The 121,896-nt window shown below is 44.3% G+C and overlaps 1 protein-coding gene across 5 annotated transcripts; it reads left to right on the forward strand.

The window, feature by feature from the left end:
* Nucleotides 1-34,983: 34,983 nt before the first annotated feature.
* On the forward strand, nucleotides 34,984-120,796 carry Cd44 (CD44 molecule (Indian blood group)). Of its 5 annotated transcripts, XM_057781277.1 has the most exons (19): nucleotides 34,984-35,202; nucleotides 68,265-68,430; nucleotides 72,134-72,267; nucleotides 77,931-77,999; nucleotides 80,622-80,843; nucleotides 84,398-84,496; nucleotides 86,372-86,488; nucleotides 87,980-88,105; nucleotides 90,412-90,525; nucleotides 90,992-91,108; nucleotides 93,863-93,991; nucleotides 95,404-95,529; nucleotides 97,610-97,711; nucleotides 99,398-99,487; nucleotides 100,269-100,475; nucleotides 102,906-102,974; nucleotides 107,196-107,267; nucleotides 109,242-109,320; nucleotides 117,819-120,796. In XM_057781277.1, exons 1-19 carry the CDS (start codon nucleotides 35,130-35,132, stop codon nucleotides 118,021-118,023), a joined length of 2,316 nt encoding a protein of 771 aa, XP_057637260.1. In that variant the 5' UTR covers nucleotides 34,984-35,129; the 3' UTR covers nucleotides 118,024-120,796. The 5 variants fall into 5 exon arrangements, with proteins under 5 accessions (XP_057637260.1, XP_057637256.1, XP_057637258.1 ...); XM_057781273.1 differs by lacking the exons at nucleotides 84,398-84,496; nucleotides 86,372-86,488; XM_057781275.1 differs by lacking the exons at nucleotides 84,398-84,496; nucleotides 86,372-86,488; nucleotides 93,863-93,991.
* Nucleotides 120,797-121,896: the final 1,100 nt, after the last annotated feature.

A 121,896-nucleotide genomic window follows, 5' to 3' on the forward strand; every position in this document is an offset into this window, starting at 1 on the left:
ATTTCACACCGTTCTAACAGCTTGTCATGCCATCTTACAGGATGATACTGAAGCCCGGACAAGATGGGTCAGTGGGAGGGCAGGGCCCTCATCTCGACTTGGACTGCGTAAGTCAGCATATCTTCAGCCCTCTGTTTCAGCCCTCCTTAGTTTGACTTCAGCACTCTGAAGAGGGACTTGGGATCTCCTCTTTGTCCTTCTGTGGTCAGAATGAATGCATCTGTTTTGTTGTTGTTGTTGTTTTTTTTTTTTTTTGTTTTTTTTTCATTTTCCACTTTTAATTTAACAGGCTGATGGAGGACCGGTGGCCAGACCTTACTTGGGGCACAGGTTATGACTCCCTAAGTTTGCTAACAAAGGCACTTGCTACAGATAAACTCCAATCAGAGGGTCAGGGTGATCTGTCTGAGTGATATTGGTCTCTTTTTAGTGCATACACAACCAAAATGAGAACACTGTGAAGGTCTCTTTCATTTAACCTTGTACTGGATCCATGTATGGTTACAGAAACAAGGACAAAGTGTGTGAACATGTTCAAGAAAAAGGTGTTCCCTCACCAAGACTGACCTGGCTATTACTATTACCAAGACCATCCTGGGAAAAAGGCCAACACACACCTCTAAAGGAGGATCATTCCTTAAAAGACCTGCAACTATCCTCTAGCAGGATGCTTACAATGGACCTTTCCTGTTATGGAAAGGCAAGTTTTGCCTTCACAGGAAAAGATGCCTGCTTTGTTCATTATATTTCTTTCCTTGCAATACTCCAATATACACTCTCATTCGGGGCTACATGGACAATGCTATCTGGTCTGACGCTATTCTATGCATCACTGGCTGTAATCTGCCACTTTATAACAACAAGAGAAACACAGCATGGGTCTCAAGGCTAAAGAATTTTCTGGTATGTCTGCTCATCCGAGCTGTTTAGAAGCAAGGCTCTATAGACAAGATCCCTGAGACACAATAAACATCATTTCCAGGTTCCTGTGGTCAAGGTGCTTGAACTTGGCTCAGCTGAGAACTTTTACCTAGGCCCTTCCACAGGGCCTACAGCGAGGCATTGGCCAGGGCTGTAAACATCTCAAGACTTATCTCCCGGGAATAACTACTCCCACTCATACGGCTATTGGCAGAAGATGACAGCTTTTTGCCCGGCAGATCTCTCCAGAGAGCAATTCACAACAAAGAAGTTGGATTCCATGAAAGCAAGCAAACAAAAGAGTGAAAGAAAGCAAACAGGACACAGCTTTTCATTAGCCTGGTCTTAGACAGTGACATCACCTCATTGTGCCATATTCTGTTCATTAGAAGCAAGTCACTAGGTCTAGCCTATATTCAAGGGGAAGGAATACGCAGGGCCAAGAATGCCTGGGAGCAGGGGTATTCAGGAACCATCTCAGAAGCTATAAAATAACCCTGGATACAACAGTAAGACAACCCGTTTAAGTGCCGGGGTTATACTTCTATCCAGAGGGCAGCAGCCTGTGTGGGCAGAGTACTATTCTGCAGTAGCAGGATATGGCTAGAAGCCCCCAAGGGGGTGCCATGGTACTGTCGCCACTATCCAGAGCATGAATAGCTCTGAAAAATGAGTAGAGGTAGAAGTACCGACAACCACCCACCTCACTAGCACAAGAAGTAACCTGATTTGGAGATGGTTGCCTCTTCCTCAAATTCTCAAGTTCAGAGGCTTTGGAGGTTCTAATGCCCAAGGATGGAATATGTCTCCTAGGTACCAGAGTTATGAGGAGAAACATAAATGAGAAGGTCATTGCTTTTCTAAGGTGCAATAGGAATGCCACCATACCAGGGAGGCAAGCAGGACTATGTTTGACATGGGGGATTTCAAATGTAGAAGATCAGGGGTGTTGGTACTTGAGTCAACCTGTAATTGTCAACCTGACTGATGTTTTGAATAATCTAAGAGATGAGTGAGGCACACTTCCAGATGTGTCCATGAGGCTGTTCCCAGTGAAGACTGACTGGGGAGGGAAGACTCACCCTGAATGCGGTAGCACCATCCTGCGAGGGAGAAGCTCAGGTGGAAGAAAAGGCAGGAAAGAGAAAGGGCGGCGGGGGGGGGGGGGGGGCATCATCCCCTTCCTTCATGGCCTTTCATGATGTGAACTGCTCTGTTCTGCCTCATCCTCCGTACCCAAGTAGACTGACTCCTCGGAAGCTGAGCCAAATGACCCTTTCTTGAGTTGTTGTCATCAGCATTTTGTCACCATAGTGCAGCAGTAACTAGGATGGGACCATGACCTGATAATCCTCTGCCATGCAGCCCCGGTCACGTGGTCTCCAAATGAAGACGATTCTGATGTTTCTCTGGATTACAACTGGGAAAAGAACCAGTGGTGATGTTGGAAAAGGGGAACATGGAATTGAGCAGCAGAGGAGGGGAACATTAGTTATCACTTTAGGCCAAAGGACTTAGAAACGGGATCTGCAGAGACTGTAATTTAAACTTAGGGTAATTGTGACTTTGCCTCTCTTTTCTCCCACTGCCTTCTAAGAAGAGCACCTGCGGTGACTAAACACTATTTCAAGCTTGAGTACAGCTGAGTGCCTCTCCCTGATGTGACACAACATTGAGAGACTTCTCAGAGGTAAAGAGGTAGAAGGGAACAAACAGCAACCACTTGCTCCTGCCCATGGCCCTCTGCTCCCCATGGTCCTCTGCTCTTCATCATCCTCTGCTCCCCATGGTCCTCTGCTCTCCATCATCCTCTGCTCCACATAGTCTTCTGCTCTCCATCATCCTCTGCTCTTCATCATCCTCTGCTCTCTGTGGTCCTCTACTCCCCATGGTCCTCTGCTCTCCATCATCCTCTGCTCTCCATGGTCCTCTGCTCGCCATCATCCTTTGGTCTCCATCATCCTCTGCTCTCTGTGGTCCTCCACTCTCCATGGTCCTCTACTCTCCATCACCCTCTGCTCTCCATCAACCTCTGCTCTCCATGGTCCTCTGCTCTCCATCATCCTCTGCTATCCATCAACCTCTGCTCTCCATGATCCTCTGCTCTCCATGGTCTTCTGTTCTCCATCGTCCTCTGCTCTCCATCACCCTCTGCTCTCCATGGTCTTCTGCTCTCCATCATCCTCTGCTCTCCGTGGTTCTCTGCTCTCCATCATTCTCCGTTCTCCATCATCCCCTGCTCTCCATGATCTTCTGCTCTCCATCACCCTCTGCTCTCCATGGTCCTCTGCTCTCCATCGTCCTCTGCTCTCCATCATCCTCTGCTCTCCATCATCCTCTGCTCTCCATCATCCTCTGCTCTCCATGGTCCTCTGCTCTCCATGGTCCTCTGTTCTCCATCGTCCTCTGCTCTCCATCACCCTCTGCTCTCCATGGTCTTCTGCTCTCCATCATTCTCTGCTCTCCATGGTTCTCTGCTCTCCATCACCCTCTGTTCTCCATCATCCTCTGCTCTCCATAGTCCTCTGCTCTCCATCATCCTCTGCTCTCCATGATCTTCTGCTCTCCATCACCCTCTGCTCTCCATGGTCCTCTGCTCTCCATCACCCTCTGCTCTCCATCACCCTCTGCTCTCCGTGGTCCTCTGCTCTCCATCATCCTCTGCTCTCCATGGTCCTCTGCTCTTCATCATCCTCTGTTCTCCATCATCCTCTGCTCTTTGTGGTCCTCTGCTCTCCATCATCCTCTGCTCTCCTTGATCTTCTGCTCTCCATCACCCTCTGCTCTCCATGGTCTTCTGCTCTCCATCACCCTCTGTTCTCCATTACCCTCTGCTCTCCATGGCCCTCTGCTCTCCATCATCCTCTGCTCTTCACTATCCTTGTGCTCCAGGAGGCTGATATTTACAGGCCCCATGAAAAGGGGATCTGAGAGGAATGGGCAAGTCTCTGGATGGTGGAAATAGAGTTGTTTATTCTTCCTGCTCCTTCATGTCAGTAGATATCAGAAGTTACTGTTTTTCCTTCAAAGGCTGGCATCTGTGATTTAGTGTGGGTCCTCTCACAGGCAGTTTCTTCAAAAAGAATTTGTGTCCCAGTAGGTAATTTGGAAACCAACTCCAGAAAGCAGAGGGAAGAGAGAAAACCCAATAGAAACTTATCAACAATCTACTCACTGTCATAAGCACCTGCCGTGTAACCACCTTGGGAAAACTCTGAAGAAAGTTTAGTTGTACCTCAGAACAGTTTCCCAAGGCCTAAGAAATCTGAGGCATTTCTCCATGGACTTCTCATGCACAGTCTTCTGAGTCTGTTTCTGGGGACAAGAACTCAATTTATTTTTCTGCTATGCCCCTTGGTCGTCTTTCCACAACTTTCAAGAAATCCTGAAGCAACAAGCTTGAGACACATCGTGAATGATCTTCCTTGTCCTTGACACAGGGAAAGTGCAGGCAAGTGTCCATCACATTATCTTAAGGATAGGTGGACAGTGAGTCCAAGGATGTAACAAGATGACCAAGAAGATGCTTCAGTGGATTTCTTGTTTGTTTCCACTGAGGAAATGGGCACCTTTGCAAAGAGCTTCTCCCTCAACTATCCAATCCTCCTAACCATTTTTTTTATGTTGAAACTAATAGAAAATTAATATGTCCATGGAAGGAAGCACAAAATGACCTCAAATCTAGATTATGGTTCCAATTAATAGAATGGGTAGCTTTCATGATAATTGACTCATTTCAATCAAGGATTCTTTTTTTTTCTGTGTTTCCCACCTGATATCACTCATTTTTGAGGTTCTAAGGAGTGAGTCCACAGTCTTGTGCACAATATGCAAGTGCTTTACCCCTGACCATATCCCCAGTTCCTACCTATGACTCTAAGTGGGAGGGAGAGAGCAATTTATAGGTCTCCTTACAGCAAGGTCTTTCACATGTGATCTGGGCTCCACCAGTTGATACTGTATCCTAGAGAGTCACCAAAGAAGGAGCAGGGAGGCAAACTCAAGTAGCAAACCAGTGGCATCTGGGAAAACTTCATTTAATCCCTGAAAGTCACAGCATCACAATTACAGCACTAATATCCCATACCCAGCAAAATGCTTATTGTGGTATTGAAGAAATCAAGGTATGGTTTTAGTGTCATCCTTGGCTGTGTAGATTCCAGTCTGAGTTCAGTTGTCTGTGCAGTTAAGTAAGCAACTCAATATCTCTCAAGAGAATCCCCTTTCTCATGCTTTCTGCTGTAATAGCCAGAATCTGTCTCTGTATTTTACAAAGTATTTAATAAATAAGATACAGTGCTTTCTGAGTGTGTAGTATCAAATTAATTGATAGATTTAGAAAGTAGAATCAATGACTGAAATAAAGTCACATAAATAATGCAAAGTGCAAAGACTAAACTTGAACTAATTTATTGCCAAGTGAATCATTTATGTCTTTATCTATCTGTCTGCTTCTCTCTCTCTCTCTCTCTCTCTCTCTCTCTCTCTCTCTCTCTCTCTCTCTCTCTCTCTCTCTCTGTGTGTGTGTGTGTGTATGTGTGTGTCTATATATATAGATATATATATATATATGCATGGGAAGCTATATGTTATGGATGGAAAGTGAAACTTATAGGTCAAGTTATATTCAGGTTCTGACTGGACCTGTGTTCTGCTTAGAAGTCCAGTTGATCAGAGGGCTACAAAGGTGTTCATGGTTGCATCATTAGATGCTCTGACCCTCCATCCACCATGACTTTGTGTTTCCTTTAGGCACCAAATCCATCTCTAGTTTCTTTCTAAACATGTTCATTTGTGAGTGGTGTGTGCTCGTCACATGTTCCAGCTTATTCTTCCTAAAACTTTCCATTTGCCTCTATTTTTCTAAGCTTTACTGCTCAGTGTATCGGGTATTTGCAACCCTCCCTTTCATCTGGAACTTTCCCTCAGGGAAGTACAGACAGAAACTGATTATGTGGTGCTGTGTCCACACAAAGGGCTCAGCAAGTATTTACTTCCACATGTCAGCTCAAAGGATTATTTTGTTTCTTGCCTATTGTCCCTTCTTCCTGTTCTTCTAGAATGTCTTGGCTAGACAGACCAACTAAGTAAACTCACACTGAATCTCTGCCTTATTAAGTATATGTCCCTGTATGACTTTATTTTTAGCTTGACTATCAGCTGAATTATTATGTGACTAATGCTATTTTTTTTTGTCATTATGAGGGATACAAAGATCTATACTTGGCTTTCAAGTTTGGGCTACTGATCCAACATCATTACCAAGCCTTGCTTAGTAATGAAGAAATTCTCAAGCTGTATCACAGTTGTATAGAGCATGTAGTTACAAGACCAGAAGGCTGTCACAACAAGCCCCTCAAGTGCTCTCATGTACACTCAGTTTGATGACCCTTGCTTCCGACAAATGGCCTTAAACCTTGGATGTGCCTTAAAAAATATCAGTTGTGGAGTCCATTTTTTAAAACATATTATTTTATTTTCTGTGCATGGGAATGTTACCTGCAAGTCTATCTTTGTATCATGTGCATGTCCTGTGCCCATAGAGGCCAGAAGAGGGTGGCAGATCGCATGGGACTGGAGTTAGACAACTGTGTGCTGCCACATGGGTGCTGGGAATTGAACCCAAGTCCTTCGAAAGAGCGTCTGATGTTCTTACATTTTGACCCATCTCCTCAGCTACTATAGTTAATTAGCAAAGGTGTGGTTTTATCATCTGCCAATTGAAGCAGATGCTGCGGGAACAAAGTCCAAGGATTTCGAGTTTCTCATAGCTCCCAGATGCTTCCTATCGTGCAGCTGGGGACACTGCCCAAAGTAAACATATTCTGTAGTCATGCATTTAAGTAGCTGCAACGAAACACAAACTGTTGCAGCATTTTAGAACAGAAATACCACAACACTGGTGTGGATGAATAGTGACTTGACTATAATGCTAAGTGCTATCACAAATGTCCAAAACACTGGGGGACTACAGCCCTGAAGTTGATTCTGGCTCCTGTAGCAGTGAAGGACAACCACAATCCACTACTTTATGTAGCCACTCCAGGAACCACGTTCCTGCCATCTTGTGGCCCCATCTTCCTCTATGTACTTCCCTTCTCCCTTGTGCTTGTCGTAGATGAAAAGACAGTAAGGATCTCAGCCCACACAGTTTCAACTAACTCCAGGGGAGGAGGGGCTCAGAATTTAGTCCTGACATGAACCCTGAAAATGAGACTACAGGAGGTAATCAGGCAGCCCTAGCATTCCATCTGTGATTTTCTCCAAACAACTACCAACAGCCACCTTGACAGCAGAACTCCGCGTTCTCATAGTAACGTGTGAGGTCCCCATGATTTCCAAAATAGAGGTAAATACCTATGGCTCCCAAAAATCGGATAACATTGGGATATGCTAAACTATAAGTATTAGGGGGAAAGTCCTGAAAAAGCAAAGAAGAAGAGGAGGTTGTTAGAACTGTCCTGAAGCCATGGAACAAGTAATTTATCTGTCTGATTAAGACAGGAACATGACCTGACAAACAGGTGCATGGATGCTACACTTAGGCACTTATGCAGGACCAACTGAACTCCCCCTGTGTGGGATGCGCCGTACCTCGGTGCACTTGGCATCAGAATCTGCCAAGTGTTTGCCTGTGTCTTGCCCGCGGCAAATTGGAGGGGGTAACGATGGGCCCTCGATCGTTCTGTGGGAGGTCAACAGAATCATTCACAGCGTGCACCCTGAGTCGGAGCTCAGAGTCTTTTATTCTGTTTCGGGGAAAGCAGTGAGAGCAGCCAGCGTTTAGCAGAAAGAGTGTTGCTTTTGAGGATGCAACAGGAACCACACAGGATATGTGGTTGCTTTAGACTGAGCTTGCAGCTGGGCGGGAAAGGTGGTTGGCTTTTTCAGTGCAGAGTGACAAGCTCTTGGGTGAGCACAGTGTCCAAGATGATGAGGCGGGATCTTTCGGAGGAACGGGGCCTGTTGTCTACAGTGCTCACCTACATAAAACAGATTCTACGGTAATCTTCACCCTCCTCCAACGTAATAACCACAAATAGCAATTTTAACTTTCAGAAGAAAGGTAGTCCGTGGCTACACGGCCCAGCATAAACATGCCAATAAGGAACTTTGCACACTCACAGCACACAGTGTTCATCCTCATGGTCACAAAATGGCTCTTAAGTTCCCATCAATCAAGTCTTCATTCCAGCCAGGAACAAAGGGGAGAGCAATGACAAAATCAGAGCTGAGTTTGTTAGGTTTCTCAGAATCTCAATCCAAAGTTGTCTTAGTTTTGGAGCCACAGTGTCCTAGCTGTCTCCTCTGGATGTGGGGAGGGGGGAAAGGGAGTGTTGAGTACTAAATTTTGCCAAATCAAACTGGATTTCTTTGCTCATCAGAAGAAAGGGAAGATGGCTCTTGGCATCCAGAGGTGAGATCACAGTAAGACGCAGGCTCTTCTGCACCCTGTCGCTGCCCAGAGGGTCCCTTTGCGAGCTATAGACTACACCTCTGTCATTGTAGGTGACCATAAGGCTGGCCAGAACATGGACCCAGTGAAGCTGGAAAATCATGGCATTTTCTGCAGCTCCATGCTGTCTCTAGTGGCAACAGGAGGCCTTTCCTTAATCTTTCAGGAATGTCAGCTCAGGTGAAGCCCTACTCCTGACTCAACAAAGGAATGAATTTCAGGACAAGCCAATGTGGAGCAGAGCTGGAGTTCACTGAATGGAAAGACAATGGCTAGGGAGACTAATCACCCCTGAGAGCGCGGGTGTGAGCTTCGCAAGGAAGAGTCACACCGTAGTGTCTCATCAGTAGACTGTGCCATGCTTTCAACTTGGGTCTCAAAAGCCCCCCCCCCCTTCCCCTTATTTTTTCTATGAATGAGAGACAGGGTGCATCTGGAGGTGACTTTGTTGGATGCTATTGTGATGAGATAAGACCATGGAGTGACGGGGAATGCACAGGGTTAGGGCATGTCTTTCACTGTAAATGCGGTGTCTGGCGAGGTTCCTGGAAAATTGCAGGCTTGCACCTAGGAAGGGAAGGGAGAAAAACCATATGTACTTAGGCCTTAAGCAGCGCTTACATTTCTGCTAAAGCATTTTTTATTTGATACATCTTTCTACAAAAGTAATCTTTATGCTGCTGCCTTTACAGTACGTGTTGTTCATTGTGTTCGAATTAATTTTCAAACCTTATTTTTATTTTACGTGTGGGGATGGCTTGCCTGCGATCCACATGCATGCCTGGTGCCAGCAGAGGGCAGAAGAAATCAAATCTGGAACTGGAACTACAGTGAGACGCCCTGTGGTGATGGGAATCGAACTCAGGTCCTTGGAAAGAGCAAGCGGTGCTCTTAACTGCTGAGCTGTCTCTCTAGCCCTGAGGGAGAATTACTAGCTCTCATCTACTGGCCTCAAGCAAACTCTGGGTTGTGAGGTCTTCTTGTCCTTCCTGTGTTTCATGACTTTCTCTTTCAGCTACTTCACTCTCACTACCACAATCTTAGACAAGCCACCTGCAGACTCGCGCAGACGCATGCTAGATGCTGACATGCAACAGTGAGCTACCCCAAGGAGTTCTCACCCCAGATAACTCTTATTTAGTGAGGGAGCCGGGAGCACTGCCCTGCCCACATCATAGCGTTCCCTCCAAGGCTAGCATTGGGGAGAGCGAGTGTGTGGTCCCATTGTATAGTCAAGGATATAGAGACCAAAATGTCTAGTTCACATTGCCAGAGGTACAAAAAGACTCAGTCTGGACCCCAGCTCCTGAGTCTCAGTCTTTTCTCCATTGTTTCCAGCTCCTGATATTCCTCAGAGGAAGCAGAGATGTGGCAGGAGTGGCCTGGAAGCCTGGGCTCTAGGAAGCGGAGCTCTGGAGGAGGAAGTATTGTGACCTCCGCTGGAACCGGCATCATTGGCTCTGCCTTGCAGGTCCGCCTGCGTGCTGGTGTCCTGAGCATTTTCTGAAAGGGGAAACTGGCTCTTTCTTACCGTCAGGGACTAGGGAAAAGACAATTGCCCCCCCAGCACTCCCTTGAAATGTTTCTGAGTTTTCTCCAGGCCAATCTTAGTCACTGCACTTGCTTCACACGAGGGTTGGTGATATACCAGACCTTTAGTCACTGCGCTTGCGCCACACGAGGGTTGGTCATATACCAGACCCTTCTCGCTCTTCATTCCCACAGAATTTGTGTATGCCTGGGGCAGGGAGGGCGGTGCATTTTCAAGCAGACTCTTATCTGTCCGATGTCACACAGGCCTGCCCAGTCTTCTATTCTTTCCCTTCCCGTGTGTTCCTTCCTAGCTCTGACATTTATCCAGCTTTCCTTCTTCCCTGTCCTAGGCAGCCATTGTGCTTAATGTTCAATGCTAAAAGGCATTTGCATGCTTCCCCCTATGGATAGCCCCAGGGTAGAAGCCGCGACTTCACACTGAATGATGACTATCCACGGATATTCTGTTGTGGTCTGTCCAAGGAGGCCTGAAGAGGATTAGAGGCTCTCTGCAAGCTTATCCTTGCTTCCTGTCCCCTTCCCCCACCACAGCCCCCCAGGGATGGAGATCCCTCCTGTGATGCACAGGTCCTCAAACTCTTAACCTCTGGCTCTGGGACTCACGTCTTCTGGTATGCGTATCACCTCTGTCCTGTCTGTGAGGTCCTTGCACACTCCCAGTGCCTGAACATAACCCCCTTGGTTCCTATTGAGTAAACTGAGATATTTTTTTCTTCTGTATTACGTACTTTCTTCATTGTTGCCACCTGTTGAGAACAACTTAGGGAAGGATGGGTTAGCTCAGCTCGCAGTTCCAGGGTGATGGAATCATGGTGGAGAAGGCGTGGCATTAGCACATTGCACATTCTGATGGAGGACATTACACAAAGCCGTGGGGAACTGTCACATTCCAGAAACCCCCTAAACAGATGTATTGCTGAAAAAGAGAGAAGTAATAATATCTTGAATGGATTGAACGTTTATTATGTTTAAACATGTGCCAGGCCCTGTTTTTAGTTCTTTGGGGCGTATCTCTTTGAATTCTTACAACTGCATGGAGAAAATGCTGCCTCCAGAGGCCCAGACAGATTGCTAATTTTCTCTAGGTCCCACAGGAATTTCAGAGTACAAGCTATTAATCAAATGTCACACACGTTGTTTCTTTGGTGTCACCTCTCCACCCTCCCATCCACATGGGAGCTCAGAGTGCAGACAAGACAGCACTGAATCAATTAGACAAAGGGGCAAGACAGTGCCTGCCCCAACCTTTAACACTCATCCAAATGTGAGCATGGGAATGAGAAGCTGGGAAGTGCTGAGCCTGAGGCAGGTACAGAAAGGGCTCACCAGAGACTGTGGGTCCTGTCCAGCCTGGAGGACACAGAATCGGGGCCTGAAAGTGGTGGGAAGGGGAGGGGCAGTGGAAAGAGGGACAGAGTGGGCAATAACTTTTGTCAGCTTTCTTCCAGCTTGTCAAGGCTTAGCCACCACTTCAAGACTGCTCAGAAAGAAAACCACCAGAAGAATTGGTCCTAATTAAGGCAAGAGGCACATGGAACTGACACCGTAGAGTGGAAGAGCTTGAGCTATTCCTTAGTCATATCACTAGGAGAGTGTGGGAAGCAGTGACTGAAAGGAGAGTCTACTCCCAGAGGAAAGGCAGCCACTAGCTTCAGATTGAGGGGAGTAGGTGATCAGAAGTGTTGGAGGAGGCTGCTTGTTTGTCCTGGATGCCCAGAATCAATATAACCACACAGAAACTATATTCATTAAATTACTGCTTGGCCCAGTTGTTCTAACTTCTTATTGGCTAACTCTTACATCTTAATTTAACCCATTTCTAGTAATCTGTGCATCACCATGAGGTTGTGGTCACCAGCAAAGTTTCAGCACATCTGTCTCCTGCGGCTCCAGGCTCCATGGCTTCTCTCTAATTCTGCCTTCCTCTTCCCATGCTATAGGCCAAGTCAGTTTCTTTATTCATTAACCAATAAAAGCAACACATAAACAGAAGTACCTTCCATACCACAGAAGTCACTGAATACAGGATGTAAGAGGATGCTGATTTCTTCCTTATGAAAAGAAAGCAAGGAAGTAGAAATGATCCAGGTAGGACTGGATGTCACCCTGTACGTGTCCCCTCCTACACTGTGAGGGCATTACTCCAAGAGACCCGGGTTCATTATGCCATCCTCTTCCTTCACAATAACCTTGTATACAACTGAATAGGTGTTTAAAAATTGTTCAGATTTCTAAAGAATGGAATAGAGGTTTCCCTTCAAATTAAACAGTAAGACTATCATATGATCCAGCCATCTTGCTGTTGGGTGCATACCTAAAACACACGAGCAATGGGTTATTAAAAGAGACATCTCCATGCTATTATCACTGCAGCATCAATCTCAATAGCCAAGCTCCAGACACAAGCTATATCCGTCAGTGGGTAAATAGAGAAAACAACACATACCCACACCCCACACACACATACACACACACTCACATACACACACATACACACCCCTACCACCCCACATACACACATATACACACACATACACACACTCACATACACACACATACACACCCCTACCACCCCACATACACACATATACACACACATACACATACACACACTCACATACACACACATACACACCCCTACCACCCCACATACACACATATACACACACATACACATACACACACTCACATACACACACATACACACCCCTACCACCCCACATACACACATATACACACACATACACATACACACACTCACATACACACACATACACATCCCTATCACCCCACATACACACACATACACACACCCTTACACCCCCATATACACACAGACACACAGACACACACATACACACACACTCACATACACACCCCCACCACCCCACATACACACACATATACACACACATACACACACTCACATACACACACATACACACCCCTACCACTCCCCCACACATACACACACACATACACATACATACACTCACCCTTACACCCCCCATATACACACATACACACAGACACATGCATACATATGGGGGGAGAGAAAGAAATTACTTTGCCTTGAAAAGAGCAACTGCATGGTGACATCAGAAATGTGTTATGATGAGCAAAGTAAACCAAGAAACTAGGCCCCGGAAAGATGAATACTGTTCAATCTTAGCTCGGAAAGCAAGTCCACCTGGTGGAAAGAAGAAACCACAGTTTCTCCTGGCTCCTGGTGACGATTCTTTGGACTGTTCTAATAGCCTGGGATTATGCAAGCTGAGTCTATCTGGCTGGTTTTTGATGGATGAACTTCCCTCCAGAACAACAATGGAAAGTTGGACTCACAGAAACAGAAACTAAGATGCTCATTCCCAGCGAGGAGGAGTTAGAAGGCTTGGGCTGACGTTGGCCAAAGAAGAGAAAGATCAAGAGAGCCATTTGCGATATGGTGGCTACCAGTAATAACAATGTTATATACTTAAAAATTGCTGTTGAAGAGATTTTAAATATTCTTACCTCAAAAAACATGAGTTAATGCATATAAGGTACTTTATTTAGCCACCCTACAAAGTGTGCATATATCAACATATCAACTGATGCTGGGTATGGTAGTGGACACCTATGATTCCAGTACTCCCATCGTTAATGCAGGAGGACCTTGAGTCTGAGTCTAGCCTGGGCCTTGGCTTCTGGCTTTTTTTAAATTCTAGAGTAGAATCATGTCACAGTTTCCTTTAGAACCTCAGGGGTTAAATAAATTGCCGGTGTGACTGGAACACCGTCTAGCCTTCAACATGGGGTACATAAACATAAGTCATGATCAAAATCCCATCTTATAGATGAGACTTAGAGAGGCAAAACACTTTTCCCCAGGTCACAAGACCAGTTGGCAGCAGAATGATTTCCTTTCTACACCCGGTCTTGCATCAAACTTAATGATGACCATTGCTGCCAGGCACACACTCCCCTCCCTGTTCTCCACAGTGTGATGATCTTAGTCGCTGTCCCATCTTTAGACAAGATTAAAAGGTATCCAGTGAGCAGAAACTGATAAAAGGTAATCAGAGCCACAGGAGAAGGGGAAGGAATGTTTGCTAACACTTGTGATCCAAATAGGTGAGGACGCAGAGAATCTTTCCTGTAAAGGACCACACCGGAAGTAGCTTGCACCTTGCAAGTCATGGAAGTCATTCATCTTAGCTGTGCTACCACTAAAGCAGCCAACAAATGCTCATGGTAGCATTTCAATAACTCTTTATCCTGAACAGAGAAACTTGGATTAACACAAGATTATAATTCCTGCATTATAAACTGTTGCTCTTGTCCTGATTTTTCCAGACATTTAAAAAAAAATGCAGAACTGAGGGATGAGGATGTGGCTTCGTGTTCAAACACTATCTAACATGCATGAGGCCCTGGAATTGATCCCTAGAACACACACACACACACACACACACACACACAACTTGAGGAGTCTACAAAAACAAACAGCAAGCTAGATTCCTGAGGGCTTCAGGTCACTGATGCTATTGGAGAAGTTTAGATGCATCGACTTCCTGCCAGAACTGCTGAGACTCACCGTAGACACAAGGATACAGAGGCTGAAGATTGTCCCTGGCCTGAGAAGACAGCCCACTGAGAAGAGAGCTCTGATTCAGGTGCTCTGCCCACCTGTGCTATGGTGCTCTTGGGTCTAGCTACTCTAGTTCCCTCTGTCGCTGTCCTCCCATGAGAAAAGGCTATAGATGGGATGGGGGAAGCTGCTCCGATGGACATGCCCCTTCTATTGTGGCAACATCAATTGCTCAGGCTGTAGTTCCAGGAAACAATAGATCCCAGCTGGAGCATGGGGCAGGCATCACCATAGAAAAATAGGTTTGTGGCTTAGGTAGATAGTTCTGCCCAAACAAATTTCTGATCTCCACAGCAATCCTGGCAAGATCCTGCCTTCCTCAGTATGGTCGTCCGTTTTCCATTACAATCACACAAAGCTGGGGTAATCAGCCTATAAAGAGGGACGGTTTATTTTGTCTTCTGGTTTTGAAGATTCTAAGTGGTGATTGTGGGTTTCATTTTGCTGTTAGGCTTTCAGGGTGTTGGCGACGCAATACAGCAAAAGAGTGTGCGGTGAAGCAAGACTCTTCAGTTCATGGCCAGGACATGCAGAGACAGACATGAAAGAGAACGAGCCACCGTCCCATTACCCATCAAAGGCCTGCCCTGGGCAAGTTGAAGACCTCCTCCTGGAGCCCACTCCTTAACTTCTCACCCACATCCCACATGGCCAAGCCCAGGACTGGACTTCTAACACACGGAAATCTGAGGAATCTTTAAGACCAAAACTCTAGCACCTCACGTCTGGCCAGCAAACAGAGTTGGAAGGCTCTGCAGAGGAGTAGCCTCCATGGGATAGGCAGAAAAGTAGTCCTGCCTTGAGGGTCTTGGCATTGTATTAAGCAAGTGACAAGGAAATATAAATAAGATGTGTATCTCTGGATGATGGCATTTGGTTATGAAGTTTCCTGGATGGGACAGCTGAGGCCTCCGAGAGGCTTCCCATCCTCTTTCCACTTCCTGTACCTCAGACCTCAGCCTTGGCTTCTGCCTCCAGCTACCGCACGCTCTCAGTTGAGCAGGAGTTCATACTGGGAACTGGGATGCAGCCCTTTCCTGTCCCAGGGGATACTGATGACCCAGGAGTGCCCAGGAACTGGGAGTCACCACGACCAGACTTTGGCAGAGTCGGTGTGGTTTCCTGCCCTTCGGTCTGAGACTGCGTGCTCTTCACTGGAAAAGAAAACACCCCCACCTCATGCAATGGGCACAGTCTGTCCTGCAAGCTGCAGCAAGTCAAGCCCATCTTAGTGGCTTAGAAGGTGACAAGGGACCAAGGCATTTGTCTACTTACTTTGTATTTTTAAAAAATTGTTTCCAATCAAGTAATCTCAAAGTAGAAAATACATGTAAGGCATGGAAAATCAAGAGCCAGGACTTCCCTTAGTTCAGCCTTCTAGCGGCAACACTCTTTCTTCCCTTCCAGTCTTTTTTCTAAGCATGGGCATATTCCTTACCCAAGTGAAGCCATAAGATGGCTTCTGCCTCGCATACCTCCTTCTTTTTCACAGTTGGGCATGCATCTCTCGGTATCAACACACATTTTTATTTGCCATCCTTTTGTCCATCTGTTTTATTTATTTTTTGACAGGGTCCTCTGTCAAGGGTGTGCAGCACCAGGAGAGCTTTGCCCTGCACGGCGAGAGCTGTGCTTTGGGAGAGCTCTGCTGTGTTCTGAGCTCTTGGGCCTCCAGTGGGTCACAGGGTAGTTCCTTACTAGTAGGGCTTTGGGGTGGGCTCTGGTTTTGTGAAGTGAAATGGCCCCAGGCTCATTGTCTGCAGTGAGATGTTTCTGCCCAGCCCTTCCTGACTCATGCACCGTCTCAGACTAGTCACCACATCCCTCCGGGCCTCAGTTTTTTAACCTGGAAAATGGACTGTTTCGATTGAAGGCTTTGCCAGCTCTCTATTCAATGACTAAGCACCCACTGACTCACAGGCAGATGCCAGGAGCAGTTAAGAGCCCAGACTGCTGAGGGTACATGGCTTCTCCTGGAGAGTCCTGTGGTTCCCGTCTCAGTCAGGCAGATGATGGCAAGTCTTGATGTGGAAATTTGAACAGCACTTTGGCCATCAAACACCCTGTGCTAGCTGTGGTTCCCAGGGCTCTGCAGGTGGCTAAGTGGTCTCCAGCTTCCTGCCCCCCTCCCCCACCCGCCACACTGGGAGAGGGAAGTAGTTGTTCCAGTGCCAGCCCAGAGCTCACTGCTGCTCTGCTTCTCCGTCATGGTATTAATAGCCAGAACCAGTAACCAACAGCTGGCATTTACAGCCTTAGATGCAGATCACATGCCTGACCAGTTCCTGGGAAACTGGGATGTGGGGCTGGAGTGGGGCTCTGGCTCTGGGAAGGACCGGGAAACTTCCTTCCCTGTCTCCCGTTTTCCTTTCCATTTTTGCTTCAAGGGACAGCAGCTGCCTTGGTCAATGTGCTCTGAGCGGCCCATTGTGTAACTTGGAAGCTCGGGCAGCAGCTGCTGGAGACTTCACGGCAGAAGGAAATGACTAGGGCAGGAGCCGCAGATGTCTTCCCCGGAGCTTGCCTGCTCCTCTCTCAGATTCTCCTGGGGGAGCAGCGATGGTGAGAATAACAGCCCACGGCAAGAGCAATAAAGCCACCAGGTCACCAGCATTCACCCCATACTCGACAACCGGGCAGGATCCTTGATTTAGACTTGAAAGAAAGATTTAGACGGAAAGAGCACAGAAAGGTGAGCCTGACTGGCGTCAGTCTCATTTCACAGGTAAGGGAGCTGAAGCTCAAGTCGGTGAAGCTATTTGCTCCGAATTCTATATCCAGCGAGCTACAGTGCTCAGGACTCAGGAGCAAGGGCTATCTGCCCCCGCTCCTGCCCGGCTAGCTCTTCTGAGGACACCACCCTTCCGACTCCCTGAATCTCCGCTCCTCAGTTACTCAGGAATGGAGAGTCTCCCAGCGCAGCTTCCTCCTATTACAAAGAGGCAAACCCAGAGGCTTTACCCCTCTGTCGGTCCCCAGCTTCTTTGTGCGAAGGACCGTTCTCAGCAACAACACATGCAAAATGCTGACTTGGTCCCCAAAACAGAGGTTTAATATTTTAATAGTTTAATATTTCGTGGATGAGACAAATGACACAAATCCTGTGAGTTTAGCCCACGTTTATCACTGCTTTCAGGAAAGGATGAGGGGTTTGGACCATGCCCACAGCAGTGTGAGCCCCACCCCTACCACTTACTCTCTGTGTGACTCCAGGAAAGTGTCTTATCGTGTCTGTGTCTTTTTCCTTTTCCTCGCCTTCAACAAAGCGATACTATCTCTTTCACAGCTTCGTGAATGTGTCAGAGACAGCAACTGTGGTGTAGTCCCCTTGCGGAGACATCAAGGTGGCAGTCACTTATGCAGAATGAAAGGAGTCTTAGAAAATACTTCCTTATTTTAAAAAGGCAGAAGACAGCTGACATGCCTCCTCTTCTTTAACTGGGACATGTGGCTTCTAGATGGCGTGCCAAGAATTGCAGCATCGTTGGGCCATGTGGGAGCCAGTCTTAGGACACAGCCAACAGCAAATGACAGAACAGAGAGAGAGAGAACGAGCCTAGGCACAATATCACTCAACTGCTAATACTTGTCTGATACGTCCTTAGTTCTTGTAGTTTGATTTGGGATTGAGAGCTTTCAAGTTTTTGAATATAATTGAAATAATCTCATTATATGGGGAATGCGATGACAAAATTGACAGGAAAAGTGAAAGAAAAAAAAAACCCTTGATTTAAAAGAACAAATGTCAGAGTTGCTTCTCTACTGTGGGGATGCCAGCTAGTAGGTTAGCCTGGTCCCCGGTGTAGGGAACGGCCAGGGGAGTTCTGAGAGGGTGGCCAGAAGAAGAGGAAGAAGGAAGAAAATGTGGCCCTGAGAAACCAACAAAGCTCAAACAGTGAGGGTGAGCCTTTGGTCATTGTTCTTGTTAGTTCTGTGTCAACTTGACACAAGTTAGAGTCACCGAAAAAGGAGAAAGTTCAGTTGAGAGAATGGCTCCATAAGATTCAGCACTGATTTCCTAATCAGTGATTGATGGGGGAGAGCCCAGCCAGTGTGGGTGGTGCCATCCCTGACCTGGTGGTCCCAGGTTCTATAAGAAAGCAGGTTGGGCAAGCCACGAGGAGCAAACCAGTAAGCAGCATCCCTCCATGGCCTCTGCATCAGCTCCTGCCTCCAGGAGCCTGCCCTGACTTCTTGCAGTGATGGACTACAATGTGAATGTGTAAGCCAAATAAACCCTTTCCTCTCCAAGGTGTTTTGTTCATTCATGGTGTTTCATTACAGAGATAGAAACCCTAACCAGGACAATCATCGTGTCTATATGTGCAGATATAGAGCTCAAAAGGAACCCATCCCTGTGGCTTCAGGGCTATTGTCCACTCCATTCAACTGGCAAGTTGAAGAGACAGGAAACAAGTTATTTTGCAGTGGATAGAGGAGCTTTTGGTTCATGTCAGGGACAAATTTTGGAAGTATCCAGTAGCTACACATTTGCATTCTTTTTTTTTTTTTCAGTTTTTCAGAATAATAAACATGTCCACGTTTATGACTCTGAAAGTATTTCTTATTGAGTTCTAAACTCATAAAAAGAGGTGAAAGGAAGTAGTCATTAGAGCCTTAAACATCATCTCTGATTACAAAATTATAACATTAATAAAACGTTAAGATTATATGAAACTAAAACCCCAGATCCATCTATTAATCAATTGCTCTTACATAATTTTATTGCTGACGGAACGTGGTTAAGGAATAAAAATGTTTAGGGAGCCATGGATTGTGATGTCCAAACTTGAGAATCGGGAGCCAAATTAGCCTTTGAAAGACTCCTAAAGGGAATGCAGCAGGGACTCAGCTCTCACTCGGTCCTCAACCGTGTCAGTCAGCTTTCTGATACCATAGCAAATAACCGACACAGTTCGCTTACAAGGGGCAAAGGCTTCCTTTGGCTTAGGAGAAGATTTTTAGCTCATGACTGATTGACAACCATGTATCATGGTAGGGTCAGAGGATGGCTCATCTCATGTTCAGGCCAGAAAGACAGCAAGACTAGCATCTAAGAGTTTTCCTTTGAAGACACAAAGCCCCACCTCTTAAAGGACCCACTGCTTCTCAATAGCATCCATTTAGAGACCAGGACTTTATCACATGGTCCTTGGAGAGACAGTCACCAGTTCACACTATAGCGGTGACCTTGTGAGGGTGAGAAGCATGTGTGGACCAAGAGGAGCTGCTGAGTCATTGATACTATACTGAACTACATTTGCCTCCAGGAAATATCTTAAATGTCAGCTACATGGAGCTGAATCAGTCTGGTCTAGAAGAACCCAAAATTAGTGTTAACACTAGCCATAATTATAACGTCAGTAATATTAGGGGAAACCAGTTTTCATTATAACCTTATGAATTGTGGATTGTATTAGGTTTGTTCTTTATTTAAAGCAAATGAAGCTTCGAGAAACTAAATATTTTGTCCAAAGCCACAGAGATAGAAAGGGCCAATTCTGGAACTTTAAGCAGATGTTGGCTATTGATGTGTGTGTGTGTGTGTGTGTATGTGTGTGTGTGGCATGTGTACCTGTGTGTTCAGAGGTCAACCTCAGGTGTCATTCCTTGGGAGACATCTACTTTGTTCTTTGAGACAAAGTCTGTCACGGGACCTGGGGCTCTGTGCTTAGACTAGACTGGCTGCCGGACAAGTCCCAGGGGTCTGTCTCTGCCTCCCCAGAGCTGGGGTTGGAAGCATGTGCCCCCACAGTGAGCTTTTGAAACTTTGCTTTTAGCTAACTTTATTGGCTATGTGATTGCAGCTCTATTCATAACCGTCCCCATGCTGAGCAGCTGTCCGAAAAGATAATTCAAATGAGGCTCTAAGCTACATGCATAAATATTTCCATTCAGGTTTTTTATATCATTGTAGCTAAAGGAAACAACTCTGGTGAATGTCAGCTAGGATCTATTTCAATAAATTATACCATATATGGTCAGTGGGAGGCTAGAGACAAGTAGAAATTAACTATACAAGTTAAAAGGAATTATAGCACTTACACTGAGAAATAAGCAATGAAGATTGTAACCAAGCTGAGTGTGACGGCCGGTAATCTCAACACTCAGGAGGCTGAGACAGGAGGTTTATTCTAAGTTTGAGGCTAGCCTTGACTACTTGGAAAATTGCAGGCTTGCTTGAGAGATAGTGTGATGCTTGCCCAATTTGCTTTTGTTTTGTTTTCTGTTGCTGCTGCTGTTGTTTCGTCAGCTTGACCCAGGCTGCATCATCTGGGATGAGAGACTATCAGATTAGAAAATGCTTAATTAGACTGGCCTCTAGGCAAGCAAGGAGGACTATTTTTTTTTGGATAGATGATTGAGGTGGAAGTGTCCAGACTACTGTGCACAGGGTGGTTCCTGGACTGGTGGTCATGGTTGTATAAGAAAGCAAACTGAGTAAGCTCTGAGGCGCAAGCCGGGCAGCAGCGCTCCTCTGCGACATCAGCTTTAGTCCCTGCCTCTGAGTTCCTGTCTTGAGTTCTTACCCCAGTTTCCTTTGATTGTGACCTGTGATCTGGAGGTGTGAGCTGAAAAAGATTCTTTCCCCCTCAAGTTGCTTTTGGTCATGGTGTTTTAATACAGCAATAGAAACCTTAGCTGGGACACAGCTGTCTCAAAAGAAAAAAATCCAAACAAACAATAAAGGAAATAAATAAAGCAGTTTGTATAGTTTGTAGGTACACGGTAACAAAAAAATATCTGCGCATATGCAATCTAAAGCTGAAAGGAGAAATAGGAAAGCAAAGCATTACCCTTTATTAATAAAGGGATCTCAGATCAAGCCTTTTCATTCTGCCATAGATATTTTCATCATTGTAGAGGCATTAAGTTGTTAAGAAGAGAATTAGAGGCATATTGGGGGCACTGTGAATAAAAGCTAGTGTGTGTATGTTTGCTCAAATATGTCTGTGCATATGTGAGTGCATGTGTGTATATGTTTATATGTGTATGTGTGTGCTTGTATGCATATGTGTGTGCATGCATGTGTGTGCATTTATGTATATGTTTGTATGTGCCTATATGCGTGTGCATGTGTGTGTGTGTGTGCGCGCGTGTGTGTGCCAGTTAGTTCAGTGGTGGCAGAAGGGTAACTCTGTATATAAGGGAGGCTTGTTGTGCCTTGGGCACAGCTCAGTCCAGCAGGCCCACAGACATTAGCTAGCCTTTCCGGAAGTCTGAACTCAAGCCACTTTCACCTCCTCTCCACTTTCCTCTTCTGAACCAACTCACTTTCCAACTTGAATCGGACAGTGGAGCTCTGAGAGCAGGTTCCACAGCATCATAGAGAGGGAAACCTTGACCCCAACCCTGGACATTTGGGTCCTGAAATTCCTGGTACATATGAGACTTCCTGTATCTTAACCAGGTCATTGTCAGCATCCCCAAGGTACAGGCAGAGACCCACATTGGACAGGATGGAGGAGAGATGTAGACACACACACAAACATGTCTTTAGAGAAAGTGAGGTACAAATAAGCAAAGAGCAGGAAGAGAAAAGCAAATGCTGAGGCGTGGTGGCATGGAGAGAACTTTCTGGATAGCTCTGTCAGATAAAGGCACCATAGTGAGTTTGTCTCCTTCTGTCCTCCATCCATAGAGACATCGTTACAGTGGCATGAACGGAATTCTTGGGTGAGATCAGGCTCTATTGCTTCTGTCTATTCGAGTATGGGCAAACCGCCTAAGATTTCTGGTCCTCTGATTCTTTAAGCGGCTTCAGCCAATCCTGCAGCACAGAATTAATTGAGATATCCTGCCACAGTTCTTTTCTGGGTGTCTGGCTGACAGCATCAATAATGAACTCCATGTTCTGCATTGCTTATGAGATAGGGCTCTGTAAAACTACTCACAATATAGGTCTAGTGCAGGCTTGACCTGGGGCAAGGCGTTAGCAGCATTTAGCCTTAACCCCGTCGCTCTTCCTTCCTGCTCAGCAAAGGGGCAAGAGAAACTTGCTTGTTTTTCCCAAGGGAGTGGTGTGAAGGGGCTGCCCTGACCCTGCACCACAGGCACCCGTCTGGTCCCCAGGTTATGTACAATGAGAGTAGAGACACATCTGGTACCTAAATGAGGCCACCAGGAGCTGATACTCTGTGGGTGGGGGAAGAGAAAGGGACAAACCCAGGCCGATGAGGTGGCGGGTTGTACAGCAAGAACCAGGGTGCAGAAGAAAGGGAGAATTTCAACTCCTCGAAAGACACTGCAGTCTGTAAGTCATAGGAAGGGGTCCCAGTACAGAGACAGGTCTGTGAGGGAAGTGAGAGGCAGAGGGGTGGCGATGAAGATGGGGGGAGGAGAGAAAGGGGTAGGATGGATTATTCCAATCATCTCCACAGGATCAGAATCACGTAAGAAACAAACCTCTGGTCATATATGAGAAGGAGTTTACAGATTGGGTAAGTTGAGGAAGGAAGACCCACTGTAACTTTGGGTGACACCATCTACCAGGGTCCCTGGCTGAATAACAATAAGAAAGTGATCTGAGCACCAGCATTTGCTTCTGCTTCCAGACAACAGCTATTCCGTGCTCCTGCTGCCACAGCTGGAGCTGCTGTTGCTGCCACACCCTCTCAGCCACAGTGAGCTGTCTGCACAAACCATGGACCAGAGCAAACCCTTTCTTCCTGAAGATGCTTTTGTCAAGCGTGTGGTCATGGTAACAAGGAAAGCAACTAGAAAAGATGGAAGAAATGGCTGTGTGACATAAAAGCAGTTTCTGGGAATGCGAGAGCACTTTGCCTTTCCCCTGCCTCCTGCATGTGCATCCAGCAATCTGAGGCCAGGCGTGTTAGGATATACTCTGTGGGCCACGTCACCACGTCCAGGGCAGTGTGTTCATGGGAGAAAGCAAGGCTACTTCTGGCTCATTTGTCTGACGAGAGATATAGGACCTCCCCGTCCTGGGTGCTCCTGAGCAGAATAATGTAAATTTTCTATACACAAGCAAAGGCAGGCAGGGGCAGGAACAGGCTGTAGCCTCCTAGGGCTAGAAAGGGGGGCAGAATCTACTTCTGAGAAGACCTGACTTGGGTAAAATGGAGACGAAAGCCAATTTTGTTTTTGTGGACTTTCCCTGCCATTTCTACCAGTTCTCATGGTCTCGTTGTGGCAAGCGAAGATCAACTAAACGTAGTGACCCATAGACAAAAGGGACTTGTCCTCTAAGACACTGTGAGGCACCAGCTAAGAGAGAATAATAGGTAAGGGGTAGGTTTTCTCAGGCTTTGTCACTTTCCCCAGCTGGGCATTTGCAATGCTGATGTGAGGTGAACTGAACCTAAAACAGAAAAGCAATTCCTCAGCTCCCGCTTACAGGGAGACTTGCAGGGCCTCATTCCTTGTTCCTGTAGATAGGACCATATGGAGCCACTCAGCACGTGAGCCACAGAGATCATCTTCCAGGTGAGGGTGCTCCTCCAGAGACCTGTCAGACACTAGCTGTGTCTTCTGTAGCTCAAGGTGGCTGTCAGGCGGTACTGGGGACTGAAGCCAGTGTCCATCTGTGGTGGGCACAGCCTCAGCTACCGAACTATTGCAACCTTTTGGAACATTTTACTTTGAGACAAGGTTTCACTAAGTTTCCCAGGCTGACCTTGAACTCATTCTACAGCCCAGGCAAGCCTTGAACTTCTAGTCCTCCTCCTTCAGCCTTTTTAGCTGTGATTACAGGCCTATGCCATCCTTCTTGGCTTTAATGTGGTATTTAAATGAAATTGTCGGGATCAAAAGTGGTCTATTTTTATGTGACTTATGTAAAGCTTCTAGCTGAAAAAAAATAAATGACAATAAGTGAACATGATCAAAATGTATTATATATATTCATAAAGTTATCAAAGAATAGATTTTTTATTGATTTTATTGAGCTATACATTTTTTCTCTGCTCTCCTCCCTTCCTCTCCTCTCCCCTTCAGCCCTCCCCCAAGGTCCCCATGCTCCCAATTTACTCAGGAGATCTTATCTTTTTCTACTTCCCATGTAGATTAGATCTATGTATGTCTCTCTTAGGGTCCTCATTATTGTTTAGGTTCTCTGGGATTGTGATTTGTAGACTGGTTTTCTTTGCTTTATGTTTAAAAACCACTTATGAATGAGTACATACAATATTTGTCTTTCTGGGTCTGGGTTATCTCACTCAATATGATGTTTTCTAGATCCTTCCATTTGCCTGCAAATTTCGAGATGTCATATTTTTCTGCTGTGTAGTACTCCATTGTGTAAATGCACCACATTTTCTTTATTTATTTGGAGAATGGACTTTTAACTAATAAAAACTAAAATGACCAATGATGCAATGATTAGATTGTGGTTACGTTATTTCAAAAAAGTCTTTATCTCCCAGAGACACATAGAGACACTGAACAGATTAAAAGATGTGATGTTTGTGAAGTATTTCAAAATAATCCAGCTGGGGAAAAGGAAGCAGAAGACACTTGCAGATAAAATGAGCTAAAAAAAAAAAAATCATTGTTGAAGCCAGTGGATGACCACTTCAAAACTCATTAGACATTTCTTTCTTCCTGTATAATTATTGAACTTTTCCATACTTTCAAGCTTGCTTTTTTTAGTTTCCATCTGCCTTTTGTGTCTTGTGTACTCTCCCATTAAACTTTCATTTATTGGGGGGAAAATGTTATCAACAATCTTTCCCCATCTCCTTTCAGTTTTCTGTCCACTTGCCCCACACCCTCCCACCTTTTCCTCCTTTCTTCCTTGTTCTGGTTCTGGAGATCAACCCTAGCTTGTCTTCTCGAGGCTTGTGGCTATGTGATTAGGTAGGGGATGGAAGTGGAAGCGGTGGTCTCACTAACAGACGTAGCCCGTGGAAGCGTCACAAAGAGAATTTCAATGCTCTTTTTCTTCTACCACATGAAGGGAAATGACTTCAGAGAACTTGGAAGCCATGATCTGATTGTAGAGGCACCCTCGGCCTAAACTCACTTTTCCAACTACTTAGGGGTGGTGATGGGTGGCCCCCAAATAAAACTACCACTTGCCAAAGGCATTGTACATTGTTGTATCAAAATTCATTAATACCAAAATTAGATCCACCACAGAAAAAGACGAATCCATCTGATAGCTGAGATGAAAGAGGGTATAGGGACGTGCATAGAAAGTCACAAAAAGATTGCATTTGGAGGAAGAATGTACTTTTGGATCCTGATATATTCCAAATCTTGCAGGAGATTGAATATGCACATTGCTATATTGTATACTATGACTCTCGTGATAGGTATAAAAGGCATTAAATGAGGAACTCAAGCTCGAAAATAGGGTAAATGGTCAAGGTCACTTACCAAGTAAATGATGTTTGGAGTTAGTTGATCTATTGAGAAGAATGAGTCTTAGTCTTAAGAGACAGTTAAGGCAACTTCCAGAGTAAGGATGGTCAGGAAAGGGAGAAGGCTGAAATAAAGAGGTACAGGGAAGTGAAGGATGACATGCCAAACTCTACTCCCCTACCAGGACCTGGATCAGATGCCTGAGTTCCCCAGAGCCTTTCTGAGCCACGCTAGTTAACAGCAGCCCTCTGTGAATCTCTATATCACCTTCTTATTCCTCTGTACATTGTGTGTATGTGTGTGTGGTGTGTGGTATACGTTGTGTGTGTGTTTGAGTGTATGTGTGTGGTATATGTGGTATGGGTGTGTGCTTGTGGTATGTGTATGTATGGTGTGGTATCATGTGGTATATGTGGTGTGTTTGAGTATATGTGTGTGTATGTGTGGTGTGTGTGTGGTACATGTGGTGTATGTATGCTGTGTTTGAGTGCATGTGCAGTCTCTGTGTGTGCCAATGTTGCTTAAATGTCACCTCTTCAGACCAACCTTCCCAAACAATAAGTAAAGTTGCCCTATACCCGTTTCCTCAGTGATAAAGAGAAACTAGCCAGTCTTTGGGCTATTGTAGCACTAGTATCTAGAGTAAGTCACTCTTGAACTAATGAAGGTAGTTGACCTGCCAACATGGATCTCAGCCACTCTGTCTTTGAGGAGAGAAGGCAGGCCTTGTCCATCTTTGTGTCTTGGAGGCTATGAGCTGAACATAGATGGCATCTCTTGCACTGCTGGTTGGTGACAGGGTCTGCCCATTCCTCTTGGATAATTTGAAGGCTTTGTTTTCCTTTGTGTTGTGATAATTATATCTGTGTCTTTTATCGTCTGCCTTCATATACAGTCACAATGACATTCACTGGAATGTCTTCTTCCTCTCTCCTTTCCCCTCCCTGCCAACATCTTCTCCTAATTAAGTTTAGTTCAACAAGTCTTTTTGTCAGCCATGGAGCACCATATAGAATCTTCTGTAGTCAGAGAATGGTTTCTCCAGTGATACAGGCTTTGGCCTGACTTCATCTCTTAGTCCTATACCTATTCTTTTTCCATAAGTGTTAATGTTAGGCCCCATCAGGACTTGTCTGGAGGTTCATGACTGCATCAGAACCCAGAATTTTTACCCAAAGGGGTGTTTTGAAGAAAAGCAGTTACCATCTGCCAGCTGGAAGGTTTTGCCTTTGAAATAGATTATCAGGCATGCCCAGGCAGAAAGGGGCTATCTGACAAAGACTTTGGAAGACAGAACTCAAAAGACCTTCTACTCATTTGATTCTGCTTGCAACTGTAGGCAAATCACTCAGGAATCTAGTTTCTGTCACAGTACAGGAGAGATGATTAGGTCCTTTTGGTAGAGTGTGACAATGTTGGGAGAACTGAAAGGGGGCCAAGTCACAAAAGGAACAAGAACAAGAGAAGGCCTCAGCCACACAGTCAAATCCTGAGGTTTAGACCTAGTCAGGCAACAGGCATCTCTACCATCCACTTGGACCTCTTTACCATTCTGTAGAGTGCAGTGATGGTCTTATACTCATTAAGTCTTTCTGGTTGTAAGTCACCGAAACTAGTGTGGGCTAACAGAAAGAAAATGAAGGTAATTAGTGATAAGGGTTTGGATGCCCCATAGCAGCCAATGAACCTGCAAAGTGTGTGGACAGAGGACATATTTTTATGCTTGTCTCCGAGTCTCTTCCTTAGTTTTCTTTCTCCTGCTTCTCCATACAGGCAGGTGGAGGTATATGGCTGTCTCACAGCCTTTAACTTTGTGTTATGTTTGTGTAGTTAAATTCTACTGGCAGATTTCATGGCTAGCTCTCTAACAGGGCGAGGCTTGTATCAGGTGGTGTTAGTGGATCATTTTGTCACACTCATAGGAAGTGGGGAGTCACACAGAGAAGTTACCAAGCCAGAAACTGAATTTCAGGATCAGAGAAGGAATGTCTTTTGGGTTGGACAACAACAATAACAACAGCAACAAAAAGAAAAAGATAAAATCAAAAAACAAAACAAGATAAACCCAAAAACCCAACCCCAGAAAGTATCCTGCAAAGGAGTGTAGGAACTGAATAAGCACTTAGGGGCCATGACAGAGAAGAGTGTTGGTTTATAGTCAGAACACACAGCCATCTCATGATGGTTCCATAGAGAAGAAGAGACAGCACTCCACAGATCCAGACTGTCCAGTGAGCAGTTAGTGTCTTTTCTCATAATGACTTCATAGAGAAGAGACAGCACTCCACAGATTTGGATTGTCCTATGAGCAGTCAGTGTCTGAGTCTCTGCTATCGAATAAGCCTTCCTCATTTTAAGAAAATTGTGAAAATCAGTATGTCCTGCTCTCTACCTTACTAACCCCAGTCCTTCTTCCCAGGCAATGAGCAAAGGCTTTCAAAGGAATTTTTCTCTTAGCACAGTTTCCCTTTCCAACTTTCTCTCAGAACCTCTACCTCCCTATCAACCCAACCCCAGACCCTCTAGTTCCCTATCTCTTTAGAAAACAAACAAAACAACAAGCCATAGTAAAGTAAGAAAGAAAGACCACAAGAAGCACACACACACACACACACGCACGCGTACACACACACACACTCCATAAAAACACAAGACAGAAAACCATAATATATAAGCCAAAGGCCAGTAAAAAAAAATTCCAAACAAAGCAACCTGAGACAAAATTAAATTATACAATAACAGTATTGAGTTCATTTTGTGTTGGCCATCTTCTTCTAGGCAGAGGGCCTACCCTTAAGCATGGTTAATATACCCAGTGTGACTCCATTGGAGAGAACTAATTTTTATCTGTCTTAAATGAAACTGAGTAGAATAAAAATAAAGCAAATACTAATTTGGACTTCATTGGTTTAGTGTTTTGCCAGATTAAAAATTAGTATGTATGTATGTCTATATAATTTTTTGAGACAGGGTTTCTCTGTGTAGTTTTGGAGCCTGTCTTGGAACTTGCTCTGTAGACCATGCTGGACTTGAAATCACAGAGATCCTTCTACCTTTGCCTCCTGAGTGCTGGGATTAAAAACTTGAGGCAATAGTACCCAGCTATCTTTATATTTCTTTCTTTCTTTTTGGGTTTTATTTTTGGTTTTTTGAGACAAGGTTCCTTTATGTAGCTTTGGAGCCTGCCCTGGAACTCCCTCAGTAGAACAGGCTGGCCTTGAACTCACAGAGATCTGCCTGTCTCTGCCTCCCGACTGCTGGGATTAAAAGTGTGCACCATCACACTTTTATCTTTATATTTATCTTTACATTTCTTTATATTTCTTAATGACAAGAAATTTTGTTAAGTAAAATGAAGGTGTGTAACTTTAGATCAGTCATCTGACTTTCTAAGCTTTGGTGCTGAACTTTCAGTAAGGTTGCTGGGACAATTAGATAACATTGGGTTGACAACTAGTAAGACTAACCCTGACCATAACAGTGTTTGTGGTGACAGCAGATGGTGGTAATGGTTATTGTAAGAATAGCAATGATGTTGTCAATGATGGTAAGGACAATGTTTATGGTGGTTGTGTTGTTGAATTTGTCAACTTGATACAACCTGGAACCAACCTGAGAAGAGTCTCAATGAGGAGTTTTCTACACTGACTGGCCCTTAGGCATGTCTACAGAGGATTGTCTTAATATGTTAGTTGATGTGGGAAGGCCCAGCCCACTGTGAGTGATACCATGCCCTAGTGAGGGAGCTCTGGCCTTCCTTAAGAGTGGAGAAGTCCAGATAAGCAAGAGCATGCATGCAGAAAGCGAATGATCATGTCTACACACTCATCTTCCTCTGCTCTTGGCTGTGGAGATGATGTGACTATCTGTTTGAAGTTTCCACCTTCTTCACAACGATGGACCATAACCTGGAATTGTAAGTGGGAATGAGCCCCCTTTTCCCCACATGGCTTTTTTGTCAGGGTGTTTTATCATAGCAACAGAGACGGAAGTAGGACAGTGGTAATGAGGCTGATGGCTGTTCTGGGAGTGATAGTGATGATGGTATTGGTGGTGGTGGTGATGGCGGTGGTTATGGTGATGGTGGAATGGGTATGGTTAACTATTTCAAAACCAAGAATATGTAAAATTTACAATTTATCCAGTATTTATGAGTTGTATAATACATGCATGCATGGGTGGATGAATGAATGAATGAAGAGAAAAATTAATTCAAATTCCATACTCAAATAATCACATTTCTAAGTTTGTTACCAACCAACTCGGGGGTTGGGTGCTACTTCATCAGCCCCCAAAGTTTTACATGAAAGCCACTTTGTGACTGACATGACCAGTCTCCCAGAGTGCAGCTGTTACACCAGCTACTTCATTTGTCATAGTCTGAAAGCTTTACCAATCCTAAGGGCCCAGCTCCATGATCATTGCTAGCTGAAGAATAGTCATTCAAGTTTTCTCATTGATGATGGTGATTCACTCATCCCTAGTTATCAGTTTGTTAGGCTCCACTAAGTCGATTTCATGAGAGTTTCTCACTATTGATCATTCGCATGTGTAGAATTCATCCCATGGCTGTGAACCAAGAATGGATTCCATGGAGAGTCCAGTTTCAACTGGAACGGTACCTCTGCCTTTCCCCTGACAGCCTGATCCTTGTCTCTGAAATGGTGATTTACAGCTCCTCCTCCATCCCTGGGTCTCCCAGCCTTGTCACTCACACTTCCATTCACATTTGCTTTACCTTTTATTTTTCTTTGCCTAAGAAGAGATTTACTATCATTCATCAGAAGTCACCAGACCCTAGTGTTTCTGTGAGAGCATCTAATCTCCTCATGGGAGCAGGCTCCAATGCAGGCTGCTAAATGGGTCATTTTACAGAGAGTAGAGCCTAGATGGGTTCAGCAATCCCCAAGTTGCCTACATGCATCTACCTTTGAGCTCATTGGGATTCTGAAACATCCCATAAGTTGTGATGGGGAAAATAGAGAGTGGGACTCACTTATGCATTTGTAAGGTGTTTATTTATGGATCATGATAGATAAAGCCAGAGACTGGGATATGTCATACACTGCAACCGACATATTGGTGCCCGACACAATCCTGTCCCTGAATTTAGGCAACTCATAGGGTGGTGACTGATCTCTTCACCAAGCATGTATCCCAGTAGCAGATCCTTCTTCTTCTTCTTCTTCTTCTTCTTCTTCTTCTTCTTCTTCTTCTTCTTCTTCTTCTTCTTCTTCTTCTTCTTCTTCTTCTTCTTCTTCTTCTCTTCTTCCTCCTCCTCCTCCTCCTCCTCCTCCTCCTCCTCTTCTCCTCCTCTTCTCCTCCTCCTCCTTCTTCTTTTTGTATTCCTAAACTATGAAAATGGTCCCCTTACCCTCATTTTGAACCCAAATCTCCCAGAGGTTAAGTCACTGATAACAGCAGAGCCAACGCTCAGATTTGGGCTTTCTCAGCTCAAGGCTGATGACGGCATTCTGGCTTCTTTCCAAATCCTGTGATCTCATGTCGAGCCCCACCAATTCAAGCTCTCCGTTCCAGTTTCCCACATCTATAGTTCGGTTTACAAAAGGTGACTGAACAAATGTACAACTGATATCAAGAGCCTAAATTAAATTATTTTAAGGATTTCACCTTTACACAGGAGCATAGGAGAAGCTGGGGAAGACCCTGTGGCCTGTGGTGTAGGTGAGGTGTTTGTAAAGGGACTCCAGGGGGCTCGGAGATAATCCAGGAATTCCCAAGGACTAGCCTGACTCAGTAAGGCTATTATTGAAAATGAGTCATTTGTGGCATCAGGGCGAGCTGTCTCAGTCCCTCACTGAACTATCGGGAAGAGACAGCAAGCCCTTCCCCTCTGGGAAAAGAATCCTAATAATAATTTCTAGAGAATTTGCATGTCTCTTTACAGCTCACAAAGTATTCTCAGTCGACCCCCACCTCTTCTCCTACCACACACCTTTGAGCAGTATTGTTTACTGAAGCCATAGAAAAAGAGTTCAGCTAGGTGGGGTCTGAGGTTATCTAGTTTGGTGTTTTTATTTTTTCCATTTTTTTTCAAGAGTAAAATTTTTGCCAAAACGAACTCATGGTATTCTAACTTATAAAAATGACCATGTGGAATTTCTATTGTAGGTTGAGAGTCGGGGAGGAACACAGCTCACTGTGAATCCTCAGTTAGACTCTATGTCCTGTTCTGAGGGATTCCAAAGGAATCCCCGGGTTCCACAAAAAAAAATAAAAATAAAAATCCTGGTGACTACTATTTCCCTCCCCCATATCCAAAGAGAAACAGACAAAAATAATTCCCCATCCATAGTTCACCAAACCCACTCAGATGTTTATCCCAAATGGTGGGGCCTTTAGAACTTGAAGTAAATGATCTCTGGGTCACAAAAGCTGGGTGTTCTGCTCTTTCCAGCTCCTGGATGGTTCTAAAGCATTTGGTATTTAGATGCCAAGAGGAACCTTCTTCATCTCAGAAAGGCAGATCCCCGAGTCACACCCCGTCAGTCATAGACTGGCTAGGCAATTGGTTCAGTGATTTTGCAGCCCCATCACTGTCTCTGTTAGTGTAAGGCCCTCTCTAACTGTACAGCCTTCAAGGAAGGAGATGAAATGCTGTGAATAACGAAATGCCACCTAACTGTACTTGCATGTGGATAAACAGCATGTTTTATGCTTTGTGCATTTTCATATAAAAATCATTTAAAAAATTTATTATGGTTCTTGGTTTCCTACAGAATCCAGTTCAAAGTTCCCTGCTATCTAAGAGATGGCCCCTGAAGGCTTCTCTAGCCGTCTGTCTAGCTCTCTCCCATTCAGTCTCTGCGTCTGATCTAACACTCATGCCACTTCCGTCTATATATATGGAATGCATATATTATACACACATATGTATAATGTGTACAAATATATATGCATACACGTATCAGTGTTTAAGAGATGCAGGGCTTTCAAAGCCACTCCCTTCTCATCAAGTCTATAAAGTGGATATGGTTTTTAAGCCCATTTTTATTTACACTTGGGGAAATGGAGGCACATAAAAGCTCATTGCCTATCTTGAGGCCATAAAATAGTAAGCAACCAGAACAGGACTAAGAGCTGGGTTTTCTAGTCTTGAATCTCAGCTACTTCTTGACAGGAGTAGCTTGAATGCCTGTGAGTGACATGTTCCTTCCGTTTCTCAAGAATTCCTTCTCTTTCTATACCTTCCCCAAGTATCACCTCTCTTGACTGTCTCATTGGTGTTCTCAAGAAATACTGTGATTTCTTTCTTCAGATCTCAGGCCTGGTAGCATCCTAAGGACATACCATACACACACACACACACACACACACACACACACACCTTGGGTGTTCTGAGAGTGATTTCCTGCTGATAAGGAATGACGTGTGTTTGTGTTGTGTATGTATGTGTGTGGCATATGTGTGTATATGTATATATATGTACGTGTGTAGTGTATATGTGTGTACATCTATACGTATGTGTGTATGTATGTGTATATGTGTGAGTGTATATGTGTGTATGCATGTGTGTGTGTATTTGTGTATGTGTGTGTATGTGTGTTTGTATGTGTATGTATGTGTGTGTCATTTATGCCATGGCCTGCATGTGATGGGTAGAGAATTACTTGTGTAAGTCACCATGTGAGTTTCAAGGATCAAACCAGGGTCACATGCTTGGTGACAAACGCTTTACCAATGAAACATCTTTCCAGTCCTGGCTCTATTTTACAGTTTATTTCATGTTGTAGGCAGCAGCTGGCTTGCGACTGTAAGCTAGCGCCTGGGGACAAAGCAGGTTTGGCTTATCCTGATACCCATGGGCACTCATTACATGTTGATGAATAAACGGGTGGGCAGGTGGCTGGGTGCATTTCTCTCACTCTTTCCATTTCTTCCCATAAATCCCAAAACATCACTTTCCCTAAGAAATTCTGGCGTGGTTCCTTCAGGGTTTTGCCACAGGGATCTTTTCCATGTTTCCTATTCGGCATGAAGTCCACTTGGATTTGCTTTCAGTGGTTCGCATTAAAAATAAACGCTGCCTTTGTTGTCCGAACTGTAACCACAGCATATAAGAGAAAATAAGGAATTATGATTTAAAATATGATTTCCCCCCCGTTTTCAGCCTTGAAATGTCTCCCTTGAAGAATATGGCAATGCTCTGTGAGATTTATCAGGTAAGAAATAAAGGGAAGTGAATTAAAGTTTGCAGCAAAGGGAGAATAATGCAAACAAGAAAGAAATGATCAGTGTGTAAGGGATATGAGGATGGACCTACGGGATGGCGGGTGAAAAATGTTTGGATGGATGAATGTAAGAATCAGTGGTGGATGGAGTACGGCTAGGTTGGGGCACATATACGAAGACGGTGGATTGATGTGTGAGTCCTGAAAGGATTTAAGGAACTGGTAGACGGATCAGTAGATATTTGAGACCATGAACGAAGCGTGTTGGTGAGCGGGTGAAAAGACAGAGGTGCCGTCCTGGGACGGGAGGCTGACAGAGTAGAGTCAGATGTGATTCCCATAGCTGGCCATCACTAGGTTTCCCTGAGTAGAGATCCACTGAGATTTTTGGACTTCTCTCAGAGGGAAAGAGGAATGAACACGCCCACAATTTCCCCACTTTTCAATCCCCACCCTGACCTAGAAGGCACCATTCTCCCGACAGGATCTCCCTCTTGTCTGAGCTCCTCCCTAGGAAATGTCCAGCTTCCGGGGAAACCCGGACAGTCATTCCACAGCCAGGTTCCCAGAAGTTTAGAGGCAAAGGAGAGGCCAGAGTCTGAACTCGGAGGGGTGAGGTCACGGGACTCAGTCATTCTCCTTGTCCCAGGCAATGCTTTCCAAGGCAGGAGGGCTGGCCAGAGAAGGAAACCTGTGGAGTGGTCTGGGGGATGGGTCATGGGCAAACGGGGCCGGTAGCAATTCTCAGCTGCTAGGGAGAGCAGGGCAGGAGTTCAGAGGCAGCAGCGAAAGCAGGCTGGTGTGTCTTTAAACCTCCGTTGGCTGCTTAGTCACAGCCCCCTTGCTTTGGGTGTGTCTTTGAGCGCTCCCTCCCTCTTAGGTCACTCTTTCAAAGCTTGGAATAAAAACCGCAGCCAACTTCCGAGGCGGCCTCATTGCCCAGCGGCCCCCAGCCTGTGACAGGTTCCATCCATTTTCCTGCCCCCACCCCCCCGCTCCCCGCGACCCTCTTTAAGAGACGACTAGATCCCTCGGTTCCATCCCGCACACCATGGACAAGTGTTGGTGGCACGCAGCTTGGGGACTCTGCTTCTTGCAGCTGAGCCTGGCGCAGCAGCAAATCGGTGAGTGGCTCCTAGCCTGGGCAACCAGGATGCGAACGCAGAGTGTCCCGGGACTCCAGCAGGATGTCCCTGGGTTGAATAGCCCGGGTAGGGAATACAGTAAAGTGAGCTCAGCAAAGCAAAGCTCGGTTTGCGGTTACGCTGTTGGACAGTTTGTTATTGGGAAGCGCCGCTTTGGTGAAAGGAAAAAGAGAAAGGGAGAAGAAAGTTGGCTGGGCAGGTTGCCCGCCGCAGAATTTGGGCGAGGTCGCTGGCGCTTGTCGGAGCACATGGCGCAAAAGTAACTGTACTTTTGGATGCACGCAGCCGGTGTCCGGACTAACAGGCTCCGGTGCCCAGGGGCTCCCCCAAGCAGGGCTGGGCTTGCCGTGGGTGTCAGCGCAGAGGCAGGGACTGGGGCAGAGCTGGAGGGGAAACCTGTAGTCCTCAAGGTGGCAGGGAGTGGCAAGCCAGCGAGCTGGCAATGATCTTTTCAGAAAGGAACCCCGGGAAGCTAAAGAGAGTGAGTTCCGGGCTTAGACAGGTTTTTGGGGGGCTCTTTCAGTCTGCTTTGGTCACCAACTGCTTTAACTTGTGGGAGCTTGAATCAGTTCTGTGTTGACGCTCTGAGTGCCCAAGAGGTTCCAGCCTGGGCCAAGGAGGACACATAACGAGAAACAATGATTAGACCAGCTGTCCGGTACATGCAGCCCCTGGTTCTGCCAGTGCGGGCAAAGTCAAAGGGCAACACAGTTCCTATTCGCTGCCTGGCAGCTTCAGAGCAAGAGGGGACCTGTATCAGGGTAACACACAAGCGTTAGTGCAGAGACCATGATAAGCCATCTAAATGAGGTTGGTGGCTGTGGAGGGGAGGAGTTAGGGTCAGGTATTCAATATGGCTCAATTCCAAGCATTCCCTTCCTTTGTCTATATGTGAACAGATAATTCTACGAACGCTTTGTTTAACACCGGCACAGTTAATTTTTCTTTTAAGAAATGCCGACTGGGTCATGAAGGCAGTTCAGCCTACAGTGAGTTCCTCTCAGCAAGAATTTATTAAAACTACTTGAGTGTGGGGGTGCTCAACCTGGGTATTTTAGACATGCTAGGTGGAGATCATAAATTTTGAATTTTGATGCAGAAGTAATACAAGTAGTATTAAGAATAGCAGCGGGACTCTATTGGTCCCCTTTGCTACTGTGCCAAGCTCTATGTTAGGTATTTCACATTTCAAATATGCTATCACATTTTATCCTCGTGGTGATTTGGTGAGAAGTGTTTCTCTCTCTCTCTCTCTCTCTCTCTCTCTCTCTCTCTCTCTCTCTCTCTCTCTCTCTCTCTCTCTCTCTCTCTCTCTCTCTCCAGCAGGGAACAGAGGCTCAGAGAGGTGACTACTTCTGGTATTCACACAGCAAGGGGTGGGGTGGTGCCGGGTGTGAACTCAGGTTCATTAACCTCCAGAGCTTAGACTCTCAGGGGATATCTGAATGCTTGTGCTGGACAAAGGCAAAAAGGCATCAGGCAAAGAGGCCGTCTGGCCAGCAGAGGTTACAGCAGAGGCTTCCAGAGGGAACCAGAGCTCCAATGGGGCCCCTGGAAGGCAGAAACATTCAGGATGGGTTGGGGAAGGGCAGAGAGAGCGAGCCCTGGACCTGGCCTTGCGGAAGAGGAGAAAGGTTGGACACCCACACCTTTTTGCTGTGGCTGTATTTTCTTAGCCTATCTCCTGGCTGCTCTCAAAAGCCTACTCCCAGGTCCTTGGTTCCTCTGACCCCTGGGGAGTCGGGTCCTAGAGATCAGCAGGCTCCCTCCTGCCTTGGGGTTTTCACCTTCCTGATGTATACATACTGTGGTACCTGGAGAAGCAGGGCCACCGAGGGCCATAGTAGTGACTGCCTGGGACTGGCTTTCATGCCTTTGTGAAATTGTTGGAAAGGAACCGAGACTCGAAAATGAAATCTGACGTAGAGGATGTGGGTCTGGGTAGGCAGAGGGAAGGAAAAAGGGTGGGGCAGAGAAAAGAGGCACCATCGTTGCCTCCCCCCCCCCCCAATTCTAGGAGTGACTGGTTTTGGAAGATGGGGAAGCTTTGGGACTGGGCAAAGTTTCACGGAGCAGGGGTGCAGTGAGAAAATAAACTGCCCAGGGTTGTGTCAGAAGTCAAAAAGTAGAAGAGTGTCCCCAGATAAACCAAGCAGCCACAGGCACCCTGTGCGGTGGGGGCTCTGGTTAGAAGGCAGAGAGAAGGAGTCTCCATAGGCATGTGTCCTTTCCTCCACGCCTAGACAACATTGCTAGGAAATTTCCCTTCCATTGTTGGGAAAGAGGAGTGCATTTGAGAGTCTTGGGGCTGACCCAGAGTCTTCTGAATCCCGCTTTCCCTTGGCAGTTAGATCCCTGGCGGAGTCTTCCATGTGAAGAAGTACAGAAGTGAGCACCATCCCCGCTGAAGTTAGACTTGATTCATTCATTCAGTTATTCCCCTGCCCTCATAGGACACCCACTTCCTTCCAACGCAGGGATGAGCTGTCGGAGACTCAGGCAGCTGAGGGGGAAAGTTTCTATTTCTGCCAACTTCCCCCTACACAGGAGGGGACGCTGGACCACATGAAATTCTTGGTCTATGACAGATCTCCTTAAATTCATTCCAGAAAAATTTCCTGATTCACTGACCAAGACTCAGAGATGGGAACTTTAAAGATCATTTAGGGGGAAAAAGCCCTTCTTTTTCCCAAGAGGAAGCAGACTATGGGAGATAGGGATTGGTGATTTCCCCACCCACTCTGTTAGGGCATGAGGACAACCCTGAAACTCTCCAGTCTCTGGAGGACTGTGGGGGTCCCACCATCTCCCCTGCAGAGCTGAGGGGGTGTGGCATGATAATGTTTTAGCACCTTCAGTACAGCCTCCCTTCACGCTCACACAGTTTTGTATTTTATGGCCCAATATACCCAGTTTGAGTTTAAGAATAATGAACACTAATTTCCCTAAGGGAAATTGACTCAAGAGGGATCCATCTTGTTGTAGGGCTTCTAATGCCTCCTGAACATCACTGAAAAGTTAGGAGTACCCCATTTTAAAATCCTGGCAAGCTACTATTGCCACTCAACATCTGGAGTTCTTAAGACATCCCATCCACTGCTTAGATTCAGGTGGAGTTTAGTAGTAGGTTTTCTTACATAGCCTTGCAATAGTCATACACATTAGTACTTTCCCAACACTACTATCTTGATAAAGAAATAGAGACTCAGAGCTAATGGGACTCAGCCAAGAACACAGGGGTAGAGTTGGAGTACCCCATCATCTAACATCACCCCCTCACCACCTTTGGAGGATTCCGGAAATAGTGTGTTGTCTCTCACTGTTCCAGTAGTCAGCAAAGTGATCATGAATGGCTTCTCTTGCCACCCTCTAGCAGACGGTAGACTCTTGACTGCTCTGCCTCGCCCTCCTCTGTCCCTTTCTCCGGGCTCAGCCACAGCTGTCAGACACGCCAACCTTGTTATTTATTGCTGGAATAAGTCAGTTCCTTTATCGGAGTCCGGTTGCCCCTTTAGACATGCTCTCATTTGTAGGTTTGGCAAAAAGGGAGAGGTTGCTCCTTGCCCAAGAGACAAGTCAGGGCAACACCCTTTGCCTGCAAATTAAGAAAAGCCCACAGACACTCGCTCTCATGTTTCCCTCGCAGGCATTTCAGAAGCAATGACCCATAGAGATCCGCTTTTATGGACTCTTTGGATGGTTATACAGACCCCATTGGAGGGGAAGTCTTGAAATTCCAGGCAGTGGGTGGACATGGCTTTCTAGAGAAGTCACTGATCTTGAATCAAAATCCACTGAGAACCTCCAGGGGACATGTGGCCACTCAAGTTGGTAGACTCTGCCCCACTAATAAACAGGAGGTGGTGGGAGGAGAGATGGTTTCCCCAACAGTCTGTCCTGGGGCTGGGGACAAGGTATGAGGTTTCATCAGTACCTCCATTTTAGCAACCCCACCCAGAGCGTGAGAGGGAAATGATCGTGTGAAAGGGTGAGCTGGAACAGGTGGCAGCTACTTCCTGGCCTCGTGGAGTTTTCAAAGGGGATCTTCTCTACTTCAGAGAGAAATTCTTGGGGTTTGCACAACAAGAAGCTGATGACTCAATTTTCTTTGTACCTCTGCTTAAATGAGGACACACAAGCATTTTTTTTTTAAAAAAAAAAAGAAGATCCTTAAAATTGAGCCCACTTTTCACTCTCTTAGCGGGTAGAAATTTCTCTCAAACAAGTACTCCTGGGGCTAGTGCGAAACTCAGTGACAGAATATTTGCCTCGCCGGCATAAAGTCCCGAACTTGATCTTCAGAACTAAAAACAAAAACAAAAAACAAAACAAACAAAACCCATACTAGCTCCAAACTGGCCAGAAAGGGTTTGGGGAGCCAGGGCCATTAGGCAGGAATGGGAAACTGCCTCTTCCGCTGGTTTTCTGCTGCTCCATACACTGTCCTCGTATCAGGGATTATATCTCAATCATTTTTGAGTTTCAAGACCTCAGTGCTGGCCCACAAAGAGGACCAGATACGTTGAGCTGAAATAAGGTCTCAAATAGTGAAAAGAGTTCTCATGTATAAAGGCTGCCTGACATCCCTGATGTGCAAGTGTGTTTATGTGTACATGCCAGTGTGCTGACGGCTTTGCTGTCGCTCTGTGCAGGGTGAGGAGAAGGCTTGGCTGGCCAACTGCTTACAGCAGGACTCCTATGTCCTCTTCCCAAGCAGAGAGTCTGCCCGTCTGTGGTTTTGGTGGCTGCTGGCCCCGGGGCCAGTGTAAGGAGCAGGTTAGGGAATGGCTGGGTGAGAAGCGAGCGGGGTGCTGACACTAAACCCACACTTAAACCTCAAAATGAAACACTGCCCAGTAATGGCTGGCTTTGTGAGCTGCTGGTCTGAGTCTTGAGTCCTTGGGAAAGAGGCCCACACAACCTCTGACCCACACTTGCTTCTGGCAGGTGGCAGCAGCAGGGAGAGAGGCAGAAACACCTCCCAGATGATTCTGGTATCTTCAACTGCCTGTTATCCAAACTGACACTACTACACCCCCAAAGTGGCTAATCTGCAGAAAGCCTGGCAGCTAACAGGACACTCCGCCAGTTTCCTTTGCATGGAGCTTGCCCAGTACGAAGCTGCTCACAGCTGGGGCAGGTCCTACCTTCCCTGGGATCACTTTCCCTGAAATGTTCAGAGACAAACACAGGGAAGAGGGGATGATAGTGTGGGGGCCAGACTCACAGAGCCAGAAACTCCATGTGGTTGAAGTGCACCAGCTGCCTGGGTGTGCCCTCCTGGGGGCAAGTGTCCCTCCTTTGTGCAAGTGTGGGCAGACAGATTCTAAGTGGGTGGGGATGGCTTGAGTCACCCAGGAGGAGATTTGCAAAACTCAGGCCTCAAGAATCTTCCTCAAGTCTTCAGCTTTTGAAAGTAAAGGTTAATTGCAAAACCCCAGGGAGGAGGCATCAGTCATTGGAGCAGTGATTTTTGAACATCTGTACCTTTGACAACGGCTGGAAGTTCATGCACATTGAGAGCCCCTGCCCCTGCTGGTTGTAGGTTTACCAATGTTAATAATTGTAATAAGCAGAACTGAAGTCCTCTTTGTTTTCTGTACACTAACTTCTTTAAATTATACACCAATATCACAAAAACAGTTCTTTTATTATCCCTGTTCACACGAGGTAACTTGGCACATAATTTAAGGAAGTGGGACAAGGCCACATGGTTGTAAAGTGAGGGGGTGCTGAGATTCAAACCCAGGTCCTGTGAGTGCAAGATGCCCACGGAGACCAGAAGAGAGTGTCAGGTGCCCTGGATCTGGAGTTACAACCAACTGTGAGGTCAGATAGGATGCTGGGAACTGAACTCTGGTCCTCTATAAGAACAGAAGGTGCTCTTACTCTCTGAGCTATCTCTCTAGCCCCTTGGCTTTCATTTTAATACATGATGTCAGAGAGACGACTGGGCATGCCAAAAATGGGAGGGAAAAGATCACCTGATGAAAACTTTTCCCCATTCATCCTCTGAGTGGCTCACTTATTCTGATACCTGAACGGGAGTCTAGTCCCTTTCTGGTGGTGAGGTGCTGGCGAGGCGTAGACTTGGTGAGGTAAATTAATGGATGGTGATAGAGGATTTGTTCATAGTCTCTTCATTACTTCTCCCATGGGCAAAGGTGGACTTTGCTGACTGCTATTTTTCCATAATCTAAGACTGTGGCTACGGATACAGAAAACCGAAGTGAGGACCAAATGAGTAGAAACAGCACACTTAATTCTTTGCTTAAGAGACTCTGCACCCAGGGTGGGGAGGAAGGTCACTGAGGAAAGAGTCTGCCAGGAATTAGGTTGTACACATTTAGGGCTCGGAGTAGTTAGCTCATAGGAGCCCTCCTTCCCAACTCTGTGGTAAACCAAGTGACCTGGGATCAGTTTGGTGAAGCAGGTGATCATTGCTCAGGGAATAAGATCCTTTGCCCTGGGGCTCTCCGGCTGAGAAACAAGTCACCCAGGATGAGAAGTCACTTTGGGCACAAGTGACTTAGTATGTAGGAAGGGCTGCAGGCCCCTGGCCCCATGACAGGAACTCATTCAGGATTCCCCCTCTGTTTTAATGTCCTGTATCTCTTTACTATCAAGCAGGTCTGCAGCGCCTCCCAAGAGCACCTACCCCCAAGCTGCGACCTAGGTGGCACTGTTCCTTGCTTCATTTTTTAAAAGGATAATAGTGATGCCTTGTTGCAAGTGTTCACTTCCGTAACTAACACGCAAGGGAGAAGAGTGGGTACTTGCAGCTGGCGCTTGCCCTTGGCCTTGACAGTCATTTCACTACGATCCTGACCCCGTCTCTGTAGGTTCCAAAAGAAAAAAAAAACATAGTATGTCAGGCACAGATGTTGCCTGTCCGGAAAGCTAAGGTCAACAGAGATGAGTTCTAGATGAAGCCTAGAGAGGACTATTTATATCGTTGTCATTTGTGTAGCTACCAGAGAGTCGTGGGGTCTCTCCGCCAGCCAAGGGAGGGCATGGACTCGGGGAAGTCCAAAGAGAACAGGTCATGCATGCATGGGTGAGGTTGGTCTTTGCATTGGATCTCTGCGATGGGGCTACTCCTTCTCATGACTCCCGAGAAGTCAGGTTCCTCCATTTAGCCACTCCTACGTGCGCTCACTTCCTCTGCTGTTCGCTAGTTGAACCTCCTGATCATTCATTTAAAATCCACTTAGGATGATGGCTCAGTCAGTAGAACGCTTGCCTGGAAAACACAAGGCTCTAAGCTCAGTCCTCAGCTTCCTCGTGAAAAGCTAGGAGTGGCAGTGCACACTTACAGTCCCAATGCCGGGAAGACGGGAGGTGGGGTCTCGGGTGGTCAACCAAGTCTATTCGACAACTCTAGGCCAGTGGGAGAGCCTCTCTCCAAAAAGCATGATGCAGCACTTCTAAGAAATGACGTGAGGCTGTCTTCCTGTTTCCATGTGCACATGCCCTGGACACACAGAAACATACATTACATGGGTGTGCAATATGCATAAAATAATAGATTTAATTTAAAAAGACGCGAAAGGAATGCTCTTTAACTGTAGCTGCGCATCTTCAAAGCTCCTGATGGGAAACTCATGCCTCATGAACATGTCTGTATATACTACAGCTCCCCGCTATGGCATATTTCCCTAACTACAGTAAGCTCTCATTAAATATTTAGACAGTTAACTCAATAAAATTCCTGGAGTTAATCTGGGACAAATCACCATCAATAACTATTTGAGATCCTTTTGGTAAGTTCTGGTTATCTTATTTTCAACTCTGCCTTTCTTTTCAGCCCATAGGACCCCCCCCACCACCACCATGCTACCCAAACCCCACGCCTCCCAGGGCGTCTTGCAGCAAATCTCAAAACTCCTTGAAGTTTCTTTTCTGGGCAGCCTCTTTATCTTAAGTGGACGTTTTTAAAGATTTGATGTGTCGGGCAAGGCCAGGAGGTTAAAAAAAATCCATTAGGTTTTGTCTAGTAGAGTAGGCCTCTTGGTTTCCTTTAGGTCTGGCTACATCTGTGACTCGGTCCTTACCTTACAATCTGACCTTGTATATAGTAAACCCCAGCACTGAAACCCTGTTCTCACAACACTCCGAGTAAAGATGTTGGCTTTTTGGTCCCTATGTTAAAAATGTGTGGTGGGGTAGAGAGAATGAGTGCTGTTTCTTCCCACTGATGGGTTCCAGATCAAGGATCTGTTCCGTGTAACCAGACATTTTTTGTTGGAGTTTGCCTTTCGGAGAGGTGGTGGTGTTGGAGACCTCATGGCTGAGAAACAAGAGAGATTTGAGATTTTGGTTCTCTCTCTCTCTCTCTCTCTCTCTCTCTCTCTCTCTCTCTCTCTCTCTCTCACCCAAGAGCAGGTTGAGCTCAGGCAGTTGTGCCTAGAATAAGATCCACAGCATACAGAAGTGCCCCCAGTACAGAAATGAGTCTTCTCTTTTGTTCCGGGGACTTCTTCACTCTACAATGTTTCAACCACACTCTTGTCACTCTCCCCATGTGTGAAAGGAGAGACATGACTCTAAGTGACCTCCACCGTCCATTCCAGAACTCCTGCTCTGTAAGGTCATCACTCTGAGTTCACTGATACCCACGCTTCATAAAACTCGAGGGAAACAAAAGCACTACTATAATACTATGCTCATACAGTCCTGAAAAGTGGTGCCCAGTGTAGATTAAATGTCAGAAGTGAATTATTAATCCATGCCAGAAAAAAGCACAATGACCCAGCTGCACTTCATAAACACCAGCAGGCAACAGTAACTCCTAGGGACAAGGTGCTTGTGCGCCACGAAATTCTCCCTCCTCTTGGAAGTGGGCAGGTGCAACGGTCCAGGACAGAGAAGTTAGCAGTGCCTCCCAGGCTCACGGCTTCCACTGCAGAAAACCAGCCCTGGGACCATGGGCAGGAGTCAGAGGAAACACTCTTTGCTTCAAGTGATGATTCAAACAATATTGTCCCAAAGGGCCTGGAAATCCAGCTTCCGAAGAGAAGCGTCTGTATCCTTTACTCTCAGAGCTTCGTGAGCATTCTGGGTTTCTCAGCCTCCCTCGAGGAGCCTTTGCAGCATGTCACTGCAAAATGATCCACGGACTCAGTAAAACATGCACTATAATACATGCGCATACTGGCTGAAACTGTGGCTCAGGGGTTAAGAGCAATGACTGCTCTTCCAGAGGTACTTTTCTCAGTACCACATGCTAGCTCCCAACTGCCAGTAAGTAGTTTTAGTTCCAAGGGCTCTGAGGGTACCAAGCTCAGGTATGGTACATAGACTACACGCAGGCAAATCACCCATACACATAAAGTGAAATGATAATAATAACGTACATGCACACCTTACACATATTATACATGTATATAAAATACAAACTTAAGTAAGGCACCGTACAACGCAGTTCACTGTTTCTACCAAGAGATTCCTAGATCTTTGTTAATTTTTTCTTCTTATCAATCCAGAGAAATTATTGCTCAGTGGGGAAAAAAAATCAGAAATACTGTGTTATGGCAGAGGTTTTCAAAGTGGCTCAGAGGTTGAATACCCAGTCTGCTTCCAGCCCTCTACCACTGAAGGTTTTCAGTTGAGCTGCCCCTTTCTGCTTGTCCCCAGCTCATACCCATCTGGAACACACCAACCTCTGGTTGAAATGAAATCCCAGATAAATTCATCCCTCATGTCACGTTTGTGCCCTTAGCTGTTGACCATGGCTCTGCCGTCTGTACTTCCAACCAGTCACACAGACTTTGTGTTACTCTAGGAGAAGTGGGAACCCACGTGCAGACAGCAGATAGCCCGTCGCCTCCGTCACAGAACAACTGTGGGCATGGTCCTTCCTTTATCACTGTTTCTGTTTCCTCGGCTATGAAAACCGAGGTGACAAACCACACTCCATTCTAGTGAGCTGCGCAACTGACAACTGGAAAGAGGGTGGCATCAGTCACAGGTTGATTTCTGTTCGTGTGACATTTATTACTGATCATAGAGGTTGCCCGGGGTTCTGTGTTTAAAAACATTATCTGTATACAAAGAATGCGGTGATCTGTTAGTGATGTCTGCCGTGGACAGAGAGGATTGGCTCCCCCTTGTCACACCAGTGTCACTATACTAGAGCACTGGGCTTCTCTAGTTTATGTTTGTGAAAGTCGTGTTTGATCTCCTGGTGTTTCGCCGTTCTTGAGCCTACATAAGGAGCCATACTGGTGATCCCGCCCCCTTCCAGAACAGTATAAAAATAGTCTTTTACCCGAGGACAGGTTCAGTGACTTGTGCCTTCTCTTTTGATTCATGCTCATTCTGTTTTCCCATCACCCCATGTCAAGCTAGATGTTTGGAGCCAGGAATCTCCTGTTTGAACCAAGGCCAGACTTCCTGGCAAAGGGCCCTTCCTTCACATTACCTCCATCTGCAAACTGAGAAGACAAAAAAAGCACCATGAGGGTGATAGGAGAAATAACTGGCTAATGGGAAGGGAGCCTTTGAAGATGAAAGGGTTGTACGTGATGTTAATTACAACTTTTATCAGCCCCGGAGCCTCTGCATTCTCAGCTGCCACCGGGCGCTCCTCTGTGTGTCCCGAGTGTAAAAGCAGCGGCAGCATTCCAGACTGCCCCAGCGCATGGCATCCAAGTCATGAAAGCTGAATTCTAGGCTCAGCCTAGCCAATCCACTCTGGCCACTCAAATTTCCCACTACTCATCCCCAAGGGAAAAAGTAGACTCACTACCTGGGAAGGTAAGATAAGATAGAACTGAGGTATCAACAAAAGGCTCCATGGAGAGTCTATTAGAAATAGCCCCTAGGTAAGATTAGGAAGCTCTGCTCTGATTCCCAACCTGTGAAAGCCTAATTGTGTGACCTTGGGCTACGGGCTTTATCTGTCCAATACTGTGTGAACCACCCAGGATAATAATCCCTCTGCCTCCCCTTGACCTCTGCACCTTCCCTTGCTGGTGTGAAAGTAGGTTTGTTTTTGGTTTTTTTTTTTTTCCTCCCTGGTCAGGCTGAAGCACGTGAATACAACTACAGGGTGTTATTATTACCTGGGCTAACTTTCGCCTTTATCTCTGTCTCCTGTTGCTGGTTGACCCCAGCCGTTGAAACCATATTCTTCGGAATGCTCACCAATCTTCTCAGAGCTTGCACTTCTTCTTATCTAAGAGGGCTCCGTATTGGCTCAGGCTTCCTAGTTCTGCCATTTCCCGAGGCATGAGAATGCATCTCAGCTGGCAGAGGACTGTGGTGTTCTACACAGATGGGGCTCGATGCTTTTGGTGGGGGTAACTCAATCACAGCACTGGAGACAGGTGGGAGAGGTGTTGTCTGATTTTCTAGTACTGAGAGTCAACTTGAAAGGTGCAAGCTGAACCGGGTCCCCACAGAAGCACCAAAATACAGCTTAGAAGACGGAGAAATGCAGGAAGAGAAGAAAGACGCTAACAGAGAAGTGACTGTGGCCTAGACACCGCAAGCCAAAGATGGTACCATCTTAGAAGGAAGTGCTGGAAAGGTTATAGGCCCCTTGTCTTTGATATCTAAAGGAAGGAAACCTCAATGATTCAAGTGACTTTCCCAAGGTCACAAATCAGCTAGTTAAACCCAGGCCTTCTGACTCCTAGACAAGTCCTTGTCCATTTCTCCTCTTTGAAATAAAAGAAGAGTTTATTAAACACTGTATTACTGCTCTCAGAATACCTGGACTATAAACAGGGAGGAAGCCAAAGGAACAGTACATTAGCGGCATGATAGGGAATGGTGTAGGTGACTATACCCTTTGGGGACTATTGCTGTGTTAGAGCTCTTCACTTTCTTGCTTCTCTTATTTGGTGTGTTTTGAATCTTTTCTCACTTATGGGGCAACTGAAACAAAAGACCCAGAGCAACCTAGCCTGACCTTTGGGATTCTGAGCAAAGTCGATGGTCATATGTTCCATGGGTTGTGTCAACAACATGTGTGAAAGTATAGTATCTTCTAGACAGTGAGGATGTGACTTGAGATGCAAAGCACAGTCTCATCAGTACTTCCTGAAAGCAACTGTGTCTGAGAGACAGACACTAAACAAAGATGAGCCCTTATTTAATTACATGTGTCCTGTGTTATGGAAGAGACACCCACAATCTAGTGAAGGCATATACAAAGGGGATCCCATCTGTTCCGAGCCTCTTGAGCCCATAAGTGACCAGCATTAACTGTGTTTGCAGCATTAACTGTGTTTGCAGCATTCCTTGTTCTTTGAGGTCCTTATTTGTTGGGTTTCTCAGAACCCCACTAGCTCTGTGTGAAAAACATGATCTGATGAGTGTGGTCAAAGTTCCCTGTAGTGATATGAGCTAAGCCAAGCCTCCTTTGGCGGCCTCCCTTTTGGATTGTATAAAAGTTCTCCAGATACTGATGCTTCTTGGTAATCATATCTGCTCTGTAATAGCCCATGGCAGAAGGGAATCAGGGGAATCTAAGAAGTGACTTGAACTTTTAGAAGCTTGTGTCAGAGTGACAAAGGAAGGCAAATTCTGAAGAAACAGAAGGTTTAAAAAAAAAACTTACCAAATGGTATAGGCATCACCTGCTCCAAATGGCCTATTGTTGGCCACCATATCCAATATAAGAAAGAAAAGCGAAGAGTATCTGCCCCATCATGATGACAGCATTCTCCTTATCCTCTGTTACTCAGATGCATCTCCTTTGGCAGGTGAGATATGGATGTGTCACCACTATCACAACCCACTAGAAGCTACACCCCATCGAGGCAGCAAACCACATGCTTGTTATTCACCGCCCGTATCTGGATCCATACTTGTCAGGGCATCCAGCCAGGCATCTCTGTGAATAACTTCCCCCACAGTAAGAAATGTGGGAGCAGGTGACCTCAGGAGCGAGGTGATATTGCCAAGACTCATGGCACTCTTTTCCTAACTGTGCACCGCTATTCTTGTTGTTTTCTGACAGCCGTTGGTCTTCCTCATGCAGCCCAACTGACACCCACAGCTCCAAGCATAAAAACTATGCCAGTGTTCATCAGCAGAAGGGATGCTTTAGTCACAAACACCTCTCTTTTAAAGTGGAGAAACACCTTTCCCAGAGGGCTTTGGTGGACTCCTCTTTTCTTTCATTGGACCAATGGGATCACATAACTGGCAAGGAAACTCAGGCTATGGTGATTGACTTAAGCCCAACCATGATCCATCCATTAGAGATGGGAATCTCCAGCAAAAGTTCTATATTTCTGTGCAGATTTGAGTTCAGTTAGATCTATATTGCCGGTGCAACAATGTCTGCTGTGATGTGTCTTAACAATGTCTGCAATGATGTGTAAGGCCCCAGAGCATATCTACCAATCTGGTAGACATATGATTTGAGACTCAATATAGGACAAAGCCAAAGACACAAAGCTAATTTCTTATTTTTCTGAGCCACATCCTCCAGTTTTTTTTCTGAGAAGCTGCACCTCATAGTGAGGCTTTGTGGGAGATTCATCACAATTTGAGGTCTATGTTTTTTCTCAATCCCAGTAGCTTCAAATGTATCCTTTTTCTCTTCCACAAAAGGAGAAACCATTGATGAATAATGTTAAACTTGTTATAACTGATAAGCCATAGCTCCTGGGTTCATCCTTTGCATGTTTGAGCACCTTATTACTAGAAACTTATGACTTGCAGCCCATCTCTGTGCTGCTGGAGCTGCCCCCACACAAGGACCACTTCTCTGGAGTGATCCATTAAAAGAGAATTACCCTGACCTTGGATGCGCATCTATTCCTGTAAGCTCTGAGATGATGACTCCCAAGGGAGATGGCAGGCTTCCCCTTCCTATTACATTTTTCCACTGGAGTGTTTTAATGTGTGTGAAGTGTTTTCAGCTCCATTATCTTGTCCAGCATTCACATTAACTTCGTGGTTAGCATTATTATACTTTTTTCCCTAACCGTAGTAAAGTTTTAATGATTTTTTTCCCAAGTTCACTGCAAGTCAAGGTCAGAGCTAATTGGTGTTCTCTGAGGATTAGAATCCTAGATTATACCTCCAGAACTCAAGTCTGTGTCTCCAATCTGCATGATTTAGCTTTAGAGAGAGGCCTTCAGGATTTAAAATTTTTGTTGACTGTCTCATAAGTGCATATAATGATTTTGAGTCATTTTTACCCCCCTTCCCATCTCTCATTCCTATTCTGTCATCTGCTGAAGTCTTTCTTCTTCCTGCTGAGTCCCCTGTTGCTCTCAAGCCTGTTTTGTATATGACTTGCAGAGTTTAGTTATAGTCACTCACATGAGCATGGTTGGGAGATTATTTACTGGGACAGCAGCAACTTGTGAGTGGCTACACCACTGAAGAAAGTAACTCCCTGTCTTCCAGCAACCACGGACTGCTGATAGTTCCTTAGGGAGGGGTGGGGCCACGTTATCATCTGCTCTATCCATGATGAAATGCTGGCAGGCCTAGTCTTGTGCAGCTAACCACAGACACATGAGCTAATGAGAGTTACAGTCACAAGGTGTCCAGGGCATGATTTTGCAGCACATATCCCCATTCCCCCACCCCCAAGCTCTTACATTCTTTCCTTGTTGTGGTGAGTTTCCATTCCTTTTTGACCAAGTAAATAAAGTTCAAGGATTTATGACCCTATCCAAGGATGTTTAACGATGGACATCACAGATGTGATTGTTTTGTACAAAGGAAAGAGACCGGGTTTTGCTCTATCTAGTGATGAAGGAAATGGGTTCTTTTGAGCCAGCATGACTTATGCTTTATTTTGAGATGAATTTCCTGACTGTGCACCTTGCAGCTTGGTTAATTAGTTCCCAGTGCATCCTTTTGTTCCCAGCTGAGACTGCATTCAGTAGGAGCTGGCAGAGCCAAGGCTTGCAGCTAGAACGAGCTCTTGGATCCCACCACACCTTGTGTTTCTCTCATGACTCATTGAGCTTTGGGGTTGACTTGTCCAAGATCTAGTTTCTCCACTGGGCCATGGCTTCTGCTGGGATTGTGACGACATGCAACCTGTTTGTTTGTCCTGACCCCAGTAACACAGTTCCTAGCATACAGAGTGACTAGAAGAATCCCTGCTGAGTGAATGAGATTTTGAATTCCCTTCTCTGAACGCTTATGATTTACTTTAGTCTTGGAGAGGTTTGGGTGAGATTATGGTTAGACATGGCGAGTTTAGGCTAAGTTTGAAGTTCAATTTTTGAAAAAATCATTTCTCTCTCTCTGATCTCTCTTGCTATGAGTCTACCACCATATCTGTCAGTCATATAATTAATAGCATCTTTTAAAACTGTTTCCACTCTCTCTCTCTCTCTCTCTCTCTCTCTCTCTCTCTCTCTCTCTCTCTCTCTCTCACACACACACACACACACACACACACACACACACACACACAAGCGATTAAGAGAAGGAAGCTCATCAAGCAGGCTGGCTTCTTTCTCCAACCCTCTTTTTTTCTGGCTTTGTGTCACTCCAGTTTCCTCAGTCCTTGCGTGAGTGGGATCATTCAAGAGATTCTCTTCCGGGGAATCTGCATGTGGGCAGCATCTGACCACTTAAGACAGATGTGAAAGACAGAGGAGCATTCCTCTTCTAGAAACAGGGCAGTTGGGTGAGGTTTGCAGAAGCAAGCTGTGGATACTTCGAAGCCCTCTTGGTGGAGCAGAAAAGAAGCCCCCAAAGGTTCTCTTCAGGTTTGCATTTGGAACAGTTAGTTCTCTCCCTTCAAACAAGCGCCATTAGGTAACCCCAGGCTTCCTTCAGCTGTCGTCTCATGGCATGGGAAAAGTGCCCTATGAAGTGTGTGAGCTTCCTGTTTCTGCTTTTGGAGTGCTACAGCCATCAGCCACTTCTGGATTCTGCATTGTTTGCATTGTTGAAAACTTTGGAAAACTCATCTGGTTTCTCCAAACAAGTTTCCCAGACCCTCTGGAAGACATTCAGAAACAGGCCCCAGCTTCAATCAGGCGGCCACGGAGCACTGTCTCTTAAAGCCAGACGTTTTATCTTTTTCTAATGTCTGGAAGAGAAAATGTTTACTCCAGACCACATAGTTAAGTCTGGACTGCCAGGATCATCCGTTGTCATGCATACTCAGAAAGCAATGCGGGTCCTGGCATCACGGCTGGATTCGAGTTCTGCTGCCACCTTCAGCGGTGCCCTTACCTTCTCTGCCCCGTTTTTCTCATCTCCGAAACAGAATTTTAACTCCAGTGGCTTAAGGACTGATGTGATGCTGTACATGAAGCCCTTGATAGAATTTCTGGCATGGAACAAGCATTCAACAGCAATAATTATGATCATTGTTATGATCCTAAGGATTCTAGGCTTCTCTTTTCCCCATTCAGCCCCGACTGTGCTCCTGGCACATTTGAGGAACACTTCCGACTGCCCTCGGAAAAATTTTCATTCCCTTTCTGAGCATAACGTTAGACAACGATTTCTCGTTTCATTTGGTGAGGTCAGAACCTCAGAGTGCTGACACCCGCACGGGCTTACTGGAACACTTTCTGAGCAAACGAAGAAAGCTGTGAAGTTCCAGGAACCTTGGCTGTAGCTGGCGAAAGCAAAGTGGGAAGCACGCTTCGGGTCCTGTCTTTACTTGCAAAATTATAGTCAATCACACAGGCTGCTTGTCTCAGCAGGAGCATCTGTTCCTGCCTCTTGTTCTTCCAGTTGCTGGGAGGGCTGGAGGAGTGGCATTTGTGCGTGCGTGCGTGCGTGTGTGCGTGTGTGTGTGTGTGTGTGCATGGTGTGAGCATGGGATGTGAGCATGCATGTCCAGGCCAGAAGTTGATGCCTGGATGTCTTTATCATCCTTTGTCTTCCTGCTTTGAGATAAGGTCTCTTAGGAAAGCTGGATCTCACCGATTTGGTGAGCGAGCTGACCAGTGAATTTCAGAGAATTCCCCCATCCCCCCGCCCCCCAACACTGGGGTTGCAGGCACAGGCCTCCCTTGTAACTTATTAGTTAGAATCTTTGAAGTCTGACCTCAGTTTCTCGTGCTTGTGTGGCAATCACTTTACCTGCTGAGCCTTCTCCCGCCGTCCCTAGAAAGGCCTCTTTGCAATGCTGTTCTGTGTCTCACAGCACACAGGAACCTCTGGGGGTGGTTTAGTATGATAGCTTCCTCCTGCCGGAGTTTCTCTGCGCCCACACCCTTCCCACAAGTCCCAGCTTGGGGCCCAGTTTCTGAGTGCGTAGAGTAAATGCCTATCTGCCTGTCATTGGGATGTTCAATTCTTTCACCTCCAAAAATACCTGTAATTGCCTCTAACTGCTTAGTTCTGCTCTCCTCCAAAAGCCACTCCCAGACACACCCCAAAAATGAGCAAGGCTTTTACACCTTTTAATGGGAGTATTTGTGTTTGAGTCAGCTTCCCATCTTCCTTTTAGTTCATGAAAGTTTGGCTCGTTTCTTTTAGGCTGTGGTTTAGAATGAAACAACAGATTATCAAAGCAGAGAAGACTTTCCTTTGTATAAAGAGATAATAGACTCAGAGCTTAGCTTTCTTTTGTGTCCGGGGGGTTAAGGCCAGGTGCCTACAGCTTTCTTTTCCCGGTGGAAGAGGACTTTACCGAGTAGGTACTATGGTCTACTCCTTTGCTGGCAATTTGCATGTGTTTATTCATTGTCTTACACCATCTATTTTTTTTGAGTAAATACATATTGAATAAATGAGCAACAAAATTTCATTAGAGTCAAAGGAGTCTGAGAAATGGAGGCTCGTGGATAGGAGTTGCTTGTTCTAGATGTCTCAGATCCTATGGGCCTGGGCTTGCATCGAATTCTCAGTTGCCTTCCCTGTCCAACACTATTCCACCAGCATCCATTCTACTTTGTGGGGTTAATTCTGTTCTTCTGCTCTCAGGGCTCAGAGGCCTAGACAAGCCAAGGTCGAGGCAGAGGCAGGCGGATCTCTCTGAGTTCGAGGCCAGCCTGGTCTAGAAGAGCTAGTTCCAGGACAGGAACCAAAAAGCTACGGAGAAACCCTGACTCGAAAATAAAAAAAAAAAAAAAAAAAAAAAAAAAAGAAAAGTCAAGGTCTCCTTGTCTGCAAAGAATTTAGAATGAAAAACATTGTTTCTCTGGATCTTTGAGTAAAGAGGCCCAACTACAACAACTCAGAAGGATTGCTAAGGAAGAAAGGGGATAATGCGAGTTTCCTCCCTTTTTCTTGGGGACAGTAAGGCCTCCAAGACCATCAGAATTTAGGGAGCCAGCCCAGGGTGGGGATAGTTCTCATTGTTCCCACAGAACAGTCCTTTAGGGCAAGGACTGTCCCAGGACTGAAGAGTTGTTTGAACTGGCCCCAAATCCTGAAATTCACTGTAGGGAATTCTGGGGATGTTTGTGGTAATTTAGGAAGATTCTCTCTAAGGAAACTAGCAACTTTGTTGTGTTTCTCTTAATTGAAACCATTCTTTGCCTGAAGCTCCATTGATGGGTGGACTCTGCACCCTGTGTGCAAACGGCTTCGTTTGCTGCAATTCGAGAACAGGATGCTGCTCACACTATCTTTTTGTTTTGTCTGCCCTTTCACTCTACTGGCCAGTCCACCCTGCTTGAAATATTCATTACACCCTAGCTGTCCAGATAGTAGAACAAAATGCCACACTACCCCGCAGGCAAGAGAGAGCTACCGGGGTCCCTGGAGCATTGGGAGCGCTAGGCAGAAAGAAACACAGACCTCATCTAGAGGAAGACGGCTGAGTTGGAACTTAGAGATCCTGGAATCCAATGACTTCTTTGATGAAAACACTAAGGTCTAGAGAGCTGGAGTGATGCTTCAAGTGCCCACAGCTTATCAGTAAGGAGTCGAGCACTGAGTACCACGTCAAATTAGTGCTTTCTCCGCTAAACCAAAGAGACGTTTATTTAGTGCCACATTCTGTGTCCACCATTGTGGATGTAAAGATGAATGAGGCTAGCCTTCATGGGGACCACACTGGTTGGGTGGGGCAGATTTCTCCTGGTGTGATGTTCTTTATATAAAATATTTGGATTTCTCTAATCTCTCAGGTCAGCTCAGTCCTATCATCCACCCACCCTCCCATCCATCTGTCCTCTATGTATTTTTTCAGGTTTTCATTCATAATCTCTCACTGGCAGTTTGAATTGTTAGAAGCTACATATCTAGGGCCCGGGTCCTGGATCCTACTCAACTTGAACACTGGAAGGTTTTGGCTTTAATCAAGAATATAGTGACTGACCATAAATTAAATTGGCATAAAAGGTACATTTACCTCTAGGCTTCTTTGAAGACACCTTACTCGCTGAGGTATCTTTGAGATATTGACCAATAGCTACCAAGCACTTTGCCAAAACTCAGACACTTTGCCAAGCACGTTAGCTGTGTTTCCCCATCTCATCCCGAAAAGCACTCCATGCGGAAAGCATCGCCTTACTTTGCTGATGAAAAACCTGAGGCTTAAAGGTTAGAAAATATGACATGCTTTTCATCCTGTAGCTGAGAGGAGGGCCCCACTTCAGGACAGTCATCTGTGGTCTGTTAGGAGCTTACATTTCATGGGGTGAATCCTGCCATTTCCAAGTAACTTCATAGGGTTAAATCCCTGCCATTTCCAAGTACCAGGAGCTAAAGTAAAACTGGCACCGATATCAGAGTCACACTGCTAGGCTACTCTGGAACCCCGAATTGCCTTGGATTTCTAAGCTCTACAAGGGACAGATATAGCCATACCTGCCCCAATCCTGTAAGCAGCTTATGATCCAGATGGAGCTCTTGCTCTCAGAGCCGGGGCTTTCGGATGTCTTATACTTACCTTCCAACTCTCTCTTGTCTACACCACAGAGTCCAGATTCTAGGCGCATGTCCTTTAGAACTCTGGAAGGCAAAGATGAGTTCCAAATTTAATTCAACCTGGGGATGGGTAAGGGGAGAGATTTCCTTTGGTTGAGTGTATTGTTTATATTTCTCATGGCTGTGACAGAAAGGGCATTGAGGGAAAGAGAACTTCTTTTGGCTTGTGGTTAGAGTACAGTCCACTCTGACAGGGCAAGCATGTGGAGCTCGTGGTGGCTGGAGCCTGCAGCTGGGACTCCTCACATTTGGGAAAACCGGGAATCAGGGCACAGGGAATTCTGGCATTTCTTTCACCCTTTGCATTCAGTCCTGAGCCCCAGCCCATGGGATGGTGCTAGCCAAAATCAGGGTGGGCCTTCCTTCCTCAGTGAAGGTTTCTGGAAAAACCTCCCAGACATCCCCAGGAACCTGGTGTCTCCCAGGTGATTCCCAATCCAGGCAAGTTGACAATGGAGATTAGTCACCACTCCAGGTGTCAGATCCCACTCAAATCCAACAAACAAACAAACAAACAAGTCCACGGTTTCCTAGGAGACTGAACTTATGACCTCATGATTACTTGCTGTTGCAGCCCCACCATGGAGTCATACAACGCCCTCTTTTGTTTTCTCTGTGGCACTATTGGTACCTAAAGCTGCCTCATTCATAGGTTGGTGGCTTATCTATCAGGTGTCTGTTTTCTCACGTACACTTTGATGGCAGGGATTTGTCCTTATCTCTTGCACTCAGGATCATAGCTGGCACATACATCCATATTTTATGGCTGGTCCTGTGAGTCAGCACCTTTCATCATACCCTTATTATAGGTATGTGCTTTGGAACATACAGACTTCATCCCAAGTGGCAATTTGTTCTCACCTGGAGCTTTCTAGAGCTCTCTGTAGTAAAAGAAGAGCCCTTTGGCAGGTGTGCTCCCTTGTCATATTGAATGGCCATTTATTTCAAGAGAAATCAACACATTTTCTTTTGACAAATTGATCGAGGGGTTCTTTGTATCTTCCTGTGTTTCCAGGCCTGTGGGTCTTTACATGAGCCATCTTCCTTAATATCGGGAAGTTATGCTCGGCCCACTCAGTGTGAACACGTAACAAGTGCTCAGGCTTCTTGTCCAAACCCTGTGACTTGACTTGGATGTAAAAGCTTGTTAGGAATGAGTTCTGGGAGCTTGCCATTTGAGGCTGGCCTTGCTGTTACATATGCAGTTTCACAGGTTGGAAGCGCAGGAAGAGGTGGGAATTACAGCCTCTCAGTTTACTGTGTGATTGGAAAAGTCCTAATCCTGGGAGTCCTTTAGCCATATTTAAAACATCTCGGCACAGAGCAGCCTCTGCAGCACGTGTTTTACAGTGTGCACGCAGAGGTGTCCGAGGAGTGAGCAGCAGACAGGCTGTATAAGCACAGTCATCTTCACACCTTCCCCTGTCCACCTGTTCACTGTAGCACGCAGTAGAAAAAGAGAAAACGAGAAAAGGGAGATAGCAAATTGGAAATGTGACCTGATAATTTCTGTACCTTCAACTTTGAAATTGGGGACCTAGAACTCTGCCTGGTGATTGCAATACTTTGTTGTTGCAAATATATATATTCTTATAGCTGTGTGGCTTCACAGTTTGTTAATATACTTGAAAACAGTGAAAAAGTAAAGGCATAAATCTTGGTTTGAAATGGGGTCTTCCTCATAATAATTCCCAACTGTGCAGGATAGTTTTATGTCAATTTGACACAGCTAGGGTTATTTGAGAGGAGGGAACCTCAATTGAGAAACACCTTAATAGACCTGGATGGAGGTGGGTGGTCCTTGGACCTCCCACAGGGCAGAGAAACCTGCTTGCTCTTTGGGCTGAGGAGGGAGGAAGACTTGATTGGGGGAAGGGGAGGGAATGGGAGGTGGTGGCAGGGAAGAGGCAGAAATCTTTAATAATTAAATAAATTAATTAATAAAAAAAAAGAAATACCTGCATAATATTAGTCTGTAGGGAAGCCTGGAGTTCGTTTTTAAATTAGTGATTGATGAGGCAGAGCCCAACCCATTGTGGGTGGGAGCTGATGACATCCGGCTTCCCTCAGTGGACTGTGCCTTGGGATATAGAAGCCAAATAAATCTTTTCCTCCCCATGTTGCTTTTGGTCATGGTATTTTTTTATCCCAGCAATAGTAACGGTAACTAAGGCACCAACTTAGCCTCTGGACTTGCTCCAGCTTAATCCACCTTAAGTCAGTGTTGGTTACGAGGTGAACTACAGATAAAGGGCGACTTGCAGATAAGTGTTAAGGTTTATGGGCAACTCAGTTTTATTCCCAAACTCATAGTCGTTCAGGGAAAGCTTTTTGAGTAACGGGCAGAGGCTACTGGGGCTGGAACGCTGTAGCTGCTAGAGGATGTGCCATCATCGTTCTTCCTGGGAATTAAAACGACAGTGTGGAGGGAGGGGCTAAAAGCATCAGTAGCTGAATTAAGTGGGTTTTTTGGTTTGGTTTGGTTTGGTTTTTGGATAGTGTCAGAGCAGAGGTGTTGGCCTGCTTACTGCTCCAGCCAAGTAGAAATTCGGTCAGTTCGGTAAGAGTTTTCTTTTCATACAGGTCCCTAAAAGGCCCAACTTCTTTAGGCACAGACCTCTGAAGTTCCAGTGCAGTGCAGATTTCTGCATGAAATTATCCACCCTACGGGGGAAAAGTAATAATTAGCTCCCCCCAGCCACCAACTCTATTTGCACGGGATTAGAATGTTGCGTCCGTGGTCTCCAAGCTGTCTAGGGAGAGACCTGACTCCACTTCTCATCTGGAACTTCTGGACACCAAAGTGCAGCAGGGAGAGACATCCACACGTGGCTGCCATGACAACACAGGAAGGAGTCTGCTCAACTCCTAACGGTACCACCTCGGGCAGATTGCTTAACTTCTCAGCCTCAGTTTTGTCACCCGCCACCTGCATGAAGGCTTGTGATGGTCACAGCCCTTCCACGACTGCCGTGAGATGAGGCAGCCATTGAGCAAGGGTTACCAGATACACACCATGTGCCCCTTGCGTTAGCATGGCTGAGAAAGCCAGCCAAGGGCTTGGCTGGACTTAGCGCCAGAGTTCCCCAGCCTACTCTGCCCCGCAGTTGGTTCGCATTTTAAATGTGAATCTTGGTGTCCCAAGTTGACAGCTGTGTCTTTCAGAAACCTAGTCTCGGCTTGCTAGCGTAGCTTCGAGTTTTTGCCACTTTCGTAAGATGTGGGGGCTAGTTGTGTCTCACTTGCCTCGCAGATGAGGAAGGTCATTTATTTAACCTCCAGAGACTGCTCAAAAAAGTCACATGATGGAGAATCTTTAGGACATCCAGGCTACCATTCCCCCACAGAGTAGCAGCTCTCGGCAGTCTGGAATCTCTGACTCTCACTCGAAAAGAGGGTAAAAGAGATGGAAAAGGGAAAGAAAATCAAAATAGGAACTATCCTCAATGGTAGCTGTGCACTGTAGCCGAGCTTCGCAGGAACTGGTGATGGCCTTTCATGTCCCTTCTCTAGGTGACTCCACCTTGAAGGATAATAAACCTTACTTCAGTTACTCAATCTTGAAATTTTGTCAGGCCCACTCTTAACGTAGTCACAGTCATGGCAAAATATCCTGGATGTTCTCATTTTGCTATTTCCTCTCTGTAAGGTCAATGCATGGGGTCTCTGTGGAGGACATTAAGTTGCAAGGTATTTTTATGTTTGATCCAAGGGAAGAAATACAAAAGTGATCCAACACTAGGCTTGTTATTTCTAAGGCATTTTTGCATGGTGTAGTTTATGTGGGACAGCCCATAAAATTGGAGCTCCAGGACCTTGAGTTCCATGCTCATTGTCTGTTTCCACAGACATCATGTGGGGTGACCCACTTTCCTAGTGTGCTTCATTTTAAGACTGACCAAATGGTGATTACCATTTAATGACTGGTCTTTACCACAGAGTTTTCAGACTGGTTTGGATATTTCCTTAGGGGATTTTGGGAGTGCCAGGGTCCCTGATGGGGTAGCCTGGGTACTGGTCTGAGGATGAACAGCAGGTAGATTCAGGCTCTAGGTTTGTCTCAGCGCACTCATTTTGCCTCTGCCTCAAGCAACTATATTTTTGTCTCACCTGTCGTGATTTTTACCAATGCATCATGGAGGTCAGGGGAAGAAGATGAACACTACTATTGTTCTCTATGACTGCTGTGGTCACCCCCTCCTTGGGCTGATGTCAACCCAAAACAAGGGCAACAAAAACCAGGAGACCCAGGTGACCCGAGGCAACATCTATATGTTCATCAAACTTTTCCTACATCTCTCATTCCTTAAATTTTTTATCTGTAAAATGGGTGCCTAGCACCCCCCTCCAGACTTCACAGGGTTTTTGATATGCATATTTGGTGAGATAAATTCCAACATGACAAGAAGATGAAGGTCTCAAGTACTTTGATACATTCTGTTCTGCAGAGAGTAACACCAAAACATGTCTTCACTCCTGTAAGAATTTTGAAAACATTTCTGAGACTTGAGTGTGTCTCAGGTGTACACACCCATACTCTGAGCCTTTTTATCTTGCAAGCCCCAAGGATATTCTAGTTTTCATGCTATTTATTTAGATTTGAGATTCCCAATGATTATACTATTTAGTTAGTATTTATGATGTATATTCTTCTTTTAAAAGGCTTTCCAATTGGCCTGTAGTCGTTGTACCTGTTGCTGGATTACATAAAACCATTTTCATAAAAATATATACAAGGTCTTTTGAGCATATTCTTATCTTATCCCAGGAGGGAGGAAGACTAGATGTATCCCTGCTGCTGTTGTGAGTTTTTCAAGGTCGCATAGCTTCTAATGAGCAGAATTTGGGTGTGACCAGTGCATCCTACTCCTAGATGAAGGTTCTGGCATATCACCATGGCAGGACTCTGCTGATCTCTTCTGAAGTGCAGATACAAGCAAGTTACAGCTAAGGCGCCTCTCCTGAGCTACCCTTCTCTGAAAGTGCTGCTTCTAGACTTGAGCACAAACTATACTCTAATTAGATGATGTAGAAGCAATTACGGCTGCCCAGAAAAAATGGTAATTGCAAGACAAAGTGGAGCTATCATTTTTTTTTTCTTTCCCTAACTGCAGCAGGAAAAACCCTGTGTGGGTTTCTGATGCTTTGTCAGTTCGCTTACCACATCCTGGGTTTGTGCGAGTCAATCTGCTAAATCAATAAGATTCAAAAGAGAAAAAAACAAAGGTGTTGGGGCCAGTGGACTTCCTGGTTGCCATGGCAACATATAAGGGTATGCACTGTGGGTTCTTGCTCTCATTTGTCTTCCTGGAGGCTTGTTTCCCCAGGGACGACTTGGCTTTACAGAGCTCTTATGTAGTGAGGTAATACCAAGGGGCAAACACCCTGTTGGACCTAAGAGAAGGGGTGGGATTTTCAGCAGGCTCTCACTGCCATGTCCCCAACATTGAAGCAAAAGACAAGAAGAAGGCTTCTCCCTAAATTCCGAAAACTACGCAAGATATTTCTAGACAACGCAATGGCTTTGCTGTTTGGAGGGGAGGACTTGGCAGAAATCACCAGGGTGACAGCTTCTGAGAGGGTTGTTCTTTCATAGAGTCCCATTGACTCATGATGAACTCCTTGTTCCTTAGACGTCAGGGTGTTCAGCCAGGCCCCCAGACATTGGGGTGCCTTTCCTCTCTAAGTGCCAAGAGATGAATAGCTAGCTCAGTTAAAAGCACCCAGGACAACTTCTGGAGGAAATTCCCTCTCTCCGTATGATTGTGTATCACTGTTTTCTCTGCTCTTTAAACCCTCACCCGCCTTGGGGGCAATTCCCGGAGAGACTGAGTCACTAGGAACCCATGGTCTGCCAGTGGCCAGCCAAAGGCAGTCCAGCTACTGACAAGGATTTTAGCCTCATTTGGAAGTGGATGTTGAACAATATGCTCTTTCATTAGGCACCCATCACATGGGAGTCAGACGATGGGACGAGTGTGGGGACCATGGGAAGGCTACCAGCCTTCCTCTGCACCAGCAGGTCTGGTGAAGCAGGGGCTACACAGCTTGAAAGGCTCCCAGATGGAAGCTCTGGGCTTCCAAGACATCAAATGGGTAGAAAGAAGAATGACTTCTTCATGATGTGCCTCGGGATGATGCTTCATGACCATGAGTTAGGGATTTATTGGGAACAACTCGCTCATACCTTTTATGAAAAACACTATGAGGCAGGATCACTGTAGCAGAAGTCAGGATTCTGCAGTTATGTCCCCCGAGGTTGTCCTGGCCTCATAATGGTCTGGGAACCATGCTCAGTCACTCTAGACTTAAGTTTCTCTTTCCTCCCAGATAATTTGTTTAAGGCTCTGCATTGTCCTACCCTGCTCATGGATGATCTAATTACCAGGATTTTTTTCCCTAAACTTGGCGCTTTCCCTCCCTGCTTCTAACCAGAATTGGCTCAGCTGGGCTCATGAACTGCATCATCTTCTGTGCAAGATGTAGGCTCTGCGAACCCGAGGGCAATAGTTGAGCCTTGGCTTTTAGATAACGAACACTGTGAAAGTGAAGACCGTGTGACGGGCTCACCAGTTCTTTGGGCTGCCACTCACTGCCCAAAAGGGTGGCTGTCTCCTAGGTGCACCATCCTGTTGAGGACCGTCAATCCAGGGTGTCAGGTTCCAGCTGGATCAGTCTAGAGTGTCTACTTGGTCAGTGTAGATCTTTGGGATGGCTCGTAGCCATCTCAGAAGGTCACAAGCATACTCTGCTGTGGTGGGCCCAGCTGTAAGTCAATCCTGAATGCTCGCTCTTCTCACTAGCTCTGCCTAGCCATGGCTGGAGCACTTGGGATCTAAAGGACAGAAGACTAAAGCTGCTGCTGGAACTGGACTGTTCCAGTTCCCAAGAGTATAGTAGGAAGAGGAAAGGGGAGAGAGAGGTGGCCAGCTCAGGACGTCTTTCTTGGGAGTGGGTAGCAGTTCCAATAGCAAGGTAATTTTGCATTGAAGCGACTTCTACCCGTGGGGTGAAAGTTTTGCCTGTCAGAGTGAAGGAGACTTTCATCCTAAAATCATCTCCAGTAAGCCTTAGTCTCCCTCTAGAACTTGTTTAATGATTGCCTCTCCACGCTTTAAAAAGCACGTGGACAGCCAATGAGATTCTGGTGGTGTTTGAACCCTTTCCATGTCTAGCTACCGTTTAACACTGTAACGGGATCAGTCTGACTATTCAGGGTGTGCCTGCCCCTACCAGTTCCTTAAGACATCTTAATGTATTAGTCAATTCAGATGTAAAACGAGGTTAATAAAGTAGTCCATTACATAGAATTTTTATGAGAATAAAATGAATTATTAGCTGTAAAATCCTAAAAACTGAAACATTACTCAGAATAGGTGCTGTCTCTGCTTACTGTTTTTTTTCACAATCTGTGATAAGTGGACCGTGGGAATTGGGCAAGTCACCGAGCTGCAGGAACTGGCCTGCCTTCTAATTCTACTATCGCTAAGACAGCAAGTTCTCTTCACACACAGCCTACTGTGAGCCAAATCAACAGTAAAATACCGAATTCTGCTTCAGAACTCATGGGGAGATGACAGAAAGAGGGTAGGCATGTGGTTGGCTCATGCAGGCAAGCTAGAATTCTTTTGGGGTCATCTAGAGAAGAGGTTTGGACAGCTATCCACCTCTATTGGGCACAATATGTTCGCGAGTATCTTCTGGGGGTCTTCATGTGGGATATATGGCTGTCCACTTTTAGGAGGTCTAGCTTTATAAATGGTTGCCTAAACCTGTGTGAATATGAATCTGTTGTACCCATTGCAGAGATGCTGACTTCATTGTATAGACAGATAAAGCCAGTTACAAAAACAGAAGCAGTCCTTGGAAACAGTTTCTTTCTTGAAAAACAGCAAGCGTTCATAGAAACAAAGCTCCAAGTTCAACCATTCTAGTGGCCAGTAGAGAATTCTCAGCAAAGCCTGGGTGCTGGCCCTTAGATATGGGGAGTCTACCTGCCTTCTAGAGCAGGAACCACCCCCGCTTACCTCTCAAGCAAGTTTGGGAAGAAGCACATAATGGAAACTTGAGTGGAAATTACACAGTGGCTCCCTTTCAGATGGCGTTATGATTTTCTCCCACTTAGGAAATGACTGGGTGTAGGAAGAACCCATCTCTCCCTTACTCTACAGTGTAAGCAAAGTGTTAAATCACTAGGGTAATGTCCCTAATGAAATCTGTCTCTCTTGATCTGACAGGCTTAGGGAAAACTAAAGATAGGTAGATGTATCTGCCATAGGTGACTTGTGGCTTTTCTGAGAGTGACTTTTAATCTAGTCTACATCAGGCTCAAAGTCTGACCCTTCTATTTGGACAACTTTGGACACCACTTTGTACTTTAGTTTCTTCATGTCGGAAATGGATTTCTCAGACTCTTCCCCAGGAATGAGTACCTTAATTGGTTATATAATACTAAGTGGTCAGCCCTGAAATCATATACTTACAAGTAACATTAAAAGGATATCTATATCTATATATCTATAGAGAGAGAGACAGAGAAAGACACACAGAGAGACACACACAGAGAGACAAAGAGACAGAGAGAGACACACAGAGAGACACAGAGAGAGACAGAGAGACAAAGATAGAGAGACAGAGAGACAGAGACAGAGTGTGTTAAAAGGCCTTGAGAAGGAGCAAGGATGACATGGGAGAGTTTGGAGAGATGTATAGATGTAAGGGGGATTATATAATTATATTTTAATTTCAAAACAATACAATTTTTGAAAATGACTTTGCTAGTGTGTTGGTGAAGTTTTAAGGCAGTTAACAAGCGTGCACAACTTTAGTTATTTAGAAGCTCCATTTTTGCTCAGTTTCAGTTAGTGAGTCCTGCAGACTCTGGCAGGTTGCTGCTGTGATCACTTCAGGAAGGCTGAACATCAAGAGAAGTTTAGCAGCTACTTATCCGTGCCACCTGCAAAGTGGCAAAGACTGGGAAGACCGGAACTAGGCTAAGCTATTGCCTTTCCCATGTGCCCATGGAGACACTCATGCCGTCTCTTTTTCTGGTCTTTCTGAGGAGGACAGGCAAACCAGACTCTTGAAGGCTGGGCCTGGGGACGCCCCTGCCCTGCTCACAACTTGCTTTAACTAGTACTCTAAAGGAGCAGCGTGATGGAACCTCCGTCTACATCCTTCCCTGAGTACATTCTGTCTCTCAAAGGGAGGGGCTTTAGCAGTTCAAGTCACTCAGATAAAAGAGATGTATTGGGGACCAGAGGACTCAGCTGGAAGCATTGTTAATGGATCCTCATAAGGAAGGACTTGTTTGAGAGGTGTGATTGCCATTTAATTAGTTCCTTCATGTGAACATGTGTGGCATGTGTGTTCCCTTACATGTGAATGTATGCATATGGGTGCACATGTGTAGGTGTTCAGGTGCTTGCACGCGTGTGGAGGACAGAAGACAACATATCTCTCACTACTGAGAAGCTGTTCACCTTTCTTTTTTCTTTGAGACAGTGTCTCTCCCTGACCTGGAGCTCACCTTGACTGGTAGGCGAGCTTTCCAGTAAGGCCTGGGCGTCAGCCTGTGTCTGATTCCCCAGTACTGGTTTCCAAGAGCACACCACCCAGCTGTCTTTCTTACAGGGCCTCATGCCTGGTTCAGCAAGTTTTATATGGGTTGAGTTAGCTTCCCAGCTCTAAAGTTTGCCTTGCAAGTCAGAGCGACTCCCAGATCCCAGAGGCTTTTGTTTCTGAGGACCGAAATGCAGATAGAGATTCTGAGGTTCTTCCTTCCTGCTTGGAGCTTGGCCCATCACTACCTGAGCTCTGCTAGAGATGCTCCCTAGTCCATGCTACTTCTATCTCACCCTGCTCTCATGATGTTTGGGAACAGCGTTGGCTGTGCATTTGCAGGATAAGGAAGCCAGGGGAGTTACCTATCCTGCCAGGAGAAGAAGGTCCTAGGAGCCCATTCCGGGTGGGTTTGAACATCTGCCCTACCACTGCAGCTCCGTGACCTCAGGCATGTTTGTATAGTTTCTTTTCTCCATGCCTCAGTTTCTCTATCTGGAGAGTGATGATTAATATTACCCTAGAGTTGTTTTAAGGAGATGATTAGTTAACACTTGTAAAATACTTAGAAGAGTGCCTGACATATACAGAAGAATTCACTACTACTATTGTGCTTGGTAGTGTTAATACCCTTTGGGGCAAAAAAAAAATAGGCTCTATATAAATATAAGGAAGAGAGTTAGGATGTCTTCATAAATTGCTAGGGCTTAGATGATACACAGACCTGAGGGTTTGGCCCATTTGAAGGCCGGGGTGATCCAAAGCTGAGGGATTGATTATCACCAACTCACATGACAGTTGATCTGGAAGTCTGGGGCATTATCCTTGTGACTCTTAATGGTCCAGGTGCCATTGGGATAAGGAGCGGGATTCCTCCTCACAAGATTAAAACAAACAGAAACGTGTACTTCATATTTCCTGAGAATGTCTCACTCGCCCAGTAACCGTTTCAGATGCCTGTAGTATGTCGGGCTAAGCTAGCAAGATGAAGGCTGAGTTTCTCTGTCTTGTACCATCCTTGATGGCCCACGCACACACACAGGCAGTTTCAGGCATACTTACTGAATAACCATCCTGTGTGGACACACTGTCTCTACAGTAACACCGGTTACTGCCTATGGAACTCAAGGGATTTTACTCAAAAGTCTCCGTTTGCATTGGTTTCTCTTGCATTTGCATAACCCGTCGGCCAGGTGGCAAGCTAGAATCGATTTTCATAAGAAAGAAACTGCTGCTCATCTCCAGACCATTGTCCAAGCCTCAGCCTTTATTTTTAACCTTGGAGTTGACAACAGCCATCTGGGCCAGGAGCAGGCAGGTGGCATCTGACTGAAGTCGCCCCAGCAGCCTCACCTGCAAGAAGCCCATTGAGACACTTCTCTCTCCTTTTGTATGCGGGATCAGGAGAGGCCTGGAAGGGCTGTCTCCCTGAGTAACAGGGTCCCTTTGTGAAATTGGCCATCTGAGACTGAGCTGCAAATGTCAGTAAAAATAAACAGCGTTTCAAAGGGAGCTTGTGCGTTTCCTTCCGGTGTGTGCACATTGCTTCATCAGCCAAGAGCTGCATGAGTGGCTTCGGCGAGCGCGCTGGGCCCCTGAGATAAGGAGTTAGCTGCACAGAGCATCTTTCCTTCACTGCAACTGCCTCCCTCCAGGCTTTCGTGGGCTTTGTTTCTGCTTTTAAAGTAGCTGCTTGCCGATGACACAAACCAAGGTGAAGAAACGAACTTGCCATGGCCTGGGCCTTCTCCAGGGTGACTTCTTATTTCTTTGTTTTGCATCTGTCTGACACTGCCTTGTCGTGTTCGGAACCTGCTTCCTGTTCTAGGAGAAGGCAGCTGGCACCTGTAATAACCATACTTCATAATAAATGGGCCCTCTTTTGTCCTCATGAAGCAGTGGTTTAGGTGAGCCTCTCCCCTGTTTTAAACATGAAGAACCTTGGGCACGTGGAAAACTGCTTCACACCCCTCTTTGAGGGAGGCCAACCCAGATGAGAGGAGTTACTACTTCAGCCATCTAAAAGCTGAGGACCTGTGGAAGTTGCTTTATTTCTTCCTAGCTTCTGATTCTTAGCATTCAAGTATACATGCAGCGCTTACCTTTTAGGGTACTGTTGACAATTATGCAACACAGAATCCCAAAGATTCAAGATGACCAAAGGACAGTTCCCACCACAGGCCATGCCAAAATGTAGAACAAAGTTTGCTTCAGGAAGAGCCTGTGATTCTAGAGAGAAACGGTCCAGTCACTTCCTTCAGCAATTCCCTTCTCCAGCTTCAATTTTTTGTTGTTGAAAGTTAATTTGAACTTCGAAGGGTCCAGATCTGGGTTAAGGTCACTTCTCTGTGACTCCAGACCTGGGTTTTAAATCCTAGCCTGGTATCTCAGGCACTGCTGAGAGAAAACGTGGTGGGCTGACAATTCAGAAGAAAAGAGAACCATTTGCGTGGCTCTAAGGACAGAGTGTTCCACATAGGAAAGAAGGCAGGTGTGTGATCTCGGGTCTGGAGGAGCTCAGGGTGCCTGATGGAGGCCAGGGGGGAAACTCTGGGGTTGGAGCAGTGCCCACAGCTCCCAGACTGGAGAGGGAGGGAGGCCACAGCCTGATGGCATTGCTCTTGACCAGAAGGAAGTTTGCTTTGGGTGCAGCTGAGTATATAGTGTTAGAAGTGATAAGGTAAGGAGCAGCACCCGTTGATTGTGGAAGCGTGCTCACAGTATAAGAATAAGTGTGGAACCAAACACAGAACTGTATGTGCAATACTATTGTGCGTGTGTGTGTGTGTGCACGCACACATCACGTGTGTGTAGGGGGTAGATGTGTGTGTGTGTAGTTTTCTTAGTAGCCGACATGTGTTTCTTCATAACTCCCCTGGATTTGGTCAGTTTCTCATGAGTTCTTCGTTGATGGAGATTCTTTAAGGATGGGGGTCCTTTATGCCGCCAGGACTCAGATTTAAGCTTAATGTATCTTTGGGAAGCCAGAGTGAGTTCTGAAGGCTGCATCAGTAGAGATGTCTATTTGGATTTTTGTTGATGTTGTTGAGGTAGGGATACACTGTAGCTGTGGTTGACCTGTATCTCACAGGTAGCCCAGGCTGACTTTAACCTTAGGTGATTCTCTTACCTCAGCTTCCCAAGTGCTGGGATTTCAAGCATGAGATGCCATGGGCAGTCTTCGGCTTTCATGGGTATGCATGTGTGTGTGCGTTCACGTTTATAGGCCTGTTCACACGTGTGACATGCACGTTGAGGCAAGAAGAAAACACTGACTGTAATTCCTCAGGTGTCATCCACCTTGTTTGTAGACACAAGGTCTCCCATCGGCCCTGAACTCACCAAGAAGCCTAAGCTGCCTGGGCAGTGAGCCCAAGGGATCTACCTGTCACATCCAACCCTAGCATTGCAAATGCTGGCCACAATAGCCAGCCTGTTATATGTGGATTTGGGGGGATTAAACTCAGGTTCTCATGTTTGCAAAGCAAGCACTTTACTGGCTGAGCCATCACCCCAACCTGCTGTTTGACTTTTTTTTTCTTGTTTGTCTCTTTTAATGTCTTCACTTATAAGCACTTCTTACCATTGATCTAGTTTTGTGCAAACTTTTCATGCAGAAGAGTCTAACATATTTCTGTTTGATCCCACAGATTTGAATATAACCTGCCGCTTTGCAGGTGTATTCCATGTGGAGAAAAATGGCCGCTACAGCATCTCACGGACTGAGGCAGAAGACCTCTGCCAAGCTTTTAACAGCACCCTGCCCACCATGGATCAGATGCAGAAGGCTCTGGATTTAGGGTTTGAAACTTGCAGGTAAGAGACCAGCACTCTCTCTGGGGACAGTCCACTAGGGAGGGGCAGGGCTTACAGCTGGAAGGCTCCTTCCTGACAGTTGAATGGGTTCTTGCCTAAAGAGGTAGCCCTACCTATTAATTTGACCAAGACAGCCTGAAACCGGTATGACAACTGGAATTTCAAATCAGCTTAAGAAGACACCTTGGTGAATCAGGCGCTCGCTTGTGGGGGAAGGGAGTCAGCGTCAGCCATTAGGGTCCTATCAGTTGCAAGCCTCTTGCCTAATGTGCTCCTGTAGCACTCCTCTGGCTTTGAAGAAACATTCAGCATCATTGTCGGAACCACAAGAAAACGCGAGCCAAATAACAGTGTTTAAAATAAATAGGTAGCTGGCAGAGTCTTAGCTGTGCAGACTTGACACAAGGCACGTTCTTCAAACCCCCCTCTCGGAGCTTTTAGGCTGTTTTCTGTGTTGCTATGATTTGACAACGTAAGTAAAAGGATATGGAAGTTTTAAAGCTAGATTACATTAAAATAAGCTGTTATCAGAAGCCTTGAGACGTTTTCTTCAAGGTACCCAAGGCCCCAGAGGACCTTCCTCAAATCATTTTGTCCACAATAATCGTAAGAGGCAGGGGCAGCCTATGCATTTTTTTTTTGTTTTTGTGGCTAGTGGCATGTGTGAATGGGATCTTGGTGACATCCTCAGTCAAGTGGTTGGTGTGGTTTGATTTCACTAGAAGATCTGGGTAATCTTCATATGTGCTCTAAATCCCCACCTCAGTCTCCAGCTTCAACAGTGTGGTTCTCTTGCCTCTCCAGTGCTCACACACGTGCACACTCATGTGAACAGAATGCTTTTAGAAAGTCTAGCTGCAGCCCTCTTCAAGGAAGCTGATAAATAGAAGCGAATTGCATCTATCCCTGGCCCTTAGTTAGCGACTCAGACACCCACATCTTGAATGGTCCCTGAGACTCTTGCTCTGTCTAATACAGTAACTATTAACTATACGTGGTGAGTTACATTTAAGTTCATTAAAATTAGGTTATATGAAAATGAGTTCTTTGCTGGCGCTAGCTATGTTTCACTTACCTGGTAGCTGCCTTATCAAATGTCGCAGATTATATAGAGAATGTTTTTATTGTTTTGAGCAGCGCCAGGTGGACATCTGTCTCGAAGGGTTCAGAGCTAAGTCTAGGAGAATGGTAAAGGATGAATGACAGCTCTGGAGCTACTGACCCATGACCTTCGTGAAAGACCGCTGGTTAGCAAAACCGCCTATTCAAGCCCCAAGGCTATATTTTAAAATGAGGCCCTGATTAGGTCACAGGGCTAAGAAAGTGCTTTCAGAAAGCTGGCCTATGATTGTGAACTGCAGTTAAGATGTACTTATGAAACATAATGACTTCTCATCTGTTGAGAGCCAGAGGAATGAATATAGAGTCCCGAGCTGATGGGAACATCCTAAAGACATCCTTGATCTTAATCCTTAAACTTCTCTGTTTATTAGTAAGACTTTTTATAGATGAAGCAACAGAGCCTTAAAGCTTGTCATGAATCACACTGATTGTAGGTAGAGGAGTCTCAGTTTGGCTGTGATCAGTTTGAGTGTAATGACTAAGCCCTCGCAAAGGACGAGTAAGGGGGAAGATGCAAGGACTGGCTAAATATGTCTTTTCTCTGTTGGTGGAAGTTTCCTCTCTCAGAGCCGCCTGATCCCAAATACCCAGCAACTGCTTCCCAAATTACCACACAGAGGCTTAGTATTATTTATAAATGCTCGACCAATAGCTCAGGCTTATTGTTATTAACTAGCCCTTACTCTTAAAGCTAACCCATATTCCTTTCTTATACTCTGCCATATGGTGGCACCTTTTCACAGTACTATGTGCTCATCTTTCTCTCTGTGTGTCTGCTGGAGTCTCCTGATTCTATACCTTCTCCTTCCCATTATCTTTAGTTTGGTTGCCCCGCCTATACTTCCTTCCTGGCTATTGGCCAATCAGCATTTTATTAAACCAGTTTGAGTAACCAATCTTATAGTGTACAAGAGGACTGTCCTCCTTGTGGACAGTCATTCATTCATGCCTTGTACATGTATAGAAATTTCAATGCCCCAACTCATGTATAGTACATGCTTATAAAACTGTCATGTGGTGAAAATTCACAATAACTCACCAAAAGAATATAAGAATGTATTCAATTCTGGAATATCTATTTTGTATATGTATAATATATGTATATGGCATATATATGTATTATTCATACATATATGTCAATACGATGCAGGGAGCAGGATGAAGAATAGTTTCCTTGTGGAGTATTATTTAGAAAAAATATGAAGATAAACTTCTGCTACAGAAATCTGTCAAATCTGTCGTTGTACCCATACTGGTATTAAGTGTTTCAAAACTCAATTTCATAATTTCCCTCAGGTAGTTATGGAATCAGATATCTGCCAAAAGTCAGAAGGCATAGTCCCACAGGCTGGGGCAAAGCCTCAGCAGGAACTTCTGTCTTGTCTGCCCCGCCCTGATTAGGGACAACTCTCAGGTCCATGAGAATTTCTTGCTATTTAATTGTGTGCCCTCCCACCTCCGGGCTAAGGAGACTTTGGGGAAATCAGCCTGTCGGTTTGGACGAGGAATTCGTCATTCAGCTCCCATTGCAACACCGACATAATGAGAGACTTTGAGTTTAGGAGCTTCCAAGTCGCTCTCATCTCCATGGATCTTGCTGGGTGCTGCAGGCTGTGCTGTTGCCCCAACAGTGGGAGTTAAAAGAAGGTGCATTTTAGCTTGCATTGTACTTCTCAAACCCTACCAAATTTAGCATCTCCATCTTTGTTCTTTGGCTGTCACCCCACCTCTTTCCTCTTGAGCAGCATTTTCTCCACTCGCATGTCATATTTTGAGGCATTCGTGTTCATGTTAGATGGCCACTGGGATGGTGGTGACGTGCACTGTGTCTGAAAAGGCCTCCAGCCCCAGCAGACTCCCAGAAACACCCAGATGGGTGTAGGAGCGGATGGTGTGTGGCATGAAGAACTTTGTTAAGTGACCCACTGCCATTTGCTGCCCTAATTGCTATTCCTCTCTGTTCAGTGATGGCCAATTTGTCTCCGAGGGTCTGGGTTGCTCAAAAAGTCAGACATATGGTGTGCTCAGCACCAGAGCCAGGCTTCATGTTGGCCATAGTAAGGAGTGAGGGGCTCAAGGGAGAAGGGGAGGACAAGAAAGGAGGGACAAAATAAGAAGGGTCTAGAATCACAGACTGAAAGGAGGACCAACCCACTTGCCATCTTAGGGGATTGGCTGATTTTATGTCATTTTTGGAAAGTATAAAGTTAATTCACTGCCAAATCTCCTAGTGTAGTTTTTTTTCTTCTGGAATCCAGGCTTCCTGATGCCTTTAATAACATTGCTGACCATATATTTTATATGGAACAATTTTGTTTATTCATGAATCTTTTTGATTAAAAACAAGAATGATCACCAGCTCCCAGTCTTTAAATGAACTCTCTTTGCCTCCATCAGCTTTGATCGTCTTCACTCTCCTCTGCTGGTGATTTTGGATTTTATGGAACTTGGTTATTGGGACCCTTAGCATCCTTGGGGTGAATACGTGGAGGTGTTGTGCACATTAAATGTTATTTGATGGGATATTATGAAATGAGGTCCTGGCCATACAGGTTAATAACTTTATGTTTTCCCTTGGCAGGTATGGGTTCATACAAGACAATGTGGTGATCCCGAGGATCACCCCCAATGCCATCTGCGCAGCCAACAACACAGGAGTGTATGTTCTCCAGTCCAATACTTCCCACTACGACACATATTGCTTCAATGCCTCAGGTGGGTTCTAAGTGCGTGGTCTTTGGGCTGCCTGTGGGAGCATGGTTGTCTGACTGTAGTTCAGTCAAAGCATGGGTGGAGCTTCCTGAAACTTCCACTCAAAAGGAGTCTCTACAATAGAAGGAAGAGCTAGACTCTAGTATCCATGGTACTAACGTGCCAGACTTGGGAAGGTGATGATAAATAATTAAATATCAATTCTTTTACACAAAGTTGGAGAATGCTAAAGAAAAAAGGCACCATAAGAAGGCCCAAACTCAAGGGATACTTGTCATTTGAGAGGTGAACTGGGAGGGTGCATCCAAGGAAGTGCTTTGGAGAGCCACAGTCACGGGAGTGTAGCTCTTGGCAGATGAGAAGGCCATGTGATGTGGGCACAGGAGCGTCTTAACTTTACTAAACAAATACCAGGGAATACAAGGTGGCATAAGCCCAGACAGAGGATAGAGCTACAGGCAAAGAAGTTATACAGGTTTAGTGGAGGGGTGACTAGCACCTCCAGTGGGTTGAGAAATCGAAGCAATTTCTGCAGAAAAGTGGTACCCATCTATTGATCGTTTAGAGGTGCAAGCTAAATGACTGAGAATATTATTATAAATGAAGCTAGTGAAAAAGCAAGGAGGATATGATAACATTGACCTTCTTGGAAAGGTCCCTTACTCAGTGGTTGGGGCCACCAGGAGTAAGAAAGCTAAATGAAAATCGAGATGCTGGGCTCCCTCCTTTGTCTATTAAGACTTTCCCAATCATGAGCTTAGAAGTCATGCTTACAAGTCTACTCAAGCCACCATACACACACACACACACACACACACACACACACACACACACACACAATCAAAGAATTCTGTGCACTATACATTATTCAAAGTCTTTTGGGATGAACTGAAACCATAAATGTCCAAGTTTTAAATGCCAACCATCAAAAGTCTCAGTTTTCAAACTGTATCTTCTAGTCCCCTGAAGGGTTGAAACTTTATGTTAGGGAAGGAAAAACTTTGAGGTGAATTTGTCATATCTTCCAGGACTATAAATTTTCCTCAGACATCGAAGGAAGATGTTAAAAGGGCTGGAAAATGGCTAGAAATTTACCCCCATGAAACAATAGCTGGTATAATACCATGGGGGATATAAAAACTGTGTGGCCTTCTAAGGTAACAGGGGGCATGGAGGGCAGTGGGAGATTACATCAGTGTCCTTAGACTGTGCCAGTGTGCCCGTGCCACCTACCCATTGTTTCACAAGCACGGAGGAACACATGGGGATTTAGAGGAGAAATCTAGAGTTTGGGGGAAGGAGGTGTATTGAAGCCAAGTAACTGAAATACAGTATATGAACCCGAGGGATTTTTCCAAGTACATATGGGACATGGATACATACACAAGACATGGCGGAAAATCAGAGCAAGTCAACCTCTCCATATCATATGAACAAAGAACACACATGGAATTGGATTAAAATGAGGAAGTGTACCTGAAACTACACAGGGCACTGTCCGTCCCCTGTGTATGGATGAATGTAAAGTAATGAACCAAATGTAATGCAACGAACCCAAGCTCAGATGGGTAAATAGGAAGTAGGCAAAGAACGCCCTGGCTTAACTTCTTCCATCTTTGTACAAGGGGTCAAAAATGAAGGAGTTGAATGGGTAGCAACCATGAAGTTTGGGGGGATCCTGCCTGCTGCTCCCAGTCTTTAGGTTCTGTTTTTGCTTCTCCTGCTGAAGCCTGTTCCATGAACGTATGCAATAAATCACAGGACTGTGTTCCCACACTGCCTTGGCTGGTTTACAAGCTGGTGTCATTTTGAGTTAAGGGTCTACAAAATTTAATTGAAACAGGCAAAAACACATACTGTTTTATGGTCAGGAATTAAAATGATCCAGGCAAGCAGCTACTGCAGCTTTCTTTCTATCCTTCATGGTACCCCCAAATTTGGGTCCATCTCCAGCACATGGGTCTCCAGTTTTGATGAACTCTCTTCTCAGTCAAAAACCGGGAGAAGTACCAACGCTCTGCTTCATCCCCAAATGACTGTGTTAGAAGCAGTAAAGTTTAAAAATAATACTGTTTCATTTTTTTCTATTTTCTACATGGATTCCGTGTTGATAAGCTTTAATGCTTTTTCTTTAAGTTCAAAGACAATAAATATTTATTAGTAGTATCTACACACTATTGTGCTAAGTAAATAGAGGGCAAGAAATAACCAAAAAGTGTGTTTCTTGTCTTAAAGGAATTAATAATCTTCTTGAAGTGGTAAGACAGAAAACCCAGACAGGGAGGCAAGAATAAATGTGGCCGAGGATGAGTATAGTCAACATCATGGATGTCAGGGCAGGAAGTGAAGATCCTGGCAGCTTCTGGTGTGCTGCCAAGATCATCTTGGAAAGAATCTTAGATTATACCTACCTCAGGACGGCAACCTGGAGGTCCCAGGAGTGGGAGCCCGTACACTAGCAACAGGGAGAAGAGCCAGCAATACCATAGCAGGTAACTTCTACAAACTTAACCCCCATACTTCTGTGACCCTCCCCCCAGTTAAAAGCACAGCAAACCCCAGGAAAAGGCTGTGTGATTTTTTTTTCCTGCCCTCTCTCAGTATCTAAGACCCAACACAAATGAGTCTGGTGACTTCTGGGGACGGACAAAGATGACTGACTCAAGCCCATCTTTTAAAGCTTGATTCAGTAAGATGCCTCATCCTCCTCTTAGGGCAGAGATAAGGAGCAGATTTTACATTCGTGATTTGTCCGTTCACTCACTTATTTGAGAGCTGTTTGGAAGATTTACTCACGGAACACCTATAAAAGGTACCAACCCTAGAGGAAGCGCCCTTCCTGCTGGCATCCAGAGACTGACACCTAGACTAAATAATTATTATCTTAGTCCTTTGGAGCCAGTGGAGCCAAACTTTCTAAGAATACAGCCCCGGGGAAGCCCAACTTAGAATTTCTTTAACAAGTCCCTGTGCTGGGGACACTCCCAGCAGTGCATTGCTTAAGAGACTGAAGTTCCATCTAATGAGGTCACGTGAGTGGCGCAGGCAGGAATACGTTAACTGCAAATTTGGGTCACCATGCATCTTGGCATCCTGGACAGACTGAATTTCTGTATGAAATTTGAGGTGAAATGGAGCATGAAGAGGTTCCATGGGAACACATTCTCATCACTGACAGATTAGACTCAGTGCTGTTGACATGCTCAGCTCCTTACAACTTCGCTCCCAGACACTCACAGGCCCACTCCTGAGGATGCTCCGCATCCAAATACCAGAAACATCTCACAGATTGGCTCAGCCTAAGACAAAGAAAATAGGCACCCCTCCCCTCAAATCTCTCCAGTAGCTGCATTCTCAAATAAGGGTGTTTTGAAGAATGTTTTAAGAAATATAGAGGTAGAAATAAGTGTGATGACCTGGTAAATTCATTAGAATCAGGGATAGAATCAGGCTCATCGTTTGTCTACTTTCTTCTTCTCTCACTTGGCCTGAAAATGCTAAGTGACCCTTAGAAAGAATCAGTTAACACTTTAATAACTCAGGGCCTCACTCTCCAGGCTTCTCCACAGGCTTCCAGACCTGTTGATAGCTGTGAACCATTTTAGGGGACAGCATCTTTGGAATGCTTTCTGTGGGAATTGGGACTTTTTCCTCCCCTTTTCTCTCATTTGACAAATAGATGCTAAGTGTCTCTCTGTTCTCACGCAATGTTCTGGGCCAAGCAGACGAACTCACTACTCGTTCAGTAGAGCCCACGCATCTTTGTGGCAAGGTGGGAAGCATGAGGTGGGTGGCATGAGATTCATATGAGAGTAACAAGAGCGAGAGGATTTTAGGTCATAGTGCACATGAAGAAGAAACAAAAAGGTGACAAGTGATGGTGACAGGTTTGGGGAAGGGATGGAGCACTGACTTCACCATTGGTGACTTTCTCATTTAAAGGTTCCCTTTACGAACTTTTCACAACAACTTTTACAAGAATACTTTCTGTAAAACATACTCTCCTACTGCTGTCTACGGCTTACAGCAGCTTTTGCTTTCAAAGAACTGACTGGAAAAAGCAAGCAAGCAAACAAGCAAACAAATAAACAATCAACAACCAGTCTCTTTATATTTGGCAAAAGGTGTTTCTAGTAACTTAGAAGCAGCCACTACCTGCTTGCCCGATTTCTGTTTCTGCCTGTGTTATGAGTGGGCAACAATATGTGACAAAGAACTTGAAAATGCTTGACACCTGCCTTCCTTGTGACTCCTGTCTGCCCGTTTTCTGCTACCCTGGCCCTCCCATACATGTGTGTCCACATCCACCCACCCATCAATATCTTTCTTCTTTTCTCTATGCCGGAAAGCAGCTCTAGGAGAAAGCACCCTACAAAATTGTCATCTAATGCTGAAGTGGCCATGGTCACCATAAAAGCTGTTGTGCAGCTGGGTGTGAGGGCGGCACTCTTGTAAGCCCAGCACTTAAGAGGTTCAGGCAGGAGGATCATGAGAGTAAGAGCAGCCTGTGTCTCAGAAAAACAAACAGAGCGGGTAGCCCTACAGTACACAAGTGGAACCTAACTTTACGTTAAAGCAATGCCACTTTATAGCTCCCTGGAGTTCAAAAGCTCCATACCTACTAATAAAACACCTGGGCATAAACTGGGGTGGTGGTTAAATTGCTGTTGTCTGCATATAAGATTTAAGGAATAACACAGAAACAAGAAATTATTGCTCCTGGCTTCCGAGTGTGTTAGGCAATACTGGCCAGAAAGTGCCTAGAAACACCTAGGGGTGACCAGTTAGCCCAAGTCATGGCATGGAATCCTAAAGAAGGAGTGGGAGTAAAAGATAAGTGGAAGACAGGAAAAAAGAAGCCAAATGACAAATGCCAAGACAATGTGGGTGCCCATGCCAAAGGTGGCCAGCCCTAGCTGTGAAGCCCTGTGCATGGAGGAGGCACTCACAAATACCAGCCAAATTAATGAAGCCATTAATCCTGTAATAAGTGACTGGGGATTTGTTGGTTTCTAAATATTTTGGTTATCAGGTAAATTCATTAGTTACGTTATTTTAACTAGCATATCTATTTATAACATATTGAGTATCTTCATAGTCTTCTGGGAGCCACGTCAATCATGTGTGTTCACCACAGTTCCCATCATCCCATTGATATCTGGGATTACAAATGATTTTCCATGATAGTCTCTACCTGCTTTCATTATAGGTTTAGTCACGATGATTACACAAATCTTTTTCCACTGAAAAGAGATTTAGAATCCTCTTTAATTGTATGCTTAATTGGAGAAGGGCCACGTCTGTCTTATTACTAATTAAACATAAAACATCAGGCTTGCCACCGTATAAGCATATCTCCCACTGTCCTTGGATAACCCAGTCTCTTTTCCCAGCTCCAGGATTACACATGTCCGCACATTTGCCCTAGAACACGTGTGTTTCTCAGTGAGTGATGTTACTGGGGTGGGAATAGTAAGTTTTTGACATTAAATAAGATGGTAAAAACACATCAAAAAGGGTCGAGAAGTTCCTCATAGATTTATCAAGTTTCAGGAAAAGTTATTTAGGACAAACTCTATTCTAACTGAGCAATAGGACATATTAGATGTGAGAAGTTTTTTAAATTATTAATTTTTATTTCATGCTTTTTTTGTTCTTCCCCATAGCGCCCCTTGAAGAAGACTGTACATCCGTCACAGATCTGCCCAATTCCTTCGAAGGACCAGTGACCATAAGTACGTACCTCTTCTAGTTTGGGGTGATTTGTCTCATTCTGGGGAGGGGTGTGTTCATCTACTACTGTTAATATCCAAATAGGCTATTAAGTTGTTTCCCTAAGGGGATAATGGCTGTGATTAACACCCCATTCCCCTTTCCCATGATGCCTTGAAACTGTTCTCTGATTTACCCTATGCCCCACTCCTGAAACATCAGTCATCTGAAAACCACTGTCGCACACTGGGGCGCCGTCTGTGTACTCCACAGTTCCCCTGTGTACTTGATCTTTGTCTTCTACATAGAATACATTTGTTTTCCAAAGAAATTGCAAATGGAGAACTAACACCATTTACCATAAGTTAAAGGTAACCTTACAAATCATCTTAAGTGCAAGAAAGGTAAATAATAGTTTTTAACTTTGAGCTGTCGGAGACTGGGTACCTGAGCTGTGCTCTGTCTAATAGAGAAGGTTAAGGCAGTTTGAGGGATGGAGACACCCACATGGGAATTCTCTTGTTGACATAACTAAAGTACTTGATTATGAAGGCCACAAGCTTCCTGCTATGTGTTTCAATATAATTTATACCACACCCACCTCAGATAATCTGTAGACAATTGTGTGGACCAATTAAGAAGATGGAAAACACTCACCAGAACTTCCCAACCGGTTAACTTGTAAACCCTAGTACCTTCACTTCTCTTCTCATTGGAAAGAAGAACAGTGTTGAAAAAGGTTTATTTCTGCTCCCCTGGGCCCAGATCCCAGCAGGGTGTGTGGACACAGTGGTAGTAGTAGTGGGATGAGCTCTGCCTAGACTGTGGAAACCCAGCCTCTCCTTTGGTCTGTGCCCTGTAGCAGCCAGAGGATGCTTCCCATCCCAACAGCTCCATATGATATTAGAGCGACAATCTTTCCTGAGCTTCAGTTTCCTCTTAGGTATAAGATACATCATGTAAGAATTATCACTCAACTCTAATGTGTCTCGTGTGTTCCTGGCCCGTATCAGATGTTTAAGAAATGCCTAGTTCCACAGTTCCTGAACAATTCCTTCTAAGTCCAGACTTCTATAAGTTTGGTCAATACCATGGTTTGAATATGTCCACCCCAAGCTTTCATGTATGGAAATATACCTCCCAACTTTACACATTTATAGCAATTGGGGTTGAGATCTTTGAGAAGTGGTTGGTATTGGATAAGTAGAGAAGGGGAGGCCTGACGACACTGGTAGCTTCATAAGGTGATGAGGAGAAGAAGCAGGCTTGCTTGCTGTCTTATCACAATGACGCTCTCTGCCATACGATGGCAAACAAATAAGAAAACCTTCAGCAGATCCCAAGCAGACACTGGGGTGGTGTTCTTGAACTTCTCAGCCTAGACTGAGTTTAATCAAAATAAGCCTCATTCTTCATAAACTATCTGGTGGTCAGAAAGATGCCTCAGTGTCGAGAGCACTAACTGCTTTTGCACAGAACCTGGGTTCAGTTCCCAGCCCCAACAGGGTTGTCATAGCTGCCTGCAACGCCAGTTCAGGATCGAACTCCCTCTTCTAGCCCGTGTGGACTCCTGCACACACATGGTGCACTAAGCTCATCCAGGTGCACAAATATTAAGTTATACGTTTTTTAAAAGTCAGGCAATATACATCGTCTTAGCTTGGAGTTGAACAGAAGAATGTAGCCCTTCGCAGTCAGCGATCATCTCAGATCTTTTTCTGCGTCACTGTCATGATGATTGAGACCTTTGAATGTTTTTTTTCCCCAACACTGGTTTTACTAATATTTTTATTTAAGCAAGTTAGACAAGTGAAATATAAGGAATCCTTGGTAGCACCCATACCATTCAGCAGAAAATATTCCCAGAGAATACACACTTGTAGCAAATGGTTGAGGCTCAAGGCAAAAAAAAATACATTTTAAGAATGGATAAAAAATTAATTTGTACTTTTTCTCCTCTGGTTCATTCTGGTCAGTTGTTTATAAAACCAAAGATTTGTGTGTGTGTATGTGTGTGTGTGTGTGTGTGTGTTTGCCAATTTTAATGTTGAATTTCCCTGAGTATGGTTGAATGTCTGGTAATAGTTAGACAAATCAATTTTTTTTACCCAGAAATAGGGGTTTGCTTAAACTGGCAAAAATTACCCCCTTAGAAAGAATCTTTCTAATGGATTACAAATTTATCTTCTTTGTGGAGGCCATACAACTCTATTTCAGATCCTTTCTGGAGATAGATGGAATTAATAACAACACAATTTATACATATTTCAGAAGGGACTGTAAAGGGCAGGAAAGGATGGAGCCTCCAGTTATTTTAACTACTATTCAGGACACTAATCATGACCCCATCCAGAAAACAGTGCCATTCCTTTATGAGTAAGGAAGCTGAAGCTCCCGGGGTTACCTGGTCTAGAGATATCCGAAGCTCAGATTCAAGTGTGGGCACTCCCTAGCACCTCAGCTTTCTCTGCCTCATCTTCATCTCATCCACTCTATCTCAGCACTAGACAGACAGATGTTCTTAAAACAAGTAAAGGTAGCCTCAAATGTCATGTCATGTCATGTCACACGACAGCCCACTGTCTTTCCTATACTCAAGATCTATGTGCTGTGAGGTTCTGAAGGTGCCCTCTGTCTCCCCTTAGCTATTGTCAACCGTGATGGCACCCGCTACAGCAAGACGGGAGAGTATAGGACACACCAAGAAGACATCGACGCCTCAAATACTATTGATGTTGATGTCAGTAGCGGATCTTCCAGTGAGAAGAGCACCTCAGAAGGCTACATTTTCCACACCTCCCTTCCCACCAAACACTCAACTGGAGATGAGGATGAATCCTACTTCACCAGGAGCACCCCAAGCACCAGTAAGAAGGGAATCCCCGTGTTTTTCCGATAGCAACTCTTTGGCGAATGCCAATGGCCCTCCTGAGTGACGCACACCCAGGTGTTTTCTGTTGTCCCTAGGCATCGAGGGTCAGGTCCCTGTGCCTGTCCATGCTCCTGGCCGGTGTGCACTGACTCCTTCTCTTCACATTTCCTCCATCTTCGCTTCTGTTCCTCTTATCTTGGGATAAGGTGCGCCATTCTGGAAGGGTTTCTTCAGGGAGGTGGCTCTTTTCTCTTGTTGCTGATGTCTGGGCATTGCCTCAGATCTCTTACGGAAAGAATATTTGCTGTTGTTTTGTTCATTATTGTTGCTTTTCACTATGCATAAGACTATTCTTTTAAAGTTATGGCTGCAGAGTGTGCACAGCATCCTGGGAGTTCCTTCTGTAGCCTTACCCGAAAACCCTATGTTTTAATCTGATTTATTTTCAAGGTTCTGATTGTGTACTATCCAGTCCTAGTCCTCAACCATGCTATTCTAAACCATTCTTGTGTTTTGGTCCAAGGAACAAATGTGAAGGGTTTTCTTTTTACTAGCATAATATTTTTATTGATTATTTGGGAATTTCATACAATGTACCCCAATAACACTCACTTCCCACTCCTCCTAGGTCCATCCCCCACCCTTCTGACCTCCCCTCAAAAAAAAAAAAAAAACACAACAATAACAAAGAAAGAACAAATATATCAAAAGCAATTTGTGTTGCCCATATATTCTCTGGAGCATGGTCAAACTCGCAGTGGCGTGAGGGGTTTCTGAGTACCTTTGCCAGCTGCAGTGCTCTAGACTGCACTCTGTTAGGGAAGAGTCCAGTGCTCTTCGGGTATGTGGCTAGGGGACTTTGGGTTTGTGCAGCTGGGCTCTGTTGGAAAGGTGCTCAGAGCTCCTTATCTCCTCCATTTCCCTGCCTGTTGTTTGTTTAGAATGGGGTTTCAGTTGACGGGGCTCCTTCTGTGGAGGACTATTCAAACCAAAACGGGAAGCTAAGTCTTCACTGGGTATCCTAGTATGGTGTGCATTTTCTCATTTCCTGGCTGCAACTTGCAAGGGGTGGAACTCTGGCTTCTTCCCGGTTTGGCAGGAGCATACTGGCTTGTGAGTATTCAAGCCCTTGTTAATCCCCTAGTCACTCAGAAGTCAGAGAGCCTCCCCAACACTCTGATGGAAATTAGCAATGTTTTCAATTTCTGTTATCAGGTTGCTGAGTGAGAGGAATGGGGGACATGAACAGGTGTAGAATTCCATTCATTCCCAGGAAATTCTTTGAAGTCTGTCCAAAAAAATCCTCCATCAGATTCTGGGGTCTTAGAGACACTCGGTGTGTAAAGTGCTTGCCTTACAGCATGAAGACCTGGGTGTTTTGATCCCCAGTGTCCACATAAAAACTTGAGCTTGACAGCTCAAACAAGTGAGCTGCAGGTTCAGGGAGAGCTCCTATGTCAAAAAGTATGACAGGAAAGAACCTCCGACCTCCACACATGGGCAAGTACTCAAGGCATATCTTTTCATGCATCCAACGCCCTCCCAGGTCATTTCTTCTCTATGGTAGCTAAAATTAGAGGATGATAGCAAAGAGAAACCAGGGTGTGTGAAGTTTTTATCCACTCACTCCAGACTGTGTGGCTTCTCTGGTCCAGATACCCCTCTAGTTTATGGGGATCAGAGGTGGCTCCACCTTCCTGGATACAACATCCTAGCTCAGAAATCAAAGGAAAGGAGTGTGTGAGGTTTAACAAAAGCGCAGATCAGACTTCGAGGGAAAGGAGAATTTTGCTTTCTTTTTTAACAGAGCACGCAACTTAGTTCCTTCCAATAGGTGAGGAAGAGGGGCTAATTCCCCCACCAGGGTAGGGGTACTTGGACATAGCATGTGGTACGACAGAGTTGGCATGGAGAAGCCTTCTGAGTAGCATCCTGCTTTTTGAGTCCAAAGAGGAGCATCCCAGGAGCTCACTTATCACTGTTGGGTGGAGGGTTGAGACATAGTGAGAGGGAGTGGACACAGATTAGCCTGCAGGGGAGCAGAGGTCAAGAGCTAGGCTGGCTGAGGACATGGAAGAAGCCGTGTTTGGCTTAGCCAAACTAGCTCGTTCCTTTCTCAAGGGTGCTCAGTGGGTGGCAACAGGGAGAACTAGCAGGAACAACAGACTCTTTCGACTTGGAGTTTCCCACTGACTGTTAATTATAAATATTATTTTTGGAAGAGTCTGACTGGGGGTGTGTCACTAGTCCTTTCTTATTGGCCTTCTGGAATTCTCTGGAATCAAGAAGCCTAAACTAATTTAGGAAATAGGCTCTTGCCTTGGAAAGCTCCACTTCCTGTCTTCTGGGTGTCAAATGAATAATTTGTTTTCTGTCTCGCAGGACCTTACTTGGGTGGGGCGAATCAGAAACTGATGGCTAGGCTGACATTTCTTTCATTATCTCCTCTCACATAACTCCGTTTAGAAAGAGAGAAAGGATGCCCATTTGCCTCCTGCATGTCCATTTCTTGTCAGCTCTTTTTTTCTGGGGTACTTCTGGGTGAGCGACAGAAACTAAGCATCTTTAGTGCAATATCCGATAATGGGGAGTCTGTAGACTCTTGTGGGTATCTTACTGGGCCATTGTGAGTAACTTCTATCTCTGCTCTCACTAATGTGATCTTTGACACTCGTGTGTGATGTCCCAGTTCTGAAATGGAGTTCACATGACATCCAGTAAGTTCTCCATGGTACGCAAGAACTACCTGCAGTCTGAGAAGACCAAAGGTTTTCAGAGAACTGTTTGATTTAAAACATTTTCTTTTTAAAGCTAGAGTTGATTCAGATATTTATCTCAATGAAATTTGCCATCTTGTTTCTATAAAGGAACATTCTGGAAACAGTCCAACTTGAAAGTCAGATAAAAGATTTTTTTTTAATTAATAAATGTTTTTATTAGCCTTTCTCTAACTTAAATAGAGTTCAATGATTCTTTGCTTTTATCAGTTCTACATAGGAAAGTAATAGATACTGGAGAAAATTTCATCTAGTGACAACATTTTAAATTTGCACTATCTCCAAAATTCTTGCCCAACAATAAAGTTTAACTTGTGTTTGATGAGTGTGGGTGGAGCCAGATGTCACAGACTACCTGGGCACGACGTTGAACAGAGAAGATGCAGACATCCTCAAAGACTTTCCAAAGATGAAGTCATTGTAAGCTCTGCTGCACGGAAGACCTCCAGATCATGTTTGAATGACAGATGCCATCAGGAGAAGAACAAATCTCTGCCCACTGCAGTTAGTTTGCTGCTTCAGATTTCTCTGGTCATGACTTGATGAGTTGGCGTAGAAGACTGAGAAGCATTGAACCAATGCTCTAATCTGCTGTTTGGGGCACTACAATCCTGGGAGATGTTAGGAGGCTGGAAAGATAAAAGTGGAGCTTGAATTCATTTTTAAAATCCTCATTCTATAATAAATAGAAATATTCTATATAGGACAGGGAGTACAGGTTTTGTAAAGGACAGGGGAATCTCACTAAATGATATTTTCATAATTGATCTAGTTGCTGCAGCAACTCAGAAACAAAATAACTGGATGTGGTTTTGGTTTGGTAATTCACAATCCGCGACACAGACTCAGGAGCCCACAGCATCAACTGCAGGTAAACTCTCGTATCTTTTGCTTGTCACCTGTCTTCAGTGAGGTGTTAGAGATGGGTGTTCATTATCATATAGAGACAGGCATTCGTGCTGGCATCAGGTTCTGCTACCATTCAGTGGCCTGAGACCTGTGGATCCAGTGTCTCCTAAATGCCCTGCTTTCATTTTGGCAACATGAACACAAACGCAGATGATTTTTTTCCCTATGACTATGACTCATTCAGAAGGTGACCTCTAGAAAGACATCAACTGACCAAACAATTGTATCAATAAGAGAGAAGGACTAGTTCACGAACAGGAAGCATGGAGTTTTTTCATTCCTTTGGACACTGAAAACCTTTTACAAAAGTTTTAAGAATGACAATGACCTGTTGCTTTATAACAGAGTGTAGAGGTCACAAGTAAGCTCTGGGAGCATTTGGTCATTAGCTCTCAGTTATTTTGACTTGACCTGGCAGCTTTGCCTGGAGAGTTGGGAAAGGGAATCAGCCTATAATAATGGGAGGTAATAGGGATTTCTTCATTTGCTAACTTGTATGAACAGATAATTTCTGAATAGGCATTCTCTCTGCAGACAAGGTGTCATAAGGAAGAGTGGCCTTAGACATTTGCTCTCCTTGTAAGGCCGTGATAAACTATATCCTTCCTCTACAAACCATCATGTAAGGGACTCTGCTGATGTTCTGCTGTGGTTAACACACCACAGTGATTAATGTCATGCTGAGGTGGGCACAAGGAAGAGATGGCAGAATAAGGAAATGTTGTTTGTTATCCTGACGTGCATGATAACACCTTCAGAGGACAAATAACGTGAATGAAAGGGCTCTGCAGCTCTCTTGGATTGGTTCTCAGCACTCTTGATAGCTGGCAAAAGGAATTCCATTGATAGTTGTATTCGGAAACTTACTGATGGCTTCAGCTTTCTCTGCTTAAACTTATCCTGGTTTTTTGGGTTTCCTATTATTTCCATGCGCATCATTGATGACATAATTGGCAGCCTTTGAGAGTGTTCAAATCAAGACTTGCTTTGGCACTGGTGGAGTCATTGGGTCCCTTCATTTCTTCCTGTTTTTCTTGGTACATTATACTATTTCTAAAAAATGGAACTCAAAATGGACTGCTCTTTTCTGCAAAGTAGTGTGTGGACATGAAAATGATTATGGGGAATGTCTCTAGGGTATGTGCGCCCCCTTGGGAAGCAGTGGGAAGACATCTTCTTCTGTGTCCCCCTTCCTGTTCCGTTCTCACTTGCATTTGGGATTCACGGGATTATATGCCTGCTACTTCCGGCAGAATATCATACCCTAAACTCCTGGGGATGATATTGGTTGGCCACCTTCAATTGTGAAGAACATCAAAGGGCTTGGGTTCCTAAGAGCTGACCACTAAAATCACAATGGTTCAGATTTGGAGAGGATCTTAAATTGTTTAGTTCAACTTAAATTATTTAAGATATCATCTGATATTTTAATTCTAGTTTTTAAAAGAGTGCTCTGTATCTGAAATTCTCACCACTGCTTCTAACTTGGCCTCATGGGGAAGGAGACAAATATTCAATCCTTTTATAGACTGAAACTTTAGATAGTTCTCGTGTAATTTTTGAGATGTCTCCATTGCAAACTGGACTTCAGACAAGTATCTAGCACTGGCTTTTCATCTTAGATGAAAGTGTGAACCACTTGTGTTTAAGGTTCTTCCACCTCTGGCGTTCTATGGACTTCAGTTTGGGCTCCTGAAAGAAATGGAACTTCTTTTCTTCTTTCCTTTCTTCCTACTAGCTATGTCAAGATAGGGAGAGAGTGAGAGCATTTACCATGCTATTTCTTAGGAACTGATAATTAACATTTCAACAATCAATTTAATCACGGTTACAACAGCCTTGATGACCACCCCTGACACACCGCCCAAGAGGCAAGAAGCCCAGGACTGGTTTTCATGGTTTTTTCAACCATCAGAGTCCAAGAGTCATCTTCATACAACAACGAAGATGCCTGGTAATGAGACAGAGATACCGTATATCATATGCCTGTTTGACAGCCCTTAATAATTCTCATTAACCCATGGGACGTGGTTCAAGTCTAAATGTCATTCTGTCCTAAAAATGTTTGTGTCAATTTAGGAAGGATCATGAACTCTGATATCTTTATGCTTGTTTTTAATATTACTAATACATGGTTTCTTCTCTATACTTTATAGGAATCAATATAGCCTAGGATAAAGTTAATTAGGAAATTACAAAGTGGGGCAAGATGCTGGTGATAACAGAACATTCCAACTCTAAAAGAGTGTCTGGGAATATCCTCAAATTAGCAAAGTCAAAACTTTTTATAAGAATATAAAAAACATAGGCAAAACTACCAACATATAGCTTTCTATCAATTGATTTAATCTTGGGTTGGACACCAATAATAAGAAAACCAAATGGTGATCCCATTAGATAGCCTGAGTCGCATTCAGAAGTTAGAAGAGCACTTTTTAATAAAAAAAAGGCACCTTTTCAGTAACTGCTGAGAAGAGGTCAAAGGTTTCCATTTTCAGCCGGGCGGTGGTGGCACACATCTTTAATCCCAGCACTCGGGAGGCAGAGGCAGGCAGATCTCTGTGAGTTTGAAGCCAGCCTGGTCTACAAAAGCAACGGAGAAACCCTGTCTCGAAAAAAATCCAAAAAAAAAAAAAAAAAAAAAGGTTTCCATTTTCTTTTTAAAAGCAGCATCCAAAAATTGAAAGTGAGGAGTTCCCAAACCCTGGGCTGAGGTCCACTGTCATCATCCTCTTTGAACCTTTTTGATTGAATAATAAATGGCAAGAACATTTCTGCTAATTGACATTTTTTCCTCTATGGGAATTTTTATTGAGGATGAACAGTGTTCCTTCTATTTGCATTAGAGACACAGGTGAAAGATAAAGACCGAGAAACTGCATGTACCTTTCTAGAAATGTCAAAATCAAGCCCCTTACTTCATATAACCAATGAACCTGATAAGAAGTAAGACCAGAAGAATGAATTTTAAAATGAATTTAAAATATATGATTGTAGCTATGTAATAGTAGAGACTTGACATTGGAGTATCAATGAAGATGTCTTGACAGAGCAAATAGGGAGATATAAACCCATCCTATTCTTGCCCCGACTCTTTAGCTTTAATAGAATATTCCAAAGATGTAATAAGAAAGACACCTGAAAGCAAGGGGAATTTGCTTGGGCCTGTGTTTTGTTGTATTTTTCTCTAACTTCTCAGGTAGACTCTGCCCGTAGTTATTCTTAGCCTCCTTAAAGAATATTGAGTTGTAAAAATCACAGCCAATTGTTTTAAGGTCCATGTATTAGCTTCAGAGATGAGGGCTTACAGATATACAAACTTACTTTTTCACTTTCTTCTTAAAATCCTGGGAACTCCATAATACCACCCATGCCTGACTTTCCTCCTTGGTAAAACGGGTTGCTTGGTAGCCAGCTCAACTACTAATGTAAGTCACCACAACAGGTACGGAATCAAATACCAACCCAACAGGCTGGGAGCCACAGGAGGAAAATGAAGATGACACAGACAAATTCCCCAGTTTTTCTGGATCAGGCATTGATGATGATGAAGATTTTATCTCCAGCACCAGTAAGAACAATCAATTACAGTAGAACCATTCGTGCAAGGCTTGCTGAGGGACCTACATGATGTGGTATCTCTCTTGGGAAACGGATGATGTGAACCTGTGATTTTATTTCAGTTCCATTCTGATGAGATTTTGGAGGAGGAAATAAAATTTTGTGAATGGAAACCAAAGCATATTGCTGAGAAAAATAGCTCCTGAAGTTTCAGACACTTCTCCCTGTTCTGTTTATCCATGTCTTCTCTTATAGAATATCCTCATTCTCAAGTGGAGCTAGGGAATGGCACATTAAAGAGCCACAGCCAATACTCACTGTGTCTCTGCTGTGCCAGACGATGGGAGCACAGGGAACAAAGGCCAGAACTTGTGCCTACAGGAGGCTGGTGGATACTGGGACAGATGTTAATGTGACTTGGAGGATAGGGATGAAAAGTTGGGTATGACCCTGGACTGAAAGCTTGGGAGGCCCTAGAATGACTTAAGACATAGAAGCCAGAGCTCAAGAACGTCCTTAATTAATCAAAAAAAAATGGTTGCAATTAAAATTTAATTTAAAAATTTAATTTTAAAAAGTTTCAACCAACTTTCTGGACACCAATATAACAGAACGACAGTAGAAGGAAGATTAACTACCAGCTAAGCTTTTTAAAAGGCGTTGATAATTAGCAAAAGCAGAGAGTGGCACCGCTGTGTGATCATGTGCAAATCTGTGAGCTCTATAAAACTCCCTAAGGACCCTGAGAGGGAGAATGTAGAGAAAAGTGTCCCGTTCTGCCCGATGAACTTGTCAGAAGCTAAGATTTTGCTGGACAGAGATGAGAATCATAAAACTGATTTAATTACCATTTGGAGAAGGGATTTGGGGTACCGCATTAGCTATCTTAGACAACAGGAGCTTTATCCACCCCATTGCAATCGGAGGATTTCATTCCCAAGAGAATAGCACCTAGTGAGAGGGCAGGACCTAAAAGTAGTTTGTGACTTGAAGACATCTGAGCGTGTGGTACTGGTACAGTAAACCCTAGAGACAGACCAGATTTTCTGTGTACAGTCTTAAGTGGTGCACTCCTCAGAGCTTAGCAACATTAGAGAAGAACCCTGAGAACCCCACACAGTAAGCATCACTATCACAGTATCTTCTGGATTCAGGACACAGCTTTTCTACACAGGAATCTCAAAAGCTCCTCTTGAAAATGCATTAATATGGTCACTCTCCAAGGGATAAAGTTACCATGCCATTTTCCCCCATCTTTGCAATGTGTATTCAAGTTCAGTTTACTTTCTAACTAACACCTATGCCCTTTGATTCAACAGGATGCTCTTTCTCCTGGAGGCTTGGGCTAACTATCACTTTTTCATACTTATTAGAAATGTGGTTAATGACTAAGTATTTTCTTGTAATGTTTTTTTTTTAATTTGGGTATCAAAGTAAAATTTGAAGGAAGATGAACTTGCAAATAAGTTTTTCACGAAATATATAGTTTCTGATTCTGTCAAAATGAATCTCATTTGCATTTTCTCTCCAGGCTTTTCATTTGGCTTGCTATTGGGGCATTGGTGAACTGACATGTCTTTGTTTTCCAGTGTGCTGTGCTGATGGTGCCGGTTACTTCTTAGTTTTTCTATGAGCATATGCATCTTGGTCCTCTTTCAGTGGCTGTGTTGGCTTGCTTATAACATGTTCTTTATTTAGTAAGAATGTCATGGCTTTTTGGTGTATGTTCTGAAAAAATGTAACTAAGCCAAATGGCTCTGAGGCAGCGATTCCTTCTGATGATCATCTACATGAAAGCTTTGGGTCTTGTGGTTTTTTTTCTTTTCCCCAGCAAAATCACTAACAAAATAGTGATTCCTGAGTTATAACTCAGCTATCAACTTCTTCAGCTTAAGGATCTACAGCTAGCACGCCTACCAATGATACCAACGAATGGCTTGGACTTCCAGGTGCAGAGGGCTTCTGCAGTTGGCATGGATGACAAAACTCTGCATGTCTTTGGCAATTCTTGGTGGAGGGCTAGTATTTTCAAAGCTGTTCTTCCTGCTGCTGCAACCTCCTTGACTATTTTATCCAGAAGATCTCATGTTCTAAACCCAAAGGTATTCTGTGACAGAATATGAAGGACATTGAGATACAAAACAACATGGCGGATGAAGCTGAAGGCTCTCCTTTCTCTCCATTTCCACTCAACCATCTATACAACCCTGTATAGATGAGCTGGTGTGTAGACTACAGAGGAGTAAAATGTACAAAGCAAGCAACGAAGGCTCCAGAAATAACATTTTCTAATTGCTTCAATCATCATTATCACAGTTTCATCCACTCCACGGGTTTCTGACCACCCAGTACAGAACCAGGACTGGACCCAGGGGAAGCCAAGCCATTCAAATCCAGAAGTACTACTTCAGACAACCACCAGGATGACTGGTAATGAGTTATGCACATTTTGTTTATGAATCTTTCCCTCAAAGCCTATGACGTTGTGAAGGTTAAACATCTGGACACGGTGGGAAATTTAGTTAATGTCTTATCACAGATCATTAGTGAACTTTTATGAGGGTACTCAACTCCACATGGGTGTCATTTATCAACCATACTACCTGGACACAAGGTATTTCAAGTCACTTTTTATTAAAATGAATATATATGAATTATTTATGGTACTGTCTCTGACAAGGTAGTTATTCTGGAATAAGTAATATCAAAGAAGTTTGTATCTGTTCATTTTCTCAGAGGACAGCTTAGTGAAATCACTCAGATTTATTGAGAGTAAGTACTTAGAGATAGTGCTTGGGCATAGGACCTGTTGGTAACAGGTACTTTAGTGGAAAAAAAAGATTATTAAAGACGATTTGTTTAAAAGTCACAGTGTGCTTAACCATCATCACAACAGATGTAGACAGAAACAGCACCATTGCTCATGAAGAAAACTCAACCCAGGAACCACAGCCTCCTGTCAATCACCATGAGTATCAGGATGAAGAGGAGACTCCACATGTTACAAGCACAAGTAAGAAGGATGATGCTCTGAAGTTCTGGTACCCAAGTTAGCAGAGATGTTGTTTAGCTATTTAGCCATAATTTTTGTCTCTGCAATGTATCTGCAAGACTAAAAGGGGCCACATCTGCACACAATTTTTAGAAAAAAGGAAGAAAAGTGGCAAGTTGTCAAATTTTCCAAGAGACTAGAATGCTTACAGGGTAGATATGAGATGGTGTTTTTGTGCTGATGCTTCCTAATGGCTCTGTTTTGGTGGTTGGTGTGTGTTTTCAGAAATGTGTCCTGGGAACATGCTCTCAAGTATTTAGTGTCGGATCTGGAGGGGAAGCTTCACAAATGGGCAAATCTTTGAAATCAACTTTGGGGAAGACCTGTGGTGCACCCGGTTTCTTTATTCCCACATTCCCTTCCTTGCTTTGTGGTAGAATGGTACTATTCTGTCCTTGGTGGAAAGTCAGGGCCCATATGGTTTCTTTTCTAATTCTAAGCTACAATTCTTTTGTCAGAACAACTTGGGAAAGGTCCCGATGCTCTTATTGCTATTTCTACTTATTAAAGTATCTCAGATTTTCCAAAAAACAATCTCATGTTTCACCTCTGGATTATGAACCTAGGACAAGAAAACAAAGAAAAAGTGAAATGTATTCAACTTTCCTCTGTATCTTAGAGAGATGCCTGCCTTCTTTGGAATAAAACTGATCCTTGAGATAACATCTTGTAGCATTTAAAAATTATATTCCAACACCATTTTCATAACCTTGAATAGTCTTAAAGGGGAAATATAGTAAACAGCTACTTAAGAAACAAAGAGCCGAGGCGTTCCTCGTTCGATGGACGTGTTTAATCAAGGAAAAGCTTGAAACCTGGATTCCAGTGTTCTGGGCATTGTACTGAATGTCTGGTAGGCATTGAATTCTATTCTTTACCATAGTTTATTTGAGGTATGCATAAAGATTAGGGGCTGATCTGAGAAGAAGACTGTTGAAAAAAAGAATAGACAGGAAACAGGACCCATTTCAGGCCTCCCCGCCCCATGGTTCTAACAACTATCTTATCAATTCCTGTAAAACAGTTTACACTTAAGCAGAATGGTACTTAAGACACTTCGAATAAATGCATGTAATGCCAAAATATGATGAGCATGGGACATCCTTACTAGTAGATACTTAGAAATTCAAATACAGCTAATGAAGAAAAGTTACCACCAATGCTTGCAAAATCCACATTGGTAACCTCTGGACTTCGTTAAGGGGACATTACAACTCTAGAAAAGAGTCAGCCCTTATGATTTCTTCCTAACCCATTTCTGACCATCCTGAGAACAGTAGGGCACGATTGGGCACTTGTAGACCGTTATACAATGAATGATGGCTGGAGACATACATAGGGTGCATGCTTGCGAGCACACGTGTACTTCTTTAGTCTTTAAACTTTGGGTATCATAGCAGTATAGTTTTAATTTTTGCTTTTTAAAATAATTACATTCAAAAATTTCTAACTTTATTGTTTGCTGAGAGATAGTGGCTTAACTAATGGAAAATAATTTTAGATTAGGGCTTCCCTCCCTTTGGATAATCAGTTAATCCCAGGCATGGTTTGCAAAATGCAAAGACAAACTTAGCACAAGTTTCACTTAAAAAATATATTTGCTATTACAAAATCACACACATCATTTTCTAAGATAATGAAACACAATGAATTTTGTAAGTCACAAAAGTTCTTTTGATTTGGCAATTTCTAGGCTCTAATTTTCCTGATGAATCAGAAATTTCCTATGAGCTGTTACAGATGAAAATGTCAGTGGCTTTCTGACTTTTCCAGGAAGCACCCTGATGGGATTTTGTCCCAGCCAACTTGCCTTTTTAAAACAGTGCTTGAAAGGTTAAGCCTGTCTGATACTGTTATTATTTATATGATTCTCCAACTGGCTGAAATAGTTTTTTCTTCCACTGAATTAGCTTTGTTAAGAAGAGGCTTTAGCAATTTAAAATGTCCCCAGACAATCACATGGCAGATCAGTGTAGCAACATCCCAGGCATCCCGGCCTGGGTTTGCATGCCAGCCCAGTTCTGCTGAGTATAGTTATAAGTTGTGCAGTTTGTTTGCAAAGGTCCAGTGTTGTGAGTTGCCATAGCACAGTTCCCACTGCAAAATCACTGGAATGAGGAGATTATGCTTCCAACAGAAGCTCTCTCTGGCAGAATATGTGAGGCTATAGACATAATACTTAAAATAATACTTAGAATTCACAATCTTCAGGTTAAGGTCTAGTCGTGGCTTCATGCTACTCTGGGTACATGATTTTCAGCAAATAAAATTTGTTTTCCCATCTGGAAAATCAAAGGATTGGAAAATTAAAAGTTTTATTTCTATTTTTCAGCATTTAAATGACTAAACCCCTAGCTGTTAATGTATCTATCTATCTATCTATCTATCTATCTATCTATCTATCTATCTATCATCTATCTATCTATCTATCTATCTATCTATCTATCTATCTATCATGAATGTATGTGTGTATGTATTCATGTATATTGTATGTATATATCGGTCCATCATTTATGTATCTATGTATTTATCTATGTATTATCTATGTGTCTATGTATGTATACGGCATGCATCTATCATATGAGTGTGTATGTAGTATGTATGTATGCATCTACCTACATACGTATCTATCTCTGCCCTTTATGTAGAAAGACATATCAGAGGGTTTGTTAAGAACCTGGACAATGTGGCTCACCATCAGCATTCTCCTCACAGCCTGGGCAGCTCCTAGTAGTACAGCAGAAGAAGCAGCTACCCAGCAGGACCAGTGGTTTGAGAGTGGATGGCTGGGGAAGTACTCCCCCACACCAACGGAAGACTCCCATGTGACAGCAGGGCCAACTGGTAAAGGAGGGTTTCACCATGTGGGCGGAAGCTACTTTCTGAGTTCAGTGCTGGGCATTGAAAACCCAACACAAAAAAGACCCTGAGGTTCAGTTTCCTAATACATCATATTGAAGTAAACGTAGGTCCAGATTGTAAATGCTCCAAGCAAGCTACCTGGCCAGGCATAGGTAGAAGCACATAAAAGAAATAGAGTTAGCCTATAAGTTTGTGATGTTCATATCTAGTTAGAGGCAGCACCTCATGAGACAATGACAGAGGCCTTATCAAATGAAAGCCCCCCTCTGCTTTCTAAAAATCATTTACTGTATAATATGAGTCTGAATTTTTCCTTATATTTATGTGAAACACTAGGCTTACAAGAAAGAATTTTATTAGAAATCTAGTTTTGGGGTAAATCCTCTCATTACAAGAAAAGAAAAGATACCTGAGTGATGTCGTCTGACCTTTTGTTCTTACCTCTTTTGACTATCTCCCTGAATGTACAACTGTTTAATTGTATTCACAAATAAGTCATCTTCTCCATTCTGCAAATGTGGGGTTGTGGGAATTAGAATTAAACCTTATCATCTCCGAAGGATGCCAGATGATAACGTGTCTCTGCAAGATCCTGTGCTTGACTCCTTTGTCTGAGTGATTAGGCATTGTGATTCACCCTGCTCTGCCAAGGGTGTGAGTTCCACATTATCATTTGGTATCAGTGGGAAATATCTCTGTGTTTCCATCTGCAATATAGAACCTGATCCATACCCTCTTTGCAGTGCATGGCGACTTGGAAATGAATCACTAGTGGAGCAGCGGGTTTGGTGACTAGCTCCTTGGTATGCTTGTTTCTAGGATGCTATTGCAATCTCTCTTCCGGTACTTCTCCAAGGGCACAGAATGAGACAAAGGCATAAACCACATGCCCACATGCTATTTCTCATTGTGCGAAAGTAATGCTTCTGCTGGACTCCATCTGTGCTTTTGTGATAAGTAGCTCTTTCTTGCTCTTCACTTGGGAAGCCTTTACCCGATATCATCTGTATATCACCACCAGCTCATTATGCATTTCACTCCGGGATGTGCTTATCTCGGAGTGACGTCATGCACTTGAGCTCTTCTGCCTCTCTCTGTAGGGACTGTGGCAGCATGTGCCGAGCGTTACTTCATCTTCCCTCGATGCCTATAACTCATCCTCTATCCATTGCAACACTTGCTAATGCTACGCTTCCTCCAACTTCTGTGCTGGTGACCAAGAAAACGAGCACCAATGAACCAAAGCCTGGGGAAACATTCTAAATGGATGCATCCCTTTGTGCTCAGTACTAGAAAGTTATTTTCACTATATTCTTTAGAGAATAAAGTCTATACATCCCTGCCCAAATGTCGGTAACATTTTGACAATTGTTTGAACTGCGTGATCACAACAGCCTCAGACGACAACAACCATCCAAGTCAAAGAATGACGACACAGAGTCAAGAGGATGTCTCCTGGACTGAGTTCTTGGACCCAATCTCACATCCAATGGGACAAGATCGTCAAACAGAAAGGAAGGGTAAACAGCATCTGAGACATTTTAATATATTATATTTCTTAGAATCAACTAAGTCTCTTTTCTCTTGGAAATGTAGCATTGGTTTTAGTGTAGTCTGCTTTCTTAAGCATCCTCGTGTGCCTTCAAAAATGAGTTTGCTGATATGAGTTGGTAAGGAGTGGGCATGACATTCATTTACATATAAAGTTCTATCAGAGAGTGAAGAATCTGGCAGGAAGATTAAATAAGTCAGTCTTAAACTGATTAGATTGGGAGAGGTAGGTTGTTTCTTACTTTAAGATAGTTTTACTACATGACCCAAGCTGGTCATCAATTTTTGATGATCCTCCTGCCTCAGTCTTCTGAGTGCTGGGATTGAATGTACTATCATGCCCAGATAAAGAAGGGATATTCTTAAAATTCCTTTCCTTTTTATGTACAGAGATTTCAAAAGAAACAATAAATAATAGATGCAATGACTATGTCCATGATAGATTCAAAGATAAATTTGGGATTTGGTAGACAAGTCTAAGTGGTGAAAAAGATTGGTGAGTAGTTAAAGTAAATAAACAGTGTAATGACTCAGAAAACTTCAAAGTTATTTATTATTGCCTCGTTCAGAGATAATGTGGTTTTGAAGGATTTAGGATTTAGATCATTCTTGGCCCTCCTTGAATGGCTATGAACTTAACGAATAGACAGTTTGTACATGAGACAAAACTCCTGTTTTCCTAATGCCTTTCATTCTTATTTGCATGCAAGTCGTCTGAAAAGAGAAAGCAAAGACATTAGTTGTAGTTTTGCAAGAAAGGAAGGCAGTAAATTATTTGACTAATTTTTATATTTAAAAGCAATTTTCCTTTATTGTGACAGCAGCAACCTGCTTGACAGAAGCACCAAGAATTAGTAGCTTCTGTCCTCTTAAGATTTAACAAGTAAAAGACTTTATTTCCACTACACTCATGAGTAGAATTATTTAAAGAAAAAACAAAATATTCTTACCACAAAAGAGTGTAACATCCAAAAATAACCAAGTACAGGGTTTTGTAAATTTTTCCAGAGAAGTTTCATTTATATGTATTTTCTGAATATAAATTGTCAGCCATAGGCTCCACACATATCTGACTGAAATACATTCTAATAGCACTGTGAATATATCTCCATATTGAATAACTACAAAATTATCTCCAAAGTAAGTCCAAAAACTTCTATAGTTGCCATTTTTAAAGAAATTCCATCTTATTTTAATATTAGTGAATAGATACCCAATAAACAGCCACGTATATGGTATGCACTAGACATGTAAAACATCCTGGACACAGAAGGATGCATTATTCATATTCATGATTGAAATAAATTTCAAAGTCAGCAGACAAAAGAAAATACTTAAGAGCACAATAAATCTGACAACACGAAAACTCATATTTTCAATATTGAACACTAAAGAAATCCAGAGGTCCCCACACCTCCCACAGACCATTGAAGAACAAAGAACCAAAAGCAATTTTCCAAAATAAAAATGCAAAGACTTGGCTAGACAGAAAAGAAAAGTGAGATGGAGCAGTAATGTGTATATGGTCTTGTTTTTTCCTGTGTTTACTTTCTGAAGCAAAAACAAAAGAACAAAAATAACCAAATAAGGGAATTCAATGGCTGTTTACAAGCTTTTTGTAGGTGTTGTTTTGTTTTGTTTGGCCTGGTGACAGCCAGAGGTGTCAAAGTGATGCTTGTCTGTGCGTTTTGGCTCCATGTGTCTAACTGTACCTGTCAGCCTTGGAATTGAGCAATTCATACACAGGTTACAATTCTGTTCCTTTGCAAAGACTGTGAGCCTCATTGTGAGCTCATGTAACTTCCTTCCAGACTGAGCAAAACAAGCAAACATATATGTGATAGTTTTTGTCTAGCTCTGCCCTGCAATGAAAACCACTTATAGCCTGTGATATTCTTGAAGAAACATTCATTTTTCACAGTTCTGGACACGGAAACTCGTTTCTTTCCTCTTACTAAGCTGAATATAATAATTACTTAGCTCTAAGACAAAGGGCCCTCAGGCAATGGCATAGGGAATAAGGCAATAACACTCGTTTAATTCCTTCAGATACAGACTCCAGCCATAGTACAACCCCTCAGCCGGCTGAAACTCCAAATACCCATGTGGTGGAAGACTTGAACAGGACAGGACCACTTTCAGTGACTACTCGTAAGGATAATGGCACTCGGCCCCTTTGTTGGTCTGTCTTCCCACTTTACATCTGCTGACATTGGTCAAGATGTCACATTTGGTGGTGGAACCCTCCAGTCTTTGCTAGGTGGTTCAGCTCAACCAGGGGGTGAATCTGTTTTCATTGCCTGTCTTTCTTGCGAGGGTTCTTTAAATCTGACTTTATCTTCATTCACGGTCCCCTCCTGAGTCAATGACTTTTTATTAATGAAAGGATATGGAGGTTTAATTCATCTCCATTTTTTTCTTCTCTAACCCTCCATATGAATGACACCATCACTAGTAGGGTGGTTTATCTATGTTTTAATAGACTTTTTGAATTTCACTCTATACCCAGTCAAGGAAGGAGAAAGATTGCTTCCATGAGTGTGTAATATGAGGACCAGATCATCACAGTGACTAGAGAAATCTCATTTAGCTTTGAGAGGAGGAGCAAGGAATGTTGTTAATAATTGACCAAGGTGGTGGAGCCCAGGAATGGAAAAGAACCATTTGTCAACATATTTTCTATCATTAAATATCTGCCAGGAAGAAATACGAAATTTTTGGTACTCTTAATTTTCACCATGTGTATAAGGATAGACCAAGGATCAACCCAAAGTCATTCATGAATTCTTGGCAGATTATCAAAGAACTCCCCAAACTAAGATGGCCTCGTTTCACTGCTCGCTACACATCATGGGCAGAATCCTTGATAGGAACCCTTTAGGCATAGGGAAAAAAAGGCAGCAGGCCTGTATTGACTGCCACCAATGTAAACAGCAACATTAGACATCAAAGGAGACATAAACAAGCCTATCAACGGCCCTTGCCAAAGCTGGACTTGTATTTCCATTTGTGTCACTGTTGGCTTTTGTTCTTGTATTGGGTTTGGGATTTTGAATGTCTCTCTCCTGGTTATATTTCTTTGGTGGTGGACATGGCTGATGGGTGTGTTTTATGGAGCCTTTGCACCTGCACCTCAGAGGTCAGTCAGTGCCTTTCTTGAAAGAATATAAAAGAAAAGAACTCAAAATTGTCAAAGTGATTTCAGATATGGGCCATGATTCAGTCTCAAATTGATACGTGTCACTGAGGACCCTGTGTTTGCCCAAGCAAGCATCTCTTTGGTGCAGTGAAGAGAAACCCTGTTACAGGCAAGATCACAGCCCTGCTAATAAAGTAGTCACTAAAATGCAAGGCTCTCTACAAGGGAGTCATGTATTTTCCTGTAAAGTTGCTCTGAGTTAAATGATGGAGACGAGCTTCTTCTTTTGTGTTCACAGACACACTGCACAGCGCTGTTTTCTTTATAACTTCTTTGTTAGCAACTTGCCAATCTTGGTGATGGAGGGAAAACTGAAATTACCACTCCCCTTTCTGTGTCTCTATGATTTTTATTTCCCTGGGGTCTTTGTTGCAGTTGGGGCAAGGTGGTCCAGGGAGGGCAAAGTTTTGGCTTGGGCTTCACTCTGGAACTTCACTGAGAGACAAAGAAGCTAACTAGGGACAAAGTATGATTTTTCTGTTTGTTTTTATCAATCAGCAGATGATGAAGGGCACAAATGTAATTTTCTCATTGTGTCTGTCCATCTAATATCCTATAGCTAGATCATCCTTGTTGGTGGGTAACATCCTTGCAGTATGGTTCCTAATTAACACTAGCTCCATCCCTCATTGAAACAGCGCAGAGTCATTCTCAGAAAGTCTCTACATCACATAAAGAACTGGAAGAAGACCAAGACCACCCAGCAACTTCTGTTCTGCCATCCAGCAGTAAGGATCATAAACCCCAGCTGGGTTTGGCTGTTTAGCAGAAATGAATAAGCTATGGGTACTTCGTGGTATCTTCGGTGGTGGTGCATCCATTGCTCATTTTTACATTTTAATTTTAATTAAGGTGTGTCTGGTGGTGGTCTCTGATTCTTCTGCTTGTAGACCTTTTAGAAGCCATTGTACATTAGGTATAAACTTTTCTGCTGAATTGGTTTAAAAAAGTGATGATTATTTCTATAAGATTTCCTGAAACCCATTATATTAATACTATCTCCATTTTGTCTTCTGGACCACAATGCACGATATTGGTGACTCAAAAGCAATGCCCTTCTGGCACAGAAAAGAAATCACATCAGTAGCCTCAGGTCTTGGGGATCTTGAGCTTGTTATTCCAGTTGCAGACAGAATGGTTTCATCTTTCCCTCCAATAGTTTGTTTCCTCTTCATCCTCAGAGGTGGATCAAATTGAGAAAAAAAGCTCAAAATCCTGTAGTACCTGAGTTGAGTTCAAGGTCACAGTGGGATTAACCTCCCTTTGATGACTCAGACAAATCTCATAACAACTGTGTCTTCTGAGTAGTAGTCACCAAAACCTCTTCTGTTGTGTGCTACCCTGCTGCTGTCTTTTGTTAAATATTGGTTGTGTTCAGTACCATTTGCTTTTGGTCTTGGAGGACAAGTAGAAAGATGTGTCAGCAACTTTCCCTTCGGAAGACAAGCGCATGGTGGGTGGTGGCCATTCAGGTGTGGGCTTGTCATTCACTCCACCTCCACTACGCAGCTAGGAGTGGTGGTAAAGACGGAAGAAGAGGTCCAAGCCTTCCCAAAGACACAACTACTTCTCTGGAAGGCTACACCCCTCATTATCCAGACACAATGGAAAATGGGACTCTCACCCCAGTGGCCCCTGCTAAGACTGGGGTCTTTGAAGAAACCGAAGTGACTGTTGCTGCAGACTTCGACTTTAATGTTGATGGCTCCTTACCAGGTAATTTGGCCATTTTTCGTCCGGTTTGGTTGTCTGGAGAAGCAACATATCTTTTTCTATTATCGGGGATATTTTCTGTGCAGGCTGCGATTAGATTACTCTGTGCCGTGGGAATGGTTTTCATCATTGGCCATCAATTTTAGTGCCAGCAAACTTGGGTTTATTTGAGATAAAGCAAGGCTCCCGTTTCCTGGTGTAATCTCCATTTAGTTTTTGTGACTTGGTTCTCGTGGTAGGTTTTTCTCGCTTTGTCTGTGATATATTAACTTGGGTCATGTGAAAGTGATATCTTCGCTGATTGAAATAGTTGACTATTAGCAATTTCATATGATTCAGCTAATATATTTTGCCTATTTAGCAAAGCTATACCAAACATTCAAATGATTTTCATATACTGGTATCTTTCCTCTGACATTATCTTTAAGGTGGTGGACTGATTCATTTCACTTCATTTTTTTGGTGATGGGTTGGTATGTAAGTCTTTTCTACTTATGGTGTGCTTCAAAGTTTGTGATTCACAGTTAATAAACTGGGATCCTCACTTTTTTTTTTTTTTTTGTAATTGTAAACATATGACTTACTCAACTAAGTCTGACATGGACCCAGAATGAGACTTTTCTCTCAAATAAGCAATACTCTCTTCTTCTCTTCTTTATTTCTTTGTTTGTATTAATAAACTAATGGTGTACAAAGGGGAAGTGCTTTCTGTGGCTAAGAAACTAGAATCCCAATTCTATTAGTGCCTATAGTCCAGGTACCTCTTACCACTCAATCGCTAACACATTAAAGATTAATAACCTTAAATACATACACAGTTTGTACAAAGCCCCTACCTTCTTCACTCTCCCAAAAGACAAGAAACTGATCTCAGAAGAATCGCATATGCAAAACAGATGGTAGTGGTGAGGTTCTGATTGACAGAAGGGAAAAAAAAAAAACGGGATGGCATATGTGTGGCATATTTCCTTTGGCTTCCTTCTCCAGGGCTTCAAGAAAAAGAGCTTTAAAAATATCAACCTCAGCAGTTGGCAAACCCAAGCCCCCTTCCACTCTGAAGGCTTTGGCTTAGTGTCCTTATTAGTAACCTTCTTTTCTTCATTAAAACCTCCAAGTGCTATTGTTAGATTCCTGGAGAATGAATCAAATTTAGGAAGGCCACCCTGTTCTCATGCTAAAAGGGTCCCATCCATCGAGCAACTTAAAGGATTTAAATTTGAAATGGCAATCTTAGTTATAGTTCCTTAGGTCGTTTGCAGAGTCTAATTGCCAGCAAATAAAATACCTTCTACAGAAGTACTACGCACGCTTGCTGATCCCATCTGATCAACATAAGAAAGGTGGTGGTGTCTGTATTTCCTTCCGTTCTCTGTGAATCCAGCGATTTGATTCGTAAACAGCCTAATCCTCACTCCCCATTTTCTTCTAGAGGATTCACAAAGTGTATTTCTGTCTATACATGTTTCTCAATCTACGCGCCTATAGCACTGACCTATGCGATGGCGGTGGTGCTGATGGGCCTGCTGATGGTGATGGCTTGGGAATGGTGATTTTGGTGGTGGGACTCTCAGTGTGGTGCTTCGGCAAGTGCTGTTGTCTGTTATCATAACAGGAGCAGTTCCCAGCAACCCTCTCCTACCGGGGAATGGTGGTGAGCAGCTCACTGTATTCTCTCCCTAGGCGCTTTTCTAATGATGTATACCAACATGAGGAGCCCTTGTTCTCTGTGTATGTTTCTCATATACGGAACCTAAGATTTGATCTTTGGATTTAAATTTACCCCCTCTGAGTTTGTCTCAACCGAAAGTTTTCTGGTGATGGATATTTGAGAAGATGGGATCTTGCCAAGGATTGTTGAAAATGCAGGTGTAACTTTTGAAAAAACTATCAACGGGTATTGATTCTGATCCCCACTGCTATGTCATTCGCGTTATTTCACTGCTTCTTTTTTTCTCTTAAAAAAAAGTCTGGCCTTTACCCTCTCTGGATAGTTTATTTTTCCCACATTCATGCCTAAGATTCATTTGCCTCAGACTCAGAGACACCTCTTTCATGCTATATTTGCTGAGCCCGAGTACACCCATTTACGTGATCATATTTCAGTATCGAAACTCTTCTCCAAGCTAAGAAGTGTCCCGCTCAAATCCCAGCCCCACGAAAGCATCATAGTATTTTCCTAGAATATTCTTTAGCTCTGCTATTGGATTTCTACCCGCACCATTATTTTAGGGGTCATCCAAAACGGCCTGTGTTGTCTCAGTTTTTTTCATTTTGATTAAGACTCTAGCCCACTCCTCAGCATCTTAAAGATGAGCGGTGACTTCTTGGTTGTTAGCAGATGCTGGCTTCCTGAAGACACACCCTATGGAAGTGAAGATCACAGTGTGTGTGGACACACAGTGCTGACTTTTTTTTTTCTGTCTATTATTCTAGAAGGCCGAGACACATCCATGGACCCCAGGCATGGTTCCGACACTGTGACATATGGATCCGGATCAGCTGGTGAGTTTGAAATGTTTAGTCACTTGCTATTATAATCTCCCAACCTGATGATTGCTAATGAAGCGTGAGTCAGTGTCTCTAGAGAACTGTCTCACACTTAAAAAAAGAAAACATGTATTTTCAGCCACAGGGAGGGCTTTATTAAGTCACTCTGGTGGACCCCACCCTGAAGTTTCTGATTCAGTAGTTTGGGGTGAGGACCAAGCATTTGTATGCTTAGTAAATTCCCAGTCACCCCAAGACTGCTGGGATGGGTACCACACTGTGAGAACCAGCACTCTAGAAAAGGAGCTTCCATCTGAAAAAGTCTGGAAGACTTCATGCAGTTCTTCTGTGCTGTCTAGTGTTGTGTCAACTTGCCATAAGCTAGAGCCGTCGGAGAGGAGGGAGCCTCGACTGAGAAGATGCCTCAGTGAGATCTGGCTGCAGGCAAGCCTGAGGACCATTTTCTCAGTGATTGATGTGGGAGGGGCCCCCACGCTGGGGCTGGAGCTACTGCTGGGCTGGTGGTCCTGGGTTCTATAGGAAAGCATACTGAGCCAGCCTCAGAGAGCAAGCCAGTAAGCAGCACTTTCCTCCACGGCCTCTGCATTAGCTCCTGCCTCCACCCAGGTTGGAGTTCTAGCCTTGGCTTCCCTCGATGGGCTGTGATATGTAAGCCGAATAAACCCTTTCATCCCCAACTTGGTTTGGGTTATGGTATTTCATCACAGAAATAGTAACCCTAACTAGGGCAACCCCCGTCTAACATTGCCCCCATTCAAGCACCCCTAGGAGAACTCTTTCAGCATAAAAGAGCTCGTGTTTGATTCTCATTCCTCTACCTAGAAATTGAGCAGGATGTTCACAGGGTCTGAGAGCCAATGTCTTAGCTGAAAATCTTGAGATATTGTCACGGGGTACCCTTTAAAGACCACATGGCAGAATGAATACCTGGAAAGTGTTTAGCATATTCCTGGCAACTGGTAAAGAAGCCAGCGTTTGGGGAGTTGCTGTGTGCCAGAAAGACTAACCAAAACATCTCATTTGTACATTGAACTACATGAAACTGATATTTCAGTAGGGTGCGCATGCCCAGTGCCAGGGAGTTTAGAGTTCACTTTCTATTAACTCATCTAATTATCCTGCAAACCCTACTATAATACGTGAAAACACCATTATCATCTCCTTGTTACAGATGAGGAGAAGGAAAGGTAAGGGAAGGCAAGCAGCTTGCCAAGTTGATATGACCAGAGGCCTGGGGTCTCGTATTGCCTCTCCTAAGTCTGGTCTGGAAGAAAATTCCATAATGACCATAATTACTGCCAGACATGCATTATTAAATAGATTGCTGCTGGCCGTGACTCAGATCAACCCCTGAAATCATTACTCCAGGCGGCAAAATCTGACACGAGGCAAGCTTACTTCTAATCCCTAATGCTGGGGTTACAGAGAGGTTCTCTCAGCACTTCCTACCATGAGTTCCTGATCATCATGAATCTACGTGGTCCACAGGAACCAGGAAATCCACATAAATTAGCATCCTCTGCCGTGGGCTTGAGTTGGGGACAAGCGCTGCCTCTGGGGTTCAAGCAGATCTGAGGATGGATATTTACAGGATGACTTTGATAACAGCCCTTAAATGTGGGAGCTCTGGCATTTAGGGCTCATTAATAATCACCCTGAAGTAAAGACAGATGTGTCGAGCTCACTGGAGTGCTTAGCATACTTGGTCATCCCCAGCTTCTGTTTCCTTGTCGGTAGAAAGAGAGATCATGTCACCTACCTCAGCGATCTAGGCTTCGTGTGCAACACGAGGTACTGAGAACATAAGAGGTTATTATTTGAAGGTGTGGCTCCCCAACCAAGAGACCCCTACTTCTGTGAGTGTAGTCTGTGGACCAGCCACAGAGATTGTGCACAGAAGCTTGTGGAAAGGGCCTAATCTTGCCAGATCGGGGTCTGAGTTTATTTAAGCCCCTCCCCTTCAGCTGGTTTGTGTGCTTTACTCTCCACTGCCTTTCTCGCAGCCATTAAGGCCAACAGAATGATCTCTGTGCCCATTTCTGTGGCTGGGTACCATCTCCAACCTGGTGTGCCCAGTGTCCTGCTTTGCAGAACTCATTCTCCAGGCCTATTCCACCTGGATTTATGGAGCTCTTGGGCACAAGGGAAGCCTGCTGTCTCTGGCCCATCCTCTCGGGCTCTTTTGCTTGAAGTGAGAATCAGGTGGGTGGGAACTGGTCTTTTTCCTTTGGCTCCTATTCAGGTGTCTATTGTTCAAACGGGAGGTTTCATCTTATGCACACACCTAGATCTTTCCTTGCTGGGAGCACTTCTTTGGAAAAGGAAAATAGATTATGATCTATTAATGGCCTCCCTTTCAAATATCAAAGGCTGCCATGAGTCAGACAAAGGAGACCAGTGGGAGTGGCTACCCCTTCACAGAGGTTTCCAAGGCCACAGCGCTCCGGCTTGGGTGGCTGCTGTGCAGCACATGTGTGTGCACATGCCATGTGCACGCACAAACCTGCCGATAGAAAACCTACCACGGACTCCTTTGAGATCTGAGAAGCCGAGGCCACTCTCAAAACAGTGCGTCCGCTGTGAAAACAGCACAGAAGTTGCCTTGCTCCGTTTTGTGGGAGCCTTAGCAAAGCACCGGACTGTCCACACTGAAGCCGCCCTAGGTGGTTAGACGCCAGCGCTCACTCTGCAGAGCCTAAAGTTTGGCTCTCTCAGAAAATATTTTCTTTTGAGCCCCATCTTCGTAGATCATGAGCTAGCCAACAATGTCTTGCCTAGGTTTTGTTCCCTTTGGTGGCCTTCAAGATCCCAGAACAGGTTGCTGTTTAGTGGCAAAGAGTAAAGGAAGAAAGAAGACGGAACGCCAAGAAGTTTCTTTTGAAATGTGTTGTCTTTCTCGTTTTGAAAAGGCATCTGGATTCTGACTCATAGGCTGTCTGTCTCACCGTGCTTCCTTCCAAGCCGGGTTTTCTGTTCATTCCCTTTGTCTTTTAGTGGTAGAAAGCATTTTTTTTCTATTATGTTTTACTGTTTTAGCATAGACTCTATTAGCCGTTCATTGATAGACAGAAAAAGCCAGTGCTCACTTCTCCTGCCAAAAGAAAAAGTGTTCATATTAGTGCCTATAATATGAGTCCCAGTTTGTTTTCTATTGCTGGGATAAAGACCACAACAAAACCTTTCCTTGGGGAGGAAGGGTTACTTGGCTTTCATGTCCTGAGTCATGGTCTACTGAAGAAACTCAGGGTAGGAACCAGGAGGCAGAGACTGAAGCAGAGGCCATGGCGGAATGCTGTTTGTAAGCTTGCTCTCTATGGATTGTTCAACCTGAATCCTCATACCACCCAGGACCATCTGGCCCTGAGTGGCTCTGCCTGGTGGGCTGGTCCCTCCCATAACAATCATTAATCAAGACCCCCCCCTGCTGGGCTGGTCCCTCCCATAACAATCGTTAATCAAGAAAACTCCCCCCATAGACTTGCTACAAGCTAATGTGATGGAGACATCTTCTCAAAGTTTCTTCATCACAGGTGACCCTGGCTTGCTTGTATCAAGTTGACAAAAAACTAAACAGCATAATGCATGTGATTTTTAGATTCACTTTGGACTTTCAGAAGTAGATGAATACATTAGGGATATTATTTAAATAAAGACGTTGTTTCTGAAGGTTTGGAGTTAAGCTTGAGATTTCATATTGGTAGCCTGCTTCCTAGTGATGGGATCCTGCTGGTCTACGGGTCCACAGGCAAGGTCTTAGACAGAGAATGTTGTAACTGCACACAGCTGCTACTACCATCTACTTCTTTAAGCCTCTGTAAGACAACAGTGAAGGTGTTCCTGCTGTGACGCTCATTTTATAAGCCAGAAAACAGAGGCTCCGAGGTGATAATTTGTCCTGGTCCACATTGCTAATAAGTTAGGTCCTAAACCCAGGATGGACCAGAACTGGAGCTCAAGTTCAAACACTGTCCGTCACTGTTCCCTGCAACAAAAATCCCATTTGTAAGCCTTAGCTTGGTCACACCGAACTTTCTTGGGAGGCGGAGAGTGAGATAGTACCTTCGCCTAACACTTGGTAAACGTCTGCATCTTGAATCTATTTCTAGAGTCTAGTGAGGCAGTGGTTGGAGGGTAGCCCAGGACAATGCTCTGGAAGAAATTTCTGGCTATACATTCCAAACTGAGGCTGAAAAACCTCGTTGTTTTCCCCCTTAGGACACTCAAGTGGGAGTCAAGACGGTGGTGCAAACACGACCCCTCTTCCTGGGAGGAGACCTCAGATTCCAGGTGAGTTGCACACCGTGAAGCAAAAGTAAGATAATTAGAGCAAGGTTCTCACAAAGTCCTAGGAAAGACCTCATCAAATGCACATCTGGCACCTCTCTGCAAGTTTAAGGATAAACAAAAATATGATAGTCCCTTGTGGGACAGGAGGGAGCCCTCTCTTTCCCCCTCTAGGTCCCTCCTTTCCTGGATGAGCTTACATGGAGGTCTGCCACAAAGAACTGGTATGTCCTGAAGCCTCCTTCCCATATTGAGTAATCAGCAAGAAGACCCCTGGGCAAACCCAGGTCCTTCCTATCTCAACCCATCTTCCCCCATATTTCTAGGACTAGAGATGAAACATGTAATTCTCTTTGCATTGGTGGGTGGGGAGGAGACACAGGACCATCCGTGTTAGGTTGAGTAAAAGCACTCTTCTGCTCCCCAACCTACTTTTCCTTGAGGAACAGCCTGTTAATTCAGCCGGAAGGAACTTTTTAGAAAGTACAACTTGTACAGGGAGGGAGCTGTGACATCTGACTGTCCCATGCTACCAGATTTAGCCTTTGAGGCAATTTCTTCTTTTAGCATTGGGTTGAAACAGCATATGCAAAGGGGGTTTCCACACAGGAAGTTTCTCTTACTGTGGTAAATTACCCTTTCAACTCTTCCTCCAGGGAGCTCCAAAGTGGCTTCCCTGTGGCCTTCTTCCTTTGTCTCAGTTTGCTGACCACCTGAGGAGCAGCAGGCAGGGAATGGGCAGGCTGAATTCAAGCAGGGATTCATCCCACTGTAGTGAGGAGGAGTGTGGAACACTCAGGGCTGAAGGTCAGGCAGGTTGGGGGAAGAAGAACAGAAATGGTTTCGTTCCTACAGTGTCCCTGCCCTCTTGAGGTGAGCCAAAGAGGACGCACAGTCTAACATAGGAGGAAAGTGGGATTTCCAAGGAGAAGCGGGCACGATTGACAAGCTTCTCTTTCTTTTTTGTCAAGCCTTCGTTTACTGCACACACCTGCAATGGAATAGGATCAGCTTGTCAGTCTTACGGAAGCCCAAGTTTAAAACATGTGGACAGTATTTCATTAATCCACAAGCGGTACATAATTATCAAATAAACTTTAGAAAATGCAACTTAGCAAATGGGTGGAAATGCAAATCCCTTACTGTCTTCCTCATGACCCAGAAGTATTTGAGCTGCGGTCTTAACAGATGTTCTTCTTAGTATTTTTTTCAGAGTAATTGATTTCAAAACTGCTGTATGTGCTGTTTAGTTATCATTCTCTGTTGGTCAGTTCCACTCTCCGTGTCATTAAATATCGTTCCTTTAAATTATAACACATAACAAAATGGATGTATCTTAATTTATTCATTTAATCCCTCACCATTGGACGTTGAGTCAGTTTCAACTTTCATAATTATAAACAGCATAATGATGGACATCTTTGCAGCCGACTTTGAGATCCTATAACTTTCTGAACATGCAACTTCTAAATCAGAAAGTCTGAGTATTTGGGGATCTGTTAACAAGTGGAGCTGAACAACTGAAATGAGCCATAGAAATCTACCTTTACCAAACCACGAGAACGTCCTTGGCCCACCGATTATGAACTCCATCTTTGTTTTGAAGCACAAGGCAGGTGCTCTTACATCGGCATGGAATGTTTCTGTAACGAGAAATATAAATGTCCTTTGATCTATTTAACATTTCACCAAAAGACATGTACAGGCTTCAACAGGTTGTTTGAGATGGTTTTGGATAGATTTTTCTTCCAGCAGGATTTGACTAACTGTTGATAAGAGATTAATACAAGTTGCCTGTTGGATGGAACATCTACAGTCAAGATTGTCTTAGAATATTCTAGCTGTACCTGTTGGTCAGCCCTCTCTGCAGAGTTGGCTGGGGTTTTTATTTGGAGCAGATCGATTTTTAAACAGTATTTTCTATTCCATCCAGTATATTTGTGTTGCTCATGTATGTCCTTGGTTCACTCTTTCCAGAATGGCTCATCATCCTGGCATCTCTCCTGGCACTGGCTCTGATTCTGGCTGTTTGCATTGCTGTCAACAGTAGGCGCAGGTAAGAGAGAGCCCTTTTGGCTTTCCACTTTGAGGGGTATTGTGGGATTTGGGCTCTGACTGTAGCCTTGGCAGCCTTGGTACCCTGGGACTTGTTAGACATGCCTGGTTTCCAGCCTGACACCGGAGTTCCTGCATCAGAGTTTGTAATTCAACAAGATCCCAGGGAGTCCTTTACATGTCATCCCTTAAGAAGCCTTTCTCTGTCCCATGATTCAGAGAAACAAAATACCAGCACCCCTCCTTTTAAACAGTGGTTGAATCTTACTGTTCTTAAATTTTCCGTAATTAAATCCTATGGTGACTATCTGATAAAAGTTATGAAATACATCACTGGGACATCATATAAAGGTATATTCAGTGATTGGCTCATTAAACAAGCATTTGCTAGGTTTGTTCATGATTCACAAAATGTTGTATAACAAATTAAGAATTGGTTTTCTTCCCTTGACCACTTGAAACCTAGGCATCTTCTAGAATCTTTACACAAAGTTGGTTTAGGTCCTGTTTATTTTGTTGTTTGTTTCTCTGCAACGATGTTATTTTGTTTTTCCTGGAAGTTTCAGTTAAAGGGATTCAGTACATTGCCTAAGATGTCCTTAGGCATCTCTTCCAGCAGGGCGGTGGTGGCGCACGCCTTTAATCCCAGCACTCGGGAGGCAGAGCAGGTGGATCTCTGGGAGTTCGAGGCCAGCCTGGTCTACAAGAGCTAGTTCCAGGACGGGCACCAAAGCTACAGAGAAACCCTGTCTCGAAAAACAAAACAAAAAAAAAAAACAAAAAAAAAAAAAAAGAAAATCTCTTCCACAGTTCCACAGTGAGGTCTCTGAAACAAAGATGAGCATTCGTATGTTCAGTACCACAAAACAGGCAAATGGGCTCCTCTCATCCTTGAAGCCTCTCTCCTCCACCTTAACAAAGGCTTAGTACTTTTAAAGTTATTTATGTAATTTATTTTTTTTTCTTGCTGATTTTTTTATTAATTAATTAATTTAATTATTAAAGATTTCTGCCTCTTCCCCGCCACCACCTCCCATTCCCTCCCCCTCCCCCAATCAAGTCTTCCTTCCTCCTCAGCCCAAAGAGCAAGCAGGTTTCTCTGCCCTGTGGGAGGTCCAAGGACCACCCACTTCCATCCAGGTCTATTAAGGTGAGCATCCAAACTACCTGGGCTCCCACAAAGCCATTACATGCAATAGGATCAAGAACCCATTGCCATTGTTCTTCAGTTCTCAGTAGTCCTCATTGTCCATTATGTTCAGTGAGACCGGTTTTGTCCCATGCTTTTTCAGTCCCCGGCCAGCTGGCCTTGGTGAGTTCCCGATAGATCATCCCCATTGCCTCAGTGTGTGGGTGCACCCCTCGCCGTCCTGAGTTCCTTGCTCGTGCTCACTCTCCTTCTGCTCCTCCTTTGGATCGTGAGACTTCAGTCCAGTGCTCCAATGTTGGTCTCTGTCTCTGTCTTCTTTCATCGCCTGATGAAGGTTAATATTCAGGGGGATGCTTATATGTTTTTCTTTGGGTTCACCTTCTTATTTAGCTTCTCTAGAGTCACGAATTATAGTCTCAATGTCCTTTATTTATGGCTAGAAACCAAATATGAGTGAGTACATCCCATGTTCCTCTTTTTGGGTCTGGCTTACCTCACTCAGGATAGTGTTTTCAATTTCCGTCCATTTGTATGCAAAATTCAAGAAGTCCGAGGTTGTGGAGAAAGGGGCACTCTCATCCATTGCTGGTGGGAATGCAAACTTGTGCAACCACTTTGGAAAGCAGTGTGGCGGTTTCTCAGGAAAGTCGGGTTCAACCTACCTCTTGACCCAGCAATACCACTATTGGGAATATACCCAAGAGATGCCCAAACATACAACAAAAGTATATGCTCAACTATGTTCATAGCAGCATTGTTTGTAATTGCCAGAACCTGGAAACAACCTAGATGTCCTTCAATGGAAGAATGGATGAAGAAAGTACGGAATATATACATATTAGAGTACTACTCAGCAGTAAAAAACAATGACTTCTTGAATTTATGTAATTTATAACCAACCTCCAATTAGAATACTACCCAAGGCGAAATGCAGGACCATAGTAACTCTAGCAACAGGAGAAGTGAACTTTAATCCAGGAACCCCCCAAAAATATCTAAGACTACATTCCTGCCCAGACACTTTAAAGATTCTTTGTTTTTTTTCCAAAGTGTCTGCCATAGACACTAAGCTTTTTGTAAATATCCTTTGTGATTGTCTCATGAAAGGTTAGAGTCTTCTTGCTAAACTGAGTGGCCTTTGCCATGTCTCTAAGTCACCTTACAGCCCCCCAAATGCTCAGATTATGAGCCCGCTGGAAAGAATTATACACTGCATTATTGTTGTTGTTGTTGTTCAGAAACAATAAGCAACTATTTTCAGTGCCCAGCATAGTCTTTGTAGGCTTTCTAATCATCTGCAGAAAACGAATAATGTTGTTTTATCGGTGTTTGGAGTTAATGAAAGTACTCACTCAAGTCACGGTGTTGCTACCTATACTTTGAGAGTATAATGAAAATATTAGTCATGAGCACTGACCACATACGGAACCAAAACTGGGGGGACATTAAAGAGCTCTCCTCTGGGCTCCTATGACTAGATAGAAATAGGTTAATTTTCTGGTCCATTTAAATACGTAAGTTGGGGAAGCCTTTCAAAGAGTTTTTATTCTTCTTCTTGGCTTCCTTGTTTTCCCTTGGATTATTTTTGCTCAATTAAATATGAATTTCCTTTTGTTTGGGATCAGTCTTTGATGTATCACATACACAGTCCATAAGCTTTGCAGATGTCACCTTGGTGATGTTGCTGATGCTGTTGATGTGGGGGGCCCTCCCTAACATCTCAGCTGTCGCTGAGAGCAGTTGGAGTCTGAACATTGTGGCATCTTATCCCACGTGGTTCTTTGTTTCCTCAGCAGCAGAGAAAGGACCTCATGGCCTCTCCTCCTCTTGTCTCCAGGCCAGCCATCACCCTAGCAACAGGCAAACAGGGACAGGCTGAAGCTGGCTGAACCAGCCTCTCACCGGGAAAGCAGCTTCATGGGCGCCATAAATTACTGTGTCCTGATTTGATAATTGAAAACAGATTTGCCACGCTGCTGAAGGGTGGTTAACGGCCACACAGGCCCCTTCATGTGTGTTGTCTTCCTAAAGCTAATAGCCCATCTCTAATCCTGTTAGGAGACAGGGGCCTTTCTGCTTGGAGCACTGCATTTAAGAGAGATAGGGAACTCTATTTTCATCATTGAAAGTTTGGTGGAAAACAAGGCCTCCAGAGGGAATTCATTTATTTAACAACATCCTTTGCAGGCTTTTGTGGCTGTTAGCCCTGATGAGGAATGAGAGAAAAGGAAGACAATGTCTCTTCATTAAAAGTCTTGAGGCCCTGGGACATTTAAGCCTCAAGACTATTAATGAAGAGACCCTTGGTGCTCAATGCATCAGTCACAGATATTGACATCCAGGGTCCTTGGCAAAGTTCTCCGAGAGCCATGGCGTCTTGAAGGTGCTGATAGGGAGGGGATCCAAGAGGTGGCTCAGGACATCTGGACCCTGCAGGCACCAGGCACACATGTGGTACACACATACATGTAGACAAAGCACTTATGCACATAAAATAACAAACAAAGCTATAATTTTAGGAAAGATACTGATGGCGGGGAGTGATTTCCTTAACCTTTCCCACCCTTAACATGGTCCACACCAGCTTTCCCTGATGCCTGCACAAAGCCAAGTTCCTTGAGTTACGGCTTTCTGCGCTTTCTCTGCTCCCTGTAAGAGCAAGCTGCATCAGGAGCCTGTTGGGTAGGTAGATATTGGATGAGGCCCATCGACAGCACCTTTAGGTGCCTTCCCCTTGAAGAATTTATCTAAAGTGTCTAGAGAGGAGAAAAACCACAGGGCCTCGCCAAAGAAGGCCTCAGAACTCAGACTGGTCTCCAGAGATTCTGCCCTGGCTGTGCAGAACAGGCCATCTCTTCATGGGGATAATGGTATTCTTAGGGAACCCCTCCTTAGGAATAAGTCTCCATGATTTGGCAGGCGTTTCCTTCTGTGACACCGTGTTCAGGCTCCATGTGCTCTTTGCTCACGTGAACTGGTTCTGCATTCTAGAGCCACCCACAAGACTTCCTCCAGGGATGGCCACCTCCAGGCCTGCCGTCTGATCCACAACGAGAGCCACTTTTGACTCATTCCACCGTAGAAGTGAGACGTTTCCCCTTCAGACAGAAATTCTATTTAGGAAGGAAGGGCGTAGAGTACCACAGGTTTCGAGACACTCGGGCTGCCGTCAGGAGAGAAAGGAGCAGAAGGCAAAGTGCTCAGCTGGGTGCTTCGAGGTAGCGAGACTATTACCCATAAGGATGACTTTTGTTAAAGCCAATCTGAAGAAGTGAATTTTAGGTTACGCTTTTTAAAAATTTAACTGCATGTAGGACTGGGCCTGGTGGCACTCACTGGAAATCCTAGCAAACTGAAGCTGGAGGACTGTGAGTCTGAAGCCAGCCCAGCTAAATAGCAAGACCCCCTCTCAAAACAGACAGATAAAATGAACAAATGGACACAAGTGACCCATGGGTGCTTTATTAATGGCACATCTCTAACACTGCAAAGAGAATGCAGGCACATCTGAATGGGTTTTCGGAAAGGAAAGTCATAAAATCCATTACCAACTTGGTATTTGTGTAAGCTGAGATACATGTCAGGATGCTCTAAAAGATGCTATCTGAATTCAGTGCCCACCGCGCTGCCCACCGTTTCCAGGCAATGCCCAGGGCTGGCTTGCTCCCTGTCCTGCTTTCTCTGTGTGCTCTCTAAGTGCTTGCAAGTCAAGGGAACAAGAGTCAGGGATGGGATGAGGCTGTGTGAGGACCTCTGGTTTCTAAGCCATGACTGTGATGATACCAGCTCAAGAGGGCACCGGACCCCACTCTTGGATTCAGCCTAAGGCTCACAGACACTCTTCAGCAGCCTTCTTCGCAGAGCCCTGTAACTAAGAAAAATGGGAAAAAAATCAGAACTCATTAATCTGGTGTACAAGAGAGAGTTCCAGGACAGGCTCCAAAGCTACAGAGAGACCCTGCCTCAAAAAACAAAGAAGTGTTTAGCATTTAGCCCAGAGCCCTCTGTACTGCACTGTTTCTTAGGATAAGCCCAAGTAACCTTCCTGAAAAAACTTAAACAGATAGCAGAAACAGAAATCTAGTGGGCAGTAGATCCAAACAGTGGGCTTGTCTACATATCTTTTGTTACTTGCTTTCAAACCGGTTTCTTCCTTTAGAGCAGTGGTTCTCAACCTGTGGGCTATGACCCCTTTGGGAGCTAAGCAACCCTTTCTTGGGGGTTCACCTAAAACCATCTGCATATCATATATTTACATCCAGATTCATGACAGTAGCAGAATTACAGTTATGAAGCTGCAAGGAAATAATTTTATGGCTGGGGGTCACCACAGCACAAGGGACTGTTTTAAAGGGTCACCGCATTAGGAAAGCTGAGAACCGCTGGTTTAGAGTAACAGTCTGGTCCTGCCTGCACGCTCAGGCATATTTTTATACATACAGCCAGAACTCTTTCCTTTGATTTTTATTCTACCTCACAGCTCTCCAGTTGATGAGCAAATGAGACTTAGTCAATCTGGGCAATTGTCCTCTAAGAACACAGGCTATGCCGCCTGAGAGTTCCGAATAATACAGCAGTGTTCTCCAGCCTTTGAGTTATCTTACCAGCACATAGAGGAAGGCAGGTGGTACGTTGGGGGTCAGAGCCCGATCCCTGGCAGCTCTAGCAGCTGACTTACCCACCCATTCCCAATAGACCAGCCAAACAGGCAAGCCACCAGTCACCATGAAAATCAGAGAACCAAGAGATAGTCAGCATGGTCACACTGAGAAGAGGAACAAATAAAGCTATCCCATGACGACCCTCCCCCAAGTCGGTCTTCAGAGTCCAGACATGAGGTTAAGGTTTAAATAGAGGGCAAGAGGTATGGACAGCTAAGCAATTCTGGTGAAGGCATGATCCGACCCATCCTTGACCCAGCATTGTCTGGACTCCAGGTTGTCCTGCACCGCAGTTGTTACAAGGTATGAGAACTAAGTGAAATTTCTATCCCAAAGACAAGTTTCTCTCTGGCCTGCCCCAGAATTCAGCCTTTTTCTCCCTGCAGGTATGAAATTCTAGAGGATCCTTTTTTCAACAATTTGATAGCCCAGAGGAGGGGCGCCAAGGTCTCTATAGGATGTTGTCATCCCCATCAGGGTGGTTACAGCAGAAGCAGCCACTAGGGTTCACATTGCGTGGCTTTCGTCCTACTAACAACTGCAGCCAGCACTTCCTGAATGCTTCCTACACTCCAGGTTCTCTCCTGATTACCCCAGGTCTTATTTCGTTCAACTCTCGTTGTTCAGTAAATAGCAAGAGTAGACTGACTGACTTTTGAATTTCCGCTGTTTGAAGTGCTTGCCCCCATCCTCTGAGGCTGATAGTCAAACAGCCTGAGGCTCAGAGAAGTCAGGGAGCTACTTCAGGTCACACAGCTATAAGATCTCAGCACTAAGCCTTCTCCTTCACATGCCCCCCTGCTGTGTCCATGGACCGCACCTCTGCTCCCAGCCCTCCTCTGTTTCTTTCACAACTGGAACATCTTTCCTCCCACGGTTCCCCACACCTGTGCTGGATCTACTCCCCGTTGAGGCAGTATATTTTGACTTTCCCAAACAGGAGATTAAAGTTTGTGGCCTTGGCAGTCTTACAGGGAAGAGCCACGATCACATATAATAGACGTTTTGACTCTACACCTTGAAATATCCAGCAGCAAGGAGAACCATGCCAACTTCATTCTGTTTCCAAATCTTCACCCTGACAGGGCCAGGCAGAGCCCAGCCTTTTCAGAAGCTCAGAATCTGAATATGGACTCTTTCACTCTGACTTCTGTGGTCTCAAGAGGGCCCTCGAAGTGCTGGTCATCAGTTCCCACTGCTGCAAAGTGGGAGCGATAACCGATTTAATAGGGTTATAGCAAATGACTTGTACTTTGCCTGGAATCAACCGGGCATTTAATAAGTGCTCATTTATTTTCTCTCATCATAGTTATGAAGCTATAAAACTTGGCTTTCATTAGCCTAATCTAACTGCTATATGCACACCAATGGGCAGGTTACAGCAAAGGGGAAACTTTGAATCTGGCTGCATGGGGCCAGGCAGTGCTATCAGAATCACAAGGCCAAGGTCAGAGTCATGCTTTCCTGTAGAAGCCCGCTTCCTGCCTGAGAATCTTGAGTAGCATTGCTAAGGAACCTTAAAGTGGCAATCATGGCTTTTCTTCCGTTGGTACCAAAGTCCTGTAGCAGGACTATGTAAAGGTCAACCGATCTTAGAGGAAACAAATCAATACGGCCTTGTCCTTCTGGAACAGTGCTGCTTTCTTATTCTCCGGACGTGGCAGCGAGGTGTTGGCTGATAGAGGAAGTAGTGGAACTTTCTTGAATACACAGATCGAAATGATTTATGATCGCAGTCGTCATGGTTTATCTGAGGCTGAGGAACTTCGGCGCTTCAAAGGCAAACATCTGCTTTGCACGGTTTGGTGGGGGAGGAGAATCAGGACTCCAGAGTCAGACGGATCAGGATCCAGATCCTTACATTATTGACTAGCTGAGAGAGACTATTGGATTTTCAGACCCCCAAGAGTTTCTTCAGCTAAAAAGGGGATGGGCTGCAACAATAACTTTGGGTTTCTGGAGTCCTGATTCTCAACATTGACTGCAGCAGAAGCCTCCACAGTGTGCTGGTTTATTGTTTGCTTTGTTTTTCCAAATACTATGGACTGAACCTAAAGCATTATGCATGCTAGGCGAGTAGTCTACCACTGATCTTTCTATCCTCAGACCCCTTTTGCCTTCTTATTTTAAGACTGGATTTCAATGAGTTATCCAGGTTGGTCTTGAACTCATTTTGTAGTCCAGGAAGGCCTTGAACTTGTGATCTTCCTGTTTCAGCCTCCAGAGTAACTGCAACGATAGTCTATTAACCTTAGATCCTGGGCCCACCGCTTTCTGATTTCTGCTTTAGGAAGCAGTATAGAGGATACTTTCCATGTCTGAGAAGGCCCCGGGTGCTTTAAGAAGTGCTGGCGTCAACTGGGCAGTGTTGGCACACACCTTTAATTCCAGCACTTGGGAGGTAGAAGCAGGCAGATTTCTGTGAGTTCACCATCAGCCTGGTCAACAGTGTGAGTTCCAGGACAGACAGGTAAACACTGAGAAACCCTGTCTCCAAACAAGCAAATGCTGGTGTTAGATGTTAGGAAGTCCAAGTAGAAAAGGTACCATGCCCAGTGCTTAGCACAGAGGAAGACCATGCTAAATTGTACTGACGATCATGGTGATGTCCGCAGTGATGCCAGTCATGATGATGATGGTTGGTTGATTGTGCACCTTTTCTCATATGATGTTTTACAAACTCATCAGGTGTGGGCAGAAGAAAAAGCTGGTGATCAACAGTGGCAATGGGAAGGTGGAGGACAGGAAGCCGAGTGAGCTCAATGGAGAGGCCAGCAAGTCTCAGGAAATGGTGCATTTGGTGAACAAGGAACCGTCAGAGACTCCAGACCAGTTTATGACTGCCGACGAGACCCGGAATCTGCAGAATGTGGACATGAAGATTGGGGTGTAGTGACTACCCCAGTAGCTTGGAAAGACACCAAATTGCTGACATGTCAATACTGGGAGCTGGGACCCTACACAGATGCAGTGTGCTACTGATTACTTTCATTGGGGATAGTTTCAGCATAAAAATTTCTATTCCTTTTACATTTTTAAAAAAGTCCGTTCCAATTTATGAAAACAGCATTGCTTTCTGAAACAAGGGCCCAAAGAATATTCCATTAAGAATTTGACTCTTCCAGTTCCTCCCAAGAGGCCTTGCATTCCCAGGGTATGCTACGGATGGCTTCTATCAAATTCATATTCTTGGTCCCTATTGAACCTTTTCCCTACCCTAAGTTCCAGGTAATAGTGACCAGCTAGGGACTTTCCCCAGGGCTTAGAGGAATTGGTCTCTGGGAGGAAATTTGAATGGGTCCATATTGCCTCTCCAGCAGTCCAGTCCTTGGGCATTGCTTTCCAGTGGGGTAGGAGATCAGGTGTACTGGTTACATACCCTTTTTATAGACTCCCCTCTCTGCTGGAAAAAGTTCAGATGCTTCTGAGAGATCCCCAAAGGGTGATGCTATTTATCTATAGTAAGCTATTTATCTTTGTTTTTGAAATATCAAACCCTGGAGGTCCTTTGTTGAATATGACTTTTTTTTTAGGTTACTTTGTCAGAAGCATAACAGGGTATAAGTTGATTGATTCATAATAAACACCTATCCATCTTCTAGCTTGACCTTGTGCTTCAGTTTCTAATCTGCAAGGTCTGAGTCTTCATAGCGTATCAGGATGACTTTAGAATGGTCCTCCTAAACCCATGTTAGGGCACCTGTGCCCAACTCGGGTTCATCCAGCTGAATCTCATAGAAGATCAAGGAAGGAAACATTGTTTTGTATCTAGGGTATCAAAAGGGTTTCTTTCCTATTCTGGAATCTGAATTGTCGGTAGGCAAGTTTTGGTCACTTTGTGCTTTGGTGGCCACCCTTTTCTCTTTCTTAAAGGGCACATTAAGTTTCTATGTCCTACAGTTTTTAGGGTCCTATTTCATAGAAGCCAGTTCTAGTAGTGATTTCACCAAACAGTATGGTGGAGGCTTGTGATGCCTTATAATAAAAGGAGAAGCCAACCAAAATTAAAGTGTAGACAGCGAGCCGTAGTTGGCATCACGAGAGTGTGGTGTACAACCCATCCCACTATTTCCATGGATATGTTTGTTGACATTTTCACAAACAGTTGGTACTCAGAATGAGTTGCCTGGGAATCCCCCCAAAAGCCACAGGGCTGCCCACTACTGAAATCTTACTACCAGACAAGCAGGTTTATGGTTTAGCCATGAAAGAATGGTATTACCCTCTAACCTCATATTCTTTTTACATACTGGGTAAGTGTTTGGTGGCATTTATTCATCTACCAGAATGTCCCATTGCTCCTGGATCTTCCCAGGTTATTTGTAGAAGAAATTAAATCTGTAAGGTAAGGTTTCCTATAAAGTAATACTTCTTTTCTAAGGCTCCCATGATGTTACTGTTGACTAAGTTTATATGTTTAATATTTTTGTCAAATAAAAACAAAACAAGAGAAAAATTTCCCATCTAAATCTGATTTGAGTTTATGTCAAGAGTGGACTCAGGCTTTATTTAAAGGCCATACACAGACTTTCCACCACTCATTCCCAGCCTCAGCTCTTCCAATCCCCCTTCCTGCCCCCTTCTGTCCCTGCTTACCTCTTCCCAATGCCATGGCTTCCACAAACTTCCTTTTTCCTTCCTCTGTGAATGCTACTAGTTAGTTTCATATTTAGACACCTAGTTTTCTTCGTCTTTTCCAGTTGAAATAGACACAAGGTTATTCTTTGTTGTTCTCCATGGTGTTAGGATGCCCCATGTCCTTAGAGCTGTCCTCGATAACCAACCCACAATGAGCTCACTGTATGCAACGAGTCACTCTGCCATTGGTATGAAAGGGCTCTGCCAAGCTCTCCTTGATCCCTAAACACCCTTTGGAGGCACAAGGGGAGCCATGGAAGTCTCAGGGCTAGAGAGAATTCTCTCCCCAGCCTAGACATGCCCACCAGTGAGTTGGGTTGGATATTGTTTACTGTGATTGTTATGGTTCCCGTAGCATAGCCCGACTTGTGTTACTCCTATCAATCACTTGCTAGGTGATACAGACTAAGTCATTGAACTAGGAGCTTGTTAATAGAAATAAGGGGCAGGCATTTAGTGATTTGTGTAAAGTAACATGGGCACTTCAGATGTCATTTTCACTGGCAATTGTAAATCTGTATCCTGAAGGATTTCTTTCAGGTAGTCTTCGGTAAAAAAAAATCAAGAGGCAAAAGATATCTTCACATCTGTGTTTTGTAGGTTCTAGCTAGATAAAATGGATGTTTCCAGAACCTTTAAAAAAGTTTTACATTGACATCCTTAGTACCAAGAGTTGGCTTTATAGCCAACATCCATTTAAGACTTTTGCAATGAGGTGGAAGAAAGAGCCACCTTCTCTGGAAAAGTAAAATGTTTAGAAGAACAGGAATTGTCCACTCTTACATCCCATTTCTTTGAGTAAATCTTCTGGGTTGACATTTCAAATGTAGCCAATTGTAATGTTTGTACAATGACTTTTGCTATTGTTCCTTTGAGTTTTTCAGAGACCACCCCCCCTTCTCTGGTTTTTGTATATTTATTGATTGACCTAAATAATGAGGAAAGCATGGTCTGTGTAATACCCAGTTGAAAGTGTGTATTGGAAAACATTAAAAGGTCATAAGAAATGGAAGCCCTGGTCTCTGAGGTGAGGGGCCTGGGAAGTGGAGAGGGGCAGACTGGATGTTTGGATGTCTGACTAACATGGAAGGAGTCAGAGATTCCTGAGGCAGCTGGGGTCATGTTTTGTTTGCATGTGTGTAGAAAAACCTGTAGGAGCGGACATGTTTGTGGAAGCCTGGGGCCAAAATCAGTCAAGGTCATCCCTGATGGTTCTTCCACCTCATTCCTTGAGGCAGGGTCTTTAAATCAAGTCCAAAGCTCTCCAATATCGCTATACTTGCTATGGGGTCCCATTACGCCCACCCATTTTACATGGGTTCTGGGGATCTGATCTCCAATGTTCACACATGTGCTGTATGTATTTTAACCCCTGAGTCATTTCCAGAAACTAGAACTCTTGATCACCTTGCTTCCTAAGTACTTGTAGTAAGGTACCGCTGTAACCAGCTTCTTCTTTTTTTTTTTTCTAAAAGAAAGAAATAACAACAACAACAGTAGTCATCTAGATGAGCTTCCATCACTTGAAATTGGTGTTGAGGAAAAGTTTGACCCCACAGACCTATTGTTAAGAACCATCTAAAAAGCAAGTCAGATGCTGTCAAGGGTGACTTCCTAAAATGCCTAGAACTGTCTTCAGGCTCGATTTAAGAGAGTAGAGAACATACTCCCATTCCATCCCTCATGATAGCTTCTTAACCACAGTTACGAGGCACTGAGGCTATAGCTCGGTTGAGAGAGTACTTGCCTGGCATACACAAGGGCCAGGGTTCCATTCCCAGCATTGCATATATGGATATAGTGGTATATGTCTGTAATCCTACTGTTTGGAAGGTAGAGGCAGTGAGATCAAAAGTTCAAGGCAATTCGTAGATCCTTAGTGAATGTCAGGCCAGATAGGACAGTATAGAGATGAAGAACTATTCTCAAGAGAAGCTTGGAAGAGGAAATGACACTATAAATGTCACTGAAAAATGGTGGTTAATTGGTAACTGGTTAAATAATTTGGAAGTGTTTAAGCCTAAATTAATTCTGAGGGAAGCTGAGATATAACCATGCCTGTGGGCTGAGTGCCACAGAGGCTCAGAAATTGGCATTGGTAGCTATCCTGCAAATGATGAGGAAGGAG

This window comes from Chionomys nivalis, chromosome 9 (assembly GCF_950005125.1).
Source record: "Chionomys nivalis chromosome 9, mChiNiv1.1, whole genome shotgun sequence".
Lineage (NCBI taxonomy): Eukaryota > Metazoa > Chordata > Mammalia > Rodentia > Cricetidae > Chionomys > Chionomys nivalis.

Coding starts and splice junctions, on each gene's coding strand:
- Cd44 (XM_057781277.1), top strand. CDS start 35,130: ATGGACAAGTGTTGGTGGCACGCAGCTTGGGGACTCTGCTTCTTGCAG. Junction 72,268..77,930: donor ATATTGCTTCAATGCCTCAG/GTGGGTTCTAAG, acceptor TCTTCCCCATAG/CGCCCCTTGAAGAAGACTGT. Junction 88,106..90,411: donor AGATTTTATCTCCAGCACCA/GTAAGAACAATC, acceptor TCATTATCACAG/TTTCATCCACTCCACGGGTT.